Below are 144,179 nucleotides of genomic sequence, written 5' to 3'. Positions count from 1 at the left end.
CTGTTGGAACTTGCCAAAAAACACCACAACAGCTGCCGACAACTATTAAAACCACCTTTAATGGCCAGAAGTCACCGGCAACCACGAAGTGGTTGTTGATCTAGAAATCGGCTAAAACCATAGATAGAGAGACCCACACCATGAGAGAGAGAGAGAGAGAGAGAGAGAGAGAGGTTGAACTTATCGGTGGCGAAGCGGGGGAACTGGCAGTGGCGGCGGCATCTGAGGTGGGCAATGGCTTGAGGCTTCTTTTTTTTTTTTTCTTTTTTTTTTTTCAGACTAAAAGAGTGAAAAAAAATAGGATTAGATCCAATGTTTTGCCGACACTTGCTTTTCTTGTTCCAAGCTGATGTGTCAATCTCTTATTGATGGGCATAAAACCCTTTTTTTTTTCTGTGACCAGACAGAAGGGGCTCTCTTTTGGTTATGCTCCATTTTCTTTTTTAAAAAAATGAAAAATTCAAGGAGAGCATAGAATTTATCGAAGTATATCGATTGTTAATTCCACGGCCACAATGGTTCAATTTAGAGTATTCATCTTTCAATTTTTTTCAATTTCAATCTTCCGTTAGAATTTTTCGTTAAATTCTGTCAAAACTCCTAAAATACCCATATTTTTATAGGAAAAAAAAAAAACAATTGCTAGGATTTAGGTGTTGCTTAGAATTTAACCAAATTTGAAAAAATACATATTCCTAAACTTTGAAAATTTTTATAAATTTTTTTTTCAAAAATAAACAAATGGGTATTTTGAAAATTTTGATATATAGGATTTAACGGAAAATTCTAACGATCGTTGAAATTGAAAAAAATTGAAACATTGATATCCTAAATTGACATTTTTTAAAGTTTAGGTACCATTTTTTAAAAGTGATAAAAGATCAAGGGTTATAAATAAAGTTTTCTTAAACCGTAACCCAAATTTGTGAATTAGGATCCTATACAATTATTTGTCCGAATTTGAGAGAACTCGGGCAGGTGATTGTGAGAGACCACTTATGGGACCCACCTGCCAAATAAAAACTAGATTGTCCAACCACTTATTCGGTCAGGTGGGTCTCATAAGTGGTCTCTCACAATCACCTGTCTAAATTCTCTCAAATTTAAACAAATAATTGTAGAGAATCTTAATCCCAAATTTATGGAGTTATGGAGGGATCAATTTGCTGGCGAACTGCCATAGCATATAGTAAACGTAAAAGAGTTATTATAAATCCCACTGCCCAAACAGGTGGGCGGTACTAAACGCCGAAGAGTTCCTTTTACATTTGTTCTTTTTTGTGAGCCCTTTCACATGTATTCTTATCCCTAATTAAAAGAGGATGTTTGTGTAGGGTTCGTGAATTCTCTCAACTTGGGCACAAAGGGTAAGGACAGGTGGTAAAGAATATATGGTTACAGCCTACAATCTCACATGATTACCTATATATATGTGTGTGTGCGCTGTCACCCTGCTTCCTTCTTTGAATATCTATTGCCATCCCCCACAACCACAATTATTGCCGTTGCCATTTCCCATTTCATTTCCCACCATTCTCATGCCCACCGTGTCCGCGTATACATCTTTTTATAACAATCATTTCTGTTTGCGGCCACATGACATCTTATTGCGTACATGTTAAGTAGGTGAAGTACATGTGAATATCACGTACACATCTAATTAATCTCTACCATTATTATACATTCACCTAATAAAGTAGACTACGAACCCACATGCATGTACGGATTAAGGATTCCAACAATTTTGGGGTTAGGATTGATAGAAATTTAGACGGTAAATATGAGAAAATTCCTATGAAATTCATCTTTTTCAATAAGTTTCGGGAAGCTCTCTCACTTGTTAGGATAGGTAGACCTCATACGAGCTCTTTCACATTTTCTAGACAGATTATTTTCAATTCAGACAAAAAATTGCTGAAAATCCATATCGGGGCCCCATACGAGCTCTCTCAATTTGGTCAGTAAATGTAAGAGAATTTCTATAAACTAGTATTGTTTCAAACCTAAGTCAGTAACAGGATAAATTAGGTTCTTAGAAGTTAAATAGACCTCACAACTCAAGGTTGATTTAGATTAAATCTTTGCTGCTTTATTCATATATTACATATAATATAATAACCTTTAAATAGCTAGAGGAGCTATTACAACGTCTCTAAAAAAAATTATGGCTAAATCATCAATTAAGTGACTCTTGTAAAAATACTCTTATGAAAATGCGTATCTAATATAACCAGAGTTGACTTATACTACTTAACGTGAAACCAACTACTAACAAAGAAAACAAAGAGAATAACGATTACATAAAATAATTACTACTCAAAAGAGATTTATTTCTCTAAATCAAGAGAGGATCGATGTATCGTAACACGTACCTATTCCAACAAGTTTCACACAATCCACTGAACAAGTTTCATAGTAATTCTCTCACAATTATTTTTACTAAGATCGCAAACAATTCAAAAATTAAAAATAAAAAATAAAAAAAAAATAATTGCTGAAAATCCATGTCCATACCCACCTCTACCAAGCCAAAATGCAGCACGTTTCATCGTCGGCATGCTGAGCGGAGGTGAGACAAAAATCAAAATGTCAACAAAGGTACACGGACAAAAAAACAAACCTCACGTGATCAAATTATCATTGATCAAAAAGCATTCTAGCAATCTTTGAAAAAAATAAATATATGAAAAAAAATAAAAGCATTCTAGCTACTTCCTTCATAAAGTAACTCGTACATATATAATAATGTACATCAAGTTAGTCCTCTTATCCCCTCTTTCTTCTTCAATACTTGAGCCGGCCTTGAAGCTCTCAGAAGTTGCGAATGGGAAATTCTATGGTCTTAGCCTTCTACATAACACTATGCTGCGTTGCTTTTATTATATCAAAGATGGTCATCTCAGTCCTCCTCTACAGGCGATGGAAAAGAAAGCACACGGTTTTTGAGGATGCTTTCTCAGGTATATATATACACATTCTCGCCAACAGTTTGGCTTGAGTACTGGTCGTTTAAAGTTCGATCCGGCCCTTTGAGTGCAAACAATATTTTAGGGCCACGCTCGGGGGTGAGAGCTCGAGCTTTATATATCCTGGTAAAGAAAGTTATGATAAATTGATGGGCATATATATATATATATGCAGGTGGGAAGATGGTGCTGTTTCGGTCTCCAACGATGCAGTGTGTGAAATCCGATGCTTTCTTGAAGAAGACACTCAAACTGAGCAACAAGGACATCATTGGGTGTGGAGGATATGGCACAGTTTATAGATTGGCTATAAATGAATCCACAGCCTTTGCCGTCAAAAGACTCAACAGGGGAACTGCAGATAGAGATCGAGGTTTTGAGAGAGAGTTGGAAGCAATGGGAGACATAAAGCACCGCAATATTGTAACTCTTCATGGATATTACACAGCTTCTCACTATAATCTTCTCATTTATGAGCTGATGCCCAATGGAAGCCTAGACAGGTTTCTGCATGGTATATATATATATATATACTTTCTAGCTTCAAACCCAAGGATGGATTTCTTTCTTCTTCTTCTTCTTCTTCTTCTTCTTCTTTTTTTTTCCTAAGATATTTTTCAAATACAAATGCTATTTAGTGGACTATTTTACGATTGACATACAACTGGAATGATATGGCAGCAGTGAAAAATCATCTGTTTCTACCACATTATCCCAATTATATAGCAGTCTATGAAATAGCGTTACTTTTTAGTTTGTTTTACATTTTTCTTTAAGGTTCTCTTTTCCGTAGCTCTCACAGTAGAATCTGGTGCAGGAAGAGCAATGAACAAGAAGCCATTGGATTGGCCATCCAGATACAAAATAGCAGTAGGTGCTGCAAGAGGATTATCATACCTTCATCATGATTGCATCCCTCACATTATTCACAGAGATATTAAGTCAAGCAATATATTGTTGGATCAGAACATGGAGGCTCGACTGTCTGATTTTGGCCTGGCAACATTGATGGAACCAGACAAGACTCATGTTTCTACATTTGTTGCTGGAACTTTTGGATATTTAGCTCCCGGTATCAAACACTAATCCATTATAGTTATGGTTCGTTTAGATTTTTGATTTCAAAACGTGCGGTTTCAAATTAGCGATCTGAAAACAAGATTTTTAACAATGCAAATAAGCGTTTGAAAAAATTGCAATTTTGCTTCTAAAAACGCAACTTGTAGCTTGCAACTTGAAAACGTAAAAAATCAACATTTTTAAATCAATTTCTAAAAATGCACTTCTAAACGATAAATATTTTTTTTGTGATTTGTTTTAAAATTGCACTTTTAATATGCGAAATTACAGTGCCAAACGCACTCTAAGTACTCAATTATGCTCTGCAGAATATTTTGATACCGGAAGAGCAACGGCAAAAGGGGACGTTTACAGTTTTGGGGTCCTTTTACTGGAGCTTTTGACAGGTAAAAAACCAACCGATGAAGCATTTATGGAGGAGGGATCTAAGCTTGTGTCATGGGTAAGTTATGAACTGTATCAACATTACAGCACATTCTCTCTTCTTAAATACTAACAGTCATTAGCAGTTTGATATTGATTGGAAGCGTAAGGGTTAAAAAAAAATGTCCATTGAGCCTAAGACTTTTGATGATTGTTAAGAATGTCTTCTGCATTAGCTTGAAGCAGAAATTAGAATGATTTTGTACCACGAAGATCCATTAAATCATCAATGACAAGATTATATATTGTACATTGTCCCACGTTAGTTATTGGTGCGTATATGTGTCTTATTGGCCTCTATATACAAGCCCTCTTGTACAGTATTACGTGTGATTCAATATACAGTCATATTCTCTACATGATATCAGAACCCTATCTTAAAATCGTAGAGAATAGAACTGTATATTGAATCACATATAATACTGTATAGGAGAGGCTAACAGATACACACACCAATAACCAATGTGGGACAATGTACGTTAATATGTAACCTAACATTATAAACGTAGGAACACAGAAGAAATCAGCATAGATATGTATAGAATTCATAGGAAATGAGTTAAAAGCTTTAAACTGGAACTAGAGATATGACTTCATGATGTTACATCTAACTTATTTAGTTTATTTTTCATTTCTATTTTTGACTTTTATGTCACTGCCCAGGATTTATATACTGATTCACTTTCTTTGAAATGGTTCTGTTAATGTTTGAGCAGGTGAAGGCAGTTGTTCAAGACAAGAGGGAGGAGCATGTAGTCGACAGTAGCTTAGAAAATTGTCCGGAGGATGAGATTAACAACGTATTCAACATTGCGTTAATGTGTCTTGAACTGGAGCCCTCCAGGAGGCCAACCATGGCTGAGGTTGTCAAGATGCTTGAGAAAATAAAATCAGACACAGTTGTAACAGATTGCTAATCTTCTCTTAATGACAATTTCTACAAGCAAAAGCTATTAATTTAACACATTTATTGCATCGTTATAGATGTTATAGGAAACTGGTTTGCTATCATTATTTTCACATTTGTTGAAGTTCAATGTGCCACAAGGACAAACATGATGTAGCCTAAGGCTATGAACAAAGTAAAGAATACCAATACACAAATCTAGTGAGATTTATTCTGATGGTTCAGGAATGTACCTTTTCTTTCAAATTCCACAACAATTTCCCAGCCAACATATGCTGATCAGATTGACCGCAGCCCAAGTAATCAAGCAATACATGCAGTATATCTGAAAAACAAGTAATTTAAGGAACAAACTCATGGCATCTACTTCAGGATTGTTGCCAAGCCCTTGGAAACAGAATCTTTCAAGGAGGGAGAAACAGGTGCATTTCCAAAAAATACATCAAAAAGAGCGCGAGTCACGTTCCCTGACTCAATCTCAGCATCAACACTAGATGGAAGCCCATTTGATGAGACACAAACCTGAAAATCACAATAAATCCAGATGGATCAGTTCATACAAAAGAAATTATACCAAAAAGGAAAAGAGTATAACAATGACTCATATCACGCTTGCAAAATCCCTATAAAACCATGTGAATGAATGAATGTGTAGAGAATTAGGGGGTGGGGGGAAAATGGCTCAAGTGCGCAAACATCTATGTACAACGCATGCTTGAAGCAATGTTGCATATATATATCAGACTTACAAGCATTTTGGATGGATCCAGCCAACTCAAAAATATGAAAGTTCCTTTCTTAAGGGGTCGCCCTTGGAAGATGCTACGGAATGTGGACAGAGCAGATTCATCAATGGGAGCGGGTGATTTAATTCGTGGGGAGATGGCATCGTCTAAGGCATCCCAGAAAGTTTTACCATCAACATCTCTAACCAGAACAATCTGTAATGATTTCTCAAAAGGAGCTGTGATTAAGAAAAATAACACTATCAACTTTCAAAAGTTCCTTTAGCAACATCTCTCTCTCCCTCTCTCATAGAGCAAGAAAGCATGAACATTTTTTTTTGTCCTTACAATTAAAAATTGAGTCGAACAAGGACGGACTCTCCTGAATCTCAGCTGCTGATTGCCCTTTCCAAGCATTCAATTGACTTAAAATAGACAGATTTACATACAGTCCTGCAGCATAGACCTTAACACCAATGATCGCAAAAACTTTCTCCCTGTATCCTGAAATTATTCCGAAGTCATAACATCAAAATTAATGCTAATTCAGACGAAAGGCTATTATTATCTTTGAACTCTTCTGGACAACAGTGGGATTACTTGAGTTAAAATAGGCATTTCAAGAAAAAGGCTACTAAAATCTAAAGACTTCTTACACCTGCACCATTCATGCTGAACTAAAACACTTACATGGCTATGAAGAGAGCAAGTTCCTTGTTTAGTAATCTTTGGATTGCTCAAACCTATTGGAAGAATAAAATGTAACAGCTAAGAATAGCAGTGCCACACTTTTTATGGTGATTGAGTTTGAACCCTATGGGAGAGAGGGGGAAGGAGAACTTCCAATCAGTAACCTCTACTTTATGAGGTGTGGTGCTCAACCGATCATACCCACCCCTTAGGATTAGCACTACCACACAACTTGAAATCAAAGCTTGAATGAGAGGGATAAAAAGGTTTTTATCGTATTTAAATCCCCAATAACCATGATTTTCCCAATGTTATAATAAAGCCACTAACGACACTGCAGCTCATGCAGTGGTGTCATAAGTTCTCTGATGAATGGCATTTTCCAAAGTAATTGTCCCTTCATTCTTTCAGCCAGTAATATGAATTACAGTGGAAAGAATAAAAAAAATGCGTTATATGAGATATATAAGATATATGAGCTCAATATCAATGCATTATATGAGATATATAAGATATATGAGCTCAATATCAATGCGTTATATAAGATATATAAGAATAAAAAAAATGCGTTATATGAGATATATAAGATATATGAGCTCAATATCAATAGCCTGTCTCCCAAAACAGGTTCGAACTACTGAGTCATATCCTGTATTTGGAGAGCAAGTGAAAATTGCCTCAAATAAAATATCTATAATCCTGCACCCATACACAAGAACAGTAAGAGAACTCCAACTTCTTCAATATTTTTTTGTTCTGGTATTTCTCTTATAAGCCTTTGCAAGTAAATATAAACAGTGATGATAACTGCCAATATTCCAACATTTTATATTTGTTTCATAGGTTCTACAATGACTATCGTCATTTTTTCTCTAAAGGAATGCTGTATGATATACTAAAGCAACTGACCAGTTCCGAGCAAAGACAATGAAGCCGAGCAACCTGGCAAACTGAGAGACCTTTGAAACTTCACATTGGTTGTTGGTTCCTCGGTGTATTCTGCAGTTCCAACTACAGCCAAGAATTTAAAGACTAAAAGGTGTCATAATTTTGTTATGAATACAACTTAAAATTAAAAGTAGAAAGAAAAGAGAAATAGAGAATGTGATAGCATATAATTCTTCTTTTTTGTGACGGAAAACCCCTATAAGGCAAGGCCACTTCGTGTACCCACTCCTGAAGGGCAAATCCCGAAGCCGTACAAGGCACCACCCCACACGGGTTGGGTAAGACTCGGTTTCACCACGAGCGTGGCTCCAAGAAATTGTTTGCACTAAAGGAAATTAAAACGTTAGACATAATGGGGATGCCACCAGGTCCAAGGCCCTCATCACTTGAGCCAACCCTTTGGGGTTAAACCAATATGACAGAATAGCATATACTTATGTTCTCTCATAGACTTAATCTTTTCATTTAAATTACATCTACCTTTACTTCACTAATACGGTTAGCAAAACATCTGAAACCCAATCCTTTATCCACTCAGTTCTTTCATCCTTCCATCTTAAAAATTTTATTCAAGTGTTTGACCATTTCTCTAGAAAGGAAAAATCAAGTTTTCATGCAACCAGATCCTCAGCTTAATAAGTGATCAGATGCTATAAGATAAAAAGTAAATAATTGAAATATGGAAAATTCGACCTCTAAAATAGAAACTTGGAAAAATATGCCATCTAAAATCTATCAAACATGATATTTTCAAAGAAATCAAGGTCTTTTTTCTGCTGGTTGGAGGGCTTTCATCAAAATTTTCTAGTACAAGAATGTACCCAAATTCATGCCAATTTTGATGCAAAGATGGATTATTATCTTTTACTTTTAGTGGAAAGATTCTCTAAGTTTTCTATAATCAATCGGGCAGAGTGAGAACAATGGCATGCAAATTTCATGTTTACTTAAAAGTAATTAAAGCTTAAATCTTGCAGTGCATGCATTAGCTTAAATATGACCAACCACAGTTCTTGGTAGCTTATTCAAGGACCCAAAGTTAGTCACATAAACAACTGCATAATGGCATTTAATTTTTTTTCTTAAAAAAATAAAAAATAAAAAATAAAATAAATAAGCGCTCGAAATATACAATGAAATATAGAGATACGAACCAAAAACTATGGTTTTGAAAGCCACATCAAAGTAAAACTCTTATGTCCAAACTTAGCATATTACTGCTTCTCGTGACAGTTGGTCTTGGTACTGCCACTAAATTAGCTTAAATGAGCATGGTATTTAATGGGTCAATCAAGAGGAATTTCATGATGACAGTCCAAGTTATCGTAGACATTTGTTTGTCAGACATGTGCCACATGCCTAAAATTCCGCCTACTTTTCAGTGTTACAGTTGACAAAAGCTATTGGTATCCCATTCAAAAAGAAAGACATGGGTGTCTCAAATTTAAACCATAAAGATTACATCATTAATTTTTCTTGCCAGATAAATACCATTGACTTTAGTAATGAAGTTGCTTCCGATTGAATTAAACACCCATATACCAAACCAAATACGATGAGTAGTGGGGTTCTGAGCTAAGCCTTGGCTAAACCTTGGAAATCTTAATGCCATAATGCCTTTCAAATCCTCCCTAGAACAAAACCTTTGCAAGTACTTGTGGTGGATGACACCACAAACAAGATTCCGCAGAAGTCAAATAAGTGAAATTTACCAAGGAATTTATCTAGTGAAAAGTCTTAAAGATTGACAAAGTTTATGGAACCTTATTCATTGAGAGTCTCAGACAGGAAGCAATTCTTTATTTGTAACTTTATCAGAACCAAGAGTTATAAACTAGAGCTAATAGTAAACACCATGATCAAGCAAAGTTCATAGATCGAACAAATTATCCAGACTAACTGAAAGCCTTCGTAATCTATTTCCTCGAGACAACTTCTACAAAAATAATTAATCCTCAGATTCATTGGTCTAATTCTCAACTTAATTGGGCTCTGTACTTAACGAGCATTTACCTAACTTTTACCCTCAACTACTCGAAACTGCCTCACATTTCCATAAACTACATTTAACATCTATTTCATATCACTAATTGGCGAAATATTGGATAGTACCACCCAAAAGCAGAAGATTTCGGCATCACTTCTTGTATTTTCCATGCACAAAAAAATGTGGGTTGCTTTATATGATTACATTTCCAGCACTATTAGTTCTTTCACATGCAAATAGGATAAAACCATTCATCGAAAGAAAAAAAAAAAAAAGTTTAAAACCCATTTGGAAATTGAGGAAGAAAAGAGACAATATAATGCATAATCAGCTATTTCTTGAACATAACAACTAAATTTCAAGAAAACGAAATAGCTGCTTCCTCATTGAAAAGAACAAATTACAAAATGAAACAACTTTTGCAACTGAAGAAGTGAATGGAATTTACCTGAGGATGAAGAAGAAGCATTTGGAGAGAACTGGGTCCGTGTTATACTGTCTCTGTAGGGAGAAAAATGGAGAGGGTATGTGGAAGAAAAGAGAGAAAAATTCTGGGTTTGGCACAATGACATTGTTGGACACGGAATTCTTCTCAGAAAGCAAATTCTGGGAATGGAATTGCAGGTTCTAGAAGGAGCTGGTGCTGAAAGCCATACTGGAGTGGAGACTGCTATTGCTCCGAGCATTTTGAATTGTAATTTCTGGGAAACAATTTTCCAATTGTTTATTGGATTCTTATTATTCAAGTAAAATAAGGTTCAGCTTCTTCGAACAATCGTACTGGTTGCAATATCATCCAGTTGTAGCATAAAAGTGTCTTCTTTGGGAGGGGGGGATACCCAAAAAATACAAAGGTTACAAACCTGTTCGGTGAAAATTTATATAACAGTCACATATGTCCTTAAAATAATAAAAATAAAGATTATAAATTGATTTGTAAAAAATTTACATATAAGAGTTTTATGTATCCTTAAAATAATATCTAATTTTTACATGTCAAAAATATATGTCACCCTTATATATATGTCGTAAAACAAATCAATTTGCAGGAATTTTGGTAAAAAAAAAAAAAAATAGAAATCTCGGCGAAAATTCTTGAATGAAAATTCTGTTTGTGTATTGCTAGGATAAGGATATCCTAGAGGAGTAATGACACCGTACCTCTGCTACACATGTCGTTCTAAACAAAGAAACGGCGAAATTAAATAGGAAAGCAATCAAGCGTAATGAATTTGACCGTTGAGGACCCTCATTTTGGAGGGTTTTTTTTTTTTTTTTTTTTTTTTAAAGGGATCTTGTAATATATCATTAAGATGCTGAGAAGAAAAACTCAAAATTTATAAATCCCAACAGACATATCGGATAACATTCAAACTACACTTTGGTTTGCTTAGAAAAAACAGCAAATTTTACAAGAGTGTGGGCCAGCATATTGCCTTCACGCCTAACATGAGTAACATCCCATGACCAAAACCCCTTGAGAAGACTTTTAGCATCCAGAATAAGATTTCCATAGTTACCGGCTTCAACCTTCGTTCTACCCAAAGCCGTAGTAATCTCAAGTGTATCTCTCTCCAATATCACCGAATGTAAGCCTAGAAACTGTCCAAACTCGACAGTCTGCCGTGCACCATATGCCTCCGCAATCGCTGGATCTAAAATGAAGGGATAATGAAGTTAGGGTTTAAGGCATTAACATTTCAGGGTTTTTTATTTTTTATTTTTTAATTTGTTTTCTTCAAATTGATGGCCTAAGCAAATCCAGTTGAGTTCGTTTAAGGCATTTGGATAGAGTCCTTAAATTGTGCTTGCTTGTGCTATACGTAGCTAGTTATTTTTCACAAGATGTTATGTCTTATCCTTTTCACCTGATTATTGAGTGTGAAAGATGCATTAACGTGGAAAATGTATAGGTTTAATTATTAGATAGTGTTCTTTATTCGAAAAAGAAAAAAAGGAATACTTTATAGAAAATTCTATGGAGAAACTTCATTTGCCTCCTGAATTGCCACATTTTTGCAATGCGTCCTTCCGTTAAAATTTTCTGTTAAATCTAAGACAAGAATATGATATTCTCAAAATGCCCTGATTTTTTTTTTCAAAAAATAAAAAAATCAATAGTCCCAAATGACCCATGGGTCTAGTCAGACCCTCGATGGGTCACCAGACCCATAGCGGGTCATAAGGTGACCCACCATGGGTCATCAGACCCACGACGGGAATAAGGGTAAATTTTGAATTTTATAAAATTTTGAGGGGCATAAAAGTTATTTTACCGCTTTTACCATCTAATTTAACCCCAAATTCTAACAGAATAGAGGATGTTGGAAAAATGTAATAATTCGATATACTAAATTGAGAGAAATCGAAATTGGGGTGACATTGCAAAAGGAGTGACAATTCGGGAGGGTAAGTGAAGTTTTCCCAAATTCTATTTATTGAACTCATGTTGAAAATGTAGGGGACTTTGTGAGATTGTTGGATATAAATTTTTTTCCAATACTATGCCACTAAAAAAATGAACATTCTCCGATTACATGATCACATATTTCAGCAAGTTTTGTAAAAGAGTCTTTTTTTTTTTTTTTTTTGGGGGGGGGGGGGGGGATATGGTAAGCCTAAATCAAATGGCTATCTCGATTTCAAAAAGTATCACATCTGGTACTTATCATAAACCTAAATGCCGACTTGCACCTTTCATCCAAGTTCTGTCCATTTTTTAAACGGAGATCCACGTCAATGCGCTTAAAAACGCAAAACCTATCCTAGAAGAGTTTTTAATATTATTTAAAAATTAAAAAAGTTCTTAGTAAAAACTAAAGAACTGGAGTCGTAATTATAATTTGTGAGAGCTACATAGCTCTCTATTTATAAGCTTAGCATATGAGTGACGATGCACTTCCAATCTATATGGGACTATGAGTAGAGTCCTAATTCCAATGTGTGGCTAGGGTAAACTGATACCATAGCTACATCCCCTACATATGCAGCCTGGGTTGGATTTTGACTATAACACTCCGAGGAAAATAAACTAATAATTGATTTCACGATGCGTCACCCCATTTCCATTGAAAGAAAATGGAAACACAAGAGGACATTGAACTCTGAACAAAAATTATGGAGCATAAGACTTCACTTGATAAAAACAAGATAGCCACTAATTATACCACCATAGATAATCACCATATTTAAATTAAAAATATCAAGCCATGAGATAGATATCCATCCAATATTGCAATATAAGACCAATCATCATGTTAAAAGAAAAATATTACAAACCAAGCCTGGAGGTACTAGTGCATTAAACAAGCTCATCGAGGTCCTCATAAGTCATATCATAATCTTGAACAACCTCGACAACAATTTCATAGTCAATCTAATGGCCTTTACTCTAAATAAACCGAATTAAATAAATACCATGTAGGTAATCTAAAAAATGATCAATTTCCCACACTTTTCCGTCATCAAAAGATCCGACAATCCAGGGTCCAACTCCTCAAAAATAAGCCAGGCCAAGTCCTCCAAGACTTTCGGAATAAAGGGTTTTGTCTCTTTCATATTTGTCATCTCCAAACATACCGATTATAAAACAACACATGTTTTACAGGTGGAAATATACAAACGCAAGTCCACAACTTAGTGAGTACAATACACATGGTGTACATATTATCATGCAGTGAACTCAAATGATTAGCAAAAAGGTTTACAAATTACAAGTAATCATAAAGTAAGATTCTCATTTCAGCAATAAGGTGGCATGACAATGCAATATTGATATAGTACATGATAATTAAAGCGAACATGTCATAGTTTAGCTCCATATGGTCTATCTAACCCTCAAACCCCTTCTTGCTAGAGTTAGCGTTGTCCTTAGGAACCTATAATACAATAACGGTGCCCCAGATATTAACACATACCTTCTTCGTTAGTGATTCGACTAGATTTTGTGACAACCAATTTTTTTTTTTTTTTATATACAAAATGGAATCGCACAATGGCATGATGATTAGTCACAAAGCCAAAATATAGTACATACCCTATAATATGTACCTGATATATCAGAGTATAACATCTATGCAACGGAAAACATAAATCTCATAAAACCATCAAATGTTAATTATAACAAAAGAGCCAATACATCACTTATTTGCTTAAGACTTAAAACATAATGTTAATTACATATCCAAAAAAATGGATTTACAAAAGAATATGCGTCACAAGCGACACAAGCTAATACAAAAGTCTACAAAATATGGACTACCCTCAAGTTCGTGACATATAACCGTCGCGAAGTGTTCCAGTCATAATATCTCAAATACAATGCGACTGGGTCATCATCTACATCTGTTATACCAGCAACCAAAGGAACAGTATCTACACGATCGTGGTGTTAGCCATGTCCTCATAGGTGAAAGAGTGAGTTCATAAACTCAGTAGTATAATACTTACTAAGTTTTCGCTTTGAACCGACATTTCTTTCTTTCATCATGCATTTACAACACCAGTTACCATTTATAAAATCCTTCCCTTTTAAAACATTTCGTAGATGTTGACGTAAACACTAATATAAACAATTCAAATCATACTACGCAACTGTGAATATATATACGTGTTCCAATCTCCCGCTTGGAAGTACATATATACAAGCCCATCTACACATTATCTTTTATACATATTAGGTAATTCAGCTATACTCGTATACAAGCTCTCCAACCATTGGGAAATACTAGCATACAAGTACGTCTAAGTAGGAAATCAAACGGCATCATACCTAGCTATACAAAGATACAAGCATTTCCAAACCTTTGGGAAATAAAAGTATCTAAAAGCAATTAAGCTTAGAGCCTTTTAAACATCATATGCAGTCTAGCCATAACCATATACGTATGCTATGTTTTATTCAAACTCATAAGCATATCGATACGTCTAGCATGAAAACTCATTTAAATCATTAATGCAATCTAGTTGTAACTGTATACATATGTTCTGTTCTATTCAAACTCATAGTCACATTGATACATCTAGTCATGAAAACAACTTAAAACATCACATAAAATCATGACATGCATGCTTTCTTTCTTGTCACTCTGGGACTTGTCCCGACGGCTTCTAGGATATCCTTTCGTGTACATACTTAACATCATGGGACTTGTCCTTAGGTAGTGAGAGTTTGCAACTCACTCCTTTCAAGGACTTGTCCTTCATAACATTATTATGGATCTGGCTTGCATGCGGTAGTGAAACATGCTGTAGTGGAAAATGGTACTGTTTTCCACCAAACGGTATCGTTTTCCACTTAAAAAAAATTTCTTTAAAAACTTAATAATAAAAAATTTATTAAAACTTAAAAATTATAAAATAATAATAATAATTAAAAAGCAAAAAAATATTAAAAACTAGAAAAACACCCCTTTGACCAATCTAAGGTGGACAAACCACCCCAATGTTCTTTTTGGGGTGATCTGACCACCCCCAAAAGGCAAAAAAAAAAAAAAAATGAGTTTGGGTTTTGGGGGTGGCCGGACCATCCCCAAGGGTTAGGGTTTGGGTTTGGTTTAGACCACCCCCTACAGCAGATATGGAGGTGGTCAAGCCACCCTTAAGGCCTTTGGGGGAAGTTTTTTTTTTTTTTTTTTTTTTTTTTTTTTTTTTTGCTTTTTAATTATTATTATTTTTTATATAAATTTTAAGTTTTAATAATTTTTTTATTATTAAATTTTTAAAGCAAATTTTTTTAAGTGGAAAACGGTACCGTTTTCCACTACAGCATGCATGCGGTAATTTTCACTACCGCAAGCAAGTCAGATCCCATCATTATCATTCCATTTATAGCATTGAGGGCTTGGCCACATGGACTTGTCTTTTAGTGTGATGCTGAGAACTTGTCTTGAAACTTTAATCTCTTATTCACTTTTCACTCACATCCATGCTCATGTTTCATGCTACAAAATCATCTTACATTTACTTTTATGATCATGCTTTCAACACATATCTCTTTCATAAATCTTAAACATTTCATCGGGCCATTTTTTTATCATAAATCACATAAATCATGTCTTAATTTCATCATACTTCAAACATCAAATCATAGCTCAATTCATACTTTCATACTTATAACATAAAACACATCAACATCATCATCATATCTCAATATATTTGAAAGTATTAAAAAGCATCCATATTATCATAAAATATCGTTGGCTCGAAATAAAATAAGAATGTCATTGAATGTTTCTATAAAATACATAAAACATAGTATATTTCTCAATGAGTAGAATACTCACTTTAACTGCTTGGTCTTAGGCTTAATTGTGGATTTTCTAACCAATGCCTTGCAATGGATCTTTGTATCAACACATTGCATGAGATATTAGTGTTTCTAATTCTAAACTCTCAAATAGCTCTTGAATCGTTCAAGGGCAATACCCGTGGAAAACCATAGAATTTCTAGGATTCCATTTGACAGTCCATTAACATATAACACTAAGCCATTAGATAATCTTAGGATTAGGTACTTAAAACTACAATTTAAACACTAAACCAAAAGTTAGGATTTTGGGACCTTTACCTTAAATCTTCACCAAAAGAGACCCAACTCTAGGAGATCGCTTAGGAAGCTCTAAAATACACAAAACCTAAAGAAAAATGGAAGATTAAGCTCAATCTCTCAAGATTTAACCCAAAACTATAGAGATTATGAATTTCGAATTTTACCTCAAATCAAATGGTAAAAACATAGATCCCGCTTCAGGAATCACGTTTCCACAGTCGGATTTGAGATTGGAGGCTTAAATATTCAAGAATCAAGGGTTTTAGTCGAAAACCCTAAGAGAGAGGAGAGTATTTTCGTGAGAGAGGGAGAGAGAATTGAAGAAAAAAAAAAAGCTTGAAAATCACCATTCAGCGTTTTTCACAGAGGCCTGTCTGAACACATAAGTGCCCTATCCAGACACGCGCCTTTGAAATCGCAGAAATGAAGTTTTTGCAAGGTGTGTCTAGACACAATGTTGGCCCTGTCCAAACACAACATGCAGAAAGTCTATATCAACTTTCTGCCAAGCCTGTCCGGACACCGGTTTTGGCCCGTCCGAACACGAACCACAGAAAACCTATTCTAAGTGTTGTCCAAGTGTTTTCTCCCTATTTTCTCTTAACCTCTTACTTATTTGGTCTAATTCTTGTTCTTAATGTCTAATTAACTTCTTGGACATTACAGATTTAAACCCCAGGTGATCTACACCACTAACAAAGTTGTAGTTATAACCCCATCCGTACATGGTGCGCTGGCGTATAATAGTAGCCCATAGTCATTATCCCATTATACGGTGTACCATGTCATACGATGCAATTCTTCACAATCTTTTAGATGCATGCATTTACAACCTCATATTTTTCATCTTTCATTAATCATCAATCTTTTTCACAAAGTAAAGTTCACATCAATCAAAAATGTATTTCATGTAAGTTGCAAGCATGAACATTTGGTACGTAAAATAATCATGTCATGAAGAATAGATATAACAAGTATCCGTATGAGTTTTACTCATTTCGCTTGCGAAATTCCATTGGGCAATCAACCAAACAGTCACCAACCTCCAAATCTATGAAAGGGTCGATAATCAATCCCTAATCTAGACAAAAACATCCTTAAATCTAAACTACGGGCAAAATGGTCATTTTGTTTGACCATCGAGCGTTCGTATATCGCGTAGATCATTCTGCTTCGATCGTTTGGTGAACTTATTGAACGTTCGTTAGTCTGGTAGAACCTCCATTTTGAGTAAAGGTCCTAAATTTTTTAATTTAACACATCATATGATTCTTTAAGACACTTAACACAGGCCTAAACTATAATAACACCTCTATGCACAATAAGGCACACCCATGATCGTTAAGGAGCTAATCCATCATTAATCTTATCTCAAACCTTATAATATCATACCCAAAACCTAGATCTACAAGCTAGGGTCATCTAAACCACAAAACAAAACTTAACAGAAGCTAAACATGCTAATAATACCAAACAAAACGAGTTAAAGTCTAGGGTATTACTCTCTGAAGAAGATAAGACCAAATGCAAGCTCCTTTTCTCTCCAAACCTTCACTCTCTCATAGTCTAGGGTTTCTCCAGGCAATAGGGTGAAAAATTGACGCCAAGGGGTGTAAGATCCCTATTCATAAGCTCCCATATATGTCCAAAAGAATGAGGCGTCTTTAAAAAAAGAACGTTAGACACACATCAAAGGTTCATATCCTACTTCGATCGTTGTGCATTGAACATTCGAATCCCATTTCGAATGTTCTAAATCGATTGTTCGAATCCAACTTTGATCATTCGCCCAAGTAGAAGATTCAAGTAAAAGTACAAAATTCTACCTCTTAATGCTTGGAATCCATCTCAACACTCTCTTATTACAATTAGTACATACTTAATCCTGATTAAATGTCGGGGTATTACATTTACTCCAAGCCCATGCACCCACACCTGTGTATTGGCCTTGGGTTTTATTGTCAAGCTCAGACTCTTGCATATGCATCTCTATGCATTAATTCTCTTTAGCTCATGTTTTAACAAATTAAAACAAGCAATCTAATAAATAAAAGCGTAAACTTGGTTAATTTATATTAGCTTGGTGAACAACTCAAAGGAAAAAACAAAAGTAGCTTTAAATAGGCTCGTGACCCTTATTATCTCATAATTGTCACAATTACCAAGTTACTAGTTAAGTACATTTTACTCCATTAAAGAAATGTAATTGAACTATAGTATTTATTTTTTACTAACACAAATGATTCCTTAGACAATTTTTAATATTGACTTTTGATTCCTCAGAAAATATTCCGTAGAGAGTTAAGTCACATTAATTTTGTACCTCTTTATCCTTGAAAACCAAATTTAATCGCATAATTATTTCCGGATATGTGAAACTCATTTCAATATGTATAAATATTTTAGTAACTCTTTACCAAAATGCCATGATTAGAGACTGATAATAATTACTATATTAAATCTATCTTAAGGAGAAATTTCTTATCATTTTTTGTGGAAAATGGGTAACAACATTCCGGCAACAAAGGAGAAATTATTTCACGAAGGTATTGTTCATGACTCTTCTTGTCCTTTTTGTCTAAATCAAGTAGAAACAATGTTCCATGCACTGTGGAGCTGTCCGGCTGCTGTTGCGGTATGGCAAGACTGCTGTAGACGTCTACAGAAGACGACTCTAGGGGAGGGGGACGGGTTGTACATCATCAAACTTCTCAAGGAAAGGCTGGACCAGGAAGAGTTTATTGAAGCTGTGATGGTGCTGCGTCAGGTGTGGCTTAGGAGGAATGAATTTGTGTTCAAAGGGAATTTCATCCCCTCTGGACAGATTATCTCAAAGGCTCAGGACATGATTAAGGGTTTTTCAGAAGCTTCTCAAGGAGATGTTCTAATGCCAGTGGCAGTGGTCAGTAATCCACCAAAATGGAGGCTTCCAGTTGATGGCTGGCTAAAGGCAAATTGGGACGCTGCTCTCAACAAGACGTCAAGGAACATGAGTGTAGGGGTGGTGGTGCGGAATGATCAAGGGCAGGTTGTTGTAGCTTTAGCCAAAGTCTTTCCTTATATAGAAGATCCCATCATTGCTGAGGCTGTGGCGGCATGGCAGGCAGTCAACCTGTGTGCTGGTAGAGGACTTCACCATGTAGTGCTGGAGGGAGATTCTAAGAATGTAGTCACTGCCCTCATTCAGACCCAGCCAAATTGGAGCTCCCACAGACAGATTGTTGAAGATACCAAAGTGTTGCTCCAAAGTTTGCACCCAGTGGTGATCCAACATGTTAGTAGAGCTGTGAATACAGCAGCCCATACATTAGCAAAGGTTGCAATTTCTCAATTGTTAGATGAATTGTGGGCAGAGGAATGCCCTTCTTACATCCAGTCTATTGTACTTGTAGAGCAAGTTTCATCTTTCTGATTAAATGAGAATCATTTTCTATTCAAAAATAAATAAAATAAAATAAAGGACTTCAATCCCTTATCAACAAAGGCACAATGCTACATGTGATTATTCAACGCACCGGTAATTTTGACCGCATTAAAGGTTTCTTTCCTAAATGTAGTCAAAAGCTTTTTTATTTTTATTTTTCGACATATGATTAAGATTATTATGTAGAGCAAAGTGATCTACACTTGAAATTTGAGTTCACAATCTTTTCAGAATTTAGAATCATATCGTAAGACCCTTTTTTTAAAAAAATTTATAGTATTTATAAGGAATGACAACTCTCGTAGACCGTTTCGTGCATTGCACCCCTATGCTTTCACACCAACACTTCAACTCGAAGTCTATACTTCTCTCCATCAAGATAAATCATCATAGTTAATGTGTTACAGTTTGAGCAAATAGAAAGTCTAGTTTGACTGTGAACAATATATTATGAAATTGTAAGGTTTATGATTTAAGATCTTCTTGTGTGATAACATAATTACTCACACTATAAACCATATTCAATACAATCCATGAATCATTTACATGCAGATGGTAAATAACAATAAAGATTAGCATTTAAACAAATTATATGTTATATGCTCAATTAAATAAATAAGTAAATAATAACTTTATTTAATATAAACTAAAATATCTAACAATAAACTTGGATTTTAGGGCACTATCTCCAACGAGGGAGTGGTTCGGCCACCCTCAAAGCCAAAATGGGAGTGGCTGACCACCCTGTTAAGCCCAACTATATATATTCATTTTTTTTTCTTTAAAATAGTATTAAAAACTCATCTAGGAAATCTGTTGTAGTTTTAAACGCGTTAAAGTAAATCTTCGTTAAAAAAATAAAAAAAAACTTTGACAGAAGGTGCAAGTTAGTATTTATGTTTACAATAGGTATCACCTATAATATTTTTCGAAACTAAGATAACCATTTGATTTTTAGGTCCTTAGCTCACGTATAATTTGGCATTTAACTTTTTTTTTTCCTTTTTTTTTTTCTTTAATGTCGTCATCAAACAAATCAAAGTCTCACATCTGGTCTGTAACATTCAATGCTTCAACTTGTTAAATACAAAAATGTGATGCCATGGCCATTCCACAACCCAATTTTTTATTTAATTACATATTGACGTTGGGCCCAACGTCACCCAATGGACCCACCATCAATCTGGCTTCACCCTTGGGTTGCCAGCCATTTATGTTCGCCGACACTTTCAAGCAAGAGCTGGCCCCACCCTCTCTCTCTCACACTCAGACACTCTCATAGATACTTTTTGGCTGAAAAATAAATAAATAAATAAATAAGCAAAATTCACTTATAATTTTTTTTTTTAATTAAGTACTCAAACGTTAAAAATGTTAATTTAGAGTAATTATTTTTAATTTTATTTCAATTTTAACACTTTATTAGAATTTTTCTTTAAATCCTGTTAAAATTCTCAAAATATCTCTCATTTTTATAAGAATTAATAGACAAAAAAAAAATGCAAGAATTTAAGTGTAAGTAACAGTTTAATTGAATTTTTTAAAAAATAATTATGCTTGAATCTTAATTTTTTTTTTTTCTTAAAAAAAATGTGAGTATTCTGTAAATTTTAATAGGATTTAACGAAAAATTCTAATGAAAAGTTGAAATTGAAAAAAATTAAAAGATGAATACCTTAAATTTAAATATTTATTACAAAAATAAAAATAAAATTATAAATTATAAATGAAATTTTTCAAAAAAATAAACTCCTCTGTAGTGGCACGGGAAGAACAATTAATTAAGGACAATGATGGGGGGAGAAAGAAGACGGAAAGTTAAATAATAAAGGGGGAGCCACATCATGTGCCCGTTCTCTCTCTCAGCTCCTTTCGTCGGTACTTTCCTCAAAGAGGAGATTCCGTCCCGTAACGGCTCAACTCAAGCATGGGATATGATTATCCATTAATTATAGCCGTTAGGTTTGCCTTTTCGCTCCCTTTTATATATATAAACCCATTGCCTTTTCCCCATCTGTCAACTCACTACCTTTACTCTCTTTTCATCGCAGGGCAGTAGCTAGCAGAATCCTAGTACAGCATACGATGATGATGGTGATGATGATGCCTAAACTGACGACTCTCTCTCTCTCGCTTCTGCTCTTGTCCTTCATTTCAGGTACGTATATTACACTCGATCTTCTCCTATGTTTTCGCCTCGATCGCCGTCTAATTACTACACCTTCTTCCTTCAACTTCATCTACAGTGTGTTTTTGTCCATGTTTTTCTGTTTTGGTGGGGAGAGAGAGGGATTCGATGGTTTCCAAGGAGATTAGGAATTCTGTTGATGAATTTAAAATAAGAGAAAGTCTGAGATTTAACACAATTCTTGTTCATTTTTGCATCCTACTTTGAGATTTAAAAATAAGAAAAAAATTGTTTAGTGTTGCAAATCAAGAGAAGATCAAATGGAGATCGAGGAGGATCAAACAAACTAAATTATTTTTATTTCATTTTCTTGAAAATAATGAGTACTTGAATATTTATATGCTACAATAAATTTTTTAGTCAATTCACCCGTTTCAATCATCATATAACTCCCCACATACCTAAAAAGACACAACCTTCTGTAAACCTACAAGAATACCAAAAGGCACAAGCCATTAATCTTTGAAATTATTGAAGATAAATTTCTCAAATCTAAACCATTTTACCTATAATAAAATAAACTAGAAATAAATTTTTTAAATCGAGTTTGGTAACCAACATTTGAATCTGAATTGGGTACAAACCATTTACAGTTGAAATTAATGGCAATAAACTAGAAATAAATTTCTTAAAATTAGGTCCCTAGTTTTCAAAAGTCATTTTGTCCTCAACTTCCTTAATTAATTCAACAAGAAAATCAGGATTTTTTTTTTTTTTTTTTTTTGCTTTAAATTATAATGTTATAAATGGTGGGTCCTAAGTACAGTATTATGACAAATTCCTTCTCATTATTTGCAGGGAGTACTTTGACTTTGGGAAATGAACAGGTAAAATCAAGCTCCTCATGACATTGAAACATATATAATAAGTAGGAATTAAGAAAAAATAAGTTAATAATTAGCTGTTGCTCTAATCTGATATTTTGAAATTTATATTGGAAAATTGCAGAAAACTTGGTGTGTGGCCAAGCCATCGTCTGACCAGGCAACTCTTTTAGGAAACATAAATTATGCATGCTCTCAGTCTCAGGTGGACTGCCGGATTTTACAAAGAGGTTGCCCTTGCTTCTCTCCTGACAACCTAATAAACCATGCCTCCATAGCCATGAACCTCTACTATCAGTCAAAGGGAAGGAACCACTGGAATTGTGATTTCAGGGGTTCTGCTCTCATTGTCGTCACTGATCCAAGTAAGGCGTTGAAATTAATTAATCTTCAAATGGACAGTAATTACTAATTATTAAACATCTTTGAATTCCCATGAAGAATACTTAAACATTTTCTTGAATCTCTCTGCCTTTCCAGCATATCATGAGAATATTATTATGTGATGTGTGTGTCCGTGCTGAGAGATCATCCTTTTTCTGAATTGCAGGTTATGCCAACTGCATTTATGCATAATGGTCTAAGGAATAAGAAAGTTGATGGGTTACCCTGGAAAGCCAAGCTTATGACTAGTTTTGATTGTTTCCTGAAATTAGCTTGTAATTATCTACGAGTAGCCACGTAGATATTAAATATATATATTGCAGCAGAGAATCAGCAAAACTGTTTAACATTTTAATTTAGGCCTGTTTCCACTGAAAATGTTTTTCCTTTTTTTTTAAAGGTTTTTCTATTGTCGAATGTTTGGCGCGGCATAAAATATTGATCAATTTATGTATATCATTTTTTGTTGCTTTCTCACACCTTTGAATAGGCAATTGTGAGAGGACTCCATATGAGAACTATTGACCTGCACAAGCTGGTCTCGGACTGCCCGAACACCTGTCCAAACAGGTAGGCTCTCTCACAATTGCTTGTTCAAATTCCAAATAATATGGACAAACAATTGCACTGGATCTTAATCTCACATTTGAAAGCCTTCTATTCTCGCACATTTTTATTCCTCTTTACCATCTCTTTCTTCCTTCTACAACATAAAATTTTAAAAAATATTTGTTGATTTTCAATACTCACAATTCTAATTATTATGCAATCTGAATGAGCTAGGGAACTGCATGTGAACATTCCCCCACAAGATTTTCCTTAGGCCTCAATATAACAAGTGGTAGTTGTGCTATTTTATATATTATTGAGAAATCATACTAAAGCTTCGATATGGGACAAGCTCCACAAAGGAATGCAACATAAGCATTAAAATTAAAAGGTCATAAGCGCCCCTCCCCCCCCCCCCCCCCCCCCATAATTAAAATTTGTACTTGATAATTCGCCAAAAACAACTTGAAGTACATTAAAAATTAGCCTAAAACACAAATAATAAAGTATTTTTTGCAACCCACAAATGGACCGAGCTATGTAGTCATGAACCACTTTCATCTCCTCATCATGTATATTGCAATTTTTTTTCATGACTGCTACTCCTTACTTCATCATTATTGCTCCCTATATTATCGGAGTTACATTTATCCCACTTAAACCCCCTTATCATTCATATCATGTATTCTAATAAAATTATGAAGGAGCACAATAGCAACTACAAGGAGTATTTGGTCTTTAATACCATAAGATGGCATTAGCTTTAAAATTCGGCACTTACTCTTCCACATACCAAAAGTTCTCTTGATCACACTTCTAAGTGATGAGTGAACATAGTTAAACCTCTTTTCTATCCTGTTTACTCAACTAGCTCATTGAAAATATGGAAAGTGGTATTTCTCCCTTTATAAGGTTGCAAATATCCTTTCATTAAGGGGTATCCAATGTCAAACAAATAATATTTTTTAGACATGACAATAATAACCATTTTGTAGGATATACATAAAAATTATGCATTCATAATCAGCAAGATAAAAAATACTATACTTGGTGGTAGTTTTGAAAAGTTAGCATATGGTCTACGGATAGTGTTAATACAATTGATTGCAAAATACTGAACCCCAATATAATGTACTTGTAGGCAAAGACAAAGAAAGACACGGGTGACTCACTAGGGGAAGCCGATGGTAGACACTCTGATGTCTAAGTCAATAGGGTGATTTTGTGTAGGGAATAGGATAGGAAAAAGTGACGGGCGAATGTAAATTGTACCTTAGACTCAAAGTTTTATCGTCTTTTATAGAGCTACCTCCAATCAAACAAGCAAGTCAAATTCAGCAAGTATTGGAGGGAAATGAATGGTCCACTAAGGAAGGCGATGAGTCATCACTACAAGAATCTGTCTCTTTAGCGGCCATATTATTAGCGGCGAGCTCAAAGTGGCCGCTAATAGTTCATTATTAGCGGCTACATTTAAAAGTGGCCGCTACTAATATACTATTAGCGGCGACATACATTTGTGTCGCCGTTAATATTAGCCGCTAATAATAAACTATTAGCGGCGAGCTCAAAGCAGCCGCTAATAAACAAAAACATTAATATTAGTGTCAACTTTTGCGCCGACGCTAATATCTCACCGCTGATAACTTGGCGGAAATTTTTTACCATGTGCGGGCTATTGTGGGAAGATATTAGCGGAAACCCAACGTTGCCGCTAATAAGGTTTCATTAGTGGCCACTTCTAGGTGGCCGCTAATAATATACTATTAGCAACGACATTTTGTGTCGCCGCTAATAGTTAATGAAAAAAAAATTAAAAATAAAAGTACTATTAGTTTTTGTGGGAAGCTATTTGGGCCGTTGCTAATAAGGTCTCATTACCGGCCACCTCTAAAATTGGCCGCTAATAATGTACTATTATTAAAAAATAGTTATTGAAAAATAGTTATTCTTGTCACCGCTAATAGTTATTGAAAAAAAAATTTAGGGAAAAATAAAATTTAGCCCTCCAAACTACTACTCTTTCTCCGAATGGCCACCCAAACTACCAAGGCTTGTACTCTGACCCCCCAAACTACCAAAACCTTTGAAAAATGCCCATTTTGGTGAAATATTCCTATAATACCCATGTCACGTGTCATTTTTCAATTCAAAAAAATTAAAAAAAAAAAGAGTAAAAAATAAAATAAAATAAAATTTTATTTCTTATTTTTATTTTTATTTTTAAAAAAAGATGGGTGTTTGGGGTGGCGTTATTTTCCAAATTCCAACAGCAACCCAATCTTCCCGACACCCCTCCGACGACTCGATGAGTTCCGATTCGCAATAATCAGCTCGATGATCTCGGCCGAGCTCAAGCTCACCCCGCTCTAAAAAAATATCTTCCACCTGAGAGAAAAGCTTGTGATCCTTGAGCCTCAGGTAGCTACTGGCCAACGTTTTGAATGCCAAAAAATCACAGAGAGGAAAATGGATATGAACATCAACGAACAAGCTCATGACCGTTGATTTCTCCGTCAGAAACCAATCGAGGTCTTCCACAATGATGATAGACTTGCTTGTCATTTGTAACAAAATAAAATTCATATTTAAATCATTCATAACCTTCGAAAGATCAATATTATAGACATCGAAGGATAGGAAATCAGCAATGTCTGCGTTCAGAGAGGCGAAGATAAGTTTGCCGAGTTGTAGGCGTGCATGTGCCCAATGACGATGCTGGAAAGAAGTACTACGTCATCATGTCGATCGCAATATTTTAAAAAAAATATATATATATTTTTTGTTTTTTTTTTTAATTTTTAATTTTTTTTTAAAAAAAAAAATCAATTTTTTTTCTAATTTCTTTTAATTTTTTTTTAATTTTTTGAATTCTTTTTTTAATTGAACAATGACACATGACAAGGACATTATGGGAATATTTTGCCAGAATGGGCATTTTTCAAAGGTTTTGGTAGTTTGGGATACCAGAGTGCAAGCCTTGGTACTTTGGAGAGCCATCCGGAGAAAGGGTGGTAGTTTGAGGAGGTAAATTGTATTTTTCCCAAAAAATTAATAATAAAGTAGTATTAGCTTTTGTGTGAAGCTATTAGCGGCAACCCAAAGGTCGCTGCTAATAATGTCTCATTAGCAACCACCTCCAAAAGTGGTCGCAAATAAGATACTATTAGCGACAACATTTCATGTTGCTGTTAATAGTTAACGAAAAAAATAAATAAATAAATAAAATAAAAGTATTATTGGTTTTTGAGAGAAGCTATTAGCGGCGGCCCAAAGTTGCCGCTAATAAGGTCTCATTAGCTAATAATATACTATTAGCGGCGAGATGTTTTGTTGCCGCTAATAGGCAATGAAAAAAATAATAATAAAAGTGCTATTGGATCGAACATTTGATCGATCCTAATGCATTAGTCTAATCGTGATAGAGTTCGATTGATCAAATTTGACATAGTGCAGGTTCGATCGAACATCAAATCGATACTAGTGCATTAGTTTGATCAATCATGATAAAGTTTGATCGATCAAATTCGACATAGTGAAGGTTCGATCGAAATTCTAATCGATCATAGTATACTAGTTTGATCGATAATGATACGGTAATATGATCGATTGAAGATCCGATAGAACCTATTGCATTAGTCTGATTAATCATGATAGAGTTTGATTGATCAAATTCGACATAGTGAAGGTTCGATTAAACGTCTGATCGATCCTAGTGTACTTGTCCAATCGATCATATTATCCTATCATGATCGATAGAAGATCCGATCGACCCTAGTGCATTACTTTGATGGATCGATAATCAGATTGATCCTAGTGCATTCGTTCGATCAATCATGATAGCTAGAGTTCGATCTATCAAATTCGACATATTGAAGGTTCGATCGGACGTCTAACGATCGTAGTGTACTAGTCTGATCTATCATAATATGATAATATGATTGATAGAAGATCTGATAGAACTTATATAGAGTTCGATCAATCAAATTTGACATAGTGAAGGTTCGATTAAACGTCTGATTGATCCTAGTGTACTAGTCCGATCGATCATGATAGGATAATATGATCGATAGAAAGATCTGATTGATCCTAGTGCATTACTTCAATGGATCGAACATCAGATCGATCCTAGTGCATTAGTCCGATTAATCATGATAGAGTTTGATTGATCAAATTCGACATAGTGAAGGTTTGATCGAACACTTAATCGATCATAGTGCACTACTCTGATCGATCATGATACGATAATATGATCGCTTGTAGATCCGATAGAACCTATTGCATTAGTTCGATTAATCATGATAGAGTTCAATTAATTAAATTCGACCCAATCTATGAAATGTGTGTTTAAACTCGGTTCGATAGTTTAAAACTCGGGTGAGCTCAAGCTTGAGCTAGTTGAGAATGCTATTCGAGTTCATAAACTAATGGTAGATGTATAATATGAGCAAGTAGTAAGTCTAATATATTTTATATGACTAAGTAACTATAATATAAGTACTATATATATATATATATATACATATAAGAGTGAATAGAGTAATAAGCATACGAACTTTAAGATCAAAATCTGAATATAAAATAACAGAATACTCAAATATCAAAATAAACTTAAAGTAATGCTTGATTTAAAAACTTGATGTGAAAACATACAAATGAACTTAGATCAGAGTTGCTCTAAGAGATACAAGCTTAGACATAATACTTGAAAGAGACATTGCAAGTGTTTGGCTTATGAGAGGTTATGGATTACAAGTGTTTTGGGTTACAAAACTTGAAAATTATTGGACTTCTAATTAACTGTGTGTGTGAACAGTGTGCAACAAAATATTAAATGCGGAATTTAAAGGAGACAAATATTTTGTTGATGAAGTAGAAACACAATTAAGAGAAAAACCACTCCGGGGCAGCCAAACCCAGGATATCCACTATTCAGAAGACAAAGCTAGTTACAAAGCAGTAGCCTCACATACCCCTAATGCAGTGGTCATACCTTGAACTCTAACGTGTAACTCAACACGAACGCCTCCCAACCAGGTCTCCTACCTGAAAAGGTCTTCAATGGAATCATTTACCTTAGGGCCAGCTCCTAAGATATACTTTACAGCTGATCAAATCACACACTAGCAACAACTAAAGAGCTAGTAGATCTTCAATATCTCCCTAAACACCCTCTCTAAGCTATAAGGAATTCACTACCGAATTATGTACATATAGTATGCCTAGAGCGTCTTATTTATAGGCTTTACAAGTCCTAATTCTAGTCAAAATCAGAGTCTCTAGCACGCACGTCCGGACGGTAGACTTAGGCGTCCTGACGGTTAACTGTTTCCGTGTCTGAAAAGCAATTCTGAAACTTCTCAAATTTTGGCGGGCCGTCGGGACGCTTGATATTTCCGTCCGAATAGTGGGTTGTCTAGACCATTAAGTTGTATCATTTTTTTTTAGCTTTCCAATGACACTAATTTTGTCCCAATCCGATATTTGAGCAGAAAGTTATGATCAAAATACTAGAGAGTGTCCAGACGGTGTTGCCCTAGCATCCTGACGGTTGCACTTCTGCAACACGTAATTTCCATAATAAGGTCTGAGCGTCCGGACCATGGAGTCTGACGTTCGGACGGTTTGAACTTCTTCTGCACGACTTGCCTTATTTAGGATCACGTCCGGACGGAAACATACATCGTCCAGACGGGAACATACATCGTCCAGACGGGAATATATATATATATATTCATTTTTTTTTTGTTCCTGTTTCTGCTATATGGGAGAGCATTGATTAAAATCCAACATAAACAATTGGACAGGTTTGGACTTTGGATTAGGACAAGAGACAGTACACCTCAAAGTATGTGAACTAAAAAAATAATAATAACTTTCATTTCTCTTCAGACTCTTCCTATAGATTCCCATAACCAGACTAAATAAAAATTTCAAGCCATAACAAAACCATAACACTGAGTATCAGATTAAAAACTTACCCTACGCCCCAAAAAGGGAAAAAGAAACACAACTCAGTTGAGAAACACGAGCACAAAAGCACTCTTTACATCATAGAGAAACCCTAAACCCAAAAAAATCAACATTGTTAAAACCCAAAAAAATCAACAATGTAAAAATTATAAATAATAATAAATAAAGAAAGCCCTAACCTTTTCTGGGAGCGGAGCAGTGCTTACTTTGTCTTGGCCAACGAGAGCCTTGTCTACAAATATCTGAGAGAGAGAGAGAGAGAGGACATACCGGTGGTCGACGGAAAGTGGCAACCAGCAGTGTCGATGAGAGAGAGAGTGACGGAGGATCCGAGAACAGATATATATATATATATATATATATATATATATATATATATATATATATATATATATATATCTAGAGAGAGAGAGAGAGAGAGAGAGAGAGAGAAGAGTAATGAGAGAGTTTTAGAAGGAAAAAAAAATTTGAAAATTTTTGGGATTGCCCCCAAAATTTTGTGTGGCGCGTGCAGGACAATTTCGTTTCTTGCACGCACGCACCCAAAATGACCCGTTAGGGTGGTTTTGAAGAAAATGACTCCAACAGTTGGAGCCATTTTCTTCCAAAACGGCTCCAATCATTCATTTTAATTTTTTAATTAGTTTTTTTTATAAAAAAAAAAAAAAATTATAAACACACATTTTTATTTTATAATCCTTTGATAATAATATTTATATAGTATGTTTAACTAACATATTAATTAGTTATAAACACACATAAATCACATCATACATGGTTAACTAACAAAAGTTATATATATATATAGAATATTCTGTAATTTTGTATTCAAATTTTGATTTTGAAGTACGTATGCTTATTACTCTATTCACTTACTCCCACCATTTCTCCATCTATTCTACCATTTCTACTATTTACTTCTAAGTATCTCTGCTTCCGCCCTCTTTTGATATACTATTTACTTCTACGTATCTCTACTTCCGCTCTCTTTTGGAATCAGAGCCACATGGTTGAGTTGTATTCCTGTTGAGTCTGTACATCCGCCTAAGTGGCTGGTTATTTGCATCATTACATAAAAGTGATTTTGTCTAACAAAATGCAGCCAACACAAAAACTAACAAAACTTACTCCCACCATTTCTCCATCTATTCCACCATTTCTACTGTTTACTTCTAAGTATACCTGCTTCCGCCCCCTTTTGGTATCAGAGCCACACGGTTGAGATATATTCCTGTTTAGTTTGTACATTTGCCCAAGTGGCTGGTTATTTACCTTGAATTGCTATTGTCTATTCTGTTTACTGCATTCTACTCTCTGTTAAGATTCTAGGTTATTAGAAAGATGACACTGCCGTCAACGTGCTGTCAGTGCAGTTAGAGCCGAGGGAAGGTCGAGTAAGTCGGGAGGACACACGGATAGGACACAGTGTATGATCTAGGACACCTAGTTGATTTACAGAGATAAGTGCGGTAGAAAGATGAAAACAGTACAAGTTTAAGTCTAATAAACAAAAACTTGTAAGATGAATAGATTGTTCAGATCTAACTCATCTGTAAGCTCTAGATCCTCAATAACCAGGATCCCAGAGATTGTCAACGAAGAACAAGTTGAGTACCAATCTGATGATTCCTTCATTGACTTCGATGATTGGAACATCCCTAAGGTTCCTAGTAAAGAAATTTACAGGAAAAAATGGTTGAAGACATCGTTCCGGAGTGAACATCATGTCAAAACCGTTGAACAAGTCTATGCCATAAACAAAGAGCATGAAATATGTCAGCTCTTTAGCCTTGAGGCCATTAGAAAACATAGATTTGATGGTTATGATAAAAATACTAGAGAGTGTCCAAACGGTGTTGCCCTAGCATCCTGACGGTTGCACTTCTGCAACACGCAATTTCCATAATAAGGTCTGAGCGTCCGGACCATGGAGTCTGACGTCCGGACGGTTTGAACTTCTTCTACACGACTTGCCTTATTTAGGATCACGTCCGGACGGAAACATACATCGTCCAGACGGGAACATACATCGTCCGGACGGTTGCAGCTGTCTTCCCATATCTGTGTCTGAGACAGAAACCCTATAACTTGTCGAACACTGAATGGCGTCCGAACAATATTGCCACGTTGTCTGAACGGATGTACTTGAACTTTGAATTCTTCTCGAACTCTGAATAGCGGCCAGACGATTCGCCAATACGTCCGAACTGATGAAATCTTGAACAGTCCGAAGCTTCTGGACACAAAGGGACGTCTGGACGGAAAGTTTTCGTCGTCCAGACGAATGATGGTTTGACAGATGAGCGTCTGGACGAAATACCACGCCATCCGGGCGAATGCAAGGGAATTGAACTGACTGTTTTGGCTTCTGCACAGAGTCTTCTTGAAGCTCATAACTGAAGTGCAGACTCTGAATAAAACTGCATCCCTGTATAATAAGCATCATTACATAAAAGTGATTTTGTCCAACAAAATACAGCCAACACAAGATCTAACAAAACTTACTCCCACCATTTCTCCATCTATTCCACCATTTCTACTGTTTACTTCTAAGTATACCTGCTTTCGCCCCCTTTTGGCATCAGAGCCACACGGTTGAGATATATTCCTGCTTAGTCTGTACATCCGCCCAAGTGGCTAGTTATTTGCCTTGAATTGCTATTGTCTATTCTGCTTGCTACATTCTACTCTCTGTTAAGATTCTAGGTTTTTAGAAAGATGACACTACCGTCAACGTGCCGTCAGCGCAGTTAGAGCCAAGAGAAGGCCGGTTAAGTCAGGAGGACACACGGATAGAACACAATGTATGATCTAGGACACTTAGTTGATTTACAGAGATAAGTGCGGTAGAAAGATGAAAATAGTAAAAGTTAAAGTCTAATAAACAAAAACTTGTAAGATGAATAGATTTTTCAGTCAAACTCATATGTAAGCTCTAAATCCTCAATAGACAGGATCCCAGAGATTGTCAACGAAGAACAAGTTGAGTACCAATCTGATGATTACCTCATCGACTTCGATGATTGGAACATCCCTAAGGTTCCTAGTAAAGAAATTTACAGGAAAAAATGGTTGAAGACATCATTCCGGAGTGAACATCATGTCAAAACCGTTGAACAAGTCTATGCCATAAATAAAGAGCATGAAATATGCCAGCTCTTTAGCCTTGAGGCCATTAGAAAACAAAGATTTGATGATTACAACTTTATCCATATCGGATTAGTTCAAGTTGCCGTTAAGCCCTTAACAAGAAGAGGTCTCAATGCCTTAGTCTTGTTAGGTCTCCGAGACACACGATTCACTGAGTTTAGTGATAGTCTTCTATGTCTTGTTGAGTCAAGCTTGTATAATGGTCCGATCCATTTGGACTGTTATCCAGACTTCACTGTAAGCCTAAGTGATCCTCATGTATTAAAAGCTTTAACCTTGAACATCAAGACTTTAGGATATAAAATCCTAGAAGGTGTTCAGCCTTTAGCTTTAATTTATAGGATCTATTATAAGTGTACTAGAACCAACATGAACTTCTAGGCTATTTCCAGAAGTCCCAGGAATTAAACTCTATTGATTCAAAGTACCCAAGGTAATGCAAACATCCGTGTTGCCCACACCACTAAGTGGACTGACATTAGTTTACCCCAACAGTGGTCTTTAACTAATGAAAGCTTCAACCCTATTAATGTAAGTCATAATCTAGATAATCTGGATTATATCAAGCAGTATCTAGATGGTATTGTTAAGATAGATTTTGGTCACAGATCTAAGCCAAATCTTCACATAGAAGAAATCTCACAGTCTAGTTCATCTAGGCTAACTAAGGGAAAAACTCCAGCCAGACATTCGTTTGTTGGTTCAACCACAACGGAAGGACTAAAATGAAAAGATCTGGATCTGGAAAAATACTTAAGAAGCCTTAAGTTAAAAAGAGTACAAACAAGTTCTCAAGTAAGCCATCCTTGCTATACGGCAGACAGCCAACTAGAAGAGGAAGAATCCCAAGGAGGAAATGTCTCCCCTACGGAATCTAGCTATATAGTTGAAATAGCTGTAGACCCCCAACTATGTACCCTAAGAAAACATTTCGAGATAAATTATAAAAGACTTAATGAAGATATTAAGTCTGAAGCAGATCTTGAAAGAGCAATAGCTTTCATTTGAACATGTTCTAGGCTCATTTTCACTGGATTCAATGTCTTGTATTTCTAACATTTTTATTAAATTTTCTTGTTCTTCAGTAGAGATTTTTAATTGTTTGATAGTATCCTTAGGTTTGCAATCTTTTGCAAAGTGACCTGACTTACAACATTTATAACAACCTGGCTTATTATTAAATCTTCATTTTTTGGGTTTTTCTTATCTTTCTTATAAAACTCATTAGGTTCAAAGCTTCTTTTCTTGAATCTTTTAAACCTCCTATTATACTTTTTGTTTTCTTTGTGTTTATGGGATTTCTTATACTTTTTTGATGGTGCTACAGAAGGTAGACCATATTGTTCACAGAAATTTCTCATTTCATACTTAGCTTTTCTCTTATCTTTCAAGATCTGCTTCAGACTCAATATCTTCATTAAGTCTTTTATAATCTATCTCAAAAGGTTTTCTTAGGGTACATAGTTGGGGATCTACAACTATTTCAACTATAAAGTCAGATTTCGCAAGGGAGACGTTTCCTCCTTGGGATTCTTCCTCTTCTAGTTGGCTGTGTGCCGTATAGCAAGGATGGCTTACTTGAGAACTTGTTTGTACTCTTTTTAACTTAAGGCTTCTTAAGTCTTTTTCCAGATCTAGATCTCTTCGTTTTAGTCCTTCCGTTGTGGTTGAACCAGCAAACGAATGTCTGGTTGGAGTTTTTCCCTTAGTTAGCCTAGATGAAGTAGTCTGTGTGATTTCTTCTATGTGAAGATTTGGCTTAGATCTGTGACCAAAATCTATCTTAACAATACCATCTAGATACTGCTTGATATAATCCAAATTATCTAGATTATGACTTACATTAATAGGGTTGAAGCTTTCATTAGTTAAAGACCACTGTTGGGGTAAACTAATGTCAGTCCACTTAGTGGTGTGGGCAACACGGATGTTCGCATTACCCTGAGTACTTTGAATCAACAAAGTTTAATTCCTGGGACTTCTGGAAATAGCCTAGAAGTTCATGTTGGTTCTAGTACACTTATAATAGATCCTATAAATTAAAGCTAAAGGCTGAACACCTTCTAGGATTTTATATCCTGAAGTCTTGATGTTCAAGGTTAAAGCTTTTAATACATGAGGATCACTTAGGCTTACAGTGAAGTCTGGATAACAGTCCAAACGGATCGGACCATTATACAAGCTTGACTCAACAAGACATAGAAGACTATCACTAAACTCAGTGAATCGTGTGTCTCGGAGACCTAACAAGACTAAGGTATTGAGACCTCTTCTTGTTAAGGGCTTAACGGCAACTTGAACTAATCCGATATGGATAAAGTTGTAATCATCAAATCTTTGTTTTCTAATGGCCTCAAGGCTAAAGAGCTGGCATATTTCATGCTCTTTATTTATGGCATAGACTTGTTCAACGGTTTTGACATGATGTTCACTCCGGAATGATGTCTTCAACCATTTTTTCCTGTAAATTTCTTTACTAGGAACCTTAGGGATGTTCCAATCATCGAAGTCGATGAGGTAATCATCAGATTGGTACTCAACTTGTTCTTCGTTGACAATCTCTGGGATCCTGTCTATTGAGGATTTAGAGCTTACATATGAGTTTGACTGAAAAATCTATTCATCTTACAAGTTTTTGTTTATTAGACTTTAACTTTTACTATTTTCATCTTTCTACCACACTTATCTCTGTAAATCAACTAAGTGTCCTAGATCATACATTGTGTTCTATCCGTGTGTCCTCCTGACTTAACCGGCCTTCTCTTGGCTCTAACTGCGCTGACGGCACGTTGACGGTAGTGTCATCTTTCTAAAAACCTAGAATCTTAACAGAGAGTAGAATGTAGCAAGCAGAATAGACAATAGCAATTCAAGGCAAATAACTAGCCACTTGGGCGGATGTACAGACTAAGCAGGAATATATCTCAACCGTGTGGCTCTGATGCCAAAAGGGGGCGAAAGCAGGTATACTTAGAAGTAAACAGTAGAAATGGTGGAATAGATGGAGAAATGGTGGGAGTAAGTTTTGTTAGATCTTGTGTTGGCTGTATTTTGTTGGACAAAATCACTTTTATGTAATGATGCTTATTATACAGGGATGCAGTTTTATTCAGAGTCTGCACTTCAGTTATGAGCTTCAAGAAGACTCTGTGCAGAAGCCAAAACAGTCAGTTCAATTCCCTTGCATTCGCCCGGATGGCGTGGTATTTCGTCCAGACGCTCATCTGTCAAACCATCATTCGTCTGGACGACGAAAACTTTCCGTCCAGACGTCCCTTTGTGTCCAGAAGCTTCGGACTGTTCAAGATTTCATCAGTTCGGACGTATTGGCGAATCGTCTGGCCGCTATTCAGAGTTCGAGAAGAATTCAAAGTTCAAGTACATCCGTTCAGACAACGTGGCAATATTGTTCGGACGCCATTCAGTGTTCGACAAGTTATAGGGTTTCTGTCTCAGACACAGATATGGGAAGACAGCTGCAACCGTCCGGACGATGTATGTTCCCATCTGGACGATGTATGTTTCCGTCCGGACGTGATCCTAAATAAGGCAAGTCGTGTAGAAGAAGTTCAAACCGTCCGGACGTCAGACTCCATGGTCCGGACGCTCAGACCTTATTATGGAAATTGCGTGTTGCAGAAGTGCAACCGTCAGGATGCTAGGGCAACACCGTTTGGACACTCTCTAGTATTTTTATCATAACCATCAAATCTATGTTTTCTAATGGCCTCAAGGCTAAAGAGCTGACATATTTCATGCTCTTTGTTTATGGCATAGACTTGTTCAACGGTTTTGACATGATGTTCACTCCGGAACGATGTCTTCAACCATTTTTTCCTGTAAATTTCTTTACTAGGAACCTTAGGGATGTTCCAATCATCGAAGTCAATGAAGGAATCATCAGATTGGTACTCAACTTGTTCTTCGTTGACAATCTCTGGGATCCTGGTTATTGAGGATCTAGAGCTTACAGATGAGTTAGATCTGAACAATCTATTCATCTTACAAGTTTTTGTTTATTAGACTTAAACTTGTACTGTTTTCATCTTTCTACCGCACTTATCTCTGTAAATCAACTAGGTGTCCTAGATCATACACTGTGTCCTATCCGTGTGTCCTCCCGACTTACTCGACCTTCCCTCGGCTCTAACTGCACTGACAGCACGTTGACGGCAGTGTCATCTTTCTAATAACCTAGAATCTTAACAGAGAGTAGAATGCAGTAAACAGAATAGACAATAGCAATTCAAGGTAAATAACCAGCCACTTGGGCAAATGTACAAACTAAACAGGAATATATCTCAACCGTGTGGCTCTGATACCAAAAGGGGGCGGAAGCAGGTATACTTAGAAGTAAACAGTAGAAATGGTGGAATAGATGGAGAAATGGTGGGAGTAAGTTTTGTTAGTTTTTGTGTTGGCTGCATTTTGTTAGACAAAATCACTTTTATGTAATGATGCAAATAACCAGCCACTTAGGCGGATGTACAGACTCAACAGGAATACAACTCAACCATGTGGCTCTGATTCCAAAAGAGAGCGGAAGTAGAGATACGTAGAAGTAAATAGTATATCAAAAGAGGGCGGAAGCAGAGATACTTAGAAGTAAATAGTAGAAATGGTAGAATAGATGGAGAAATGGTGGGAGTAAGTGAATAGAGTAATAAGCATACGTACTTCAAAATCAAAATTTGAATACAAAATTACAGAATATTCTATATATATATATAACTTTTGTTAGTTAACCATGTATGATGTGATTTATGTGTGTTTATAACTAATTAATATGTTAGTTAAACATACTATATAAATATTATTATCAAAGGATTATAAAATAAAAATGTGTGTTTATAATTTTTTTTTTTTTTATAAAAAAAACTAATTAAAAAATTAAAATGAATGATTGGAGCCGTTTTGGAAGAAAATGGCTCCAACTGTTGGAGTCATTTTCTTCAAAACCACCCTAACGGGTCATTTTGGGTGCGTGCGTGCAAGAAACGAAATTGTCCTGCACGCGCCACACAAAATTTTGGGGGCAATCCCAAAAATTTTCAAATTTTTTTTTCCTTCTAAAACTCTCTCATTACTCTTCTCTCTCTCTCTCTCTCTCTCTCTCTCTCTAGATATATATATATATATATATATATATATATCTGTTCTCGGATCCTCCGTCACTCTCTCTCTCATCGACACTGCTGGTTGCCACTTTCCGTCGACCACCGGTATGTCCTCTCTCTCTCTCTCTCTCAGATATTTGTAGACAAGGCTCTCGTTGGCCAAGACAAAGTAAGCACTGCTCCGCTCCCAGAAAAGGTTAGGGCTTTCTTTATTTATTATTATTTATAATTTTTACATTGTTGATTTTTTTGGGTTTTAACAATGTTGATTTTTTTGGGTTTAGGGTTTCTCTATGATGTAAAGAGTGCTTTTGTGCTCGTGTTTCTCAACTGAGTTGTGTTTCTTTTTCCCTTTTTGGGGCGTAGGGTAAGTTTTTAATCTGATACTCAGTGTTATGGTTTTGTTATGGCTTGAAATTTTTATTTAGTCTGGTTATGGGAATCTATAGGAAGAGTCTGAAGAGAAATGAAAGTTATTATTATTTTTTTAGTTCACATACTTTGAGGTGTACTGTCTCTTGTCCTAATCCAAAGTCCAAACCTGTCCAATTGTTTATGTTGGATTTTAATCAATGCTCTCCCATATAGCAGAAACAGGAACAAAAAAAAAATGAATATATATATATATATTTTAAAAAAATTCTCTTTCATGATCATTAACAAATAGCAAGTTTCACTAGCTTCATGGTAGGAAAACAAGATTGTCATTTGTAACATTGTCACATAACTTATTAATTTCTGCAAAAAGATTTCTATAGAAAGCAAACAAGTCTCTGAGATTGTCAAATATCATGTGATTCAAGAGGCCCTAAATTTAGAGATATGCACAGAGGAACGCTACAAATCAACAATCAAGAGTGTTTACTTGTAGGCAACAATGCTCCATTTTTTCCAAGGTCGATTAGTGAGATTATTAATGACCATTGCGACTTATATTATAATTGTTGGACTGAGGTCCCATTTGAAAATGAAGCAGATGTTAGAAAACCATGTGAAGGTACAACTTTCATTGCTTATGTGTGAAAAATGAAAGACTTCTAATTTACTGTGTGTGTGTGAACAATGTGTAACAAAATATCTAAGTGTGAAATTTAAATAAGACAGATATTTTGTTAACGAAGTGGAAACTCAATTAAAAGAAAAACCACTCCGGGGCAGCCAAACCCATGAATTCCACTATTCAGAAGACAAAGCTAGTAACAAAGCAGTAACACTCACATACCTCAATGCAGCGATCGTACCTTGCACTCTGACGTGTACCTATACACGAACGCTTCTCAAGTCTCCTACTTGAAGGGGTCTTCAATGGATTCCTTTAACTTAGGACTCCTCCCTAAGCTAGACTTCACACGATCAAGTCACACACCGAACAACTCTTAGAGAGCTAGCAGATCTTCACAATTTCTACCTAAATGCCCTCTCTAAGCTCAAGAGAATTCAATACTGAATTCTGTAAATAATACATGACGAGAGATGACGTGCCCGAGCACGATTCCTTGTTGCACCATAAAATGGCACTTCTCCCAATTGAGCACTAGGTTCTTCTCTTTACACCTCTCCAAAACCAACGTGAGGTGGTGCAAACACTCGTCAAAAGATGACCCGAAAACCGAAAAGTCGTCCATAAACACCTCCAGGAAACGCTCTACCATGTCAGAAAAGATGCTGATCATGCACCGCTGAAAAGTAGCTGGTGCATTGCATAAGCCAAAGGGCATGCGTCGGAAGGCGAACGTTCCGAACGGACAAGTGAAGGTCGTCTTCTCTTGGTCTTCAGGGTCCACAGGGACCTGGTTATATCCAGAATAACCATCCAAAAAGCAATAATACTCGTGCCCGGCCAACCGCTCCACCATTTGATCAATGAATGGAAGAGGAAAGTGATCTTTCCTGGTGGCGGTGTTTAGCTTGCGGTAGTCAATGCAGACTCTCCATCCAGACTGTACTCGAGTTGGAACCAACTCACCTTCCTTGTTCTGCACGACTGTAACTCCAGCTCGCTTGGGCACGACATGAATGGGGCTCACCCATTTACTGTCAGAGATGGGGTAGATGATGCCAGCATCCAACAACTTGATGACTTCTCCTCTGACGACTTCTTGCATGGTCGGGTTGAGCCTTCTCTGTGGCTCCCTCGATGGCTTGGTGTCTTCCTCCAAGTGTATCCTATGCATCACCACCGAAGGGCTGATTCCCTTAATGTCTTCAATGGTCCAGCCTATAGCTTCCTTATGCTCCCTCAAGACATCTAACAACCTCTCCTCCTGAGAGGTGTGAAGATCTGAAGCTATGATGACAGGCAAAGTGTCTGCTGGACCGAGGAACTTATACTTGAGATTGTCCGGTAGGGGCTTAAGTTCCTTCTTTGGAGGCTCAGGTACTGCTGCCTCCTCTTCCTTCTTGCTCTCCAGAGGAGCAAACTCCAAAACAGCATTTGCTTGCTCAAGCAGGACATCCAAGTCCAGATCCTCTCCAAATTGAGCAAGGCATGCTTCCAGGGGGTCTTGAATGCTTGATTCTTCAATGCTTTCCTCCAGGATTTCCTCTATCAAGCAGACATTGTTGATCTCATCACACTCCCTCGGCTGTTTGCTGATGGTGAAAATGTTCAGCTCTACCGTCATGTTGCCGAAAGAGATCTTCATTACCCCCGTCCTACAGTTGATCAGGGCGTTACCCGTAGCTAAGAATGGTCGCCCTAGGATTACCGATATCTGAACTCCAACGTTCTGTACCGGCTCGGTGTCAAGCACTATGAAATCCACAGGGAAGTAAAACTTATCCACCTTAATCAAAACATCCTCCACTATTCCCCGTGGTATCTTCACTGACCGATCAGCCAATTGCAATGTCATAGAGGTGGGCTTCAATTCTCCTAATCCTAATTGCAGGTAAACTGAATAGGGTAGGAGATTGACACTGGCTCCAAGGTCAAGCAGGGCCTTCTCAATGTGGCTGACTCCTATTGTGCAAGAGATGGTAGGACATCCAGGGTCCTTGTACTTGATGGGCAGCCGGTATTGGAGGATTGAGCTGACTTGCTCGGTTAAACAAACTTTCCTCGGGACATTGTTCCTCCGCTTGACGGTGATTAAGTCCTTCAAGAACTTGGCGTAAGACGGCACTTGCTGGATGGCATCCAAGAATGGAATGTTGATCTGCACTTGTTTGAATACCTCCCAAATGTCCTCGAATGTTCCTCCTTTCTTGGGCGCAAGAAGTCTATCAGGGTAAGGCGCCCTAGGTATAAACGGCCTAGGAGGAGTCTCTACGGTCGGAGCTAATGTAGATGGCTCGGCATCTTTCTTCTCGACGCTCCTGCTTCCTTGTTCTCCTTGTGCAGCAGGGTTCTCTTCCGGTTGAACCACTTGGTTGTCCACTTGTTTCCCTGATCTAAGTGTGACAACAGCTTGCACATGCTCCTGTCCATGCACTGCATTTGATGATCCTCCCTCGTGAAATTGCACTTTCGGATTCGGCACAGGCTGACTAGGGAGCTTTCCCTTCTCTCTCTCCCCCAGGTGACTAGCAATTTGCCCGATCTGGGTCTCCATCTTGGCAATAGCTTGAGTGTTCACCATGGTAGCATTCTTCACGTCATTGATGGATTGGCCGGTAATCTGGATGAAGGCCTTAAGAGTGTCTTCCAACGATGATTGTGAAGAAGAGGCAGGGGCTTGAGTGGGGGACTGGTATGATGGTGCTGGCTGGGCTGGACGGCTTTGATGGTGAACCGGCTGATGAAAACCAGGGGGGTATTGAGTATGAGATTGGTGAGGAGCTCCCCCTTGAGCCAAAGGCTGGTTCTGCTTCCAAGAAAAGTTAGGGTGGTTCCGCCACCCTGGATTGTATGATTCGGAGAAAGGTCCATTGGCTTGCTTTCGATAATCGTTGAAAGCGTTCACTTGCTCCATTGGTGATTCGACAAAAGTTGGCAATGATGGGCAAGTCTGTGCTAAGTGCAAGGGACTAGCACAGATGGAACATCAGTTAACATGGAATGGGTTGGCAGCATTCATGGATTTGCTAACAACTAGGGCTTCGACCTTTTTGGTAAGGGCATCTATCTTCATTTTTAATTCTACATCCTCCTTAACCTCATAGATGCCTCCCTTTTTCTGAATGCGAGCAGCCCTATCTCGACAGCTTGAAAAATCCCACTGTTGGGAATTGTCGGATAATTGATCTAAGGTCCTATATGCTTCCTCTCCCGTCAAACTTAGAAATGCGCCTCCGTTCATCGACTCGATCATGCTACGATTGGATTGAGTTAATCCTTGATAGAAAAATTGCACCAGTCTCCATTTCTCGTATCCATGTGGAGGGCACTTGATCAGCATATCTTGAAATCTCTCCCAACTCTCAGAAAATTTCTCATCTTCCTCTTGAGTAAATGAACTTATTTCCTTCCTACACTCATTGACTTTGGACATGGGGAAGAATTTGTTGTAGAACTTGTTGAGCAAGTTCTCCCAAGAAGTGATGGAACCAGGCATGTTTGAATCCAACCATGCTTTGGCCCTATCATGAAGTGAGAAAGGAAATAGCCTAAGATGCACAGACTCTTCAGAAAAATTTTGAAATTTGAAGGTGGCACAAATGTCCTTGAATTTCTTCACATGGCTATAAGGATTTTCGAGGTCTAAGCCATGGAATGCGGGTAGGAGTTGAATGACATGAGGCTTGAGGTCAAAATGAGTGGCATTGGTTGGGGGTAACACGATACATGAAGGAGAATTTGTTGCAACGGGTGCAAACAAATCCCTAAGTGTTCTAGTATGATCCACGTTTTCTCCCTGATTCCTCTCATTTTCATTTGCATGCATGTTATCTCCCATCTCAACAGAATTTCTAAGATTTCTCCTAAGAGTTCTTTCAATTTCGGGATCTAAAGATGTCAAGTCTAAGTTCAATGATCTTCTACCAAGCATACACCAAACATACACAAATGTTTAATCCCAAGAAAGCAATCAAACAAAAATAAAGAAAACAATTTGCTAATAGGGAACCAAGTTCTCCAAAGTACAATCTAGGCTAATTCCCAGGTAGGTGAGGGGGGTCACAATGGACACACTTAAATCCCAAGACCAATCCTTGCCAGAATTCACCTTGACATTGCCCTTAGATTGCTAAGTACCCTTACTAGCAAAATATATATTTTTTTTTTATAACAAAGAAAAATAACACAACTAAGATAAATTTGAAAGACTAACACAAATGCATACAATTTACACTAAGACAGCAGTAAAAATAAAGATAAGAATACTTACAAGTTGGGACCAAAAAGAATTTTTGGTAAAAATTTTCTGCTACTGATCTTATCCAGGAGCTGCCTTCTGAGTTGAAGTCGATCGATCGAACTTTTTATTCGATCGATCGAATGTTTGAAATTTGCAGGGCCCAGAAACAGAAACAAAAATAGAACAGAAAATCTCTCTTTTTTTTTATATGTTAGAACAAAATAACACAAATCTAGGATAATATAAAACACAAACTAAACAGAATTTTGAACTAAGTTATAATGAACTAAAAGGAAATTTAAACAAACAGCAAAATACTATTAAACAGAAACAAATTATGAACAAGAATGAACAAAATGGACTAAAAAAAAAATACTGGAACAGTGATACTTACCTAGTTCCGAGCTGCTGCTGTGCAGGAAATCGTTCGATCGAAGTATATTTCGATCGATCGAAAGTCGATCGATCGAATATAATGTCGATCGATCGTCTTTTTATAGTGCAGATTCTAAGTCGACCGATCGAAAGTCGATCGATCGAATTTATTTTCGATCGATCGATTTTTCAGGGCACCCAGTAAGTTGCAGAAGCTGCAGAACAGATCCGGGAAAAACAAAGAAAAGACTTAGAATGCAGAACAGAAGCTAAACAACAGCAAAAATGAAACAAAAATCTATCTAACTAGTAGAAAAACAAAATCAATCAAACAAAAACCAATTTTTGAACCGATTTCCCCGGCAACGGCTCCAAAAACTTGATGTGTATTTTAAATAGTACTCGCAAGTGCACGAATCGTTTTGCAATATAGTGTTATGCAAGTGTGAGGTCGATCCTACAGGGAAATGGTCAAATATTGGTGTCTTGCTTAATCAACCTCATTTTAACCTAGTTCCAAAGGTTTGAGACTTGATTCAAGAACAAAAGACTAAATGAAAAAGATGTAATGAAATATGTAAAATAAAAGGAACTAAGGTTAAGGAATCCACCAAACCAAATCCTACAACTCACACTCTTGGTTTCCACTTGAACACCCAAAGAACATTAAGCTTAGGGTGTTATTCAAGTTTCTTAACCATAAACCCAAGAACCATTAAATGAATCCAACACATTTACAAATCACAAAGAGTACCGATTGAAATCAAAACATCCAATGTATCATTCAATCACAATGGATATCATCATTCAAACCGATAAAACAATGTATTAGTCGGTTGAAACACATAAAATGTCCTCTATCCACCACTAACCACATTCATTGCAAAAAATAAAGCTTTAAATGAATGGAATTTGAACAACTAACATGATATATCATTAAATGTGCAAGTGGTACAGCAAGGTTGTGAGTGTCATCAATGGAAAGGTTTCATCCTCAACCCTAGTTGAGGTTACTAGCCTTCCATGACTAAGAACACCACAAGAAAATGATGAACAACCATGGAAATGAAAGAAAAGCTCTACAAAGAGAAAGTATTCTGAAAATAAACTACTGAATTACACTACAATAAGCACGAAATTAAAACTAACTACAGAGTTTCTGCTCTATTCTTTCCTCTCCTACTCTCTCTACTACTCTCTCAACAAGGGGATGGCTATGGCTTTTATAGAGGAAAGCCATGGCAAGAAATGACTCCTCTACCCTCCTCTAGGGTTCTTCTGCAGCTAGAGACAACCCCAAACACGAAACCAGCGTGTTCTGCAGCGGAAATCAGAGGGAGGACTGCTTTTTGGCTTCTGATTGGGCGTTCTGGCGCGCTCTGCAAAAGCAGTTTCTGGGAAAATTCGATCGATCGACTTTTATTTCGATCGATCGACTTCGGGCAAATATTCGATCGATCGAATTTTAAGTTCGATCGATCGACTTGTCAGGGTCTCCGAATTTCCAGTTATCTTCTTATGAAATTTGTCATTCCTCTCTTATTGTCCTACAGAAACAGAAAACACAAAAACTAACCAAAACATTAGAAAAATAACAAGGCTAAAGGTCTAACTAGTGCAAATCAAGGGGTCCAAATACACAATATTTGGCGCTCATCATTTTCCTTAGTCATGTATAGCTAAACTCTCATCTAGGGTTGAGGATGAAGCCTCACCATTGAGAGAAACTATGTTTTCATGCTTGTTTATGCTATTTGAGTTTATGGGCTTTTGATTTCTAATTGTTTTACTTCTATTTGATTTTTGAGATGATTTTTGGGTATCTCTTGTGATTTTCGGATACAAGTGATGATTTGAGGTTGTCTCATTTAATTGATTGCTTGGGTTTTATCTATCAAAACGTTGGGTATTCATTGTGTTTCGTTCAACGGGTACATTTGATGATTTGGTGAAAAACAAGGTATCCATTGTGATTTGTTCTTTGAATGGATACAATGGATTATGGGTGGACAATTGGGGCAGTTATTAACCGAAAATAACCGATAACCGCTAATAACCGCCAACAACCGCTACCAGAAAAATTGGGAAACCGAAAAAACTAGAAAAACCCCAACTGGATAACTGGGTACCCAGTTGCAGTTACCGGTTATTGCATTTTAAAAAACCGGTTAATAACCAGGTAACCAGTAACCGGCTTTTTTTATTATATATAATTATAATTTTATATATATATTACAAAAATGGAATTTAAAAAGTGGAATTATAGTTGAAATTATTTAGAGATAATTTAAAAAGTTTATCAAATCAAACTTTGGAACATTTTGAAACAGAATATGACATGAGGCAAATGTGTAACATATATATTTAGTTAAATCCAAGCAATAATCATAAGCATTACATACAGCACTCAATAGTCAACACCCTATGATTATAAGTGAAAAGCATCCAAAGAGAACAAATATATTCCAATATAAACCAAAATAAAGCAAATAAGCTGATAATTTAAATGATAAACCACGCTACTTATTTATAATAATCGAGGTTACTTTATGCTGTCAGACAAGCATCAACTTGGACGAAAGAAAGCAGCTAATAAAAATGCAACACTAGTTTTTGGAAGAAATTTTTGTCGTTGCCAATCAAGAGGAAAGTAAAAGCAGCCACAAAAACATGTAGCCAAGAAAAAATCAGTACGAGGTGGTATAAATATTTTTACAAAATAAATAAATAAACTTACGAAGAAGGAACTCACCCCCTCCTCCATCGGGTAGTTCAGCGCTAGTGGGATCAGATGCAGTGTTTGATGTGGTAGCATCCATATCAGATGAGACAGAAGCTTCAAGATTGTTAAATATCCAAAATGTTGCTTTCTCAATGTCCAATAAGTCCCCGTGATTGGATGAAAAAAAAAATGAAAAGATTCAACAATATATGAAAACCGGTTTTCAATAACCAGATAACCTGCGGTTGATTAAAACCGCATCTGGTACCGGTTGCGGTTGTGGTTATTGAAATGAGAATAACTGTGGACTCCAGTTACGGTTGCGGTTATGAGCAAATAACTAAAACCGCAACCGATTGTACACCCCTACAATGGATGATTTGGGGAACACCAGGTATCTTTTGTGATTTGTGTAAAGAACGGATTCATTGAATGATTCAAACGATTTGAAGCAAAGTAGAGTATACCTAAGATTTGTATGTGAGAACTTCAAATATGTGTTGATGAGCATGAGAATATGTTGCTATGATTTGGTGGGTGTGGATTCCAAAACCTTAGAATGTTATCTTTGATTTGTTAAGTTTATGTTTTATTTTGTTTAAAAACCCTAAATTTGGAACTAGGTTAAAATAAGATTAGTTTGAATAGAAATTTGATTTTTCGCAACACAATTCCCTATGGGATCGACCTTGCACTTGCAAAACACTATATTGCAAACAATTCGTGCACTTGCAAGTTAAATAAATTTGTACAACAATGTGTTTTATGTGCAGATAAAGAAAACTAGTGCCAAACCTGGTTCTCTCGAAATTTATAGGGATACACACAAGAAGAAGGACTGGTTAGACAATTTTTCCAATCGCAAGAATTTTCACACACACACATATCTGATATGTATTTGTTAGAAAGATTATTGATTATGATATGAGCTCTATTTTTCCTAGGCATGGAGGGAGATCTACTGGAGGTCAATGAAGCCAAGACAAAGTTTGAGGGCACTTTGGTTGTAGTTTTGTTTCTTAAAGACTTTCTATAATAGTAGGGACAGAGCCAGAAGCTCTTATGGGCAAGGGCAGTGGCCAAATTTTTATTTTTTACCTTATATATTTTTTTTGGTTTTTTTATAATTTTTTTTTCCAACCTTATTATTATTATTTTAAGAAATTGAGGGGGGGCCATGACCCTTACCAGCCCCCCTCCCTCTGTCCCTGTATAATAGTATAAAAGATTCGAACAATTATGGTTTGTATCTAGTATAAAAGATTTGAACAATTATGGTTTTTATTACAGGGTAAGTGATTAAGAAAATTTTCCATTTAAGAACTTTGAATAGTAAACTTCCATTGACTTGTTTATCAAGGTTAAAGAACTTTGAGTAAACAAAGCAAGGGAGTAGAATTATATAACACAATTTTCTTTTTAAGTGTATGCAGGATGGCAAGAGAGAAAGATGGGCAAGAAATTGCGGTGCTAAAGGGTTCAAGTGATGGTAAGTTATTTCAATCCCATTGTCATTCACTTATTGGTGGAAGTATTGTAAAATGTAGCAAGCAGGAGGTTTGCATAGAGTTATAAGGATGAGTACAAATTATTTGGAGTGTTTGGCTATTGACTATATATGTTCAATGGTTGCTGGTTGTTATAACTGTTGGTTGGATATATGGTTCCCAGTTTTGCCAAGTATATAAAATTTCACTATTTACGGGTTGTGGTTTTGGTAATTTTTGTGGCTAGTTTGAATAAGCATATGCCTTATAAATGCACTATGATTGTTGATTTTTTGCATACAAATTGTCATGAATGTGATGTGTGTGCCTTAATTATTTATATGTGAATTTTGTTCAAGAATTTTGCTTTCAATCCCAATGAAGAATTTATGTGAAAATTAGAAGTAGTGGCCTCGATATTTATTTGATGAGCATTGGATTATGAGGGATTTGCTACATCCTATACTTTCTTACCTTTTTCTAGTGGTAACCTTAGTTCATGTCCATAAACTAGATAATTATTATTCTAATGCCACAGTACAAATTATTATTCTATCCATTTCTCCAGTCCAAAGGTTACTTAAGAAAACTAACATCAAGATGTTAAACATTAGAATTAATCATCAAATATAAATGGTATTTTAAATTCCTAAGATTTTTAATAATTTAAAAGCTTTTCTTGTATTTTGTATAAGACTTTGTATAAGCTTTGGTTTGTAATGGTTTGTATTATGATAATAGGTGCATCTGAATTTAAAAGGATCCTCGAAAACTTCTAGACTATGTTAACTTTATCTTCTTTTCTTTTCTTTTCCTTTTCTTGCCCTAGAATCTGTCCCTCTACTCCTTAGAATTGTCAATTAGAATGAACGTGGACTTCCTATTATCATTCAAGCATAAGATTATCTTATATGTTGAGTTATTCATAACATTAGTTATGTTTATTCTATTTGTCTATCCTTAAGCAAAGAGGAAATTCTGTCATGTTGCTTGATCCAGCTGTTTTTCATGTTCATAGACATCTTATTTCTGTCTGCAGTGAGATGTTAAATTGTGGCTTTTCTAGTGTTTGCGGTTTGTAGTATAAATTTGACATACATTTGTGCTCCAATATTATCATTGAATTACTTGCATCTGGATTTTGGAGTTTAGAATTTTGGATCGTCTTAATCTGTAAGCAGACATATCTAGGAAGTAGAATTTTTTAATTGTCTTATCTCTTTGAAAAGTTGCAATTCCAGATCCGAGTTTAACACTTGGATGTGTCACTAAAAGAAAGTCATTCTCTTCTTGTTTGGTGCTTGTCAAGCAACATGCCATTTCCTACAAAGTGTTACCTTGGTGATTTCTGATTTTCACATAATCTAGATTCATAACTCTCTAACAAAAATGTCTCGGTGTCTTCTTGAAAATCAGACACTTGATAAACTTTCAAAATAAAAGCTGTCTAGTATCCAGCACAATCTTGTCCAACATGCTTCATTGCAAAACTAGTGACTCATTTCCAATCAATTTTTATTTTTTTTTTCTTGCATATGAATTGATTGCTCTCTCTTACATGGGTAGCCTAAGCCCCGATCTTGATTGACGAGAATTGACGAATGCTTTCTTCCTGCTTCCCCTATTATATAATCGTCTTAAAAAAAAAGATAACTTAATTGAAACTTAGAGACCAACTATGACATGTATATGGATATCTGTTTAGCAAAATTTATGTGGTTCTTGGCTCAATTTCAATTTCTTGACAAATATGAAATGAGTCTAGTTCTAGCTCTTTCACTTCCATATCCTCATAGCAAACTTTAATACATATGATTACCTTTTGTGTAATCATTACAATTGATTTTTAATGATATGGTGTGGAAATATTGTATAATGTAGGAGTTTAATGGTAAGTTTGACAGGTAATTATATATAATGGTACCCAAAAATAATTTTTTCAAAAAATATATATTTTTTTGAATTTTTAATATTATTTGCAGCGATGCTAATACTTAACCAATAGTGGTGACCCTGCTAATATGTTTTTTTTTAAAAAAAAAAAAAAAAAAAAAAAAAAAAATTAAAGTATTAGCGGCGACTTATGTCACCACTAATACTTGACAAATAGCGGCGGCACTAATAATTCACAATTAGCGGCGACATACAGGTCGTCGCTATTTGTCACATATTATCGGCCACTCCTGGTTTCAATTAGATTATTTTTGCGGCACGCAAAATTATTATTAGCGGCCATACATGTCGCCATTATTCACCAAACATTAGCAGGGACCCCAACATGTGGGCGCTAATAGTCATTTGCGTCCGACTATTACCAACAAGCGCATTAGCGGCCACCTGTCGCCACTATTGATCAATAGCGACAACAAAGTGCTCATTAGCGGCCAAATTGTCCCGCCGCTAATGAGCTTATTTTTTGTAGTGTACAAAGATATTTCCCTATGGGTCTTCCATGCCGATCTCCTTCCTTATAGGGTCGATCTTCCCTCCTAGAATCCCGGGTCCGAAATAAGCAAGGAAATAAAGGTGGATTGCCTTTCCTTAAATAACACTTTCCATGTATGTTCCTCCTTGGTCACATTATTCCTCGGTTAAATTACCCTCGATTAGGGGCTCCTGGATTGGCCCCCTCAGCTGGTGAATGTGGTGCTACCCCAGGTTGTCTGAGGGGTTATGTGTAACGCCCACAAAATTAAATAACTAAAATATTTAACATGGAGTGTTATTCATAGCTCCTGCACACTAATTAACTGGTACTTAGCTGAAGTCATTACATAACACTAATCTATCAAAGAATACTATAGCAAAAAGTGAAAATAAATTATTTGATACAAATTAAAATATCTTTAAACATCATCATTTATCATCAACATTGTAATTCCCCCACCATTAATTAAGGTTAAGTAAGCCTTAATTAATGTTGGGGTTGGTTAAGGAAGTGATTTTTTATTTTCTATCCTGGCCGAACGTTCGACGAGGGATGCCGAATGTTCGATAAAATAGTACACCAAACATTCAAAGCTTACATCATGAACACTCGATGTTATGACGTATGTTATTGTTTAGGCATCGGGCTTTGTGTCAAAAGGTACATTGAACGTTCAACCAAAGGGAACATGTTCAACTTAACCTAAAACTGCTAGATAATACAGTACACCAAATGTTCGACAAAAGTGACTGAAGGTTCGATGTGTGGCAAATTTGTGTAAGAACAGCTCATCCTTATCTTCATATCTCCAGGCTTATAAATACCCTACCCCTACGCCCCCTTCAGCCTTTTTCCACCCTCTCTTGCTAAATGTATTCCTTGTGTGTGTGTGTGTGTGATTGCTTTGAAGAATGAATGAGCCATTTTCACCCGAAGGAGGTAACCTGCTTAGCCTAGTTCGTTTTTGTAGATTTATTATGTTACTTACCTACTGATTAGACAATAGCTCTATCTAGTTTTACATATTTGCTTGGTTTTGACCTTAATTCTAGTTTAACGAATAGATTAGTGATTTGATGAGGTTTGACGTACCAAGTTCTGGATGGAGGTGTTATTGTGGCATAGGACTCTATTCGGGATCATGTTAAGGCCTTAGGACTTGCCTAGATGTAGTTTTGTGACTTTTAGGTTCGAAAATGAGATTCTGCCCCAACATCGAGCGTTCAACCCTTCATTGGACGAACATTCGATGTCAAGGCCGAACGTTCAACCCTTCTGTCCAAATGTTTGATCATTGGGCAATAAGCCTATTTTGAGCTTATTTAAGGTTTAAGATTTGTTTGCTTGGGTTTAGACTAATAATAGATCTTTTCTCTTTTTTGAGGTTGTGGAGCCTCAGGTGGATTTTGTGGAAGCACCCTACGACGCAAGTGAGTAAAAACTCACATGCATACTTATTATTATTTTTCCCCCGCACGGCATGATTATTTTGTTTACCAAACATGCATGTTTACAACTCACATGAAATACACTTTTAATTACTGTGAACTCTGTTTTGTGAAAATGAGTGATGAATAACAAGACAATTAAAATGATGAGTTTATAAAAGCATGCATGTAAAAGACGGTAAATATTAAATTACATTTTATAACATGGTACACCGGTACGTGTAGGATAACAACCACAAGCTTACTATTATATAGGTTAATCCTATGGTCACAAAGATTTATGATTATGTTATGATGGGTCTTGGATCCAATAGTTGTTTTATGACCAACGCACTATGTTTGAATGGGGTTCATCGTTACGACTTTGATAGTAGTGTAAGCCACCTCGAGGTCGGACTCGGTAAGGCTGCTAATATATGACGGTATGCGTACAATATCCAAGCCACCAGTGTTGTATTACAGGTCTCTTGGGACAGTGCCAACCCTGTTAAGAAGTGGTTATTATCCTGGATAGACCATATGGAGTATAACTATGACATGATTATCTTATTATAGCATATACTATAACTATATTGCATCCATGAAAAAATTGTGAAATGAGGAATTATATATGTACATTGTTGTATGTGATTTATATCTTAACCATCTGAGTTCACCATATGATAACATGTACATCATACGTATAGATGCTCACTAAGTCATGGACTTACACTTGTATCTTTTCTACCTATAAAGTATGTATTGTTCTATAGTTAGTTTCAGTGATGATAGTTCTAGAGATTAGGATGGTGCGTTTAAAGGATCTAATATGGATTATCTTTGAGAAGCTAGACCTAGTTTGGTTGAAATCCACGTGGGATGGAGATGAGGATACCCTTCATGCAGACTCTCTTCGGAGAGGATGAGATCCCTATTGTCTATTCTTTTTAGAATGAGACTAGAAGGCAAACCATTAAGTTAATTTCATTGGAGAGTTACAAACATAGACTCAGAGTTTCCAAATAAATGCTAATATAAAATTACAACTGCGATCTATCTACGCAAACATGACAACACAAGTTATTCACTCGGCATCTTCATCCCAAGGAAGCCCTTCTCACTCAAGCTCAAGCATTTACTTTTCTAGTTAGAACCAACGTCTTAGGGCTAACATGTGATCCGCTCAAGGACCTCACTCTACCGTTGGGCAACCTGCTAATCTGCAAAACACCGAGGTATTTCATAGATAGAAAAGTAACTACGTAAGTTCATGACTTAGTAAGTAAATTGTTATAAAACTTGTTTATGCAATGAGCATTTAGTAACAAATCACATTCCTAAAGCTTAAGTAACCAACAATGTTATGAGTTTTACAAAATGGATCAGTGTCGCTGTCATTATTATGCCAATAAAAAACTGGTTTTGGTTTTATAGCAAGGTGTGCATAATCCTGGTAATAAGTCACTTGTATTTTAATACAAGAAAAATCTATAATATGTAGATTATTTGACAATCATAGCTATCCTCCATATGGTCTATCCAATCCCTTCAACCTACTTCATAGGGTTAGGGCTGTCATGAGGGATTGTTTTAAAGCCAAACAATAAAAGTAAAATCTCTTTGACTATAGAGTCTAACCCATATATGTGTTTGTCATCCATACATGACGATCCACACATACATTGAATTATTATAAATTGTATAATAAGCAAATATCCATTTAAAGCAATTATGAACATTTGATATATTAAAAAGACTCATGACATATTTTCATATTAAAAAAAAAAATAGTCGTGTGTGTAGTTTGTAAACATATCACCTAGTGAAAATGTAACGCCCCTAAAAATTAATTAACTGGTTATTAACTTCATAGTTCTCCTCTTAGTCTTGTTCCACAAGAAATAAGACTATGATCTCTACTCCTTAAAAAAAGAATTCTACGCAGTGAAAACATAAAATATTATATTACCATTAATTACAACTAGAGCATCTACTACGAGTCATCACATTAGCTGATTCACACTATACATATCATCGATATTAAAGATCAAAACTAAACCTTAATACACAATCGAGCCTCAAATGCTAAGCCTACAATATCAAGCAAAAGTACTAATTACTATGAGCGATCTTCAAAATCTTACAATCAGCCCTTAAGCATTAACCGGATTGATATCACTACGCCAAACGACCGCATCTGCTTTGAAGTCCATCTTGAATCCAACATTGGAAGGTAGTTTGACTATAAAACAATAAATGTTTCATAGGTGGAAAAGATACAAGCATAAGTCCATGACTTAGTGAGTAATAATACACAAGGTGGACAAGTTATCATGATGTGAACTCAGTTGTTTATAAATCACATGCAGCAATGCAAGGTTATAGTTTATCATTTGACAATGTCATCATGGATGCAATATAAATATAATATATATTGTAATAAGAGAATCATGTTATAGCTCAACACCATATGGTCTACCCGAAATATTAACCCCTTTCCGGCAGGGTTAGTGCTGTCCCAAGGGACCTATAATACAATATCAGTACCCCATATATTTTACGCTACCGTCCATCATTAGCAGCCATACCTATTGTGAATTGATTTGCAAAAACATGTTTGCGTAACGGAAAATAAAATTCTCAAGCCAATATTGAACTTCATGAAGAACAATGCTATTTAAAATAAATTTCAAAGCAAAAACACTTACTTGAAGAATTCAGCCACTCCTTAGCTTTTTGGAAAAAAATTGCTCCTTGCACCTCAACGAAGAACGTGTGATCTCAGAGATTATGAAACCTTCATATCTTCTCCCCAATGATTGATGATAACCAAGAACGTGTGGGCTCTCAGCTTGTTATTCAAAACTTAAACTTATTCTCAAGAGTTAAATCAAGAATATTAGTTCTTAGAAAAAACTAAAGAACCGTTGCAGTCACTTATATAAGAGTTACAAGCTTATCTATTTATAGGCTTTGAATACTAGGAAAGTGGGAGATATAAGCAATGTGAACAAGCTGTAGTAGAAGTTCGAGTTGAACTAGAACTCCCACTAGCATGACACATTGGCTAAGGATTAATTTCTTAGCCCATGGGCCATCTATTATCCCCTTGGACTTGGGTTTTAGCCCAAGGTCTAATCTCCTTTCTTCCATCTCATGCATCTTTCTAATCCATGTTTTTAATAAATAAAAACAAGCAGCCCAACAAATAAAAAGCCTGATCCGGTTAAATTAAATCAGCTTGGTGGGGGATCTAAAAGGAAAAATAAAAACTAGCCAAAATAGTTTCGACTCATTAAGTCACTTTTGATTTACAATTGATTTCACTAAACAATTGTAATTGCACTCTAGTTTATATTTTTTATTAAAAAAAATTAATCCTTAAAACTTACTTAATATTGACTTTTGATTCCTCCATAAAATCTTCCGTAGCAGAGTTAAAGCCAAGATATTGTCATTTATTTCTCTACCTCTTTAACCTTGAATCACTGATTTTATCCATTATTCTCGTACTTGTGAAAGAGTTATCACATAAACATTATATTTTGGTATCTTATACCAAAATGCTCCAACTAGAGAATAAGAATAATCCAATCCATAAAACCTATCTCAAGGGGAAATGTCTTATCCTTTTTAATAAAGGACTTGGATTCCTTCTTGAGAAAAGCTTTCTCACAATTTTGATTGGGATCACCCAACGCACCAAGAATGTTGACCATAATATTGGTCTCACCCATAAATGCATCAAAGTAATCTACACTTCACATTTATAATCAATATTATAAGAAGTTTTGGGAGTATGAGTTTTTCCCATCAACCGTATTTTAGTGGAAAAACAACTCTCATGGTCTGTTTAGTGCATAACACCTACACATCAACCAGAAGCCTCCAACTTCGCGTGATTAAGATAAATTACAAAGATTCGATGTGCAATAGTCTTCGCAAATAGAATGCCTAATTTCATTACCGACTACGAACTATACAAAGTTTAAAACTACAAGAATTATGGACTAAGACCTTGTGTGATAACCCTGTTACTCACACAATAGACCATATTCAATGTAATTCAAGGGCCTTTCACATCCAAAAATATACATAATCACTATTAAGTATGTAAAATATCAAATGCCTTATGCTAAAAAATAGACCAGTGAATAACAACATTTATTCACAACAAACTAATATGTCAACAGTACAATGAGATTTATGGCATAAACCCCAACACGACCGAGTTCGACCTCGGGTGGCCCATGCCGCTAATGATGTTCGTCTATCGTGACCACCAATCAAAATTGGTTGCGTCGGTTCCAAAAACTATTGGATCCAAGGCTAAACAAAAAAATAAACCTTTGACCATAAGGTTAACCTTTGTAATACTAAGCCCATAACTATTATCCCGCACGTACCGGTATACCATGTCATACGATGCAATTTAATATTCACCGTCTTTTACATGCATGCTTTTATAAACCCATCATTTTCATTATCTTGTTATTCATCACTCATTTTTACAAAAATAGATGTTAGGGAAAATATTAGTTTATCAAAGCCCATCAAAATCAATTGGGCCCAACCGGTTCAACCGACCCGACCACCCAACTCAAGTGGTCGACCCGGATACCTCGTAACACCCTAGTCCTCAAACATCTCGGTATTACTCGAGATTCAAGGGACACGACGCATGATACATAACTAGATCGTGCCCCCGAACTGTCTCGACAAACATGTCACCCATAAAGGATCATGCGCCCGAGATAGGTGGTCATGGAACCCGAAATGTCCGTGCCCCCGAGGCCACGTCTTCCTCAACTACCGATCCCCGTACAAACTAGGAACAATCCTAACTGCTCCTCAATCTCTATAAATACCAGAGTCTCTTCAGATATTAAGGTACATGCTATTCTATGCTTCTAAAAATTACTCTGCTCATATTCAAACTATCATCTGACTTTGGCATCGGAGGGGGATCGCGGGCACCCCCCGACGCAGTGTTTATTATTTTGCAGATCATAAAGAACAAAGCGAATCTTCAGGCGAACTATCATCCGACACGTCACCATGCTGGAAACTGTCTCAACAGTTTGGCGCCGTCTGTGGGAACGACAAATCATTTCTTACAAAAAAGAAATCTAGAATGGTGACTTGCGATCAAATCTGAACCAAAACAACATATCTATAATGATCAATTCACAAGGTTGGGATTTTCGGGCCACAGAGGCTTAACAATATGCGGATCTAAAAATACTGAGGCACTCCATCTGAGAGACTAGTCTAAAGGGCATTTACCGAGGCTAGAGTTACAACTAAGCAAATATACTGTCGACCAGCCATGAATCTAGAACATCTCTTTATTGGGCGAATGACAAGTTGTAGCAGGATGTGAAGCCCGACGATGAGCCACGTTACTATTGCAAATTCGAAAAACCATGGTCACAGAGCCACCAAGTGCTCCAGAAGAAAAAAAAAAAAAAAAAAAAAAAAAAAAAAAAAAAAAAAAAAAAAAAAAAAAAAGGTTTACTAGAAAGGCCAAACCAAACGAGTAATCTCAGCAACCTGCAGGATGGAAACGTCCGATCAAGTTGTAACAAAGGTGCCCAAGTGGGAGTACTGCCATACTACCAATACTGAAATGACGCCTCCTCGGCCAGCCCCGGGTCAGTCATTGCTGAAACTTCCATAAGCGCTGGGCTCGGTCCTAGATCTTAGGCCTAAGCCAAAATTCAGAAATGGCTCACTGTTCTGCCGACCTTCAGCACTACCGGAAGCAACACTGCCGCACCGTCCCAGCACTGCTCAACCACCGGGATGACGCCAATCACCACTTACAGTCCCCACCCACAAGCTTTACAGGCCATGGGACATGACCATGAGACCCATAAGAACAGGGCTCCAAATGACACCAAGTTAAAGCCCACAGGTTTCTCGAAGTTGATGCAGATCAAGCCAGATCCTGCTGTTTCAACATAGCTGCCACTTTTGAGTCGTCTTCCTCGGGCGCCACTAGATGCGGGTTCTAGAGCCGTACAGTTCCGAGACGTGTAGAAAACATTCTTTGGAAAAGAACCAAGCCAATGACGTCAACAGCTCTGGCATAGCCGCAAGCCCGAACTAGATCTAATGCTCCACGGTCCCACCTTTGTCCAGACTACCAAAGTCCTCGCCACAGGTTAGAGACCATCGTTGCAGCCGATGTTCCTCCCCAGACGATCTACGTGACTTCGAGAACGGGATGACCCAGTTCGTTAGCTACATTTCCTGCACCGCCTCACAAGACGTGGGTCATCATCGGTTTAATGATTCTGTAGGATCCATAAGTGTGATAACAGGTCAGTGCTCCTGATGGTTTTTGACTCAGACGCTTGAAGGAGACTTCTCAACTCGGAGGCGGCTATGTAGAAGTACAAAACATTCAAGCCTTAACAACACATAAAAAAAAAATCATCACGCAAATCTCCATCCCAACTGATGTTTGCCTTCATCGAATTTACCAGATAAGTCCGAACTCTCCCTTTATCTCTGTATATTGAACTATCAACTGGAGCTCTGTTTCCCTCATATTCAATACTTTTAGCCTTTTGTCATCTTCCATGTGCACTACGAGACGAATTGATGAAACTTTTAAGCACATAATATGAGTTGCATTTTCTCATAAAGTCAAGACTGCAAAATAAACTCCACTTGCTTGGCACGAGACATGGGGATTATACCATGTTCATTACTAATCACTCCTATGAAGATACTAATTTGACTTTCAGATCGAGCATTTGCAATAGCGCATTGAAAAATCCTATGGATTTAGACTCTCCCTGTCGGCAGCAAGGGCTTGTACAACAATGCTTTAACGTCTCAAAAGATAAAATTTCGACCCGTGGGTGCATTCCTAGCAGCAGATCATCCCGAACCGAGGGTACATTCCGAGCCCAAGGTCCATCCGAGCCGAGGGTGCATCCTGAGCCAATGATCCATTCCGAGCCGAGGATTGCATCCGAGTCCAGGATCTTATCCAAGCCGCAAATCATCTCGAACCAAGAGTTCATTCCGAGCCGAAGACTCTATCCAAGTCGAGGATCTCATCTGTGTCGCAGATCATCCCAAGACTAGGGTGCATTCTAAGCTCAAGGTCCATCCGAGCCGAGGATTGCATTCGAGTCCAGGATCTTATCCGAGCCATGAATCATCCCGAACCGAGGGTGCATCCCGAGCCGATGATCCATTCCAAGCCGAGGATTGCATCCGAGTCCAGGATCTTATCCGAGCCGCAGATCATCCCGAACCAAGGGTTCATTCTGAGCCGAAGACTCTATCCGAGTCGAGGATCTCATCTGTGTTGCAGATCATCCCAAGCCTAGGGTGCATTCCGAGCCAAGGATTCCATCCGAGTCGAGGATCTCATCCAAGCCATCGATCATCTCGAGCCAATGATCCACTCCGAGCCGAGGATTGTATCCGAGTCCAGGATCTTATCCGAGTCGCAGATCATCCCGAGCCGAGGGTCCATTACGAGCCAAGGATTCCATCCGAGTCGAGGATCTCATCCCTGCCACCGATCATCCCGAGCTGAGGAAACATTTTGAGCCAAGGGAGCAATCCGATCGAGGCTCAAATTCGACTGAGGGTCTAATTTCCCGAGAGTCCAATCCGATGGCACATTTCAAAGGTCTCTTCCGAGAAGCCCCAATGCACAACTTCATCAGAATATTGAGATAAGTTCACTCTTTGCATTTTTGTTTATGCTAGCTTACTCATAAATTTTTAGACAGCAAATATATATCTCATGCATTAATTAGTGAAATTTAAAATTAACTTCTCACCGCAAAAATGATTACACATCAAGTCTAAAAATTGGGGAGTACCCACAAACTTTTCCTCTGGTAGTACAAAACAAATATCCTAAACTTTCATGTACCTACCCGGTGAAATAGAAAAGTGAAACAGAAGACTATATATCAAGTTGCATGATTGAATCTCAGTGCAATTTTGCATACTTTGCATTAAAAAATTGTTAATTGCTAGACTCTGCTACATATGTGCCGTTTAGACGCAGGCGAGGGTAATATTTTTTAGGCCAGATGTCTCTATCAAGCGAGATAAAAAAAAATAAAAAAATAAAAAATAAAAAATAAAAAAAAATAAAAAAATAAATAAAAAAAAAATAAAAACCATTTTGAATTCTATGTCGCAGCAATGGGGGGTACATTACAGCAGCAAAAAGCTACACTACCCCAAGTTTGCGCAACATGCAAAGGAGCTTTAACGCCGCCACTCTCGGTGACAGCTAGAGGCTTCACGAGAATCAATGGTCACTCAAAGCATATCTTTCAAGATTTTGTTTTTGATCTGTTTGTCTCTGTGTGCTGTGTTAATACAGGAACTCCAATGAAAAGCTCAAGAGGAGAAAAAGACAAAAGTCTCGTCATGCCGAGTCTCGAGTACCAAAGACTCTCGTCCCCGAGCCGCCATAAGCCTCGGGCCATCAAACCATATGGGAAGGAAACCCCTACAACAAACCATACGGGGAGGCAACCCCTACAACAAACCCGATCATGTCCCTCGGTAACAGAGGGTGACTCGGTTCAACTCAAACCAGATCAACTCAAAGTGTTGTCTCCCTCGGTTTGAAACACAACCGGCTCGGAACACACACCCCGATCATGTCCCTCGGTAACACGGGGGGTGACTCGGTTCAACTTAAACCAGATCAACTCAAAGTGTTGTCTCTCTCGGTTTGAAACACAACCGGCTCGGAACACACAGCCGATCATGTCCCTCGGTAACACAGGGTTTGAAACACAACCGGCTCTAAACACACACCCCGATCATGTCCCTCAGTAACACGGGGGGTGACTCGGTTCAACTCAAACAAGATCAACTCAAAGTGTTGTCTCCCTCGGTAACACTGGGGGAGACTTGGTTCAACTCAAAGTGTTGTCTCTCTCGGCTTGAAATACAACCAGTTCGGGAAGGCAACTAAATCACTCTGATTATCTCACTTGGTAATGATTCAAATACAACCAGTTTGAAAGACAACTCAGTCACATATACGAGCTACCTTCCTCGGATTGTACGGTACCACGGTCAAATAATCAACACCCTCAAGAATAACTCAGACAACTCAGTCAAATGCCAGCCTTGCAATTTTTTTCGCTGTTTTCAACGAACCTTGAGCTCCTGATTCCAAGTCTCTCTTAGTCAATCCAGAACACTCAGTTCTTGGTCCCGAGCCTCAAAAGTCGAACCGACGTTGAATCGCATTAAATGCACCTTATTGCATACGTTAGCCGATTCCAAAATCTGAGATTTTAAATGTGAGAGCAAATTTGAAATTTAGAATTTGAAAAAGTGCGGGATTTTTCCAAAGATGACTTCCAAAGGCCTCCAGACCGACACTCTTCGGGTGAAGTAACGACTGAAAAATTGGAACCTTACCGGTAGCATGCACCCGACTCATTTTTGGAATCTGCAGTAAGTTAAGGCCATTTAATTGTTCCTAAATTCCCTTACGCACAAAATTTGCATAAGAGAATTGGGGGGTAAATGTTAGGGAAAATATTAGTTTATCAAAGCCCATCAAAATCATTTGGGCCCAACCGGTTCAACCGACCCGACCACCCGACTCAAGTGGTCGACCCGGATACCTCGTAACACCCGAGTCCTCAAACATCTCGGTATTACCCGAGATTTAAGGGACATGACACACGATACATAACTAGATCGTGCGCCCGAACTGTCTCGACAAACATGTCACCCATAAAGGATCGTGCGCCCGAGATAGGCGGTCATGGAACCCGAAATGTCCGTGCGCCTGAGGCCACGTCTTTCTCAACTACCGATCCCCGTACAAACCGAGAACAATCCTAACTGCTCCTCAGTCTCTATAAATACCAGAGTCTCTTCAGATATTAAGGTACATGCTATTCTATGCTTCTAAAAATTAGTCTGCTCATATTCAAACTACCATCTGACTTTGGCATCGGAGGGGGATCGTCGGCACCCCCCCGACGCAGTGTTTATTATTTTGCAGATCATAAAGAACAAAGCAAATCTTCAGGAGAACTATCATCTGACACGTCACCATGCTGGAAACTATCTCAACAATAGAGTTCACAGTAATTAAAAAAAAAAATGTATTTCATGTGAATTGTAAACATGCCTGTTTGGTATACAAAAAAAATCATGCTATGCGAGAAAAAATAATAACAAGTATCCATGTGAGTTTTTACTCACCTAAATCATAAGGCTCATCTGAAAGGTCCTCTCCAAGCTCCACAACCTCAAAATTTGTGAAAAAACCTATCATTAGTCCTAATCCTGAGCTAAAACTAGTCTTAAGTTCTAATACCCTCAAAATAGGCTTTCTGCTTGAAAGTCAAATGTTCAGACAGAGAGGGTCGAACGTTCAGCCATGACACCAAACATTCGATCAGGGAGGATCGAATGTTTGGTGCTGGGCAGAAACGTATTTTCAAACCAAAACCAATCCAAACCACTTCTAAGCAAATTCTAAGGTCTTAACATGATCTCTAACAGAGTCCTAAGCCACAATAACAATTCCATGTAGAACTTGGTACGTCTAATATGATCAATATGCAAAACTATTGTTAAAGTAATATTAAGGCCAACAAAACCATCTAGTGGCTAAAACTTACGAGCTTATGCTATAAAAACAAACTAATTGCATAACAACAACAAACGAAACAAGTTGAGTTAGGAATGTTACCTCTTTTGAAGAACAAGAACAAGAGAGCTCATTATCTCTCTCCAAAACACCCTTATACACACACAATGAACAAACTAAACAAAAGGGCCAGACATAGGTTGAAAAGGGCCAAAGGGGGTGGGGTATTTATAGGCTCAAAAAGTAGTATGGATAAGGATGAGCTGATTTTTACAGTGTTGCACACATTCGAACGTTTGGTATACGATTCTCAAATGTTTGATGTAATTTAGTCGAACTTGCCGACATACAGTCAATTGTCCATTTCTGCACTATCCGACATACGGTCGAACGTTTAGAATATCCGAACATTCAGCCTGGAGCAAAAGTCAACATCCTCACTTCCAACAAACCCTAATGAATCTTAAGAAACCCATTAACCAATCCAAAGCTTAATCAACCATAATTAATAATCGGGGTACAACAGAAAATGATTAGCTCCATAAGCATTTACTTACCTTAATTGCTCATCCTCAATCCCGGACATCTTAGTCTCCAAATCATTGCAAATCGTACTCTAATATTAGACACAATCACACTAGAAGTCCCAATCTTTAGCTCATAAAATCCTAATCAAGCGGTCGAAACCCTAATCCATCATTAAAACCCTAACTAACCATTTTTGGGCATCATCAAATGTTCATTTCTCGAGGGTCGAATGTTCCACCTCCTGTGACAGTAACTAAAAACCTAGAAAATCAATTATAAACCTAATCTCATGAAATAGCTTAGCTTTCACTGATAATAGAAGTCATAGAACACATACTATATCATATATGCATATATCAACTAAGTTCATTCTCATACATCGTTTAAAACATTCAAATATGGCGACTTTTTATTTATTTCAACCTAACTCATGCACTGTGTAAATATCATGCAAAAGTGGTTAAAAACATTGTGATATAGCTATTAAGCTACTATTTATTATGGGATATAAAGTTTATAATTTAATCCTCATATTCTCATACAAGATTCATTTTTATATAACAACCCATTAATAAATCATTTTTTTTTTAGGCAAACAACCAAGCATGCTTAGATACGAATTCAAACATTAAAACACGTATGAAAACCAAGAGGTAGATTACCCTTAGGTAGGAGTTCTCCAAGCTATACTGCACACTAAAAGTTTGAATCCTCAGTCAACGAACGTTCGATGAATTGACGTATGTCATTGTTTAGGAATCAGCTTTTTTTTTTTTTTTTTCTGAGGGTACACCAAACTTTCAACCAAGTACCACCAAATGTTCAAACTGGCCTAAAACTGATGGATAAAATAGTACACCAAACTTTCGAAAAAAGTGACCGAACGTTGGATGATTAGTAGAAATGTGTAAGAACAACTCATCCTTATCTTCAGATGCCCTAGGCTTATAAATACCCTATACCCTTGCCCCTTCACCTCATTTCCGCCCCTTCTTTCAATATGATCCTAGAGTGAGAGTGAGAGAGTGTTTTGGAGAGAGAGAATGAGCTCTCTTGGTTCCTGTTCTTCAAAGGAGGTAACATCTCTCTAGCCCAACTCGTTTCTTAAATTGTTGTTATGCTGTTTAGTTAATTTTTATGCCCTAGCTTATGGTTTTGTATCTGTAATTGGTTTTTGATTTTAATACTTGATTAGTGTTTGATTAGTAGTTTAATGAGGTTTAACGTACCAAGTTCTTCATGAAGGTGTTATTGAGGCTTATGACTTTATTAGGGATCATGTTAAAACCTTAGGACTTTTTTAAAAGTGGTTTTGTGTCTTATAGGTTTGGAAATAGGATTCTGCCCCAACACCAAACATTTGACCCTGCACTGGACAAACATTCGATGTCGAGGCCGAACGTTCGACCCAGGGGCGAAACTAGGATTTCTTGTGTGAAGGGTCCGAACTTACATAAATAAATATAGAATTTCCATCCATGGGTGCACGCACATTTTTTCGAAGTAATGAAATGTACACAAAAACAGAAAATCTTAAATTTAATTTCATATTAATTCATAAGTCATAAATTTACACAAAAATTACATGTCATAAGCCATAAATCAATTTGACATAAAGTGTAAGAGTAGAAATCGTTATGTGAGAACAATAAGGATTAGAAGCAAAAAGATAGCTAACTTCTAAAGGTGGTAAGATGATGTCTTGAGCAGTTACAGATCAAGGACCCTTGACACAAATAGACGTGCTACGAATTCCTTACAGATTACATTTAGCAAAAACTATATACGACGGTTGCTTTTTAATATAGTCATAAGTTATATTCACATCTAACCTATGTGGTTGCCCTAATGGTAAATGTGCTCATTCTCTACTTGTTAGGAGCAAGTTTGAACCCTACAACTGTTATTTTGCAATTAAAATTTTACTAATGCTCCGTTTGTTTCCGCATAAGAAGTTTTTTCGGCATTTTTCGGTGTTTGGTGGGGGCGAAAATAATGGTCAACGGAAATTATTTTTAGTTTGACCGTAAAAGCCTCTTTAATTTTTGGAAAACAATTTACAGTTTTGAAAACTGTAAATAATTTTCCGGATTTAAACTCTTTATTCTTGTAGGCACGTTTGTAGTAATCTGCCACCGTCGGACATTGAAGTTTGTTGGTAACCCGAATCTACTGCCTAAGGTCCCCGAATTTCGGTATCCAATCACAGGATTTCGGCGCCGGTTACTGCCACCTGATTCCAACAAAACGAGCCAAAATTTGGCGACCGCCGGAATCAGGCGATTTCTAGCACTATTGCCGGATTTCAGAGGTCGCCGGACTCCAGCCAAGCCAAATTCTGACAAAACATGTCGAAATCTGGCCAGTACGGCCGGAATCCAGCTAGTATGCCGAACAAGCTAGATTCTGGCAAAGCTGGTCGAAATCTAGCTAGTAAGGCCAGAATATGGTTGTCCTTTGCCAGGTTCCGGCCAGTTTGGCCGGATTTGGCACAAATGGTCGAATTCCAGCGTAGGCCACCAGATTTCAGCCAAGCCAAATTCTGGCAAATCTGGTCAGAATTTGGCCAGTACACCAGAATTCGGTTGTACTGGCCAGATTTCAGCCAGTGACGGAATCTTGTCATTGGTTTTTTTTTGTCGTTGGTGATTTTTTCGTATGAGCAAAACGCCGGAAATTATTTTTAGGAAAATCATTTTTTCTGAAAAATGATTTCATTGAAAATATTTTACAACTAAAAAGATTTTACGTCAAAACAAACAAAGCTTTAATGTAAACATTTGAATAATCAAAACAGATTCTGCAGGTGAAGGGATTCGAACCCTTTCCCCCAAGTTCGGTACAAGAGAGGTTTAACCATGGAGCCACTGAACATTGCTTTCAATGTTACAATCTATATAAATTTATATCAGATGGGACTAGGGCTAGAGTATTAAAATAATAATTTTGTTGTAAGAGTTTAAAAAAAAAAATTGGGGCTGCCATGGACCCCTAAGGGCAGTGCTAGCTCAGCCCTTGGTTTGACCCTTATGTCCGAACATTTGACCAACGGGCAGAAAGCCTATTTCAAGCTCATTCAGGATTTAGGGCTTGTTTAGCTCAAGATTGGGATTGATGATAGGTCTTTAGATTTTAAGGTTATGGAGCCTCAAGAGGACTTTACGGTGAGCTTTATGATACAAGTGAGTAAAAACTCAGACGGATACTTGTTATTATATTTTTTTCGCATACCATGATTATTTTATGTATTAAACCTGCATGTTTACATCTCACATGAAAAATACTTTTGAGTACTGTGAACTCTATTTTGTGAAATGAGTGATTAATTACAAGATAATGAAAATGATGAGTACATAAAAGTATGCATGTAAAATACGATGAAGATTAAATTGCGTTGTATGACATGGTACACCGGTACGTGCGGGATAACGGCCATGGGCATACTATACAGGTTAACCCTATGGTCAAAGGCTTATTTTTATGTTTAGCCTTGGATCCTATGATTTTTGTGACTGGCACAACCATGCTTGAGTGGTGGTCACTATATTCAGACATCATTAGTGGCTTAGGCCACCCAAGGTCTGACTCAATCAGGTTGTTAATGATGGACAGTAGCGTACAATATGTGAGGCACAGATATTGTATTACAGGTCCCTTAGGACAAAGCCAACCCTGCCAGGAAGGGGTTAATATCCTAGGTAGACCATATGGTGTTGAGTTATGATATGATTCTCTTATTACAACATATATTATATATATACTACATCCATGATGAAATTTTCAAATGACAAACTATAACCTTGCATTGTTGTATGTGATTTATAAATAACTAATTTGACTACATGATAATATGTCACTATGTGTATTATTACTCACTAACGCATGGGCTTTCGCTTATATCTTTTCCACCTATGAAACACATGTTGTTTTATAGTTGGACCACCTTTAGATGTTGGATTCGAGATGGACCTCGAAGTAGATGCCGCTTCTTAGTGTAGTGATATCGATCGAATTATGTTCAAGGACTGATTAAAGGATTTTGAAGGCTGCTCATGGTAATTAGTACTTTTGGGTAATGTTGTAGGCTTAACTTTTGAGGCTCGATTGTGTATTAAGGATTTAGTTTGGATATTTTATATCAATGATTTGTATAGTGTGATTTTAGTTATGTAATGACTCTTGGTAGATGCTATGGTTGTAATTAATGTTGATAAAATATCTTATGTTTTCATTGTGTAGTATTCTCTTTTTGAGGAGTAGAGATCCCTGAGTCCCATTCCTGGTAGAATGGTAGAATGGGACTGGGAGACGAACTATGAAGTTAATTACTAGTTAATTAATTTCTTGGGGCATTACATCTACTCCGAAGTCGATAAGGGATCGTGGACCAATAAGCTTCTAGAGTGGATGGCTACGGCTAAGGAGAGTCAAGACCCATCCAACTCCTCCGACGTCCTTATTACCATGGAGAACTTGGAAGAATACATTTCCTACCAGGGGCTTACTGTCGTAGGTGTCGTTAGTGCCTCAGATCCTCCTCAAGCCTTGAAGGACATGTTGAAGGCCAAGAATGCCCCCTCGTTGAGTGGAGGCCCTTGAAAGCCGCAAATAAGCTGAGAAGAAGTGGAAGGGAGGATCTTCGACGAACAAGCCAAGCATGAACCCTCATTCCCCTCTTTCGAAGAAGTTGAGGGTGGATAACCATATTTCTCACCTCCTTTAGCTACACAACCTAGGTTGTTCTTGATGTGATGAAAAGTAAGGGATCATGCACTAACATAGTTCCAAAACGAAAGCTAGCCCTTAAAGTCTCAAAATTTTATGCAAAGCTCATGCATTTCTACCTAAAGGACCTAACTTTCTAATATTATTAAGGAAATACAAGAAGTGCTTAAGCTAACACGAAATACACAATTCTAGCATAGATTATAACACATGAGGTAAGACCAAATCGAGCTCTCTTACCTCAAAGGTGGGAGCTAGCTTTTTCCCTTAGAGCTCCAAAGCCACAAGATAAGCTTGTTTCTCATTCTCTCTCTCTCTCTCTCTCTCTCTCTCTCTCTCTCTCTCTCTCTCTCTCTCTCTCTCTCTCTCTCTCTCTCTCTCTCTCTCTCTCTCGGGTTGTTGGCGGTGAGCCAAATGGCTGGGTTAGTGCTTCTTTTGGGTTTTACAAGTGTTTTCCCGTGTTTTTCTAAGTTTGGAGATATTATTGCCGCATACACATTGTCATCACTCAAATGGTTGTCCCAACTGTTAGGACGAATTTCCTAAAATTTTGCTACCCACTACTCATTATCATTCGAACGTTCTAATGTGCACTGTTGGGATAATGCACAGACCGTTTGAATGGTGCACATTAGTTTTAAAATCCCAAGTGTTTTGAAAACCCTAATATTTTCCATGCCCTTAATTGAACATTTTAAACTCTTAAAGTTTCTTTGGGTGTCTTGTAAAACAACAGCATTAGCCTTTTGCTTTTGTGCATATAAGTGGGTGTGTGTGTGTGTGTCTGTATTTGTTTTAAAAAAACAATACATACATATAGATATGCAGACATGTAGTTTTGTAAAAGAGATTTGTCATGTGTGTGTATTTGTTTTAAAAAAAATAATACATACATATAAATATGTAGACATGTGGTTTTGTAAAAGAGATTTGCCACATGTTTTAAGCAGAGCGTTATACCCTAGCAGTAGGGGTGGCCGCTCCGATTACACCCCAGCGGTGGGGGAGTGCCCCCTTCCCCTTTAGAGACACAGGGGTGTGGCTCAACCGCTAACCCACCTTTTTTATATATACTTTTTTAGATTTTTTTTTATCATTTTCAAAATTTTAATATTAATTTTTTAATAAAATAAAATAACTATTATTTTAATATAATGTGGTAAAAAAAAAATGCTAAAATGGCTTAACGGGTGTCACTATATGAGACAAAAAATACATACCCATTTTAAATCCACGAAAAAATTAAATAGTCAAGTTCAATTTTTTAAATCTAAGGGAAAAATCTCTAATGACATGTTTACTCATGGATTTATTTTAGATTTACGGATTTTTTTTTTTTTTTTTATAAGATGCTTTTTATCTCTTTTTTTTCCCCTTTTTTTATTTTATTTTATTTTCAGAATGATTAGAATTTGAGTAATACTACACACACTCCTAATACTTCTCCACATCCATTTCTTCACACCCTTAGGCAGGGACGAAGCCAGAAGCTTTTATGGACAAAGGCCAGTAAGTTAAACTTTTATATTTTACCTTATAACTTTTTTTTTAAAAGAAATTGGGGGAGGGGGGCTGGCCAGCCCCCCCTCCCTTCATCCCTTCCCTTAGGTGGCTTTTAAAACTACAATTGACTTTGATATAGATCTTTATTAGATTTTAACCCAATGGTGATTTTAAAAGTCACTTAAGGGTGTGAAGAAATGTCCCCAAGGGGTAGCTCAATCGGCTGGGGACCACGCCTTATGAAATGAATGTCATTAGTTCGAATACCCCCTCCCCTCCCCCCTCTTGTGTGGACATGTCAATAAAAAAATAAAATAAAAGGTGTGGAGAAATGAGTGTGGAGAAGTGGGAGTGTGTGTAACATTACTCTTAGAAATTTAGAAGCCTATAAACAGTTAAGGTAATGCATACCTCTCAGGAAAAAATAAATAAATAAATAAATAAGACCACTAAATAATAGTATTAAAATAACCTAAAAAAAAAAAGCTCTTAACAATAAAAGAAATGTTCTCTTTTATTCTCATATACTTCTTCTATCTTTTCATTTAAAAAATCAACCATTAGATCTGTAAGATTCACATGTGGGTCCTATAGATCTAATAATTAATTTTCAAAATAAGATGATTAGAGAATGAGGATAGGATCCTCTCCCTTTCATTAAATGAAATTGATATTATCCATTTCAAATGGAAGGTCAGGATTTAAAGTTGATGTATCTAATGATGTATATGAAGTCAATATTAGCACTTCTTTTAAAAACTTAAATAATATGAAATGCATCAACTTTAAATCTTGATCATAAAATTAATTATTGACAAAAAAATGATTATCTTATAATTGCGGACGATAACGTTTTTTAAATATATTTTGTTACTTTACTTTTTGAGAGATAAAAGTAAGGAAAGAGGAGCAATGGTCATAGTACAATTACGTAAAAAATATGTAATTTAATGAAGATTTACAAAATCAAGAAAGATATCTAAAACGAACTTGAAAAATATTACATTAAATGAGGATGAGATCCCCTCCCATTCAAATGCTACTAGTTTTCTCCCAATTTCTCGCTGATTTTTGATACATGGCTAAAAATAGATCTAAGGGCTAAAAGTCACCACATCAAGTCACCTTAAACTTAACACCTGTAACACCGATTACCTTAATAAGCCTTGTAACTAAATGCCCATTGTCTTCTTCCTTCACCTTCACCGGTTATATTTTCAAATATTCATATTTTCTCAACGGTCACAAACAAATGAAGGAAGAATGAATAAACTATTTGAGCATTTTGCTATAGTGATTGTTCAAAGTGTCACGATAAAACGAATCTAGGATCCCCAAAGAAATAGAAAAGAGGAGAATAAAAATAAATCAATCACACAAGACACAAATATTTAATTGGTTTGATTTAACAAGTCTACATCTACTATTGGAAACAACCCGAAAGAAATTCACTATCAAAAAGTACAAAGAAATTCACTAACAGAAACTACAAACAATAATCAAGTCCAAGCAACTCTTGAACTTGAGAACCGGAATTGGCTTAGTCAACATATTCGTTGAATTTCCTGTTGTAGCAATTTTCTTCAATGTGATCTCCTTGTGTCAACCAAATCGCGAGCATAATCTGAATCAACATACCCAATGATACTGGAACTAATACCATTGTTTATGTCAAAGACTAAACCAAAGTCTTTAGCGCCTCATAAATAACGGAGTATCAATTTCACTGTTTGCCAATAAACCTTGCAAGGACTAAAAACACTGACTGCCTGTGAAATATCTAGATTGGTGTAACTCCCAACTACACTAGAGTAAGTTACATGCAACATGGAACGCTCCTCCTCCTCTTCACTCTGTGGTGCTAACACTGCTGAAAGTCTGAAATGTGCGTCATACAGAGTACTTACTAACTCAAGGATTTTCTTCGCACCACCCAAATCCTTCATTTCAAACTCATCACCCAAAAGAGATTTCAATCTCTTAACCTTAAACATGCTTTTAGCATCAATAAACATGACATCCACATAGAGTAAAAAATAAACAAAAGAATCATCTAACAATTGCATGTAATACACAAAGTGCTTGTACCACTATTGCGGAGATTGTTTTAAGCCATGCAACGATCTCCTTAACCCAACAATCTTAGCACCCTTTGGCAATTTCACCAAATCTCATGTATAGTTCTTATGAAGAAACTCAATCTCTTCATTCATGGCAACAATCCAATATGCAGACTCACTACTTTTGATAGATTTTGAAAGTGTGGAAGGCTCTTGGACCACAATATCTTCTGCTACAGTAAGTGCATACGCTACCAAATCTGCATAGCCATATCTCTAAAGTGGCCTAACCTGACTCCTTTGTCTACCAGTCGCAAAATTGGTCTCTTGCTCTTTTTGTGGATCACCATTCTCTGCGATCGGACTCCTTGATCTAAGTCCCTCTCATTGGATCGACCTCTAGAATTAGAGAAATTTTTTGAACAACCCTTAACAAATAAATGCTCAGCCTGATGATCATTACCTTTCCCCTATTCAATCTTGTTCGCAACTCCATAGAATTCAAAGCAGACTTAACGTCCGTTAAGGAGATGGCATCTCTATTGTACAACATTGAATTAATGAAATTATCAAAGAAACTAGGTAGTGAACACAACAAAATCAAGGCTTTATCCTCATCATCAACTTGAATATCAATATTTTTCAAGTTCATAAGAATTTATTAAATTCATCAGATGATCACGAAGAGGCGTACCTCCTTGCATCTTGAGGGGTATATAACCATTGATTAAGAAACATACGGTTAGCGAGAGACTTCTTCATGTACAAACTTTCTAACTTCTTCCAAAGTCCAGCGACAGTTTTTTCATTGACAACTTCTCTCAAAACTCAATTAAAAGAGACAACAAAATTTAATTGTGGGCTTTTTCTCCAAGTTCCGCAATTTTCACCTTTCATCCAAAATCTTCACCAAATGTTGTTGTCGCAACAAAGCAAACATCTTGATGCGCCAAAGACTGAAACTGTTCTGACCATCAAATTTTTCTACTTCAAATTTTGCAATAGCCATCCTGCAAAATTAAAGAACCCAAATTCTGATACCAATTTGTTGTGACAAAATGAATTTAGGATTCCCAAAGAACCAAAGAAGCAAAAAAGAGTAGAATAAAAATAAATTAATCATACTAGATATCAAGATTTAAGTGGTTCGGCTTAACATGCCTACATTCATTGGCGGAGACAATCCAAATGAAATTCACTATCAAAAGATGAAGTACAAAAAATAATAGGGAGAAAACCACTCAAAGCCCAAAGCCACAATACACCCAAATCTCACTCTCACTCTCACTCTCGCACAATAAAAGAAAAAAAAAGAAAAAAAGAAAGAAGAACTCTATTTTTTCCACCAAGTGCCTTACGACACAACAAAGTGAGAAACTACAAGTGAGATTGCACAACCTCCCTCGTTCACGACGTGCCATATACTTTAGACCGAATAGTTGCAATCTCTTTTATAGATGGTGAAAGTCGGCTAGACAACAAGGGCTTCAACATCGATTTGGAGAAGGAAACCAAGAAAAAAACAAGAAGAGTCCAAAAGGTGACAATTACAAAAAGAATTTGGAATAGAAAAGCTCCAAGTCGGCAAAGCACAAATCCAAAATATGATGGGATTATATAAAATAGTTGGGCCCCACTGACAAGATTAACTTGAAATCAAGTAATACAAGACACAAAGATTGCTAATCAGTGTAGCAAAAAATGTATTTTACATGGAGAAATGATCCTTACACTCATTTTTCACAACAGCTCCACAACAAGCTGTTAAAAAAAGATTACAAAAAGAAAACAAAAAAAATAATAAAATATTACCAGCCACGTCAGCTTGTTGTGAAGCTGTTGTGAGAAATGAGTGTAGGGATCATTTCTCTTTTACATGAGCCGTTGAAAGTCCTATTAGCTAAATATATGCAGTATATCAGTTTGAATATTGATGTTATATATCTTTCTATTATCTCCTAAAATATGTGTTGTGGTCTTCCAACAAAAAAAAAAAAAAATCAATTTTTATTCGCTAAATAATTACAAAAGATAAGAAAGAGATAATACGGTGGTGATGTATGATATTATTATATGAATTTTAGATAATAGGGGATGTATAACGTAGTTCTATAAAATTTAGAGCATATGCCTGAGATGCTCTTATATTAAAAAGATCGGTAGCCAACACAAATGGCAAAACCTGATACCCAAGATCCTGCCCCCAATACTTAAAAGGAGTATGATTGCTTGGCTCCCATTTGACCACCAACTACTATTTCATGTAGCTGACCCACAGATAAGGTTGTTCGTTGCCTCTCACTCAACTCTTAACATAAGCATAACTAAAACTCGTCTTTTTGTCAAAGCTCGTCCCTGACCTCACTCTCTTCAACCGATGAGAAACAATTAAAGTACACCATGTGGCATGTGGGCTTCCTGGATCCACTCAATATAAATTCCACTTGTATAATTGTATTCCCTCTCTGAAGAGAGAAACTTGTGAGCCAAAGACCCATTTGAAATCTCATTCATTCTCTTTCAAAATTTCTTACTTCTAGTGGCGAGCCTCTTGCTGGCAATTTTTGGCATGGGAATTTGAGCGTATTTTCCGTCTGGGTTTTTTATTTGAGAGTGAGATTTTTTGGTTTTCCTTTCTGGGTCTGATTCAGAATGATGTCAATGACATGCCACAACCTTGATTCCGCTAGGACTGTGCTTGATTTGTTTCCTTGTCGCTGCTCTTCCAATGCTTCATTTAACCGCCCTTCAGTAAGAAATTATGCGCAGTCCAGTTGCAAAAGAAGTAGTCGAGGTTATGGGGCTAGGAAACTGGTTGGTAGACGGCGGGGCATCGCTCAGTGTAGAGTGTCTTCGACGAAGACCCCCGACACTCTGCTTAATGGTACTAAATTTTGTGCTAAACCATAGTTTGGATTTGGTTTGCTGCTTGTGTTATTATCTTTTATGTGTTAATACTATGAATGATAGTTCTTGTTTATGTTGCACCGATACAGGGGTAGCTCAAGGTCCTCCATCAGTGTTGGGGCTGAAGAAAGAGTCAAGAAGTCCTATTTCACTGACAAACTTGTTTGAAGTGGTCGCCGAGGACCTCCAGATTCTCAACCAAAATCTTCAGTCAGTGAGTACTCCTGAAACTCCTAGAGTTGGATGGTCTTCTAATTTTAGGTATTTTATGGTTTAAAGTGTCGTTATACCATATACTTTTCCTAGGAATGCTGTCATGCCTACTGGTCCTTTAATTTTTATCGGTTATTTTGATACAAACCTTGGGTAGAATTCATCCTTGTAAACTAACTTGCAAGGAGAGGGTGCCTAAGAGTTTATATACACATAGTTAAGATTGAATTTCTTCTTCTTCTTTTCTTTTCTTTTTTTTAAAAAGAAAAAAAAAAATAGATTGAATTTAAGCCAACTTAGGATCGTAACATACCACCACGCTTCCGAATCCAATGTCTATTGCGGCCTACTCTATCTTATAGGTCGCCCTTTCCGTGACTTTAATTCGTGATGTGATGTTTGGCTCTGATATCAAATGGTACAAACCTTGAGAAGAACTCATCTCTTGAAGGGGAGGGTGCCTAAGAGCTTATATATACATGGTTAAGATTAAACTTAAGCCATGTAGGACACTTAGGATCATAACAAGTTTGTTGATTAACGCCTGCTGAGTTTGATTATATTCTTTTTGTTGCAACTATTTAGGAAGTGAAAATAATGTGTGTTATCCGTTTATGAGATCATTTTGGTATATGAGATTGCATTTTCAACTTTTTCTTTTTTTCCCCAAGAAGTGAAAGTTGTATATACGTACTCATGTGAGAAAGCAATACTCCACTCAGAAGCAAGAAAGTATTCTTGAACTGCTTTTGTTGGTAGTGGTAAAAGTCAACTTTGAGGAGGGTAATGATGGTGGAGGCAGCTAGGAAGATGTAGTGATAGCATTGTGGCAATGGAGATCGGTTTTTTATGGTTGGGCAGTGATGCCCAAGTGCTCTGTGGTTGTTGTGGTTTGTCATTGGCAGAGATGGTGATGATCATGTGTTTTGGTGTTTTGTATATGATTATTTGGCGTGATTCTATGGAACTATCTATTATATCAATATATTTAGAAGTTTTAGAAGTTCTTTACCATGAAAGAACTGTACTTTTTATCAAAAAACATAATTAAGTAGTAAAGAATAAATCTAATCATTTTTCCTGTCTTCACAATTTATTAGGTTACGATCAAATTATGAACATGATATTATTTCCAGTTAAGCAGCCATTTATACTTATCAGAGAAGACATAAAAGCAAAGAATGACAAGATATAGCACAAAGGAAAAATTCAAATAGCATGAGTTCCATCATATGGGCTTTCTAAAACCCTTTTACTCATTTTATGATGGCTATTTCTGTGGGGCTGCCCCTCTACCATGGCAAATGTGCATCTTTATTTATATTTTATAGGATTGTAACACCTTGAGAGTTGCAGGTTTTAATCCTGTCATATAGGACTGTTTGATTCTCTCATAAACTTAGTATCTGAGCAGAGATACTATACACCTTAATTCAAAATCTTGCTTCCTATGTCCTCAAACAAGTGTATGAATTTAAACCTTGCTTGATTTTCTTCATGCGTTTACTTAGTAATTTAAAAAATACTGTAGCCATCACTTTTTCCTATATTTTTCCAATTCTCACTTCTGTGGAACTACCCATGTCTGCAATCATTTGAATATCTATTCTTCGTATTGCATCTGACAAAAAATTCTATGGTAGATTGTTGGTGCAGAAAACCCAGTTCTGATGTCTGCAGCAGAGCAGATATTTGGTGCTGGTGGTAAGAGAATGAGACCAGCTTTGGTGTTCCTAGTGTCAAGAGCAACAGCAGAACTAGTTGGTTTAAAGTAAGTATTATCCAATATCCTTTCTCAAAATGCTCTGTTCTATATCATTTTGAACAAACACAAGCTTCATTTAATACTGCTTTACCCAGGGAACTTACCATGGAGCATAGGCGTTTGGCAGAGATAATTGAGATGATCCATACTGCAAGCTTAATACATGATGATGTACTAGATGATAGCGACATACGGAGAGGTAAACTTTGACTCTTTAAATGAAAGTTGCTTCTTATATCATATTGACACCACATTTTTGTGATTCGAGCACCTTTCCAATACGAGCTGGGATAGTTTAGCTATTCCAACACATATTTGTACTGCTTGCAGTTTCAAGCAAACCCATGTTTTTGGAACCTTCATACCACTTTTATTTTTTTTTTCAAAAACATTGGCCGTTGACAACTACCAGGTGGGTGTTTTCTGTTTAGCAAATATTTTATCTAAAATGTGCGGTGAGAGAAATTTCAATCTGGTAAAGAGCATTATAATGTTCATAGTGATTCTTTGTATGTCGTGTCAAAATAATTGTTAGTTTCCGGATCTACATTTTCGCATTGTACTCCTAATTGAGGAGTCTGAACAACAAATGGTCCATAATTATGTGAAACTCTTCTCCTTACTTCACTGAAAGACATCCATATAAGAATAAAGGTTACCAGTGTTTGTTGTGACTGGAGATTTGTCTTCCGTAATATCTGTTCCCAGGCAGAAAGGAAGGAGTGTTGTATAGGTGGTCAAATGCATATAGTTACACCTTGTGAACCTGAGTCCTGAAAGGGTGAAAAAGGGGGTGTAGCTGATCTTACCAAAAAAAAAACCCATAGATATTTAGTAATTCTCACAGCTTCCTGCATCTAGTTCTGCGTTGTGTTTGCTTTTTAATGATATAACAAAAGAGAGATGGAGAAAATGTTTCATGTGACAACAAATGTAGCAGCCTTCATAGGCACTCTTGCACAGATTGCTACTCAACCAGGCAAAGATGTGAATTGTTTTTTTTCCTTCAGATACCTATGTTCTTCTCTCTCTCTCTCTCTCTCTCTCTCTCTCTCTCTCTCTCTCTCTCTCTCTCTCTCTCTCTCTCTCTCTCTCTCTCTCTCTCTCTCTCTCTCTCTCTCTGTGTGGGGGGACCCACCTGTTGAGATCCAGCTGAACATTTCCATGTAATCCACATGAAAGGTCTAACATCATGTGACAACAAATGTATCAGCCTTCATAGGCACTCTTGCACAGATTGCTACTCAACCAGGCAAAGATGTGAATTGTTTTTTTTCCTTCAGATACCTATGTTCTTCTCTCTCTCTCTCTCTGTGTGGGGGGACCCACCTGTTGAGATCCAGCTGAACATTTCCATGTAATCCACATGAAAGGTCTAACATTGCTATATGAACTTGCAGTTCCCTCCTCCCTAATGCCTTTTGTATTCTTCAAGAAATGTCTTAGATAGTTCTGTAAAGGAAGTTGTGCAGAATGGAGTATTCCCCAGCACTCAAACTCATATGCCGTCATATCTCTACTTACTGTCTTAATCTTTGGAAATTACCTCTTCAAATTTCTTTCAACTTAAATCTATGTGCACTCCTCTTTGTGGTTGCAGTACAACTTGTTCAGTCCTTTGGGTGAGAGCCATGACTCTAAATTGAGACAATCATCACAATGATAATGGAAAATTGATTGGGATGAATTCATAACTTTACAATAATCCTACTACATTTGACAAAGAAGATGCATTTCAATGTCGTACAAAACTCAAAATTAAGCTTTTCTAAAGACAAAATGGCACGATTGGGTTCCCAAGGGATTTCTATCTATTACACCCTGGATGAGCTGGCAGCTTATGTTGAAGGGCAAAGAAATAAAGACTGGCCAGTCTTTCCATAAATGCAAGTTAAAAAACTAAACAAGTTAAACCACCACATGTGAAGTAGCATGATCAGACCGTTTCAAGGATAAACGTGGTGAACTGCCAGGGTGCTGCACCCCATCTGATCTGCCACGCTTCCATTTGTGACAAATTTGCTCTTTTTCTTTGTCATCCCCCCTCCTTGTTCCTGTACATTTTCCCCTATCAATTTGAAAGATGCTTATTTGCAGGGAAGGAAACTGTTCATCAACTGTATGGTACAAGAGTGGCGGTGCTGGCTGGAGACTTCATGTTTGCACAATCATCATGGTATCTTGCAAATCTTGAAAACCTGGAAGTAATTAAGCTCATCAGCCAGGTAAATTCCATCAATTTTCATATATCAGAAGCCTTTGCAACCACCTTTGATGGTGTTCTCTAAATGCCATTTCAATTCACAATTAGGAGGGCATAGGTTAGAAACTTGCAACCTTTAGTTTATTTATACTTTTACTACTGCAATTGCAGGTTATTAAAGATTTTGCAAGTGGTGAAATAAAACAGGCATCTAGCTTGTTCGATTGTGACACGGAACTTGAAGAATATTTGATCAAGAGCTACTACAAAACAGCCTCCTTAATAGCTGCTAGTACCAAAGGAGCTGGTATTTTTAGTGGGGTTGACAGCAGTATTAGTCAGAAAATGTATGAATATGGTAAGAATCTTGGTCTGTCCTTCCAAGTCATAGATGACATATTGGATTTTACGCAGTCAGCAGAGCAGCTGGGGAAGCCAGCAGGCAGTGACCTTGTGAAAGGGAACCTGACTGCACCTGTGATTTTTGCTCTGGAGAAAGAGCCAAAACTGAGAGAAATAATTGAATCTGAATTTAGTGAGCCTGGTTCCCTTGATGAAGCCATTGGATTGATTAAAAGTTGTGGGGGCATTAGGAGAGCACAAGAATTAGCCGAAGAGAAGGCTGATCTTGCAATCCAAAATCTCCAATGTCTTCCTCAAAGTGCCTTTAGAGTAGCTCTCGAGGATATGGTGATGTACAATCTCGAACGGATTGATTAGTTGGATATGTTTTGACAAACAAACTAGTGCTTGACATTGTTGATGATTGTTCCTGGAGCAGGAGGAGAAAGGTTTTGACTTCAACCCCTTCCCAGTACAACCGGCATTTTCTGCACATCAGTCAGGCTTCACCATACACAAGTTGCCTTTGGCTGGTTGTATATTCTTTATAGATATCGAGCTTTCACTTAAGCTCGTTGTATTGTTTATTCAAATTACAGCTCTATTGGAAAATGGCCTAATAAGAGAATAGTAATACTTGTTAATCATACAATAAATACTTGGGAGGGCACCAGTATATTTGTTTGTTTTTCTTTGCACTTTCTGCTATTCGTAACGGACGTAGCACACTCATGCAAATACACAAGACACTGCCATGCAAGCATGCGTGCCTGCTTATGCACAAGAATAAACACACACATATTTGATTTTGTGTTTGAACGGTGAGTGAAATCGAGTTTATATTACCTTATGATTTCGATCAGTTTTTCTGTTTGTGGATGTATGTGCATGCATATTGTATCAGAGTTGGAATTTGGATCATGCGTGAAGCTTTAACAATGCCTAGAGAAGGTAGAAGGATGCTTTCACTGCCATCCTAAAGTGCTTTTACCATGAGCTGAGGCAATTTATTTAACTATTTTGAGCAACAATTTCATGATTTGTCATCATTTGCACTGTTGTACAATACAACCAAGGAATTTTATCAATGTTTTAACTATTTGTTATTCTTTCTGTTTCACTTTGTATGTTTTATAAATGTCATTTTCTCTAACAACAAGAATCATGTATACTTTCGTAAAAAAGTATGAATGATTTTGGAAATTCAATAATTAAGACTTTAATTTAAGAATATATAAGTCAAATCTAATTTCACCTATTTAATTAAATGGGTCAAATCCCTTTACTCTAATTGACTAATTTAGTGTTGGGTTCATCTCATATTCATGGATCGTGTAAAAAATTGTTAGTCCTTATATCACATATTGGGCTTGGGTCATATTGAAATACAGGTATAACACTATATAAGTTAACCCTGATTTGGTCTATTTAATTAGATTAATCAGACACTTCCATCTAACACGCTAATTTTGTATTGAACTTTTTAAAAACTCAAGAGTCGCGTGTGGGGCTAGCAATTTTTTACATGACCTGCGAATCCAACACAAAATTATAAAATTAAAGTTTAAACTAAATGGGTTTGTGTTAGTTTTATTGACTACATTCTGTTGACAAAATCACTGTCATGTAAGGTTGGTACTTTATACAAGGTTGCCGTTTTATTCAGTCTTCAGATGGAAATGACCTTAATATGACAAGTATCAGTATCACAAACATCAAGAAGACAATTTCCAGTTTCTAGGGAGATTCTGCACACGTCAGCTTTTTTCGGTTTTTAAGAAGATTCTGCACATGTCTCAGTATTTTTATCATAACTTTCTGCTCAAGTATCGGATTGAGATGAAATTGGTGTCATTGGAAAGCTAATAAAAAAATGCTACAACTTGATTGTTCGGACGGCCAAGAGAAACGTCCGGACGCCCAGGGGATGCATCCGGATGCTATTCAAAGTTCGAGAAGTTTCGGAATTTCTTTTCAAACACTGAAACAGCTAGCAACCATTTGGACGCTATGGCAACTCCGTTCGGACGCGGAGACTGAAATTTACGCATGAAGCACGGTATGGAAGGCGGTTGCAATTCTTCGTCCAGACACACTCAACTTCCGTCCGAACGCGGCCTAGATAAATCTGATTCAGACTCTACTTAGGTTTTCTGAAGCCTATAAATAAAGGCTTCTAGACATGTAATAAACATGAATTAAGTGTTGAATTCTTCTATACTTAGAGAATGTGTTTAGACGGACATTGTGAAGATCTACTAACTCTCTAAGGGTTGCCGTTGTGCTGTTGTTGTGCTCATAATTGAAATCTATTTTAGGGAGGAGCACTAAGGTAAAAGAATCCATAAAAGACCCCTCAAAGTAGGAGACTTAGTTGGAAGGCGTTCACGTTGGGTTACGTGTCAGAGTGCTAGATACGATCACTACATCGGGTATGTGAGTGTTACTGTCTATGTACTAACTTTGTCTTCTAATAGTAGATTTCTTGGATTTGGCTACTCCGGAGTGATTTTTCTCTTAATTGAGTTTCTACTTCATTAACAAAATATTTGTGTTCTTTAAATTCTGTATTTATAGTATTTTGTTACACATTGTGCACACACGAGATAAATTAGAAATCATTTAATTTTTAGTTTGGGTTAATTTGTTTCATAAATAGGTCGTATTCAAGTTGACGGGTCAAATAGTTGTACCCGAAACCGACAACCATTTTTGCCGGCTGTCAGTCGACTTGCGTTAAAAATTGCATCGGGCCTGAGCACGCAAAAGATTCGAGAGTTTCAAATCGCAAACGAAGTTTTCACTCGATGCTTTGCCGAGAGAGAGAGAGAGAGAGAGAGAGATGGGGTTAGTGAATTTCATGAGACAATGGAGAAGCGGAGCGAAGGAGGCGTTGGAACGCACCGCCATCGTAGCCAAATTCCTCTGCTTGCTTCACGTCACCAACACCTACCTCTGCTCACCCACCCTCGTCCGTTACCCTATCATTCTCTCAATCTCATTTTTTTTCATGTTATCAAGAACAGGGCACTTATCATGTGGCTGCAGGTGTACGGTCCTAGCATGCTCCCCACCTTAAATCTTACCGGTGACGTGCTGTTAGCCGAGCACCTGTCGCCCAGGCTTGGGAAGGTCGGCTCCGGAGATGTCGTGCTTGTTCGCTCTCCCGTGGACCCCAGAAAGATGCTCACCAAGCGGGTTGTGGGCATGGAGGGTGATAGGGTCACCTTCTTTGTCGATCCCCTGCACACTGATAGGTGTCAATCTGCTGTGGTATGATCCTCTTCTTCTTCTTCTTTTGTTAGTTTCTCCTCAAAACTATTCTACTTTGCTCCATTTTTAATTCTAGGATTTATATTCTTGAATTTAATGGCCACCCCTTTGGATGCTGGTTTTTGGGCTACTTGTGCAGCACCGGCTTGGTGTTCCACGTGAATGGTCTTTCCTTTCCAAGTTGATGAGCATTCTTTAGCATTTCTTCAATTCAAACGAACCATTGTCCTCTAGATCATGTAAAAGTTGATTCTGGTGGTTGTCCAAGTATTCTAGCCCCTTCAGCTAATAAGCTTCACTGAGACAATGGGGTCGAGGTTGTCAAAATTTACTCCCATCCTGAATGCCCAACAACCATATTTGCAGCTTTTGTGAATACGTAGAAGCGGATGAACATTTAGAATCTGAAGGCCTAACCATTGTTGGATACCGATTTGTTTAAACTTTTAACCCTTCGGATTGTAACATTTAACGTCCACGGCAGCCCACTCAATATCGGTACTAACATGATGGTAGTCATTTCTCTTTTGACGGCTATATTCACTTATCAATATTCAATGACTTAACATTATGTCCATACATAGTACCAAAACATTTTAATCCCACCTATACGTTGCCTATTCAGTGACTTGGTGTTTACTTTGATACCAATTGTTAAGGGCCTAACCATTTATCCAAAAACCTTGGGACTGTTGGATAGTAATTTGGTTAAACTCTTAACCCCTAGGATTGTAACATAGAATTTAGTAATTTCCCACCTTAAGGTTACTGCTCCCATATTTTTAGAATACTATAATATTATTTATGATTCCTATTTCTCCATGGCACTGCTTTATCACTCACCAAAATCATATTCTCCAGCCTCTGCCGCTAAATAACTAATCCATATCAAGACACGGTATGACCTAAAGGAAAGCTTGTAGAAGTGAGTTGACTACTTTCTGCTATAATATGTGATTCAACTAGCAGATTTGATTATCTTCTACAGCTCTAACTACTTCATATCTAATATGGAGTCTTGTTCTCCCTCTCTTCTACAGTTCTACCTAATCTTGCAAAAATATCAAAACATTCGCTTCATGACTTGTGAAGTACCAATAATGAATTGACATGACTGGGTGTAGACATCTGATTTGTCTGTATCTCCGATTGATGGAAGCATACCCATTTGGGTCAGTATCTTTGTCTTCATCAAGAAGCATAAACTCCCAAAAATATACTCTTAACCCACTCTTTTATCTCGGGCATAGTACAAATGGGTTATGTGCCCATGTTTTAAGAAGTTATGTTACTTGGATACTTCATGTTACCTTGGTAAGAGAACTTTGCAAACTTCAATTTTTTAAAGCTTTTCCTGGATCACCTATGCTATGGAGACTAGGTGAATCCAACACCTAGATACAACTTGCACCTGAGACACATACTTGGGTCCATGTAACATTGATCAGAACCTCTAATTTAATCTCTAATGAAGGAATCAAAGCTCTCTTCTTCCAGTCTTATCTGTACCATTCTACTATTTTCTTTAATACAGCATTGATTCATAAAATATAATGGTTTTGAGGAAGAGCAAATGTGATTAGACCACTGTCGAACATGCTCTGTGTGTGTGGGTGTATGTGTATGCGTGCTTATCTTAGAATACGTTTGTTTTGCAGTTTATATTTTGTTCTGAGGGTTATGCTTTTCTGATGTAGACCAGATTAGGGACAACCTGTCTATGTATGCTTGTGAGAGACTTTAGAATGGGAAAAGGATATGTTTTTTGGGATTTAGGGTTATAGAAAGAATTATATGCTTGAAGATAGGGTTTAAAAGGCGAAAATGGGTTGAAACGGAAAATGATAGTTGCAGGAATTTACTGTAAGCAGTTATGTATGGGATTTTAGGGCTTCTTTGACAGGCTATTCAGCGGTCAAAGGTGTGGGGCTTTTAAGTGCTTCATTATAAGGAAACAGGATGCAAAGAAATTTTTTATTGTTGTATAGGGCTGTGTGAAAAGTAGCATAAACAGTAACAATGTGCCAAAGGAAAGGAAGGAGAACAAGAAGAAAAAGAAATAGAGAAAGAAAAGAATGCTATAAAGGGCAAAACACCCACCCTTCAAACCCGATTGAAAGATGGTCAATTTCCAACATTGCTTGAAAGGGGCTTGGTTAGTAAAATGGTTTACTGGCAAGTGGAGGGTTGGCTATCGAGTGATGGATGTTGGTACCCAACTCTCCCCCAACCTGACCAACCCCTACCATGTATGGTGGTGGGATGCAAGATTAGATCTCACTCCCCACCACTAAATTCTGGTGGTGGGTTGCATGGCACCACTCGCGATAAACTGGCTGCACTCCTGGTGTAGATGTAGTTCAAGAGACCTGACATGGTTGGTTGGTTCAAGGGGTCATTTCAAGCCACTGGCACTTGTCCCTTCGGTCATCGGAAATTATCAACAATCCCCCAAAGGGGCAGTCAATGCCCACCCCTAGCACTAATGCCAATGTGACTGATTAACTCAAAACACTCAATATTCCATTAATTTGAAGTTTGAATTCCTTGAATACAATGAAGCATATTTATAGGAACTCTTTGACTCATACTTAATCTACTGAAACTTTGACTCCTGGTTTAACTAGTAAACATATTCTTAGTAAAACCCAATAAAAGGCTGTAGTACTATTTAAAAAAAAATCTAGAAGTTCAAAAATAATTAAAAAATTTAGCCCAAAAATATAGTTATGCATCAAATTTTATGAAGTTTCATATCTGCCCCTACACATAAAAATGACCATAGCTCATAAGCTAATGACTTAATTTAAAACCTGTTTTATCCCTGTAGACACTCATATTATAAGCTTCAAAAGCATATAGATCTTGCTTCAATTAGATGTTGCATGATGGCCAAACACATAAAGAGCTCTTAAGTTGCCAAAACTGAAAATCACTTTAAAGGCAGCAACTTGACCTTTTTTCTATGGCTGCATCATTTTCTCCTTTTTTGTTACTTTCATATTTTTTCTGAATGATTTTTCTCTTTTAAGTTTTAAGTTGTATTGTTACTGATACTAAGCTTATTAAAAATCTGTTGTTTCATTTATATGGGTTGAACAAATAGGTCCCAAAGGGGCATGTTTGGATTCAGGGTGATAACATGTATGCCTCAAGTGATTCACGCCATTTTGGGCCTGTTCCTTATGGTCTTATTCAAGGAAAAGTGTTTCTGAGGGTAAGTGTTTTTACGCTGCTTATTTTCAGAATTTAGTGATTTTGTACTCTGTTCCCCTCAGCCTGGTAATTTTGTGATAAGCATTGTTTCCATTCGTAATTTCAGTTTTGAAAGTAATTCGATAGGAATTTTTTGGTGAATGTTGTGGTTGTACTTTGTTGGTATTGTGATGCAATCAAATAATAAAAGAACAAAAGAAAAGGGATATGGGCTACTTCAAGAAAGCTGTAATCTCCAATGACTACTTCGAGGGAGCCGTGACCTTCAAGACACCAACAAAAGTTCTAGGTTTTCAGAATATTCAACATGATCTTTTATTGATTAGGGTTACACTTATATAGAAGACGGTTAGGTCATAAGACATAACCATTAAATCTAACCGTCATTACATCATGCAGGAAATAAACTAATGGAAAATACATTCCTTATTAGTTAAAACACTTAGAGAAAAAATATATGGAGATTATTCTCCTTATTCTTTGCCGACTTAGGCTTTAGGATTGCCACGTGTGCTGCCACATAAGCTCTGAAAATCTGAACGTATCATCCCTCTCCCCTAACATCTTCCTTGTCCCAAGGAAGAATTCTGGAAATTGAGCCTTGATCATGTCTTCCTCAAGTGATATCATACCCAAATTAGATGGATCTCCAAGCATCGTCTTTGCAACCAAGTAACCAGCAATCCACCAGGTTTGGAATTTACGAGTCTGCTTCCCAATGTCTCGACCCAGCTTTCCATCATAATATTCAAGCCAATTGTCTTTTAGCAACCTGGTTTCAGCAAGTTCAATGGCATGTCTTGCAACCTAGGGTGGCTCGGCCTTGATACATGCGGCAGTGAGGGGCCCTAACAGCACAATTATGAACCCCGATCCAGAGATAAAATCCCGAACACAAGGATCTGTGTTTTTTTTCTTCCTCTTCCGGAACCAAGCAAAAATCACGCCCTGCTCTTCCAACCTTTGCTCCATCCCTTCTCCCTTCTTCTTCACCTTCTGTTTCAACATCCCTTGATATTTTCAGCCCCTTCTTGATAGAGAGACAGGGACTCTCTTGGCCTGCTGGACCCATTCTTCAGCTTTTTTGTTTTCGGCTCAAGCTGGTTGCTAGGTAGAACCCTGCTGTTGACGCCAAACTGCACTAGACTAGCTGCTGCAAGAATACCAGCAACTCCTCCCCCAACAACACGACCATCAGGGCTTGAAATACTCCCAGAAAAATCAGGCTGCATTGTGACGTCCTTGCCAGCCTTGACATTGATTATATGGGGCATAAAATTCGTACCAACAGAACTTGTGTTGAACTCTTTCATTGTGGGCAAGGATTGGCTTGCTGGAGAGGTGCATAGTGGAGAAAAGCTTTTAATTCTTTTCATAATCTCCTCCATTTGTTTGCTCGCTTCTTCTTTGTACGCGAGGAATTTTAACCGCATCTTGTCTAGCTTTGCTCGTTCCCCTTCATCCAGAAAGACATGCTGATGATGTGGATCGGAGATTGTTGTAGAAAACGATCAACCTTCGCTCTGATACCACTTGATGCAATCAAATAATAAAAGAACAAAGGAAAATGGATATGGGCTACTTCGAGAGAGCCGTGATCTTCAATGACTACTTCGAAGGAGCCGTGATTTCTAAGATACCAACAAAGGTTCTAGGTTTTCATAACATTCAACGTGATCTTTTATTGATTAGGGTTACACTTATATAGAAGACGGCTAGGTCATAAGACATAACCATTAAGTCTAGCCGTCATTACATCATGCAAGAAAATAACTAGGAAGGAAATAAATTAATGGAAAATACATTTCTTATTAGCTAAAACACTTAGGGAAATAATTTATGGAGATTATACTCCTTATTCTCTGCCGACATGGGCTTTAGGATTGCCACATGTGTTGCCACATAAGCCCTAGAAATTTGAACGTATCAGATTGATGGCTTCATGGAAATGTTTTAAGTCTAAGGTCATTTGATATATGGTGTCTTTGGGCTTTTGAAATTATTTTGACCCTTGCTCTGATTCAATTCACTATTACTTCTCCTAAGAAACATCAAGGTATCGAATAAATTTGTATCGATACTTAAAATGAGAGGCGTGTACTACATTTTTTGCTTAAATGATAAAGTGGTTAAGATGGTCTCATTTATTTGTTCTAGGAGTACTTATCAAAAAAAAAAAAAAATTATTTGTTCTAGGAGTCTAATGATTTGACATTTTACAAGATAACCGATATTAAGATTTAATAACTTTTGAGATCATCTTGAGGTATCTACTACAATCCACTTGTCCTATGGTAACTAACAAGCAATCTGTAGCAACTTCTTTTTCTCCTTATTTACTGGTTTAGTATTTTATTAACTTAAAAGTTTTTTGTTTTTTTTGTTTTTTTCTTTTGGTCATCAGGTATGGCCACCCTATGGCTTTGGATTATTGGAGCAATGAGTATGATGAAGATCATACATGAAGGTATATCTGGCATGCATTACTTTGAATTCTCCATGTGTTCCATCTGAAGGAAATCTTGTTAATGTGGTTTATAAGGAACTGTTATTGCCTTTTGGTTAGGCTGAAAAGCGTGGACACTCTTCAGGTCGAGACTAAAGTGAAAATGGCTAATTCGGTTAATGGAGTTCAGGCATGTGATGTCACCTAGCTAATCAACCATGTCATGCTACATTGTTAACATCTTCTAAACCATCATCTAATCAATAATTAGAAGATGCAATGAAAGAGAAAAAAAAAAAAAAAAAAAAAAAAAAAAAAGGAAGAAACATTAAAACTAGGAAGTGTGTCTTGGCCTAGATATTGAGATAAAAGCCATGGCAAACAGAGCCTGCCAAATCTGTCCGAATGAGTATTCACACCAGTGTCTTAGAGCACTAGCAGCAGATTTCCAACCATTTTCCCTATATTTAGGGATCAAAACTACTTTTTGCTTCCCTATAAAAAAATACCCCACAATAGATTCCCTTACTTTTCCCTATATCAATTAAATATTATTTTTTTACTCTTATTTTATTCTTTTTCTCTCTTTCCTACTTTTTCTCTCTTCCCTATATCAATTAATTATACTTCTTTTTTATTAAAATAATACATAGGGAATGAATAGTAGACATGTATACATAGGGAATCACTATTCATTCCCAACTCCCTCATCTAAATATAGGGCATCTGCTGTGGGAGGTTTTTTGATGTTTTTCATGAAATTTTCCCTAAATATAGGGAAGGGAACCAATATAGGGTAACTGCTACTAGTGCTCTTATAAGATCTGCTGAGGGTAGTCAACCGCCAATAAACTGCAACTCAACTGCCACTTCCAACATGCCTGAAATTTGTTACCGGAGTTAGCTTTTTTACCATTTCAACCTCACTATAGGAGTGTAAAGTGTCAGAAACTAAACATGAAGCTTGTATTTTACTGCTAACCACAAGCCCCATTTTTTGTGCATTTGACTTGAGAACTGTGGATTACATTTTGACCCTGGAAAAAAACGACATAGGCTGAATTATTCAACTTTTACTGCATTGTTTGCTTCATGGTAGAGTTGGCCGAGAAAGAAGGAATTATTCTCTCTTATTTTGAGGCGGAAGTTTATGATTGTTTCCATGTGTTAAGCATGAAAACAATTGAATACAAGGGAATGATTTGAATGAGTCAGCCATGTGTATTCTGTTTGTATATGGAGAAAAATGTACATGAGTTAGAGAGTATTCAAACAAACCAAATTCCTCAAAAATACAAAGACCTGAACTCTCTTCTTAATTAGCCAAAACTAACTCCAGAATAATATCTATATGCAAACACATTATCTGTCGGACTGTTGGGATCGCTCTTAATTTTTAATAGATATAATTTTATTTTATTTTATGAATAATAATTTATTGAAGAAGAAAAGCTCGTGTGCACGATAAGAAACAGTCCAATCTAAAATGGGGCTAAAAAATGAGGTTTTTAATTGTAGCACATTAGACTGGAGGTCTTAGAAAAAAGACGTCAATTTCTCTCCAAATGCTCACTTAAGTAAAGAAGGGATGACTTTTCATATGGCCTCTTTAAAGTGTCTCCGCCCTTGCAACTTCTAAGAGTATTTCCAAAAGAGTGGCTAAAATCTTCAAAATAGTTAAATTTGATTATTATTAACCTTTTTTTCTTTCCAGTAGAATAGCCATTTTTTTTTTTTTTTTAGCAACATGAAAAGTAACTAGGCAATGTTGTCTATTCACTGTTCATCTGTTTACGCTTATTTTATTAATATTCTCTCTCTCCCTCTCCATCCCTCTGTCACTCTCCGTGACCTTAGAAGAAAAGACAGTCTCGACGACCATAGCAGGCATGCCAAAATCGATGTGCTCCGCGACGACTTCAACCCCGTCGGTTGCTACCGCGATCAAGGCCTGCTCGAGGTCGACGACTTCGGCCAAAACCAACCGAGCCAAGTTGGTCTCGTAGGTTCTCACGCATGGTCTTCTTGTCGGACTCCAACGTGGCTTGGAGGAGCTCTTGCTCGGTGGTTGAGCATGAGAGGACGGAGAAGGAGATTTTGAGATGCCAGACGGGTTGGGGTTGGGGGAGACTAGAGAGTGAGAGGGAGACCACAGAGAGAGAGAGAGAGAAATGAAAAAAAAAAAATGATTAAAAAATAATATTTAAAAAAATAAAGAGTGAACTGTTAGAGTTTGTAATGAAAAGTTAGTAGTTAAAACCTAAAAAGTGGTATTTTAAATAGCTATAATAAAAACCATTGTCGGAGATGCTTTAACATTGAAGTAACTTTAGAATATTGCCCGGCATGACCCACAAGAGTCTAAATAAAATGAGAACCTAGTGTCATATCAAGCTAGTAAATTCACAATGGATGTTGGGATCACTCTTGTCAGCAGCTTTATCTTTAGATTTTTTATGAGTGTTATGACCTTCCAGCCTTAGCCTTAGCCTTATCATTATCATTATCACATTCTTCTTTATAAGCTAAAAGTAGATAAACATGAAGCTTAAGTTGGTTGGCTAAAAAAAGCATAAACATATATCTAATCTCTCACTCTCTCTCATCACACCACAAAATTAGCCAAACCCACTGCTTAGAGTGGCTACACATGAGAGAAGTAGTTAAGTACATGAGTCCTGCCTCTTCAAATTTTATGAGAAACAAAGCTGACCCTGCTAGATTATGAAACATAAGAAATTGTTATTATTTTTATATATGGAGAATGCAAAATGATTTAAGTTTATATTCTATATTATATATAAAAATATTCTGTATTATAATATAGGAATCTGAAAAATTATCAAACTAATTTTTACATTTTAAAAATTGATAAAAAATATTGAAAAACTGATCTACGTCCTTTGGTTATAGGAGGCAAAACTATGAAAAAAGCTTCTTTTTCTGGCGCTAACATCGTGTGCATGATGTGTTAAATATGGCACAAGTAGCAAATGAAATATCGTTCAATTTGACAATAACTTGATAGAGAGATTTATTAAAACTTAAGAAAAATTGATGGACTTTAATATTGAAATTCAAAATTTAAAGACTAAAATTGAAATCATGCAAAAATTTATAGACTAAATTTGATTTCTTTAAATATATATATATATATATTCTTTTAAAACACATTGCAAAAGTGCGTAAAACAAAAAAAATAAAATAATAATGTGATTTTAAAAAAAAAAAAAAAAAAAAGAATTACACGTGACAAAGGGAAGCCGGTTTGGACTTGGGCGGCATTATAGGATAATGAGAAGGGCAAGGTAGAGAATTGGCACCAACCCATCTGGTTATAAAAGGGAAAGAAGAGAAACCCTAGCAGAAACGCCTTTGAGAGAACCGGGCAGCCCCTGAGTAAATCTCTGATGGCGTTCGTGTTCCGTTGCGGGCGTATAGAAAATCCCAATTCCTTTCTTTGACAAATCATACTACTTGCAAGCCTTTTGCAGCAACAAGAAAGGTGTTGTACATTACTTACATTACATGTTGTGCTTTTTCTTTTTTTCTTTTTTTTTTTTGATTTTATGTTGGCGGCCGTTCCAATGGGTTCTCGCGTAAGAAATCAATCGATTCGTGCGAGGGCTCTATTTCACCCGGCCAATATGTGAATCTGATAATGGGGGCAGCCTCATGGGGTTTTTACATGTCACCCCTCATGTTTTATAATTCGAGGGAAACTGCCCTAAATTCTTGCCATTTTGATTATATCTATATGCATTCAAGTTGTTCGATTTTTGGCCTGAACGGTGGTTTCATGTTGTAAATTTTATGTATATATTTTTCAGTTGAAAATATGTTTTTGGTTTTTCATATAATATGAGGAGTTGCAAGGAGAAAGGAAAAGACAAAGAGAAGCTGGGAGGAAGAGTGTAAGAATAAGAGGTATTTGAGGATGAGATTGAGTTTGAGCACATGGTGCTTATAATTTGGGTTTGAAATTGTGAGAAGATTTTTTGGCTGATTGCTTACTTGGGTAGGTGTTTGAAGGGGGCTTGAAACTTGTTTGTGGAAATGAAGTAGGGCCTTCTCACCATTGCTTGTGAGAGAGCAGCTGAAAATGATAATGATTTGTTATAACAAGTTTAAACTATTTGAGGTCTCAAAATGATTTACTCAAATGAGAAGTTTATACTATTTGAGGTCTTTTGAAATATTTGTAGGTTTTTTTTTTGTGATCTTTTAAAAATGATGTGTTTTTTAAAATTATTATTTGATTAAAATTTAGTAGTAATTAATTACAAGTTCAATGTTTTAAGAGAGACCTCTAGTATTACTTTAAAGAAAAGACCTAAAATTTATAGGTTTCTTTATAAATGTATGAGAAAAGTACACATTAAATTACTACTTTATTGTTAATATCTTTCTCAAAGTATTAAATGTATTAATATCTCCTTTAAATTACAAAATAATGTTCATGTCTTTCTCTCAAAACTAACAAAAAAAAATAAAAATGGCCTTAAAATATTTTTAATAAGATAAAAATATCGTTGTGAATTAGCAAAAAAAGTATAAATTTAAAAAATAAAATTAATTGAGTAAAATTAAAAATTAAAAAACGAAAGAAAAAAAATGATCAGCTTGTTTTTCATTTTTTTGCATTTTTATTTTTGTTATTTATTTTAAAAATATATATATTTTTTCATTTCTTAGGAAAAGAAAATTCAAAAACGAAATAAAAATTATAAGCAAAAAATAATTGTCTAGGTTTTTATTTTTATTTTATTTTATATAAAGAATATTTATGTCATTGTAAGTACATTGACATTATTAAGGTAGTTTAAGACATGGGCCTTAGCTTGGTTACGAAAGCAAGCGTTGAATATATATATATATATATATATATATATATAAACAAGTTGATCCATTTGTAGACATATACTTTGAGTTTAATTCACTCTTAATGCTCATTCTCACAAATTCCAATTTCTCTTACAAAAACAAGTACAATGAAGCTGGGAACTTTCCGTGGGCCCTTGCAATTTTTTTTTTCTTTTTAATTTTTGATATTATTTATATTTTCTTAAAGGCAACCAGCTACCCAGTTATTGGCCAAAATTAGGAACTACTTCCAAGATTTTTGGTTATTAAGAATTAGAACCGGCTCTAGTAACGGTTTTCACAAAATGTCAAAACCTCCCGAAACTATATAAAACATCCACGAATTGTCAAAACCTTGAGAAACTACATCGAAACTCCATAAACTTGAAATTTAATGATCAAGAGCAAGTCTAATAAAATTCAACCACTAAGTTTTGCAATTATCTCTACTCTTCATCTGATTCGATAAGAAGCATTTTTTTAAAAAAAAGAGTTGAATATGTTATTGAACAAACAGCTGTGCACCATAAATAAAGCATTCAACTAAATTAATTAACTCTTGCCCGTTTTCGAACAAACCAAGAAAAAACATTCAATTGACTTCAATAAATGCTTTTCAAATCTAGCTATTAATTGCACGTACCATATACAAATGCTCTAAGTTGCACATGAATGGAAAGGTTCAAATTGTCATTAATTCTCCACATTAGTTTATGGTAGTTGATTTATTTAATTGAATGGTCAAATACGAATGGAAAGATTCTGTTTATCATTAATTCCCTAGATACACGACGTTCAAGCAAAGTAGATTTTTGAGATGTTTGATATTGAAGTGGTTGATGTTTAATATTCAATTTTGGTTTCATGACAATTGAATGGTCGGAAGTGGTTGCTTTAAAACTAATAAAAAAAAAATAGTATTTATTTAAAGTAAAGAATATTTAGAAAGTTTCATATTTGATCCTTTTAAAAAGTGAATAACTAAAATAATAAAAGTATATTTTTTAGCCAAAATTTGACTAAACTTTGAAGAGTTCGCTAAATATGCTCTAAGGAAACCAGTTTTGCTTAGTTTAGAAAACAACAAAGAAATCTAATTTAAGCGATTTTTTAGGAATTTTCTCTTATTTAGGAAAAAAAGAATAAGATTTAAGAAAACTATTATTAGTGCTCTTATAATAAATTGATAATTTTCATCTCTTTTTCAAGGAGTAGGTTTGATGGATTTTCAGAAAAAGATTAAAGCTTATATATATATATATTAAAACACGTTTATACAACTCACATGATTGCAGATCCTCTAAACAAAGCTTATTATAACTTGAAATACTTAACAAGTTCATGTTAATTAGGACTCTAAGACTACATAGAATGACGACGTAGAATGATGTGAGCTCCATATTGTGGTTGAAGAGTTATAAAAGTGGAAGGAGCGTGAGCATAGGATGGGGAAGCCTCCATGGAGAAGCGTTGCAGAATCAGTGCGAGAGTCATTTTAGCTTCCATCATCGCAAAGTTTTGTCCGATGCAGATCCGAGGACCCCATCCGAAGGGGAAGAACGAAAGTTGGCCCTTTGTTGCATTGGAAACTCCTTCCGAAAACCTCTCCGGTTTGAACTCCTGCGCGTCGTCTCCCCAGAGTTCACCATCACGATGCACCAGAATTGTCGGTAAGCAGATCTGAACTCCGGCCGGTACACACAACTCTCCCAGTTTCGTTTCCTTGTGAACAGTTCGAGTAAGCATATTCACTGGTGGATACAGTCTTAGAACCTCGTACAAAATCATGTTCACCTGCAACATCATTGAGGAAAAAGGTGACGCAATAATCTTTGCAAATGCTAGTTTTTGCTAAAATGAGAAATGTTATTTAGTAGACTGTCATATATACGACTATCATACAACTGTGACGACGTGACAATAAAAATATTTGAATTATTCATTTTGAGAAATGCTATTTAATAAACTGTCATACGACTGCTATACGACTGAGATGACGTGACAGTAAAAATCAGCTGTTAGTTCTTTTCTTTTTACAAGCCCTTATTGATGATTCAAATGCTGATTTTCACTGCTTCGTCATCCCATTTATATGACAATTATATAATAATCTGCTAAATAGGATTACTCAGTTCATTATAGTAGTTCACCTTAAATGAGTGAGGCTACATAATTGAGTCATCTCCTATTCCTACGTCTAGAAAAGAGGGTACGGTGCAAAATGGATGATGACTCCTCAATGAACTAAATAGGTTTGATATACCTAAGCAAGCTAAGATTCCTATTATAAAAAAATAAAAAAAAAATAAAAAAAAACACCTTTTACTGGGTTTGGTATCTATGTTCATATATGTAATTTACTGCATGGGATCCTAATTTGTTGTCTTAATTGCTAGTAATTTGAGCAGTAAAATTTGTCCAAACAAATAGGCGGATTGTTTGAAACTTGTTCGGATAGGTAAGTCTTACAAGAGTTCTCTCATATTTTCTACTAATAACTTATGTCCTAATTCTTAAATTGGCATATACAGTATATTACTTGTTCCTCGAGTATATAACTATGAGATCTAAAGGAAAGAATCTATTTTTTTTTTTCAGAGAAATTTTGAAGTAAATATGTTAAATAAAGAAAAGAAAAAAACTTACTATTTTGAGGCGATTCATCCCATCGAAATCTGGTTTGTTTTGACCAAAGACTTGCAAAACCTCATCTCTTGCACGTGCTTGCCAAATTGGTTCCCTACTCAGTATAACCATGGTCCAAACCAGCAAAACGGAGCTCGTCTCTTGGCCGGCAATATAAAAAAGCTTACACTCCTCAATGACGTCATTAAGACTCATTCCCACACTCTTGTTGTTCCCATGTTCTTGGATTTCCTTCAAGTTTGATTCCATAAGTATCCCCAATAAGTCATCGTTTCTGCCTTCACCACCTCCCTCCATTGCCTTCTCTCTTTTGTTGATAATGCCTTTCAGCGAAGCTCGTATTTCCTTGTCAATCCCTTTCATCCTCTTGTTCATCAGTGTTGGTAGGAACCTAACTTGCAAACCACTCATATAACTATTAGTTTCTTCATGTTGGTTGAGAAGAATAAGAAATAAATTAAGCAGGCTTCTTTTAACAAAATTGGCAGATCGGGGAAGGCTAGGCCAACCCTAAATCCACCGGTGGTGTTGCGACCACCCTCGGAGTACCTCGAGGGTCCACCATGACGTACTCTGGGGGTGTTGCGGCCACCCCCGGATTCTTGTCTTTTCTTTTTTCTTTCCGGAAAACATTGTCTATTCCTTAAAGAATAGACAATTCCAGAAGTCTATTCCGCAAACCAAACGGGCCTTAAATGATTAAATTTATTTCTTCGTATCAGCTTAAACTTTTAGAATAAGAGGTTATTTAGCATGCTCAATAACACTTTTACTTGTAGTATGAAAATTCATGTTGCTTTTTAGTTTGATTGATTTGATGAATGCACCTGATTATTAAATAAGATAAACTTTGTTATTTAAGTATTAACAAATCGACAATGAAATATGTTCTAGTTTACCTCCATCCAGGAATGTAAATAGAATGTGCCATTTTAATTGCCAGCTCTGCTAGCTCTCTTTGAAGTTCGAAAATCTTTCTTCCTTCTTCATAACTACTCCCGAAGGCAGTTCGAGAAATCATATCACGTGACAAACTCTGGAGATAAGGCCATACATCTAACTCGGTTGACCCCTCTTCACTCACCAAACTTTCCCATTTGCTAATCATCTCACTGCAGCTTTCATGAAATGCTGGCAACATATTCTACAGCAAAGAAGATGAAAAAAATAATAACAAACCAATTATATAAATCGGAATAAAGAGAAAAATTTGAGACATAGGATTTTATGGGTGATTCGATGTTAATTAGACATCTAAGTCAATCACTAGGATAGAGCCCTACTATAACAATTTAGAGAAAAGCGCTAGCCACATCTACGCTAACACCTCAAAAGAACTAGTCAATTTTAAACTTCCCTAAAATTCCTTATAAAACTCAGTTTCATCTAGTAACTTGGTAATGTGAGATTTAACACTCACGACTATCTTTATAAATCACTCACTCTATGTGGGCTACTCCTTATCTTCTCTATGTGGTACCGAAGTGTTACAAACTCCCTCTCTTAAACTCCTGACATTCTCATTAGGACCACGTCATGCAGTGCTCCAATACCACATAGTCTAACGTTACTAGGTAGCTCTAATACTATTTGTAACGATCTAGGGAAAAACACTAACACTAACACCTCAAAAGATCTAGTCAATGTGAGACTTAACAATCATAATTATCTTTATAAACTACCCACTCTATGTGTACTACTCCTTATCTTCCTCATATGGGATTGAGGTGTTAGACCTACATTGTGGTGTATTGGTGTTATTGCTTGATATGATTGTGTAGAAGAGGCTCTATTTATAGAGATTACAAATGATTTGAATTTGTTAAATCCAATCTAATCCTAATCAAATCACTTCAAGCTTGTTGATGAGAATGTAAATGGATTAGAACAAATGGGCGGCAAGAATAAACAAATTAACAAACCTTGAGCTTCTCTAGATGGAATGCTGGATTGATAATTTTTCTGTGTTTAGCCCATTTTTCACCCTCATATGTTGCAAGTCCGGTTGCAAGCAATTTGGCAAGTGGATTTCCACCTGTCTTCGGAAAGTCATAGACCTTGGAGAAGACTTCTTTTAATTGTTCAGGCCTCATAATGTTCACCCTTGGTGTTGGGCCAAACCACATAAAAGAATTCTTACCTGCATGTTTAGTACCATAAATTTGTTGAGAAAGAAGATCTAACATGAGTTTGTTTTAGCTATCAACTTTTTCAAATCACTTACATCCCACTCGTTATTTTAGTTATTTATTTTCACTTATTTCATTTAAATATTATTTCTTAATGATTTCTTTACTCTTTATTTATCGAGAGAAAAGAGAATATTAATCATTAAAAAATACAATTTTTTACTAAACCGGAATGCAACTTCTTGTGCTCCCATCTTAACATCCCGACTAGTCAAAATAACATTTGACTAACCGAATGAGAATACTCTTACATGGTTGTGATCGATCAGCTTGAATTACCAAAGTATACATCTTAAAAGCTGGCAAAAGTTCCCTAGTGGAGACATAATTCATGACCAAGCTCGTCTTATAACATTCCTAGTGAACTAGCTATTCTTCAGCTAAAGTATGGCCAGAAAATTCACTTTTTTTTTAGGTTAGCTAAGCACTTTCCAAAAGCATTTCACATCAAATTCTATGTTATTTTGTATAAAATGATACTTACAAGTTAATAAATTACTACTTATCTCAAAAGCTTAAACTTAATCATTTAATCAATATTTTGACATTCATTTTCAATCAGGACCTTTCACTGTCATATCATCTTAAATCATCACTTATCATAAAAGCTTAAACTAATTAAAAAACATCATTTAATCAATATTTTGACATTCATTTTCAATCAGGACCTTTCACTATCGTAGCATCTTAAATCATCACTTATCCTAAATGCTTAAACTAATTAAAAAACATCATTAAACGTTAATAACATGGAGTAGGATAAATGGGCATACCATAATTGTGAACGTTTTGATGGATGAAGGGGACGACACGTGGCGCAATGTGATGGGTGAAGTTGATGGGCTTAGACCTTGCTTGAGCTGTCATCTTGGCGCTCTCCCTCAAGTCTCCAAAGAAAAGCCTGTAGGAGTTGCCGCTCAGACCTTGGTCTCTCAGGGACCTCTCCAGCGTCTTTGGCCTCACCCACGCCCATATCAACACCCTCAATGCTGCCCATGTTAGCGCCACAATGGAAGCCACAACGGCAAAAATGGACACTTCCATGTCGAAGATAAAAGAGAAGATCGAGCTCATAGGCTTCTTCTGATAATTAATATATACAAGTAAGCACCTGGAGTGGAGAAGGAGGAGGAGGAGACAGCCAAGTTATATATAGTGGAGAAGAGATGTCCGTATCAACAGCAAATTCTTTCCAAATGTGTGGAGGGCATTGTAGTGGTCCCAATTTATTCAAAAGGGAAATTTCTATTCATACGGATCTATAATGAAGACCTGTTGAGCCGAAGCCGTGTTATGTCTGAACACCTGTCCTCTTGCTGGGACCTGACGTTTGTACACTTGTCTTCTAACTCAAGTAACGAGGCAAAATCGTATCTTCCTCCTCCAAGAAGTTGCTGAACTCAAGAAATGAGTGGGGCAGTTGGCTTGTGGTCTCCCGGTAACATTCATGAGGGAGGTGATACACGCCTATCCTTTCACACGGAGTGAGACTCACCTAACGTCGGTAGGTTCCGCTTAATGAGAGACGGTGACTGTGTAAGAAATATATATTGGATTTTTTTTTTTTTTTTTTAATCTTTTTCCTATTCAAGAGGTGTCCCGAACTATCACCCCATGCTTCATAGCTGGTGCTGTTTCACTCCCATGAAGTTGTAATTCCATGGACCATTATCTGGGATCTAGAAACCAAACCCATAATAAAATGACCAAGTTAAAAAGAAAACCATTCAAGCATGCCACGTTGAGCTAGCTTTTTGTGACAACATTCTCATATCACAATATTATTTGAATGAAAACAAAAAAAAAAAAAAATCAACAAACTACTCTTTCTCAAATTTAGTCAAACATATGGAATGCAAAAACAGAAACACCAATGACCAAAAAGAAAAAAATCTCTCACACCTTACGGAGATTTCATTGAACATGAGGAATGTAGAAGCGGTAACACCAATGATAGGAAAAAGAAAAAATAAAGGGTTAAATATCTTATTGGTATATGTGATTACGCCCGGAATTAAAAGTCACCTCTGTTTCAAAAAGTGTCACGAATAATACCTATCTTCAAATAAAAAATTAGTTGATACTTCTGTCTGGACTCCGTCCATTTTTTTAACGGCAACCCACGTCACCCCCTTTAAATGTTGACACCTATTCTGAATCCTACGTAGCGGTGTATCACAAATGATACCCATGCTTTTACTGCCACGTAGAACCAAGAAATTATTTAAGAATTACCTTTAAAAAAAAAATTTGATTACTTCACTTAAGGGTACCGAACTTTCATCATTTTTAAAAGAAAATACATGAACTTCAAACCATCTCAATTTAGTGTATCCATTTTTCGAAAAGTCTCAATTAGGGGTCTTCTGTTAGGATTTTCCATTAAATCCTACCAAAATTCTCCAAATACCCTTATATTTATTTTTTTAAAAAAAAAATTATAAAAATGTTCAAATATTCAGGTATGAGTATTTTTGCAAATTTCGTTAAATTCTAACCAACACCAAAATCCTAGTAATTTTTTTTTTCCAAAAAAAAAAAAAATGATAAGGCTATTTTGAGAATTTTAATAGGATTTAATGGAAAATCCTAATGAATTACCCATAATTAAAACTTTTCAAAAAATTGATACCCTAAATTGAGACAATTTGAAGTTCATGTATCTTCTTTTAAAAATTGTAAAATTTCGATATCCTTAAGTGAAATTCTCAAAAAAAGAAATAACAATAATAAAGAAGAAAATATTGGGAGTGGCTGGCCAACCCCATTTTGGCCAAGGATTAGCTTGAGTCACCCTCATTTGGCTTGGGGGTGGGTTCGGCCACCCCATCGCTGGCAATAGGGGATAAACATCTCCACAAGCTTGAGTTTGAAGTTGACGATCCTGTGTATGTCAAGGTGTCACCGGTGAGAAGTGAAGTTGGCGACCTTTTGACAAGAAAAACAAGCTTAGTCTAAGGAACGTTGAACATTTTCAAGTGAAGAAACGAGTGAGCCCAGTGGCTAATAAAGTCGAATTGCCACCTAGCTTGGATGGAATGACATATTTCATGTTTCACAATTGCGGAAGTCATACACGATCCATTGGACATCATAAGTTACAAGCTAACTTGACATATACAGAATTCCTTATGCAAATATTAGACCACAAAGAGCAACAGTTGAGGACAAAGGCTATTCCATTAGTCAAAGTCTTATGACAAAACCATAGAGTGAAAAAAGCTTTGTGGGAACTCGATTAGGATATGCAGAGTTGATATCCACATCTATTTGAGTAAGCCATGTTAGTTGTACTTTACATTGTCATTTAAGTATGCTTTATGATGTGTTAAGTGAATTCTTGGATATTTTAAGCATACTTGTATGTGTTAAGCATATAATTTTGTTACTAAGTAGCGGCACCGCGATTCTTTGCTCCCCAGACCATCTCATACCATCTGGTCGTCCCCTCATGGCTGTGCTCCACCCTCAACAGGTGTGCTGTTCATGGATTTATGGTGTTTCTCAAATCTAGATATCTCAAAGTCAGATCAATTATCATCTGTTCATCCTTTGCTCCGACGTGCCACACCATTACCTTCACCGACCTCTTAGCTTTTCACCGATGTCTCTACTGTTTTGTTCCAGCCACCACGCACTGCTGCGTGGATCTCATGCGCTGGTGCATGAATCACACACGCCGCCGTGTGGGCTTTGAGCTACTGCCAGAAGCTCCTCTGCCAGTTTTCTTTCGCTCCATTCTTTGTTAAAATTGTTGCTTAGTGGGCTTTATTACTTCTTCTTTCTTTTTCTTTTTTTAAATTTTCCTTGTATTTTTCTTTTCCTTTTGTTTTGCAACTGTTGTTGTAATTTGCTGCTCGCTTGTTTTGTGGGTTGCTGTCTCACAACTTTTAGGTGTTTTGATTTTATCGTGGAGTCTTTTGTATTCAAATTTGTGTTAGTTTCTCTCTTTTCTGCAGTCCCTTCATTGGACTATAACAATGCATTTTTTGCTTCAACCTTCTTCTGGGTCGTCTTAATCAATGCCCCATTTGCTATTATAACTACATTTGTGCGGCCTTTAAGATGATCAGATCATTTGTTTGACCAATTTCTTATTATTTGTATTTATTTCTACAATGTTTTAGTTTATATTGGATCTAATGTTGAAGAGCTTATCTCATTTTTATTTTTAAGATCATCAACTTTCTCATCTTTTTGGATAAGGATCGGAAATAACCTCTCTTTCCTTCCATTTATTTTTATTTTTAAATTTTTTTTTTTTTTTTTAAAAAAAAAAAACATTAATTTGAAAATATGATAACTTTTTGGTACCAAGCAATTGACTCCCGTGGTTAACTGCCCTGTGTAGTAGCCAGTGGGGGATAGAGAGAAAAAGCAAAGGCAAAGGGTACACATGCACCACCCACGCATGTGAAGGCATTTGTTAATAAGAAAGACACGGAATTCGGCCCTGGATTGCGTAAGCACATGCGTCTGCATGTGTCACGTCACTGTCTCGAGATATACAGGATCACGTACTGTAATTATGGTCGACTTTATGTCTGTTGACTTTTCAGCCTTTTCCCACCACGCTCCCATGCTGCTGACCAATTTCGATCCTCGAAGCGTAAGCATGTGCGTATGCATCTCTCAACGCGCCTTCCCACATCATCTTGCATTTCTCTTTCAATTATTTTGCCTTTTCTTTAACCTTTTTCCTTTGAAAACATATTAAAGTACTACTATTAGCTTCGTACATTCTAAAGAGGAACGACTAACGAGAGAGAGAGACTTTTATTAAAGTAGTATTTAAAATTTTATTATATTGTAAGATATTTATAAAAAGGAAATTGGGTGCAGTAAACAAGTAAGATTGTAAATGAACATGTTTATTCCACAAGTTGCTTGTACAAATTTGTTTCAACTTTTGATGCTACATTTACGTTTTTTCATCGGTTTTTTAGAGATACGCGCTGCTTAGATTGGTTTATCGGTGTCTTCTTGCTCCGCCGCTGTTTGTTCCGGCTGTCGGAATCATCGGTGACCGGCGCGTGATTGTCACGCGGCAGTGAAGTTTTCTCTTCAACCGGCGCATGGAGGTCTCGTTCCGGCGTTTTTTGGCCGTACAAAGGCGGCGGTCAGGCATTGGGTGGCTGATCTGATGGCTGGCGGTTTCGGGGGAGGCGCGTGTTGTACACGCGCCGGTCTCTAGCGAAGACAATGTTCCCCTCTGACGTTTTTGGATTGTATTTTCTGCTAGATGTGTTTGTGTATTCTCTTGTTTCTAGATACAGTTGCTTATGTGTGGCTCAAGTTTTACTAGAATTTTTTTTGTTAAGGGGCTGATTGTAATTTTAGTGAAATTTGAGATTCTACATATGTAATTATTTTTTTAAGTCAGATCCTTCTGACTTAAGAGTGTGTGGGGGGGGGGTTTGTCCCTCATTGCTCATGATGTAGCTTTTGGGCATCTAGAAGTTAAATAGCACATGTTATTTGTTCAAAAAAAAAAAAGTTGCTTGTACAAATCTATTCGAATTCGGTTGGTTTTATAAATAAGTTGATTGTGAACATAAAATTAAGCTTAATTATTAAATGAGTTATACTTGTATAAATTTGATTCGACTTGTATAAATTCGTGTAATTTTATTTTTATAATTTTGTATAGTATTATTTTAATTTTGTAATTAGAGCATCTTAAGTAAATAAGAATTATTTTCCTAATATAATGTATATATCTTAAAATATTGTTATTGTAAGTATTGATATAGATATATGTATTTGTGATAAGTATGTTTGTATGTATATCTAAATATGTGCATGTATGCATAATGAATTTATATGCCTACTATAAACATACATTTTTTGATAAGTACCTACTATAAACATTCATATAAATTTGAGATTGGATTATTTAAAATTCAAGTTAATTTTGTAATCAATTCAAATGATAAAATCTCAACAATAATTGATTACCTAATAATTAATATGGATTTACGAAAAAAAAGAAACAATCATAATACTTACTTTATATAAGGAATAAATAAGTTAACTGAGTAGTTAGCGAACAAGTTGGAGTTTACTCAACAAATAAATAAGCCAAATTTGAGTAAATCATCTAACCGGTAATAAGTTTGAACTCAACTTGTATTTGAAATAGAATTAAATGAATATAACTTGAATATTCATTACTCAGCTTGATTATCGTCGATAAGTTTAAACTCGACTTGTATTTGAAATAAAATTAAATGAATAAAACTTGAATATTCATTACTCAGCTTGATTATCGTCCTAAAACAATTAGAGAGTTTTCTCTTTGCCCCTTCACCCTCATCTCCCTCTCCCCATCCACCCACCCGCCCTTCTTCCCCATAAATAAATAAATCTGAGAGTTTTCTCTCAGAAACCCAAGTCGGCTATGCACCAGATGATCTGTTCTTGAGCCGACTTTGCATCGGTTTTATCTTCCCCTTTTCTAGTTTTTTCCTTGCTTTCTTCTAACTAGCCCATCACCCACCATGTTTTGAGGATTTTACGTTTGGTATTTAGTTTTTTGGGCTTAGATCTTCTCACATTCGTCCTCTCTCTCAAGACATGCTCCTCGGCAACGGGTTTTCCGGAGTCTCAGGAGTCCGCCGGTAGTCTTCTCCACCTCCTTCGCCGCCTGGATGTCGGCGCGTGCTTTCCACGCACCCGAGCGCTCTTCTTAACAACCGGTGCGTGAAGCTCATGCGTACCTCATCTTCCACCTTCCGCTTCAGCCCTTGGCGGCTCCAAATGATTCTGGTTCTCCCTGTTGTTGAGAGGCCACCATTGGGCGGCGCATGGTTCTCACGCGCCAACAGGAACGACTCCCACCCAACTTGAACAAGTGCTGCAGTTTGTGATGTATTTTTTATGTATTTCTGGGCTTTGTTGTTGTACCCCTCTCTCAATGTTTACCTTTGTTTTTGTGTTTGGTCCTTGTAACTCAATACACTTATCAAATCACCTTTAATGGTGAACTCAGCTTTGTGGCATCCATGCCTCGGACTAAAAGGCCCGCATCTTCGGAAGCATTGCCCCCACATATTTACGTTCTTAGTTTTATTTTTGGGTTGCCCAGGCTCTACTGTGTTTTTTATTTCTTGTGTGTAATTGGTTCACATGTATCTAAAAATAAAAAAATAAAAAAAAATCTAATAGAAATAAAGCTAGCATTGTCTTTTGGATTGAGATCCACAATAAATACTTATTCATGTGGGTGTCTCATATTAGAGCACTAGTAGCAGTTATCCTATATTGGTTCCATTCCCTATATTTAGGGAAAATTTCATAAAAAAACATCAAAAAACCTCCCACAGCAGATGCCCTATATTTAGATGAGGGGGTTGAGAATGAATAGTGATTCCCAATGTATACATATCTACTATTCATTCCCTATATATTATTTTAATATAAAAGAAGTATAATTAATTGATATAGGGAAGAGAGAAAAAGTAGGAAAGAGAGAAAAAGTATAAAATAAAAGTAAAAAAATAATATTTAATTGATATAGGAAAAAATAAGGGAATCTATTGTGAGGTATTTTTTTATAGGGAAGCAAAAAGTAGTTTTATTTCCTAAATATAGAAAAAATGGTTAGGAATCTGCTGCTAGTGCTCTTATATATTCAAATGAATAAGTAATTGATGTAGAACTTTATCCTTGTCTCTACGATCCCTAGCTTGTTTCTCTTTGTATTGCTAAAATAAAAAAGAAAAAAAATATGCTAGCATTATCTCTCTCCTCTATCTCATGAGTTTATTCCCCCTTCTTTGTTTTAAGAGAAAAATATAAAAAAGTTTATTGAACTAACAATCGATTTTAGAACAGTCTTATAAATTTTTAAGTGCATTAATGTGACCCATTAAACTATTAAAGTGTGACAAAAAGTTCACTTTTGTCCAAATATTCTCTTAAAACTTAAAATAAAGAATTAATAATTTTTTTGAAAGGAAATTAAAAAACTATAATATAATTTTATTTTATTTTTTATTTTTTATTTTTATATTTTTTCCTTGTTTTAATATATATATATATATATAATTTTGGTCGTTCTGGACCAGTCGAAAACGACAAGGTAGTGCTTACAATCATGAAACGACAATCGACCTTTGGTTTATTCTGATTCACGTTCACCTCATTTCCTAATCTTTCTGCAACACTTGGAATTCTTCGTCTTCGTCTTCGTCTTCCTTTTCGTCTTCCTCTGCGAAAAATGGGCGTTTCACTACCTGCGATCTTCATTCTTCTGGTTACGATCCTTACGTTTGGGTGGAGGATTCTGAATTGGTTGTGGGTGACGCCCAAATACCTGGAGAGGCGGCTGAGAGAACAAGGGCTTGCCGGCAATTCCTATCGCCTTCTCTCCGGAGACTTGAAGGACAGCTCCCTCATGTCCAAGCAAGCAATTTCTAAACCCATCACTTTCTCTGATGATATTTCGCCTCGTGTCGTCCCCTTCTTCCATCACACTGTCAAAACTTACGGTACGTCTACCAATTTTTGTGGCAATTTTTTTATTTATTTTCTTGTTATATATATATATACGAATATTTAAAAATATATTTTTTCTAAACATGTTTTGTTGTTCATGTTTAGACCCCAATTATTAAAAAAAGAAAAAAGAAAAAAATTGAAGCTGATTTCCAATTAGTGGAACCGTGGATGAGATGAGGCAGGTGGATCTTATCTCGAACACTCGTTTTATTTATTTTTTTAATATAGTTGACAAATGACACGTGGCATACTATAGACATATTTCGATAAAAGATGTCTTTTTTAAACTTTCTGGTTATTTGGGGACGGAGTCTAAAGATTGGTCGTTTGGAGACTATTTTCAAAACGAATGGTAGTTTAAGGGGTTAATTTTTTTTTTTTCCTTGAAAAAAAACAAGAAAAAAAAGAAGGGGAGTCGTCGGAACACCTCTACCACTGGTCCCCCTCAGCTGACTCTCTCCGGCCTTAAACTCCTCTGCTCAAAACCCTTCCAAGCAAATGCCCGCGAACACAAATTCCTTAAAAACTAGAAAAACTCTACACATTAGGAGAAAGCCCATCGCCCAAGAGTCAAGAACTACATCCTTTTCATCTTCAATTCCATCTCTGCGCACTCCCGTCCAAAACTGGTGCGCTCGTAGCTTAATCCATGTTTCAGTTTTCTTGTTTAATATCATGCTACTTTACATTTTTCGCTAATACCCATTTCGTCTTAACGGTTTGATCCTCTGTTTGGTTCGTCGGAAAGCATTTTCCGGAAAATTTACAGGTTTCGTATTCTTCTCTTTACGAAGATGGGAGTGGTAAATGATTAGGCTAGCTAGGAAATAAAGCTTTTAAGCTAAAAAATAGCTCTCTTGAGAAACTTTTTTCATAATAATTAAGGGAAGTTTTGTCATTCCGGTAGGACGGAGCGAGAGCTCTTATGGATAAGGGTTAAGGGCTAAAATGATTTTTTGGTAAGGGCCAACCGGTTAAATTTTTACTTTGGGGAGGTAGTGGGAGCTAGGTGCATCTTGCAGAAAATTGATTTGGATCCTAAGGCAGCAGAGTCTATGGCTGCTTTGAAGGCAGTTTTATTTTGTAAGGAGGTGGGTTTTTCTCAAGTCATATTTGAAGGGGATGCTTCTCAGGTAATTTTAGACATCAACTCACCTCCTCCTCATTTCTCTAAGGCTGGTCACCTTTCTGAAAGTGTTATTAAAGAATTAAGAAGTTTTAGAAAAGCCACATTTGTGCATGTACCGAGAGAACTCAATGAGGTGGCTCACACTTTAGCTAAGGAAGCTGCTGTGCGTAAGGTGGATAATTGTTGGTTGGAAGAGGTTCCTGTGTGTATTTCTAGTTTGGTTGTTAGGGAAAAGTCTTTAATCCCTAGATCCCCTCTCTTGGGGTCGTGATTTGTATGTGCTGTTGTTATTAATGAAGCAAAGTTTATCTTTCAAAAAAAAAAAAAAAAAAAAATTTTATTTTTTCTCTTTTGGAATTGAGGAGGCCATGGCCTATATCGGGCCCCTCCTAAATCCGTCCCCGATCACGGTGACATTTTGATAAATTTTGATAGTTTTGGGGTGTTAAAGAATATAAATTAAATGCATAAAAAATTAATATTTTTTTATTAATTTAAACTTTTGAGACAAGTGATTTAAAATGGTATGAGAGTAAAGGTCTTAAGTTCGAACCCTATCCTCGGATTTATTTTTTATTTTAATTAAATATTTTATGTCAATAGTCTCAATTAAAGTATAAATTAAATGATTAAATTTATTTATTTTTATGGGCACTAATTTAATTGAGAGAACCTTAATAACTGGATGGTACTTCAAGAGAGTTAGTGAACATTTTTAATAGTTTAGAAAACCAATCCAAAAACTAGGCTAAAACAAATGACGCCATGTTTGAGCAAAGAGCTGTGGCCTTATATATATATACACCTTTTTGAGCCCTTTAAAAAGACTGCTTTCATTGTAGTGCTAGCTATAGTAAAAACTGAAAAACACATAAAAAAAAAAAATGCCAAAGATTGTTAAATATGGTTCAAATCTTAATTTTCCACCCCATTATGACCATGTGTCTCATTCTTGCTATATTTTTGTCCACCTTACTTATCTTTGGCTAAAGGTGAAAATGCGAATGCGGCTATTACTTTTAGATATCTAAATCTGCGCGATTATTGTTGTTATTATTCGTTATTTGCATATGCGGTAATGATCATTTTGGATTACTATCCAAATTTATATACAGGCTTAAATACTGCGGTTATTATTATATACAAGTTTAAATAATTTAAGATTTCACTTGTTACATAATTTATGATTATCAGTCATAGAAGGTCATTGTTTTATATAGTAATCTAGATTCGAATTACTCAAAGAAAAGAAAAGAAAAAAAGTAAATGTATTGAGGTATAACTTTGAAATGATTGTGAAAAAAACTTAATATAACCTAAAGATCCTAAACTTACCAAATCCAAAACGACGTCGTTTTAGTGAATTTAATTAAATTTACATTATATATGTATATATATATATATATATAGGGCATGCGGATGCGTTTATTAATGGCATTTGCATACTCTAAAACCGCATTCGCATATGTGGATAGCGGATAACGGTTATGTGTGAATAGTGGATGCAGACGGTTATTATCCGCTAGCATTTTCACTCGTACCCTTGGCCTTACTGAAAATTCCAACGTCAATTCGTTTGAAGTGTTAATCCTTAATTGCCAGATTTAATTTAGGTGTAGTAAAAAAAGTTGTAAGTTTTTTACCAATCAAAAAAGTAATAAGTTTTTTTTTTGTGATTTTTTTAACGGTCAATATTAATTTTAAGTTTTTTAGAGAGTGAAATTAAATCTACAACATTGAAAAAAATTATAATAAATATAGTTGTATGTATTATATGGTTATGATTAGTGTATATATATAGTTGTAGCTTTGATTATGTCAATGATGATAAGGATATTGGATCTTCTTCTGAGCTTTGAAAACATATGGATGCAGGTAAGAATTGTTTTATGTGGGTCGGGCCAAAACCAAGAGTGTTTATTATGGACCCGGAACAAATAAAAGATATTTTAACAAAGACAGGTCTCTTTCCGAAGCCGCGTATAAATCCACTTTCTAGGTTGCTAGCATTGGGAGTCGTGGCCTACGAGGGTGAGAAATGGGCCAAACACAGAAAGATTATCAACCCTGCATTCCGTATCGAAAAGTTGAAGGTTAGCTTATTTTAATTACTTTCATTTCTTCCAATGTGTTAGTACATAGGATTATTACTTATAAAAAAAAAATTTACTTTCATTTCTTTGTTTAAATCCATTTGGAATCAGTACTTGTGTCTAAAACTACGTTCTTGTTGTCCTTGTTTGTTTTGACATAAAACGTTTTTTCAAAAATAACTTCTATGAAATTGACCCAAAAGTCTTTTAATTTTGTCTTTGTGACAGATAAAGTCTAAAGACTCGACTTTCTAATTTTGACAATTAGAGTCTTGAGTTTTATTCGAGGGATAACTCGGTTCCTCCATTAGGTTTTTCGTCCAATCTTAAATGAAAAACTTACTACTCATCATATTGTCCACGTTAGACAGATGAAAATGTGCATGTATATCCCAATACACGTTAGCTTCTCACATAGGAAATTATGTTAAAAAAATATTATATAAAACATAAAAATAAAAATAGGAAAGGAGAAAACAAAACAAGGGATGGAGATCCACCACCCTCCACCCCACGAGGCGGTAGAGGGTGGCTCCACCTTTGCACACCCTTGCGGGGTTGGAGATCCACCCCCGGTGCGCCTTCTATGAGGTGGGCGTGGGTGGAGCCACCCTCCTTTGTCTCCCTCTAAAGAAGTGGAGGGCTGATGGTGAGGTGGATCTCCAACCTTTTTTTATTTGTTTTGTCATCTTCTTCTTCTTCTTCTCTTTTTTTTTTTTTTTTGTAATCTTTTTGGGTATAATGGCTTACATGGCAAGTTGACGTGGATTTGCATGCACGTGTCACATTTTCATTGGGACATAGACAATATATACGATAATTAACACTTTCTTTGTTGAAGGTTAGTTGGAAAATCTGACAAGAACCTATTTGTCATTAATTACAACTTAGGACTTTAATTGTCAAAATTAGAAATTCAGGTATTCATCTGGGTACAAAGACAAAACTCAAACTTGTGATACGATTTCCCTGAATTATCTTTGAAAGCTACTTTATGTTAAGTTGTTGAAAGATATGGATAAGCTTTCTAAATGAGACTAAGTTACACGAAGATGCAGGGTAACAAGATGCTATTCTGTTGTAGATTCTTATCCAAGACTGGTATATTACGAGATTTAACATAAAGACATTTTCATGCTGAACTCCATAGCTAACTATCAAACATCCGGTTAATTAGCACATGTTTGTGATGCAAAACTTTAGGGTTGCATTGTTCAAATCTTGCTTGGAAATTGTTTTAATTTTGGTTGTTTGTGATTTGAAGGAATTATTATTGTCCGATGCAATTGTATTCCCATTAATATGCTCTTATAAATTGTAACTCCACATCAAACATTTGGTTTGTCTATTTGGGTTTGCGGTTTCAAAATGTGCAATTTAAAAAATGATCTTTAAACATACGATTAAACGTTTGACAAAATTGTGGTTTGACTTTTAAAATTGCAGTTTGACATTTAAAATTGTGTGTTTTTAAAAGTGTAAGGTTGCTTATGTATATCCAAAGCAGTGAATTGAGAAGAGAGTTGGGATTCCATTGAAACACTTGAATGCTAACAGTTCTGTTTCCTTTCTGAGCTTTTAAATCTTAATTTTATCTTGTGATTGCTGTAGGATATGTTACATGCATTTTATCAGAGTAGCAATGATATGATTAGCCAATGGGAGAGGTTGATTGGTGAAGAGGGGTCCTGTGAGTTAGATGTATGGCCTTATCTTGAAAACTTGTCAGGTGATGTGATTTCTCGATCAGCATTTGGAAGTAGCTACACAGAAGGAAAAAAAATATTCCAACTCCAAAAAGAACAAGCTGAACTCGTTGTGAAAGCTGTACAATCTGTTTACATTCCAGGATGGAGGTAATTAATGTTTAAATTTTTCAAGTTCAGCTAGAAATCAGGTCAAGTTAGTATTTATTGAATTATGGTTAATTTAAGAAATAGTGTAAGCCTGCCAAAAACAAAGGAGTTGGGACAAGAAATGCAGCGAACTTTTGCCCCATCCACCTATTTCAGTTCATTATTCTCACGGTTTTAGTGAAGAACAGATCTTATAGTCTATTTGAAAACCATTTTATTTTCCTAACAACTGATCACAAAAGTAATGAGGAATCACATTCTTATTTCCCTTCTTCGTGCTTTCACAATTTCTAAGATTTTTGTGTGTAGGTTTCTACCAACTAAACTGAACAAGAGGATGAATGAAATTGCCAGAGAAGTACAAACTTTGCTGAAGGAAATCATTGACAAACGAGAGAGGGAAAGGAAGGCAGGCAATGCTGCCAATGATGATTTATTGGGTATACTTTTGGAATCCAATTCTAGAGAACTTCAAGAATCTGGAAATGAAAAGAATGCTGCAATGAGTATTACGGATGTAATTGAGGAATGTAAGCTATTTTACTTTGCTGGGCAAGAGACCACCTCAGTTTTACTTGTTTGGACAATGATTCTGCTGAGCAAGTATCCAAATTGGCAAGAGCGTGCAAGAGAAGAGGTTTTGCAAGTCTTTGGCAAGAACAAACCAGACTTCGATGGGTTAAATCACCTTAAAGTTGTAAGTATTTCCTTATGCTTAATTAAGATGCATGTTTCAATCATTTTTTTGCTATCAATCTAGTTGATTTATTCAGGGACCTTCAAAATTGTGATTTAACATGTAATCATAAGACTTGGATATCTCTTAAATAATCTTTAGACAGACCCCAGAAAACACAACACTATCACCATGGTTAACAAGTGATTTAACATGCTTAAGGTTTTAACTATTCCATGCTATACTATTTTAAATTTTCTACTCCAAAGATGTTTGTTTTTCTTAGCAATGTTTAGCGTCGTTTCGTGTTGATATGTTCACATATCGTGTGTCATGCTTGATACTCTTAAATCATTACTTATCTCAAAAGTTTAAGCTAATAAGAATGGATGAATTTAATCATTTAATTTATATTCTATCGGTACTCTTTAATGTAAATAAACATCTTGACATGAAATGGCTGTCCATGGCACAGGTAACCATGATACTGCATGAGGTTCTGAGGTGCTACCCGGCATTAACTTGGATGAATCGATCAGTTGACAAGGAAACAAAGCTAGGAAATTTGACAATACCAGCAGGAGTGCTGATTGCTTTACCCACAATCCTTGTCCAACGTGATTGTGAACTTTGGGGAGACAATGCAAAGGAGTTCGACCCAGAGAGGTTTTCAGAAGGTGTTTCAAAGGCAACAAGGGGCCAACTATCATTTTTCCCATTCGGAGGGGGTCCTCGAATATGCATTGGACAAAACTTTGCTATGATGGAAGCGAAAATGGCTCTGACATTGATATTGCAGCACTTCTCATTTGAACTTTCTCCATCCTATACTCATGCTCCTTTCACAATTATAACTCTTCAACCTCAATTTGGTGCTCACATTATACTGCACAAACTCTAACAACTCTTAATTTGTAAACCAAGATTTATTACTCTTCACCTCGGTGCTCGCGTACTATTATAGCGTTATCGAAACTAGCTATAAAGCACGGGTGCTTTTTCATTGTATTATTAATATATTAGCCTTTGGCGTGCTATTATATATTCGACATCCACACAAGCACGTGTACAAAATAGTAGATAATTTACAAATTAGATAAGAAAAGGTTGAGTTATTCGTTCAAAATGCCACACATATTTTACCAAGTTTGTAAGGATCATGTTTTTGAACCTCAAAGAAAACCAAAAAAAATCTCACACCTTCTCACGGAGATTTCATTGAACATGAGGAATGTAGAAGCAGTAACACCAATAAAAGGGAAAAGAAAAAAATAAAGGGTTTAAATACCTTATTAGTACCTCCGGTTACGCCCGGAGTCAAAAAGCCACATCTGTTTCAAAAAGTCACGGATAGTACCTGTTTTAAAAATAAACCCTAGTTGATACTTCCGTTTGAACTTCTTCCATTTTTTTAACGGCAGTCTACATCACCACCTTTAAATGTTCCCGAATCCTACGTAGCGGTGTATCACAAATGATACCCATACTTTTACTGCCACGTAGATCCAAGAAATTATTTAAAAATTACCTTTAAATAAAATGATAATTTACTTAAGAGTACCAAACTTTCATCATTTCTGAAAGAAGATACCTGAACTTCAAACTGTCTCAATCTAGGGTATCTATTTTTCAGAAAGTCTCAATTAAGGGTCTTCCGTTAAGATTTTTCGTTAAATCCTATCAAAATTCTCAAAATACCTTTGTATTTATTTATTTATTTTTAAAAAAAAATTATAAAAATTTTCAAAGATTCAGGTATAGGTATTTTTGCAAATTCCGTTAAATTTTAACTAACACTTAAATCCTAGTATTTTTTTTTTTCCCAAAAAAAAGGGTATTTTGGTAGGATTTAGTGGAAAATACTAACGGAAGACCTTTAATTGAGATTTCCCGAAAAATGGATACTCTACATTGAGACGGTTTGAAGTTCAGGTATCTTTTTTAAAAAATGGTGAAAATTCAGTATCCTTCAATGAAATTCTCTAAAAATAAATAAATAAATAAATAAGGACGAAAATATTGGGGGTGGTCGACCACCCCCATTTTGGCCAAAGGGTGGCTTGAGTTACCCCCGTTTGGCTTGAGGGTGGGTTCGGCTACCCCCTAGCTGCTTGTAGGGGATAAACATATTCGCAAGCTTGAGTTTGAAGTTGGTAAGCTTGTGTATGTCAAGTTGTCATCAGGGAGAAGTGAAGTTGGCAACTTTTTAACAAGAAGGGCAAGCTTAGTCTAAGGTACGCCGAATATTTTCAAGTGAAGAAACGAGTGAGCCCATTGGCTAATAAAGTCAAATTACCACCTAGTTTGGATGGAGTGACATATTTCATGTTTCACAATTGCTGAAGTCATACATGATTCATTGGACATCATAAGTTATGTGCTAATTTGACATATAAAGAGTTTCTAGTGCAAATATTAGACCACAAAGAGCAACAGTTGAGGACAAAGGCTATTCCATTGGCCAAAGTCTTATGATAAAACCATTGAGTGAAAGAAGCTTTGTGGGAACTCGATTCGGATATGCAGAGCCAATATCCACATCTATTTTTGTAAACCATGTGTGTTACACTTTACATTGTTATTTAAGTATGCTTTATGATGTGTTAAGTGAATTCTTGGATATTGTAAGCATACTTGTATGTGTTAAGCATATAATTTTGTTACTAAGTAGCGGCGTCACGGTTCTTCTTTCCCCAAACTATCTCGCACCGTCTGGTTGTCCACCTATGGCTGTGCTCCACCCCCAGCAAGCGTGCCGTTCATGGATTTACCGTGGTTCTCAGATCTAGATATCTCAAATTCAGATTAGTTACCATCAGTTCATCCTTTGCTCCGACATGCCACACCATTACCTTCACCGGCCTCTCAACTTTTCATCGATGCCTCCACTCTCTTGTTCTAGCCACCACACGTCACCGGGTGGATCTCACGCGCTAGTGCGTGTCACACACGCTGCCGTGAGGTCTCTGAGTTGCTGCCAGAAGCTCCTCTGTCAGTTTTCTTTTGCCCCATTCTTTGCTCAAGCTGCTGCTTAGTGGGCTTTATTACTTGTTTTTTTGTTTTTAATTTTCCTTGTATTTTTCTTATCCTTTTGTTTTGCAGTTGCTGTTGTAATTTGCTGCTCGCTTGTTTTGTGGATTGCTGTCTCCCAACTTTTAGGTGTTTTGATCTTATCGTGAAGATTTTTGCATCTGAATTTGTGTTGATTTTTCTCTTTTCTGCAGTCTCTTCATTGGACTATAACAATGCATTTTTGGCTTTAGCCTTCTTTCGGTGGTTGTTGCTGGTTCCAATTAGGGATTCAAATAGGTTCATCTTAATTAATGCCTCATTTGCTTTTGTAATCACCTCGTGCGGCCTTTTGAAATGATCGATTCATTTGTTTGACCTATTTCTTATTACTTTACTTGTATTTATTTTTACAATATTTTGGTTTATATTAAATCTATTATTAAAAAGTCTATCTCATTTTTATTTTGAAGATCACCCAATAGCTCTTCTTTTTGCATCAACAGTAAAAATATCATCACATAATCATTTCCTTACTCAATATAATAACTCTTGGTACTAATTAAGCAATTCACTCTGGTCGTTGACTGCCCTGCGTAGTAGGGGATAGTTAGAAAAAGCAAAGGCCAAAGGGTACACACCACCCGCACTGTAAGGCATTTGTTGACAAGAAACACCCGGAATTCGTCCCTGGGTTGCGTAAGCACATGCGTCTGCATGTGTCACGTCCTGCCTCAACAGTCAACATCTACAGGATCACGTGGATCTACTCTACTTTAATGATGTGTTTCCTTCCTTTCACTTTTCAGCCGTTCCAACCACGCTACCATGCATGCTGACCAATTACATTATATTAAAACAAAATTTTAGAAAAAAAATGTTTAAAATTCATCAAGGGGCGTATGGAGTGCTTACAATCATGAAAGGACAATCGACCTTTCGTTTATTCTGAAGAGGAAATGGCATTGACAAATGGAGGAGCAGCATGTCTCAATTCTTTAATCCTTACCTCCCCCGTCCTTAATTATAAAACACACCTAGCTCATTTCCTACTCTCTCTCCAACACTCGGAATTCTTCCTCTTCTTCTTCCTCTTCCTCTGCGAAAAATGGGCCTATCACTACTTGCGATGTTCATTCTTCTGGTTACAATCCTTACGTTGGGGTGGAGGATTCTGAATTGGTTGTGGGTTACGCCCAAGTACCTAGAGAGGCGGCTGAGAGAGCAAGGGCTTGCCGGCAATTCCTACCGCCTTCTCTCCGGAGACTTGAAGGACAGCTCCGTCATGTCCAAGCAAGCAATTTCTAAACCCATCACTTTCTCTGATGATATTTCGCCTCGTGTCGTCCCCTTCTTCCATCACACTGTCAAAACTTACGGTACGTCTACCAATTTTTTTGACAATTTTTATTTTTTTATTTTCTTGTTATATATATATATATACGAATATTTAAAAATATATATTTTTCGAAACATGTTTTGTTGTTCATGTTTAGACCCCAATCATTAAAAAGAGAAAAAAGAAAAAATTGAGGCTGATTTCCAATAGATGGAACCGTGGAAGAGATGAGGCAGGTGGATCTTCTCTCGAACGCTCCTTTCATTTATTTTTTAATATAGTTGACAAATGACACGTGGCATACTATAGACATATTTCGATAAAACATGTCTTTTTGAAACTTTTTAATAATTTGGGGTTAGAGTCCAAAATTTGGCAGTTTTGAGACTAATTTCAAACAAATGAAAGTTTAAGGGGCTAATTTTTTTTTTTTTTTTTTCCCTCGAAAAAAAAAGAAAGAGAAGGGGAGTCGTCGGAACACCTCTGCCTCTGGTCCCCCTCAGCTGACTCTCTCCGGCCTTAAACTCCTCTGCTCAAAACCCTTCCAAGCAAATGCCTGCGAACACAAATTCCTTAAAAACTAGAAAAACTCTACACATTCTGAGAAAGCCTGTCGCCCAAGAGTCAAGAACTATGTTAGGGATAAAATCAACCCTAGAGACACGTGGATTCGGAAACATCTCGGAGCTATGTCTCGGACATTTATTACAGCCAACAAAGAAAAGACTGCCTAGGTGTAAATACATCTCGGAGGTATAACGATGTCTCGGTGTAAATACATCTCGGAGGTATAACGATCTTAACACTCCAGGTTACGGTATGAAGAACATCCCGAGATCTCCTAATCTGAATGGAGTGAGCACATCTCGGGTATTTGAGTCTCGGAGTAACCTCGCCTCGGAGATAACAACAAGTCGGTACAATAATGTCTTGGCTTTTTATAACCCCGTTATGATGCAGCGATATCCCGAGATCTCCAAGGTAGAACGAACATGTCTCGGACATCATCGCCTCGGGGTCTAGTTGAAGGTTTGCCGCAGATGTTTCAGAGTACAATAAGGACAGAATTCCATGATTAATGGGATAAGGTAGTTATTTAACGATTGAAGTGGGGTTCAGCATTAAACAAATGCTAGTGGATGATTTTGGAGAAACTCTGCTGGACAACAACATCGAGACAGCATGGGCAGCACTTTCCTCCAAACCTGGCAGCACTTTCCTCCATCCCAGGCAGCACTTCCTCCAAGCTTCTTGGACAATGCATACACTCAATAAAATAATCCCACTCAATCATAAAATAACCGTCCACTCACTCCTTCCAAGACCATGCACTTCTCGACCAACTTCATTCCACTCATTATCATCCCCACTCATCATTAAATAATCTCCAATCACTCTCTCCACTCGAGGACACAACAAAAACAAATGTTAAAGAGATAGAAGGTGGCAGACATGGGAAGATGGACGCTCCAAACAGAATAAATTAAGCCAGAATTCGAGCTCCTAGGAAAACGAGGCATGAAGAATTGGAAGGAGGCAGCAAGTATAGTAAGGCCAGGAGCCCGGCCTATAAATAGAGATCATCGCACCAGATGCAAGATATATAGAAAGAGATATAGAAAAACAAAGGCACAAAGAGGAGAAAGTAGAGAAACTTAAGAGAGGGAAATCTGGGTGTATCGGGGCTTAGGGCCACGAGTGATTTTTCTCTTGTAACTACTTAATAGTGAATTTTCTCTACGCCTCCTACAGTGGATGTACCTCGGTTTGAGGGAACCACTTAAATCCTTGTGTCATCCTCTCCCCTATCTTCTCAATTTTTTCATTTCAATCAGGCCTTAGGAAATAAGACTAATTTCCTGAGATAGCGAATCATCAGACGACACGTCACCATACCGGAAACTGTACCAACAGTTTGGCGCCGTCTGTGGGAACGATAATCGTTCTTACGAAAAACAAATCCGCAATGGTGACTACAAGACGTTCCAAGCCAATCCAAAACGAAGCCCTGTCAACCAGCCAAGGCGATGCTCGTGGAGAAGCAGAATCTGCCGGACTAGAGGTCCGGATAACCCAACTGAGTCAACAGTTGGTCCAGGCACAGAAGAATGTGGAGGATTTGCTGGCTCAAAATGCTGTGCTCCTAGCCGCACGAACTCCGCCGCCATCCAACCACGATGCAGTTGATGGGACAAACCCAGAAGGGTCAGGAGAGAGAGCCGAAGATCATGGGAATCCCATCAACCCGGTTCCACCCACTGAAGCGGAAAAGAGGTTGCAGAAGATGGTCCAGGATCTGGATGCAAAATACGACATGCTGTCAAAGACGATTGATCAGAAGCGTGGTGGGAAGGAGTCTCTCGTAGACAACCTTTTTCAGCACAAGGAGTCAATATTCACTGAAGAAGTATCCAACTTCGATCTGCCTGTAAGATTCAAGGTACCTGACATCCCGGGTTTTTCAGGCAGTGAAGATCCGGTGGAGCATTTGGACAATTTCCGATCGCATGTATCGTTGCACAGGACACCAAATGCTGTGGCATGCCGAGCCTTTCCTCTCACCTTGTCAGGAAAGGCCCGAGACTGGCTCAGAAATCTCACACCAGGATCGATTGATTGCTTCGATACCCTCGGGAGGAAATTCCTGGCCCAGTTCGTATCCGGGAGAGTTAGAAGAAAACCCCGAGGATACTTACTCTCTGTTCAGCAGGGACCAAATGAATCTCTAAAAGACTATCTGTGGAGGTTCAACCAGGAGAAACTGGACACAGAGAGTGCACCAGACGACTTCATCTACGGTGCAATTTTTCAAGGCTTGAGAAAAGATGGACCCCTGATGGCGGAGTTGGCATTGAAACCGCCGAAAGATCTTCATGCCTTTATGGTGAAGATGGATAGGTACATCAACCAAGAAGAGACGCTCCGAGCCCTCCTCAACAATTCCCAGCCACATCAACAGCCCTCCGCTGAGAAGCTTAAGAAAAAGAAGAATCCCGAGCCCGCACAGGATGCTGGCCCCTCGGAGTATAAGAAGGTGAAAAAGAATTTCGGGGATTACAAGTGGACTCCATTGAACACCTCCATCACCGAGGTGCTCATGGAGCTCAAGAAAGACCCGAATTTCCAGGGACCGAGACCTATTCCAAGGAATCCCCCTCCGCACTTGGCTCACAAGTACTGCGCCTTTCATGATTCACGCGGTCATTTGACCGAGCAGTGCATATCGTTGAGACAAATGATCGAGAAACTCATCGAGAATGGGAAGCTAGTCCGATTCCTCGTCAATGAGAGGAATCAACAGGAGCGAGACCATTACCCGAGGCCTAGGAGGGAAGAGGATCGGGATAATAGAAGAAATAATCAACCAAGACGAGACGAGAGAAGAGGAAGAAGCCGAGAACCAACCCCTCAACCTCAAAGGTACGAAAGAAGGGAGAGAAGCAGAAGCAGGCCTCGGGGGGCGCAGCAAGGCAATATCCCTATCATTCACACCATCTCGGGGGGATTCGGAGGCGGAGGTGAGTCCAACTCGGCTCGGAAGGCGTATGCCAGGCAGCTAGAGGATTTCGAGGTTTACTCGGTCCAGAGGCCCCCTAAGTCTCGGAAATATAACCCTCTGGTTATAGGATTCTCTGATGATGATTATGCTGGAGTCTCGCTTCCGCATACAGATGCCCTAGTGGTCACCTTGACCATAGCGAATTATCAGACTCGGCGGATCCTCATTGACACTGGGAGCTCGGCTGATATTCTTTTTAAATCGGCTTTCGATCAGATGGGTGTTCCGTCAGAAAAGCTGATTCCAGTCTCATGCCAGCTGCAAGGTTTTGCTGGAGAGAGAGTGTTGCCTCTCGGTTCTATCGATTTACCTGTGACAGCCGGGACTTATCCGAGGCGAAAAGTCATTATGGTAAAATTCTTGATAGTTGACACGGTCTCGGTTTACAACGCCATTATAGGACGAACGGCTCTCAATGATTTGAAAGCTGTAACTTCAACGTCGCACCTCAGCATGAAGTTTCCAACGGAGGAAGGAGTTGGAGAGGTAAAAGGAGACCAGAGAGAAGCTAGAAGGTGCTACAATCTGTCCTTGAAAGATACCCCGGGGCAGCACAGTCGGGGGGAGAAAACAAAGGAGGATGGAAAATAGCAATCACCGTTGGGGGAGCCTGTGGAAGCCTTGCAAGAGTTCGAGATAGGCGACTCGGGGAAGAAAATTCATATAGGCTCACAACTCCCTCAGCCCATGAAGGAAGATTTGGTGGCATTCTTAAGGCGCAACGAAGATGTATTTGCCTGGAGCCATGAAGATATGCCAGGGATCGATCCCTCGGTTATTGTCCATAAGCTGAATGTGGATCCAAATTATCGCCCAGTGAAGCAGAGAAGAAGAGCTTTTGCTGCCGAGCGAAACAAGGCTGTTGCCGAAGAAGTAGAGAAGTTGCTGAAAGCTGGATTCATCCGAGAGGTGGATTATCCCGAGTGGCTGGCCAATGTAGTGCTGGTGAAGAAATCTAACGGGAAGTGGAGGATGTGCGTAGATTTCACCGACCTGAATAAAGCGTGTCCGAAGGATAGCTTTCCCCTGCCTCGGATAGATTTATTGGTGGATTCGACAGCTGGACATGAGCTCTTGAGCTTCATGGATGCCTTCTCGGGATACAACCAGATCTACATGGAGGAAACAGACCAGGAGAAAACTGCCTTCATCACGGACCGAGGACTTTACTGCTATAAGATGATGCCCTTCGGACTGAAGAATGCCGGAGCCACATATCAACGACTTGTGAACCGGATGTTTCAAAGTCAAATTGGTCGAAACGTGGAGGTATACGTAGATGACCTGCTGGTTAAGAGTGCTCGGGCAAACGGACACATAGAAGACCTCCGAGAAACTTTTCGGACTCTAAGAAAATACAACATGAAACTCAATCCTGCAAAGTGTGCTTTTGGAGTTTCTTCAAGCAAGTTTCTGGGATTTATGGTGTCACAAAGAGGCATTGAAGCTAATCCAGAAAAGGTCAGAGCTGTCCTCGAGATGGAGGCCCCAAGAACAACAAAACAACTCCAACGATTGACAGGAAGGATTGCGGCCCTGAACCGTTTCATATCACGGTCAACAGATAAGTGCCTACCCTTCTTTAAAATTTTACGAAAGGCATTTATATGGAGTGAGGAATGTGAGGAGGCTTTCAGGAAATTAAAAGAATACCTGGCCAACCCACCGCTGTTGAGCAGCCCAACTGAAGGGGAGATTCTTTATCTCTATCTAGCAGTCTCTCCCTCAGCAGTAAGCTCGGTACTAGTCCGAGAAGATTCAGGAGTTCAGAAACCGGTTTACTTTACGAGTAAAGCACTGCATGGCGCAGAGGGGAGGTATCCTCGGATCGAGAAATTGGCATTCGCCTTGATCATTTCAGCCAGAAGATTGAGGCCATACTTTCAAGCTCACGCTATCAGAGTTTTAACCGTGTATCCGATGAAGAAGGTGTTGCAAAAACCTGACCTCTCGGGAAGATTAGTCAACTGGGCAGTGGAACTCGGACAGTTCGACATCGAGTTTCATCCTCGGACGGCTATCAAAGGGCAGGTTCTAGCAGATTTCCTGGCAGAATTCTGCAACATCCCCGAGGCGGAAGAACTGCCAAAGGAGTCAACCTGGGTAGTGTTTGTAGATGGCTCATCCACACGGAGCAGAAGCGGAGTAGGAGTCCTCCTCAGAAATCTGGAAGGGCAAGAGTTCGGCTTTGCCATAAAATTGGACTTCGTTACGACAAACAATGAAGCTGAGTACGAAGCAGTGATAGCAGGTTTGGCATTATCCCGAGAAATGGGTGCAAATAATGTCGAAATCCGAAGTGACTCTCAAGTGGTCGTAGGCCAAGTCCAGGGGCAATTCGAAACACAAGAAGATAGAATGGCTAGGTATTTGGAAGAAGTGCGGCGATTCCAATCCTATTTCGAAAGGTTCGTCATCACAAAAATACCTCGAGAAGAGAACATCCGAGCCGATGAGCTCTCAAAGATTGCCTCGGGAACAGAGGAAGAGATTGAAGCGTCAAGAAGGTAGGTTATTGTTCTGGCCGAGCCCTCGATAGCCCCGAGAACCAAGGTTATGGAAGTAGAGTCGACGCCAGAGGAGCCAGAATGGGCAAAGGACATTATCCAGTTTCTCAGACATGGGCTGCTGCCCGAAAATAAGGTTGCTGCTCGGAGGGTGAAGATACAAGCAGCACGGTACTGCCTTCTAGGGGAGATACTGTACAAAAGAGGATATTCTGAACCCCTGCTCAAATGCCTCTCCAGAGCCGAGTTGAACTATGTTCTGAGGGAAATTCATGAAGGTGTGTGCGGAGATCACTCAGGAGGTAGGATGCTGGCACAAAAAATCATTCGAGCAGGCTACTATTGGCCCACGATCAAGAAAGATTCAGCTTCCCTTGTCAGAACCTGTGACAAGTGCCAGAGATTCGCAAGAATCATGAAGGCAAGTCCCGAGAAGCTCACCCCCCTCACTTCTCCGTGGCCATTTGCGAAATGGGGGGTGGATATAGTCGGTCCAATGCCAGTAGGAAAAGGTGGACGGAAGTTCTTGGTTGTAGCTGTAGACTACTTCACCAAATGGGCGGAAGCGGAAGCATTAGCAGCTATAACAACGGCAAATGTCATAGCTTTCCTCTGGAAATCGGTGGTGTGCCGGTTTGGGATTCCTCATGCCTTCGTCACAGATAATGGGAAACAGTTTGACTGTGAACCATTTCGGAAGTGGTGTTCAGATCTCCATATCCGAAACCATTACGCCTCGGTACAATACCCAAAGGCGAACGGACAAGTAGAAGCGACGAACAAGACCCTGGTAAAGCTTCTAAAGAAAAAGCTGGGTAAGAAGAAAGGAGCATGGGTTGAATATGTTCCGGAGGTGCTGTGGTCATACCGAACCACCAGAAGAACTCCAACAGGCGAGACACCATTCTCACTTACGTACGGAACCGAGGCGGTGATACCTGTGGAAGTAGGATCTTCAAGCTTCCGTGTGGCTCACTACAATCCAGGACTCAACGATGAAAGTGTTAAGGTACACTTGGATCTTTTGCAGGAGAAAAGAGACGACGCTCACGTCACATGGGCGGCGTATCAGGATCGAACGGTTCGGTACTTTAACAAACGGGTAGTGCCCAGAAAGTTCCAGCTCGGAGATTGGGTACTCAGAAAGGTGAGCTTGATGACAAAAGATCCAACAGAAGGAAAAATGGGACCTGAATGGGAAGGTCCCGACAAGGTAATAGGATGTCATCAGAAGGGAGCTTATCGCTTGATGACCGAAACAGGGAAGATACTCCCGAGGCCATGGAATGCTGAGCACCTGAAAAAATATTTTATATAACATGTTGCTTTTGTCTAATTTTTTCAAAACAATTTCATATTCAATAAAGAATATCTATTTCCAGTATTTATTAACGATGTCAGGAATCCAAAAATCAATCTGATTTTTGATTAAAGAAAAGTCTCTCGATCATTCAACATCGAGAGCAGAAAAGTCTCTCGGTCATTCAACACCGAGAGCAGAAAAGTCTCTCGGTCATTCAACACCGAGAGCAGAAAAGTCTCTCGGTCATTCAACACCGAGAGCAGAAAAGTCTCTCGGTCATTCAACACCGAGAGCAGAAAAGTCTCTCGATCATTCAACATCGAGAGCAGAAAAGTCTCTCGGTCATTCAACACCGAGAGCAGAAAAGTCTCTCGGTCATTCAACACCGAGAGCAGAAAAGTCTCTCGGTCATTCAACATCGAGAGCAGAAAAGTCTCTCGGTCATTCAACACCGAGAGCAGAAAAGTCTCTCGGTCATTCAACACCGAGAGCAGAAAAGTCTCTCGGTCATTCAACATCGAGAGCAGAAAAGTCTCTCGGTCATTCAACACCGAGAGCAGAAAAGTCTCTCGATCATTCAACACCGAGAGCAGAAAAGTCTCTCGATCATTCAACATCGAGAGCAGAAAAGTCTCTCGGTCATTCAACACCGAGAGCAGAAAAGTCTCTCGGTCATTCAACATCGAGAGCAGAAAAGTCTCTCGGTCATTCAACACCGAGAGCAGAAAAGTCTCTCGATCATTCAACATCGAGAGCAGAAAAGTCTCTCGATCATTCAACATCGAGAGCAGAAAAGTCTCTCGGTCATTCAACATCGAGAGCAGAAAAGTCTCTCGGTCATTCAACACCGAGAGCAGAAAAGTCTCTCGATCATTCAACATCGAGAGCAGAAAAGTCTCTCGGTCATTCAACACCGAGAGCAGAAAAGTCTCTCGGTCATTCAACACCGAGAGCAGAAAAGTCTCTCGGTCATTCAACACCGAGAGCAGAAAAGTCTCTCGATCATTCAACATCGAGAGCAGAAGTCTCTCGATCATTCAACATCGAGAGCAGAAGTCTCTCGATCATTCAACACCGAGAGCAGAAAAGTCTCTCGATCATTCAACATCGAGAGCAGAAAAGTCTCTCGGTCATTCAACACCGAGAGCAGAAAAGTCTCTCGGTCATTCAACACCGAGAGCAGAAAAGTCTCTCGGTCATTCAACACCGAGAGCAGAAAAGTCTCTTGATCATTCAACATCGAGAGCAGAAAAGTCTCTCGATCATTCAACATCGAGAGCAGAAAAAAGGTTAGTCCAACAAAGGACACTAAGACAAGAAAACCCCTCGGTTGGAGGTCTCCAGACGTTAGAAGATTGAAGCCTTCAGAGATAAAGAAATTAAAAGGTAAAGATCTCAAGTTATGATTTCATCTCAGTAGCATCTTTTACAGGTTACAAAGATTTTCAAGAAGAAAGGAAAAGCTCAGCGACCTGATTACCCAACTCGAATGACTTAGCCTGCGGTCGCAGACTAAGGTTATGAGGGGTAACTCATTAATGTAAGCAGAAAAGTCTCTCGGTCATTCAACACCGAGAGCAGAAAAGTCTCTCATACAAAACCAAGAGCAAGAAAAGCATCTCGATTAGTCCAACACAGAGAACAGAAAAAGATAGTCAATTCATCATAAGAAGAGACTACGGAAAAGAAAATGCCTAAGTAAAAAGGCTTCTTTGAATGCCATGATCAGAAAGGAAAAGTAGAAATTTCATTCAGAATATATCATGTTCAAAATTTTGTACAGGTAAAATGTACAGGTAAAAAAAAAAGAAACAGCTTCTAGCCGGCAGGATCGTCCAGAGGGTCGTCTTCAGGAGTTGGCGCGTCAAGACCCCAATTCGGGACGTCGGGCATGAAGTCCTTCCCGAACTCCTCCATCTCCTGGATGGCTTCTTCGGGAAAACCCACCAGACTCGGATCAACAGTCTTGGGATCAAATTTGTACTGGGGATTTGTCACCAAAGTTCGAAAATTTTCGAAACCCCAATGACAACCCCGACACCAACTATGATCCCGAAGATGTGGTGCATAGCTCAATTGCTTCAGATAACGCTTGAGCTTCGCCCGATCTGCGTCATATCTGGTCCTGAGCCGAATCAAGAGACTCTCCGAATGATCCTGCGCCTTGACAGCTTTATCCCTCTCGGCTGTAAGTCTTTCAACTTCGTCTTTAAGCTTGTCCTTCTCAGCTTCGGCATTCAGAGCATTTTTGCATGCCTCGGAACATTCGTTCTGTACGGCCGACAAGCGGATGGAGAGTTGGTCTGCACGATCCAACTCGGAAGAAAGACTTGCAACCGAGCGGTTATACCGATCGTTGGCCTCCAGTACTTCCTTCCTCAAACGAGCGTTAGCAGAACGCATCTCGGATATGATAGAGTCCCTGGAGGCGAGTTCCTCGTCCTTGGACTGAAGAAGAGACTTCAGCGTCGCAACTTCATTCTCTAAACCCGAGATACGGGCCAGCACTTCGGGGGAAGGAGTAGACGGAGGCGCAGGACGATTCTCATATTTCTGCCAGAGGGCAGTCATCTTCACAAGAAGCTGTCAAGAAAAAAGTAAGCAAAGTCAGAATCGGGATGCAAGCAGAATAAAAAGTCCTAGCTCCAGAAACTTACCTGATAATGAGAGATGAGAATGCCTTGAGCGATCTTCTCGGGAGAAGACGCCCCTGCATTCCCCAGATATCCCTCGGGGATTAAGTTCTTTATGGCCTCCATCGGATGACCCAGAAGACCCCTGCCCAAAATCTCGAAGCCGGCCGAGACCCTGGAGGAAGAGCTAGGACCCACTTGAGGTACAGCCCCGGCACTTAGGCTGGCCTCAGCACGAGACTCGCTCCTAGTAGAAGTCTCGGGAAGCACGCCAGCTTCAGGAATAACGTTCTCGGAGTCGATCCGAGACTCCTCAGCCACTCCAACATGGGGAGTTGTTTCGGGTTGACCGGAACTTTGAGTTTCAGGAGCAGATTTCGGCACCTCCTGATCAACCACTTCCCGAGAGGGGCAAGGCTCTTCGACATTTTCAGCCTCGGGCGCCCCAGCAGGAGCTCCAAGTTCCACAGACGCTAGGGGGGTGGTAGGCCCCGTTCCAAGGTCTTCCTCTGGAAGTGGTGGTGTTTCTGGACGTTCCGAAGAAGGAGTTCGGGGGGTGCCAACTTCCTCTCCCATCTCTTCGAGAGATTCATCACTCTCTTGGCGCACTTCCTCGGCGTCGGAGGGTGTTATAACCGCTTTACCCCACATCCGCTCAGCGTCCGCAAGTCTTTGAGCCATTCGGTCCTGGGCAGTGAGCTTCCGCTTCCTGGCCGGATGCTTCACCCTACGCGCGACTGGGATGTCTCGGGTCTCAGGTACATTTCCCTCTCCTTCTCCAGACCTCTCGGGTTCCGCACATTGTTCACCATGGAATGAAGCCTCGGAGCCAGATTCATCCCATGAAACGAGGGAAGGAGAAGGGCTAACCTCGGGGATGAAACCCCGAAAGCTGGCAGACCCCTCTTCAACGTTCACCCTGGGTGATGGAACCGAAGGAGGAGTCCTCCTCGCACCCGAGGCAGCCAAAGGGATCTTCTGTTTCTTTTGCGCTGGAATATCCCCGAGAACTTCCTCGGAATTTTTAGTCGACCTCTTCTTAGTAGCAGGCCTCGGGGATGGAGGGGCTTCATTCCTCTTCTTGACAGCTCCCCTCTTGGTGATTAACTGTTTGTCTCTCGGAATGTCATATCCGAGAAACTGCCTCATATTCTCCTCGGTGACGAGATTGTCAAAATCGACTTCTTCAAACTTGTCGGCCTTGACTCTGGCAGCGGACCACCCACTTATCTCCTTAACATCCTCCAGTTCGGATACAGTGAGTGAAGGGGGGTCACTTCGGTCAGATCGCAACAACTGCCAAGTCCGAGGCATCATACGATCTTCAGGAAGGAGAGTACCTTCGGGGCATTCCCACTCCCCGGAAACTCTGAAAAACTGCATCTCCCAGAACTTGTTGTTCGTCAGCCCACTCTTGAGCTTGATGAAAACAGGCGGGTGACGAACGCAGAGTTCAATCATTCCCTCTGCAGTCTGCCTCGGCCTATAGATGTTGAAGAATTGCAGGATGTTCATCTCCTTCTTCAACACAAGCCTCCACAGGATGTAAGAGGCGAACAGGTACCGCCAAGCATTTGGCATTATCTGACTGGGCGCGATCATCAGAAAAAGAACGAAGTCTCGAGCAATCTCCAGAAACGGCAATCGGAGACCAGCCAGAAACATCCTCTCATATAGGGTGACGTCGCCACCGTCAATAACCCTGGTTCCAGGCGCCTGATAAAACAGTTTCACTGCCTGAGAAATTTCGTAGTTCGAGCGAAGAACACTCTCATGCTTCGCGAAGATAATGGAGTCGACTCTGCTCTCCAGAGGAGAGAGATCTACAGAGCCATCGGATCTCTTTGTTCGAGCCCGAGATGTGGCAGGAGCAGTCTGGACAGCTTTCTTGGGAGCCATGGAAGAAAGGAGAAGAGTGGAAACAGGAAATACAGAGAAAGGAAAAAGTTGAGGAGGAAGAAGACAATGAAGATCGAAAGAAACAGATAAGCGATGAGGAATGAATAGTAAAATATTCTAACTTTAAATATCTCCACCCATACGTGTCTGAGATCCCAAAAGGCGGTGTCGATTCAAAATTTCCGAAGGTGAAAAGACGCACCTTCCGTAATTCCAGCATTAAATGCACTGCCTCGACAATACCATTTAATGATGACAAAAAGGCGGCTGTACAGAGCTGACGTCGTCATTGGGAAAAGAAGCGGTCAAATTCAAATTTTGAACTGTTGAAAAGACGCGCCCTTCACAGTATCGAGTACAGACTGGCAGCCGAAGAATAATTCCCTAATTTCCGTTTATTTCCGAAATCAGAGAATTAGGGGGGTAACTGTTAGGGATAAAATCAACCCTAGAGACACGTGGATTCGGAAACATCTCGGAGCTATGTCTCGGACATTTATTACAGCCAACAAAGAAAAGACTGCCTAGGTGTAAATACATCTCGGAGGTATAACGATGTCTCGGTGTAAATACATCTCGGAGGTATAACGATCTTAACACTCCAGGTTACGGTATGAAGAACATCCCGAGATCTCCTAATCTGAATGGAGTGAGCACATCTCGGGTATTTGAGTCTCGGAGTAACCTCGCCTCGGAGATAACAACAAGTCGGTACAATAATGTCTTGGCTTTTTATAACCCCGTTATGATGCAGCGATATCCCGAGATCTCCAAGGTAGAACGAACATGTCTCGGACATCATCGCCTCGGGGTCTGGTTGAAGGTTTGCCGCAGATGTTTCAGAGTACAATAAGGACAGAATTCCATGATTAATGGGATAAGGTAGTTATTTAACGATTGAGGTGGGGTTCAGCATTAAACAAATGCTAGTGGATGATTTTGGAGAAACTCTGCTGGACAACAACATCAAGACAGCGTGGGCAGCACTTTCCTCCAAACCTGGCAGCACTTTCCTCCATCCCAGGCAGCACTTCCTCCAAGCTTCTTGGACAATGCATACACTCAATAAAATAATCCCACTCAATCATAAAATAACCGTCCACTCACTCCTTCCAAGACCATGCACTTCTCGACCAACTTCATTCCACTCATTATCATCCCCACTCATCATTAAATAATCTCCAATCACTCTCTCCACTCGAGGACACAACAAAAACAAATGTTAAAGAGATAGAAGGTGGCAGACATGGGAAGATGGACGCTCCAAACAGAATAAATTAAGCCAGAATTCGAGCTCCTAGGAAAACGAGGCATGAAGAATTGGAAGGAGGCAGCAAGTATAGTAAGGCCAGGAGCCCGGCCTATAAATAGAGATCATCGCACCAGATGCAAGATATATAGAAAGAGATATAGAAAAACAAAGGCACAAAGAGGAGAAAGTAGAGAAACTTAAGAGAGGGAAATCTGGGTGTATCGGGGCTTAGGGCCACGAGTGATTTTTCTCTTGTAACTACTTAATAGTGAATTTTCTCTACGCCTCCTACAGTGGATGTACCTCGGTTTGAGGGAACCACTTAAATCCTTGTGTCATCCTCTCCCCTATCTTCTCAATTTTTTCATTTCAATCAGGCCTTAGGAAATAAGACTAATTTCCTGAGATAGTGAATCATCAGACGACACGTCACCATACCGGAAACTGTACCAACAAACTACATCCTTTTCATCTTCAATTCCATCTCTTCGCACTCCCGTCCAAAACTGGTGCGCTCGTAGCTTAATCCATGTTTCAGTTTTCTTGTTTAATATCATGCTACTTGACATTTCGCGAATACCCATTTCGTCTTAACGGTTTGATCCTCTGTTTGGTTCGTTGGAAAGCGTTTCTCGGAAAATTTACAGGTTTCGTATTCTTCTCTTTACGAAGATGGGAGTGGCAGGATCTGGCTTGAGTGCTGTAGTTTAAATTACAGCACATCTGCTGTAGAAAAAAAATAAAGGGTTCAGATTTAACTACGTCTTTTTTAACAGAGTAGCACAACGGACATTTATTTTTTGTTGCTCTTCAAGTTGACACTGTTTGAGAAAGGGAGAACATCTCTCTCTAGCTCATCGACAAAAACAGTGAGCTTGTGTGTTGTCGTCTAGAAGTTGTTTCTGAATCTGAAAGAGGTGCATGCAACTCCTCGGCACTACCAATCTCAATCTTCAAGAACAAATAGTGAAAACAAATCTACACACACGGAGGGAGAGAGAGAGAAAGCAATGGCCGTGTGAGTTCATCTCCAAAATTTTTGATACTAGTTTTCCTTGAATTGTGTCTCCATTTTTTTTTTCTTCGTATTTCCGTGTTTGGCAGCTGAGAAAGAGTGAAAGCCTCCAAACAGAGTCTTTGAAGCTCTGAAACCCTACGTTCTTAGAGTCTCACATATCTGTGCCACCGCAACCTTAGTCATCACTCGCCCAAAGCCATCGCTCCAAGTCTGCTTCTAGGCCTTGGTTTTGAACAAATTAAACAAAAATTATAGCCACTGTCATCATGTTAGTGAGAAAACGAAACTGGGTTAACAATGAATTAAAGAGAAACATCGGTTAAAAACGAAACTGAGTAACATCTCTCTTCCCTCTTTCTCTGGTTTGGGGCAGAGGTCTCTCTCTGCCTTAGCCATTAATTTTCACAATGGCGTTTTAGGAATTTGAATACATAATGGAACGCCGAAGATATGAGAAGCAACGCAAGCTTAGGAAGAGGATTGCCATGGCCGCGGTTTCGGCCTTTGTGCTAGAGATGTTCACCCTTTCCCCACTGTACACTTTTCCCCATTGGCCCATTCTCGCGTTGTCAAGCAAAAGAGATGTTCTCCCTTTCTCAAACGGCGTCAACTCAAAGAACATCTAAAAAACATCCGTTGTGCTACTCTGTTAAAAAAATGTGGTTAAATCTGAGCCCTTTATTTTTTCTATAGCAGATGTGCTGTAATTTAAACTGCAGCACTGAAGCCAGATCTGGAGTGGTGGTAACTGATTAGGCTAGCTAGGAAATAAAGCTTTTGTGCTAAAAAATAGCGCTCTAGAAAAACTTCTTTCATAATTATTAAGGGAAGTTTAGTCATTACGGTAGGATGGAGCGAGAAGCTTTTACTTTTTATCTTATAATTTTTTTTTTTTTTTTTGTAATTGAGGGGGCTCCCCTAAATCCGTTCCTGATTACGGAGACATTTTTGACAAATTTTGATAGTTTGGGGATGTTAGTTATATAAATTAAATGATTAAATTCATATTTTTCTATTAATTTAAGCTTTTGAGATAAGTTGTAATTTAAAATGGTATGAGAGTAAAGGTCGTGAGTTCAAACCCTGTCTTCGTATTTATTTTTTATTTTATTAAATATTTCATGTGTTAGGTCTCATTTAATTAAAATATAAATTAAATGATTAAACTTATTTATTTTATGGGCGCTAAATTAATTGAGAGAACTTAATAACTGGATGGTACTTTGAGAGGGTTAGTGAACATTTTTAATACTTTAGTGAATTTAATTAAATTTACATTATATACATAAAGGGACTGCGGATGCGGTTATTAACGGCATGTGCATACTCTAAAATTGCATCGACATATGCGGATAGCGAGTAGCGGTTAGGTGTGAATAGCGGATGCGGACGGTTATTATCCGTTCGCATTTTCACCCTTACCCTTGGCCTTACTAAAAATTCCAACGTCAATTTGTTTGAAGTGTTAATCCTTAGTTGCCAGATTTAATTTAGGTGTTGTAAAAAACATTATAGGGGTTTTTTTTTTTTTTTTTTTGTGATTTTTTTAACAGTCTATATTAATTTTAAGTTTTTTAGAGAGTGAAATTAAATCAACAACATTGAAAAAAATTATAATAAATATAGTTGTATATATTATATGGTTATGATTAGTGTATATATATAGTTGTAGCTTTGATTATGTTGATGATGATAAGGATATTGGATCTTCTTCTGAGCTTTGAAAACATATGTATGCAGGTAAGAATTGTTTTATGTGGGTCGGGCCAAAACCGAGAGTGTTTATTATGGACCCGGAACAAATAAAAGATATTTTAACAAAGACAGGTCTCTTTCGGAAGTCGCGTATAAATCCACTTACTAGGTTGCTAGTATTGGGAGTCGTGGCCTACGAGGGTGAGAAATGGGCTAAACATAGAAAGATTATCAACCCCGCATTCCGTATCGAAAAGTTGAAGGTTAATTTATTTTAATTACTTTCATTTCTTTGTTTAAATCCATTCAGATTCAATACTTGTGTCTAAAACTACGTTCTTGTTGTCCCCGTTTGTTTTGATGTAAAACATTTTTCTTAAAATAACTTTGAGAAAATCGTCCTATAAGTCTTTTAATTTTGTCTTTGTGACAGATAAGGATAAATTGGATCCTCCGTTAGGTTTTTCGTCAAATCTTAGACGAAAAACTTACTACTTATCATATTGTCCACGTCAGACCCATGAAAATGTGCACGTATATCCCAATACACGTTAGCCTCCCACATAGACAATTATGTTAAAAAAATTATATGAAACATAAAAATAAAAATAGAAAAGGAAAAAACAAAACAAGGGATGGAGATCCACCACCCTCCACCCCACAAAGGGAGGCGGTGGGGGGTGGCTCCACCTTTGCCCACCCTTGAGGGGTTGAAGATCCACCCCCAGTGCCCCTTCTATGAGGTGGGCGTGGGTGGAGCCACCCTCCTCTATCTCCCTCTGAGGAGGTGGAGGGGTGGTGGTGAGGTGGATCTCCAACCTTTTTTTTTTTTTTGTTCTTTTTTTTTTTTTTCTGAATTTTTTTGGGTATAATGGCTTACGTGGCAGGTTGACGTGGATTTGCATGCACGCGTTGCATTTTCATTGGTCTGACATGGACAATATATACGATAATTGACACTTTCTCTGTTGAAGGTTGGATGGAAAATCTGACAGGAACCTATCTGTCATTAATTACAACTTAGAACTTTAATTGTCAAAATTAGAAATTCAGGTATTCATCTGTTTCAAAGACAAAACTCAAAAACTGTTGATACAATTTCCCTGAATTATCTTTGAAAACCACATTATGCTAAGTTGTTGAAAAATATAGGTAAGTATTCTAAATGAGACTAAGTTACATGAAGATGCAGGCTAACTTTCCTGCTATCCCGATGTAGATTCTTATCTAAGACTTGTATCTTATGAGATTTAACATAAAGACATTTTCATGACGAACTCCATAGCTAACTCTCAAACATCCGGTTAATTAGCACATGTTTGTGATGCAAACCTTTAGGGTGGCGTTGTTCAAATTTTTTTGCTTGGAAATTGTTTGAATTTTGGTTGTTTGTGGTTCCAAGGAATTAGTATTATTCGATGCAATTGTGTTCCCATGAATATGGTCTTATAGATTGTACCTCCACATCAAACATTTGGTTAGTCTGTTTGGGTTTGCGGTTTTAAAATGTGCGATTTAAAAAGCAATTTCAAACGCAATCTTCAAACATACGGTTAAACGTTTGATTAAATTTTCGTTTGGTTTTTAAAATCGCAGTTTGACCTTTAAAATCGTGCGTTTTTAAAAGTGTAAGATTGCTTATGTATATCCAAAGCAGTGAATCAAAAACAGAGTTGGGATTCCATTGAAACACTTGAATGCTAACGGTTCTATTTCCTTTATGATCTTTTAAATCTTAATTTTACCTTGTGATTGTTGCAGGATATGTTACATGCATTTTATCAGAGTAGCAATGATATGATTAGCCAATGGGAGAGGTTGATTGGTGAAGAGGGGTTCTGTGAGTTAGATGTATGGCCTTATATTGTAAACCTGTCAGGTGATGTGATTTCTCGATCAGCATTTGGAAGTAGCTACACAGAAGGAAAAAGAATATTCCAACTCCAAAAAGAACAAGCTGAACTCGTTGTGAAAGCTGTACAATCTGTTTACATTCCAGGATGGAGGTAATTAATGTTTAAATTTTTCAAGTTCAGCTAGAAATCAGGTCAAGTTAGTATTTATTGAATTATGGTTAATTTAAGAAATAGTGTAAGCCTGCAAAAAACAAAGGAGTTGGGACAAGAAATGCAGCAAACTTTTGGTCCATCCACCTATTTCATTTCATTATTCTCACGGTTTTAGTGAAGAGCAGATCTTATAGTTTATTTGAAAACCATTTTATTTTCCTAACAACTGATCACAAAAATAATGAGGAATCACATTCTTATTTCCCTTCTTCGTGCTTTCACAATTTCTAAGATTTGTGTGTGTAGGTTTCTACCAACTAAACTGAACAAGAGGATGAAGGAAATTGCCACAGAAGTTCAAACTTTGCTGAAGGAAATCATTGACAAACGAGAGAGGGAAAGGAAGGCAGGCAACGCTGCCAATGATGATTTATTGGGTATACTTATGGAATCCAATTCTAGAGAACTTCAAGAATCTGGAAATGAAAAGAATGCTGCAATGAGTATTACAGATGTAATTGAGGAATGTAAGCTATTTTACTTTGCGGGGCAAGAGACCACCTCAGTTTTACTTGTTTGGACAATGGTTATGCTGAGCAAGTATCCAAATTGGCAAGTGCGTGCAAGAGAAGAGGTTTTGCAAGTCTTTGGCAAGAACAAACCAGACTTTGATGGGTTAAATCACCTTAAAGTTGTAAGTATTTCCACATGCTTAATTAAGATGCATGTTTCAATAATTTTTTTGTTATCTATCTAGTTGATTTATTTAGTTTCTGGACCTTTAAAATTGTGATTTAACATGTAATCATAAGACTTGGATATCTCTTAAATAATTTAGACAGACACCCCAGAAAACACAACACTATCACCATGCTTAAACAAGTGATTTAACATGCTTAAGGTTTAAACTATTCCATACTATACTATTTTAAATTTTCTACTCCAAAGATGTTTGTTTTCCTTAGCAAATGTTTAGCCTAGTTCCGTGTTGATATGTTCACATATCGTGAGTCATGCTTGATGCTATTAAATCATCACTTGTCTCAAAAGCTTAAGCTAATAGGAATGAAAGAAAGTAATCATTTAATTTATATTTTATCAGTATTCTTTAATGTAAATAAACATCTTGACGAGAGACGGCTGTCCATGGCACAGGTAACCATGATACTGTACGAGGTTCTGAGGTTGTACCCACCAATAACTTCGATGAATCGATCAGTTGACGAGGAAACAAAGCTAGGAAATTTGACAATACCAGCTGGAGTGCTGATTGCTTTACCCACAATCCTTGTCCAACGTGATTGTGAACTTTGGGGAGACAATGCAAAGGAGTTTGATCCAGAGAGGTTTTCAGAAGGTGTTTCAAAGGCGACAAGGGGCCAACTATCATTTTTCCCATTCGGAGGCGGTCCTCGGATATGCATTGGACAAAACTTTGCTATGATGGAAGCGAAAATGGCTCTGACATTGATATTGCAACACTTCTCATTTGAACTTTCTCCATCCTATACTCATGCCCCTGTCGCAATTCTAACTCTTCAACCTCAATTTGGTGCTCACATTGTACTGCACAAACTCTAGCAACTCTTAATTTGTAAACCATGATTTATTACTCCTCAGCTCGGTGCTCGCGTACTATTATAGCGTTATCGAAACTAGCTATAAAGCGCTGGTGCTTTTTCATTGTATTATTAATATATTAGCCTTTGGCGTGCTATTATATAGTCGATATCCACACAAGCACACGTGTAAAACATAGTAGATAATTTACAATCTAGATAAGAAAAGGTTGGGTTATTCGTTCAAAATACTATATATATTTTACCAAGTTTGTAAGGACCATATTTTTGAACCTCAAAGTAATCCAAAAAAGAAAAAAGGAGTGCATGCAAGAATATACTCGAACGATCTCAATCAAGAATATTTAATAAGAAAAAAAATTAAAAAAAAAAAGGTGTGAAGTTTGCATATAATCAGAAAATTCCTATATGTTTGTGAGCTAAATTCTATATGAAATTATTAAGCGGCTTAGTTAAATTGCTGGTTATATTACATTTGATGTAAGAATAGGAGGTTAGGGATTTATTGGGGAATTATCATACCCGAAGCCCACGTGAGCTACGGTCAAAATGAACCCGAGTTGATATAGTATGGCCGTAGTGGAGCGGTCAGATGGATAGTTGACTGGGTACAAGGCTCTATGTTCGGGGAGACCCACCAATCATCTCATTGAGCACGCATTCTCAATAGCCGAAGATTGGCGGCTGGGCCAAGGATGTCGCTTGCTCGACAGGTGTGGAGATTCAAGAATCTCCAGTATTTAATAGAATCTCCAGCACTTTTGAGCCAAATACTCAACATGGTCAAATTTGGCCGAAAGGAAGGACAAACGTCAGGTCCAACCACTGTTCATACTGTACCTAGTTACTATGCACCTCACATCGGATGGTCAGCAATCCCGAAAAATAGGGGATCCTCCATACATCAACTAATTCAAAAGGAAGTATAAATACACGATAAGACGAGCAGGTAAAAGGGGCTGAACATATACTCTTATTCACTTCTGATAAGAGTTTTCACTGACTTAGGCATCGGAGGAGGCTCGGCCAGCCAACCCCCGGCGCGGCCTTGTTGTTTTGCAAGTCCTTGTTCAGCTGATCAATTAGGAGCGACTTCATTGCGCTAGTCTCCAGAAGACCAATCAGGACCTAACATGTCTCCATAACGAAAACTGTACAGACAGTTTGGCACCGTCTATGGGAAAGTTTCGACGTTCTTTGCAAAAAGAAAAATCTGCGATGGTGAGAACACCCTCAGCAAACACCATGGAATGAACAACATTCACGATGACGCAAGAACTTCAAGTGATCCTCAAGCCACCATAGACCTTTTGAGTAGGAGGGTCGCACAACTGAAGGATTTGGCTGAGAGAGATGCTGCCTTACAAAGGCGAGAGGAAAAAGCACGAACGATACCCGATTACAGAGGAGCTAGCAACAGTCAAGCCCATGGGCGGCTTAGGGAAAAAGAGAACAAGGATGATTATGGAGGAGTTGGAGATAGAAATGAAGACGAAGAAAGGGGCTCGGAAGTCCTTGACCCCCGGAAAGAAAATAAGTGAAAAGTGACAATCGCAAGGCTAAAGCAACGTTGTGATCTCTTGGTTGACGCAGTTCAACAACGACATAAAGGGGAGGTTTCCCTAGTGGATAGCCTGTTCCAGAAAACGGCCTTACAGTTTACAAATGAGATAGCTGTCTACTACCTTCAAGAGAAATTCAAACTTCTCGAAGTCCAGGTGTACATCAGGCTCGGAGATCCGATTGAGCACTTGGATGACTTCAGAGCTCACCTCGACCTACTTGGGTGTCAGATGTTGCGTGCCGGGCCTTTCCCCTCACATTGTCGGGAAGCGCCCGAGATTGGTTTCAGAATCTTCCGCTGAAGTCAATCAATAACTTTGATGACTTCAGAAAGATGTTCCTGACTTAGTTTATGGTCGGGATAGTGCGGAAAAAGCCTGTAGGGTCCTTGATATCTTTACGACAAGGCCCCGAGGAGTCATTGAAGAGCTTTCTCATTCGGTTCAACCAAGAGAGGCTCGCCACCGAAGGCGCTATAAAAGATTTTGTTTATTGTGCCCTGTTCTTGGGAATCAAGAGGGATGGGCCCTTGATGGCGGATTTGGCTTGAAAACCACCTCGTAGTCTTTATGAGTTCATGTAGAGAGTCGAGGAGTTCATAAATCAAGAGGAGATGCTCCGAGCATTTTTGGGTTTCGACCTAACCTGGGCGTCAAGTTTCGAGACAAAGAAGAGGGATAATCCACAAGAAGAGCTGGGTGATACAGAGTGCCCACTGGAATTCAGGATCGTGGTTGGATCACCCGCATGACTCCGATTGAAGAGGTCCTTTCAATGGCGAGGACAAGCCCGCTGCGCAAGAAGCCCCAAGGAATACCTGGGGTTCCACTGACCGGGAACCTATTTCATGCTGATTCCTCTGGATGGCTGGAACAAACTTGGGACTACCAAGATTGAGAAGAGTGTGACCAAATCCCGAGGCGCCGGGAAGTTCATGAGGATTGGAGATTCCCCAAAGACAGGCCGAGAAGGAGTTGAACTTAGACACGGCAAGCAAGTCGAGAAGACCTCTTGGGACTAGCACGGCAACCAGAGAATGTGAGAAAGACCCATGAAGATTTCACGAGTCAAAGAACAACTGATGTGTTGGTCCGACCGGGGCTCAGAGTGATCCAAGCGACCAGCACCGAGAACGCATGGACGGAACACTCAAGGAAGTATTATGTGTAATCCTTATGTACTTTGAACTTTAGCAAACTTTTTTACTCAAAAAGTGCAGGTCCACTTTTCCCTTGATTGATTGTTGCAGAGCATGTCCTGCTGGATGACAACTTCCGAAGATATTCTCAAGAACGCCACAGTCCATGGCTCGGAAAGGGGCCTGGACAGGCGGTTGCTCCCCCGGATCGGCCGCTTTAGGCCGGATGGGGGTAGTCGTAAAATTTCTCCCTTCGCATAAGGAGGTCCTCCTCAGGCAGGAGGTGGATATAGCGTGATGAATGCCAAAAAGTGTATATTTGGACCCCTTAATTTACATTAGTTAAACCTTTAGCTTTTTTATTTTCTGATGTTTTGGTGTTTTTGCGTTTTTGCAGGACATTAAGAGAAAAATTGTAATTTTCAAGTGAAAATACATAAAAAGCTGGAAATTTAGAATTGCTGGGAAGTCGATCGATTGAAAATTGCCCGAAGTCGATCGATCGATTATAAAATTGATCGATCGAATTTATGCTGAGCTGGAATTTCAGAAACCCTAGCTAACTCTATAAATACCATTCTTTTCTCATTTTTAGAAGAAGAGGCCGCTTAGGAGCGCCCTAGGCGCCGTTCTCACTGTAGTTTAGGGTTTTTGGTTTGATTTTGACCTAGAACTTCAATCCTTTGTAAGTTTCTTTGATTTTAATGCATTCTTGTTGTTTATTTATGCTTTCTTTAGTTATGTGTAGCTGAAATTTCGTCTAGGGTTGAGGATGAAACCTCACCATTGAAGAGAAACTGAGTTTCCATGCTTGTTTATGCTAATTGAGTTTATGGGTTTTGATTTCTCATTGTTCTACTTCATTTATTGAGATTATTGTTGGATATCTCTTGTGATTTGCGGATACAAGTGATGATTTGATATAGTTTCACTAAATTGATGGCTTGGGTTTTCATTTATCAAAATGTTGGATATTCGGTGTGTTTCATTCTATGGATACATTTGATGATTTAGTTGAAACTAGATATCTTTTGTGATTTGTGGAAGAATGGATTCATTAAATGATTTAAACTATTTTTGAAGCATAAGTAGAACATACCTAAAATTTGTATGAGAGAATTCGAAATATGTGTGCTGAGCATGAGACTATGTTGTTGTGATTTGGTGGGTGTGGATTCCAAAACCCTAGACCCCTTTATTTTCATTAATTTTGTTTATGTTTTCTTTTGTCAAAAATCCCTAAATTTGGAACTAGGTTAAAATAGAATTAGTTTGAATAGAGATTAATTTTTGCAACACAATTCCTTGTGGGATCGGCCTCGCACTTGCAAAACGCTATATTGCAAATGATTCGTGCACTTGCAAGTATTATAATTTGCACAACATAGCGGCCCTCTCCAACAACAGGGGTCCTCCTCGGATAGGAGGTGGATAAGCAACTGCTCCCGTGGACCGACCGCTTTAAGCTGGATGGGGGTATTCGTAAAATTCCTCCCTTCGGATAAGGGGGGTCGTCCTTGGATAGGAGGTGGATATAGAGACTGCTTCCCGTGGACCAACTTCTCTAAGTTGGATGGGGGTAGTCGTAAAATTCCTCCCTCTCCAACAACATGGGGGTCCTCTTTGGATAGGAGGTGGACAAGGCAACTGCTTCCCGAGGACCAACTTCTCAAAGCCAGAAAAGGGGCAACTCGGAGATCGGAAGCGGTTACTCTTCCTTGGATAGGAAGGCAGCCCTGACAGACACTCTCCAGGTATAACTCTGACAAATTTGCAAAAATTCGCCTAAGTTAAAATGGTGATTTATGAATTTTATTGTGACAATTCAACGAACTATACTTTGTTCCGAGGCTATTGTTGTGAGGAGTTGATCGGTCGGCCACCCTCCCTCGAATAGGGAGGGTTGCTTGGAAGACCAAATAAAGATCATCCTGACTCGGGCAGACAAGCAAACTCTTGTTTCCTGAATTACCGAAGGGAAGCTCGGTATTATCGATGCCCCTCATTGACAAATTTGCAAACACCAGATTCATGGGACTTGTTAAAGTCTGCATGGACACTCAGGTCTAGCTACCCTCCCTTGGAGCAAGGAGGTATCCCGGAAGCCAGTTCTGGCTGTTGAAGGGTAGGTCGGCATCATCATACCCATGAAATACAGAAAATGCAACTTTCTATTCAAAGGAAAGTTTTATTGTTTCATTACATGGAATTGTAATTTTTATTACAAAGAATTTGGAACAACAAAGTTTACAAAACAGAATCCTACAAAGCAGATGAAGCCTAAGCTATCTAGGCTTCGGTAGACACTCCCGGAGTCGACAACCTCAACTCCACCAATGTCGTTGGTCGCAGTATCGAGTGCTCGTCTAGAAGATAAGAGTAGAGTCTACCCGGCATTATTGCAAGGGCGCGAGACACTTTCACTCCGGTCAGAGACATTCAAAAGAGTAGATGACCAGTAGCCACAAACATGGCATCCGGAATTTGAAGTACCCCTCTTCACGAATGCTCCTGAAAAGGCAGGGATTAATGGATTAGAATTACAATACATTGCGAGAAAGGTAGATACCTATGGCGACTCTTGTCATAGGAAGTTCAGGCTTGCGAAGGCGTGAAAATAGTCTAATGCACGACTTTTACCTTCCTAAGCCTTTATCCATAGAATATGGCTTGTCTCCCACCGATGGACCCCACCAGGCCATCGACGACATTTATTAAGCCAAATACTCAATAGGGTCAAATCTAACAATAGGGTCTCTTTTTCTACATGTGGGTTCTACATATCCAATGGTTGATTTTAAAAAAAGTTGTTGGAGTTGCACAAGAGTTGTATAAAAGTTGTAAATGTATCATATCTCCAATTGAATAACCCAAGGAGTAAAGTAAAAGTCAAATCATGTCATCTTCTAGGACTCTAATCCTAGATTGACACTATGAGGCTCTGAGTGAAGGACGCTATGGGAGACCCACGCTTGAAGTTTGAAACTCTATCAAGATCTGCTCTTTTGCATCGTCTATCATAAGTGTAATAACTTGAAGCATAAAATAAAATAAATACATTTATTTATGCGACAAATCGCACTTTATAAACCAACACCTATGTTTTAGTTAACATTAAAATAATTTCATTAAGTGCTACTAACCAAATTTTTCCCCGAAAACAAATTTGATATTTTCATCATTCTCCAAATCTGAACGTTCAACATCCCACTAGAACGTTCGAGCTGTCTTACCCTTGAATGTTCAAAGTATATCCCAAAGGTTCGGCTATGCCTGAAAAACATTGTTAACTTTTTAGCTACATTAGTCATTCTTATCCACCCCTCACGCCTATAATTAGAGAGAAGCCAATCTATGAGAGTTAATTTGTCATTTCGGTCTTTGCTTAAATGCAAGTTTTGAATGCTTAAGAAGCATATCTTAAAAGGGACACTTGCCAGCATTGTAGACCGCTACTTATTACAATTATGCTTTTATATATGACTAGCTCATAACCCGCACTGACGCGCGGGATTTTTCATTATAATTTAATTTCAAAACTTATATCACAACATATCCTAGAAGTTTAAGAGGATAAGAATGAATGAATTTAATAATTTAATTTTACGTATTAAGTTTTGAGAATAATATCCAGATTAAGAACACATCCTAGCATAGGTAATCAGGATCGAAAACGTAACATTATCAGGTTTAACCCCCTTCTCAAGCATTATCGGGTTTAAGCACATTACACTATTATTAAGAAAAGTTACAGAAGCTTGTTCCAAAATTCTATCTCCTGACTCAAAAAAGATTAGATGGTTGTCTGAATTCCAATTAAAGCAAAAAAGAAAAAGAATGCATTAGAAAAAAATAAAATAAAATTCATTGAACCATCTCAATCAATGTAAATGTGTGATGAACCATCTAAAAAATATAAGGAAAAAGTCTCAAAAGTCTTTTGTTGAAGATTGACTAGTCTTTTGTTGAGTATATCGATTTTGTTTGCAAAGCAATTTGATCAGCATATCATCATCATCATCGGATTCTACATCTTCAATAGGTAAGGAAAAAGACATAGAAGAATGTTGAGTGAAGATTTGTTCGTCTTTTGTTTGTTGATTATCGAAGGTGTTATTATCTTTTTCAGAATTGGCTGGAGTTTCCTGTAATCGTTAAATTTCATTAGAAGATGCATTAAATTATGTAGGAAAAATATTGTGTAGATATGCATTTTTTTTCTAAAAAAACAAAAAAACATATAATGAAATGTTACCTTTTGGATATAATTTTTGAAACAGTATAATTCGCCAGTCTTTTTTTTCAAATTATAGTCGTTAAGTCGCAATTGGAATATATATTATTTGGAAACTATTATTTTCACTTGGTAATATATTGTCCTTCAAATTCTGTATAAATATAAAAGAGCAAATGTTATAAGAGGTTAGAGTATGTTGTATTTTTTTTGTTTACTTTTTTACTTTATTATGGATTGGTAATGTAAATTTTTTATGTTTTCATTACCTCATCTTGCATGTCTGCAGGTTCTTTTGTAGTCTTGCCTATAAGTTGTTTAGACTTCTTGTCAAACACTTTGAATGTTGTTGAATCAGTTGTATCTGATACTTCTATTTGTACCCTATACCTGTTTCATTTCCAAATTGGTTAGTAGTAGGAACTATATATATACATATATATATTCAATAGCATTTGTTGTTTACCTCGATACAGAAAATTTATGTATGTTCCACTTTACTACATTCACACTAAAAAGATCCTTCTATAAGCTTAACCTTGGTCTTGTATGTGAGACAACCAATATAATACCATCCAAACTTGTTGTCTATTCTATTGACTTTGCATAAACATGTAACTAATATTTCCTGCAATATTAAATTCTTTGTCTGGTATCATTGGTGGTCGATCAATCTTCAATTCTTTAATTTTCGATATCGTGACATTGTTCAACCTATTCATTAAAAACAAAAAAAAAAAAAACAAAAAAATGGGTTGGTTTCCATTTTCTTAGTAAAAAATAGTTGTATTTGTCAATTACCGTGGGTTCCTATCAATTACACTTCCACAGTCTTATTCTTCCTTTCTTGTTCTCCACTTCGAAACCCAAGAGTATGAGCCCCCAGTCCATTGACCTATGAGGATAATGTCTAGATGATAAATTGAAGTCTATGGACTAATTGAACATTGGAGAATTCTATAGACTAAGAATTTACTTGAGGAATTTAGTTTTGCCTCCCACTAAGCTGCATTTGAGGATGATTGAGGTAAACCATATCTTGATTTATAGTTTGATGCTTAGTGTGATTTTCCTGATATGATTTACGTGTTTGAGGTCTAAGGAATGAACGACTATCGTCTACTTGAAGATAGGAATGGTTAGACTTAGACTTATGTTAAAGAATTTCCTAATGGAAGGAAACTTCAACCCCTATTGATGAACATATATGGAGAATAGGTTATGATATACCACTTATATTGAGGCCTAGTTGAATTTTAGGAAAGTGAGTAATGCTATGTGAAGGACAAAAGGAAGTTGTTCCTAAATCAGGCTACAGGAATATGGTAATTGATTGTAATATTAGATGTTGATGACACATTGATTTTTGGAGATTTCTGATGAAATTAGTTGATCAAATGATTTGATGATTTTTGAAGAGATTATTTTCCCTATGCATCTGACGAACTTTGGAGGAGTTTATATATATTTGAGGTCTTTCTAGAGCTTAAGTTAAATAAGATTTTGATTATGTGATTCATTGATTATCTTGGCAGATAAGTATATAATTAGCAGATCTAAGTATTGATTGACTGCATAACTAAGTTGGAGTAATACTAAGATTTTAATCTATTGAAATTTGAGGATGATAGTAATTATGCAGAAATAGAAAGAAGAACATAGTACCAAAAGGATTATACCGAGTTTAAACCATAGTTCAAAAGATTACAGACATATTAGATGATAAGAATAGTACATAGAGAATAATTATTGTCTTACTAGATGAACCACTTTAGATTTAAAAGAAAAAAAAAAAAGAAAAAAAAAGAAAAAGAAAACCATAGACTTGCAATCGGACCTTTTTTTTTCATTCCCGGAGAGTTCATACCTGCAGATATTTCATAGTACTGCAGTTAGTTATTTATTTTTGTTAGTAAAGAATTGCTAGATCAAATAGAATACCTGGCTAAGCCTCAGAGCGGAAAACCCTAAGATCTTGGACTGCACGCAAGAGATCCTGGTATTGTTCTTGGAGACGATTAGAATTCTGCTCCAAGTCAGCGTACCTCTTTTCCAAGTCTTTCGCATACGAATCTACCAACTTCTTCAGCTTTTTATTCTCTTGTTGAAGAACCCGATTTCTTCGCC

General features: G+C 37.5%; 8 protein-coding genes and 1 non-coding gene across 12 annotated transcripts; 7 read left to right on the top strand and 2 right to left on the bottom strand.

Moving 5' to 3' along the window:
• Window positions 1–2,727: 2,727 nt before the first annotated feature.
• On the top strand, window positions 2,728–5,605 carry LOC133875650 (receptor-like serine/threonine-protein kinase At1g78530). Its single transcript, XM_062313847.1, has 5 exons — window positions 2,728–2,960; window positions 3,142–3,480; window positions 3,784–4,038; window positions 4,355–4,488; window positions 5,186–5,605. The coding sequence occupies exons 1-5, from the start codon at window positions 2,825–2,827 to the stop codon at window positions 5,384–5,386; spliced, it is 1,065 nt and encodes a 354-aa protein (XP_062169831.1). The 5' UTR covers window positions 2,728–2,824; the 3' UTR covers window positions 5,387–5,605.
• On the bottom strand, window positions 5,370–10,632 carry LOC133875651 (fatty-acid-binding protein 3, chloroplastic). Its single transcript, XM_062313849.1, has 5 exons — window positions 10,175–10,632; window positions 7,701–7,802; window positions 6,450–6,605; window positions 6,126–6,340; window positions 5,370–5,898 (listed from the first exon to the last, which is right to left on the bottom strand). The coding sequence occupies exons 1-5, from the start codon at window positions 10,410–10,412 to the stop codon at window positions 5,740–5,742; spliced, it is 870 nt and encodes a 289-aa protein (XP_062169833.1). The 5' UTR covers window positions 10,413–10,632; the 3' UTR covers window positions 5,370–5,739.
• Window positions 10,633–21,510: 10,878 nt separating this feature from the next.
• Window positions 21,511–23,495, top strand: LOC133875531 (major pollen allergen Ole e 10). Its single transcript, XM_062313698.1, has 5 exons — window positions 21,511–21,662; window positions 21,752–21,858; window positions 22,687–22,715; window positions 22,837–23,077; window positions 23,263–23,495. The coding sequence occupies exons 1-5, from the start codon at window positions 21,628–21,630 to the stop codon at window positions 23,286–23,288; spliced, it is 438 nt and encodes a 145-aa protein (XP_062169682.1). The 5' UTR covers window positions 21,511–21,627; the 3' UTR covers window positions 23,289–23,495.
• A 24,585-nt stretch (window positions 23,496–48,080) lies between these two features.
• On the top strand, window positions 48,081–48,160 carry LOC133876608 (small nucleolar RNA R21). The gene has a single exon (XR_009901596.1). It is a non-coding gene; the product is annotated as a small nucleolar RNA R21 (small nucleolar RNA).
• A 25,144-nt stretch (window positions 48,161–73,304) lies between these two features.
• Window positions 73,305–79,101, top strand: LOC133875754 (solanesyl diphosphate synthase 1, chloroplastic-like). Its single transcript, XM_062313984.1, has 6 exons — window positions 73,305–73,879; window positions 73,992–74,116; window positions 75,759–75,886; window positions 75,976–76,079; window positions 77,978–78,105; window positions 78,255–79,101. Exons 1-6 carry the CDS (start codon window positions 73,648–73,650, stop codon window positions 78,801–78,803), a joined length of 1,266 nt encoding a protein of 421 aa, XP_062169968.1. The 5' UTR covers window positions 73,305–73,647; the 3' UTR covers window positions 78,804–79,101.
• A 2,035-nt stretch (window positions 79,102–81,136) lies between these two features.
• LOC133876527 (mitochondrial ATP-independent inner membrane protease subunit 1a) lies at window positions 81,137–90,130 on the top strand. Of its 3 annotated transcripts, none has more exons than XM_062314819.1 (5): window positions 81,137–81,396; window positions 81,474–81,698; window positions 84,805–84,915; window positions 87,319–87,381; window positions 89,218–90,130. In XM_062314819.1, exons 1-4 carry the CDS (start codon window positions 81,268–81,270, stop codon window positions 87,355–87,357), a joined length of 504 nt encoding a protein of 167 aa, XP_062170803.1. In that variant the 5' UTR covers window positions 81,137–81,267; the 3' UTR covers window positions 87,358–87,381; window positions 89,218–90,130. The 3 variants fall into 3 exon arrangements, with proteins under 3 accessions (XP_062170803.1, XP_062170802.1, XP_062170801.1); XM_062314818.1 differs by lacking the exon at window positions 89,218–90,130 and adding an exon at window positions 87,481–88,341; XM_062314817.1 differs by lacking the exon at window positions 89,218–90,130 and having other exon boundaries at window positions 81,140–81,396; window positions 87,319–88,341.
• Window positions 90,131–93,512: 3,382 nt separating this feature from the next.
• Window positions 93,513–98,202, bottom strand: LOC133875820 (cytochrome P450 CYP72A219-like). Its single transcript, XM_062314059.1, has 5 exons — window positions 97,832–98,202; window positions 96,792–97,009; window positions 95,769–96,013; window positions 94,870–95,260; window positions 93,513–94,017 (listed from the first exon to the last, which is right to left on the bottom strand). The coding sequence occupies exons 1-5, from the start codon at window positions 98,130–98,132 to the stop codon at window positions 93,586–93,588; spliced, it is 1,587 nt and encodes a 528-aa protein (XP_062170043.1). The 5' UTR covers window positions 98,133–98,202; the 3' UTR covers window positions 93,513–93,585.
• Window positions 98,203–105,207: 7,005 nt separating this feature from the next.
• Window positions 105,208–112,358, top strand: LOC133875207 (cytochrome P450 CYP72A219-like). Of its 2 annotated transcripts, none has more exons than XM_062313248.1 (5): window positions 105,208–105,550; window positions 108,565–108,782; window positions 110,394–110,638; window positions 110,948–111,335; window positions 111,790–112,358. In XM_062313248.1, exons 1-5 carry the CDS (start codon window positions 105,280–105,282, stop codon window positions 112,213–112,215), a joined length of 1,548 nt encoding a protein of 515 aa, XP_062169232.1. In that variant the 5' UTR covers window positions 105,208–105,279; the 3' UTR covers window positions 112,216–112,358. The 2 variants fall into 2 exon arrangements, with proteins under 2 accessions (XP_062169232.1, XP_062169233.1); XM_062313249.1 differs by lacking the exon at window positions 105,208–105,550 and adding an exon at window positions 105,976–106,189.
• Window positions 112,359–115,331: 2,973 nt separating this feature from the next.
• Window positions 115,332–135,277, top strand: LOC133875076 (cytochrome P450 CYP72A219-like). Its single transcript, XM_062313076.1, has 5 exons — window positions 115,332–115,702; window positions 131,574–131,791; window positions 133,290–133,534; window positions 133,844–134,231; window positions 134,693–135,277. The coding sequence occupies exons 1-5, from the start codon at window positions 115,432–115,434 to the stop codon at window positions 135,116–135,118; spliced, it is 1,548 nt and encodes a 515-aa protein (XP_062169060.1). The 5' UTR covers window positions 115,332–115,431; the 3' UTR covers window positions 135,119–135,277.
• Window positions 135,278–144,179: the final 8,902 nt, after the last annotated feature.

Source organism: Alnus glutinosa, chromosome 8 (genome assembly GCF_958979055.1).
Source record: "Alnus glutinosa chromosome 8, dhAlnGlut1.1, whole genome shotgun sequence".
Lineage (NCBI taxonomy): Eukaryota > Viridiplantae > Streptophyta > Magnoliopsida > Fagales > Betulaceae > Alnus > Alnus glutinosa.
Note: the sequence above shows the minus strand (reverse complement) of the source record. Positions and strands in the feature narration are given on the sequence as shown.

Excerpts from the sequence above, each read along its gene's own strand:
- LOC133875650 (XM_062313847.1), top strand. The coding sequence starts at position 2,825 with ATGGGAAATTCTATGGTCTTAGCCTTCTACATAACACTATGCTGCGTT. Across the intron at positions 2,961-3,141 it reads TTTTGAGGATGCTTTCTCAG|GTGGGAAGATGGTGCTGTTT; the intron begins GTATATATATAC and ends ATATATATGCAG. Across the intron at positions 4,039-4,354 it reads TTTTGGATATTTAGCTCCCG|AATATTTTGATACCGGAAGA; the intron begins GTATCAAACACT and ends TATGCTCTGCAG.
- LOC133875651 (XM_062313849.1), bottom strand. The coding sequence starts at position 10,412 with ATGCTCGGAGCAATAGCAGTCTCCACTCCAGTATGGCTTTCAGCACCA. Across the intron at positions 6,606-7,700 it reads ATTGTCTTTGCTCGGAACTG|GATACAGGGAGAAAGTTTTT; the intron begins GTCAGTTGCTTT and ends GAATAATTTCAG. Across the intron at positions 5,899-6,125 it reads TGGATCCATCCAAAATGCTT|GTTTGTGTCTCATCAAATGG; the intron begins GTAAGTCTGATA and ends TGTGATTTTCAG.
- LOC133875531 (XM_062313698.1), top strand. The coding sequence starts at position 21,628 with ATGGGATATGATTATCCATTAATTATAGCCGTTAG. Across the intron at positions 22,716-22,836 it reads TGACTTTGGGAAATGAACAG|AAAACTTGGTGTGTGGCCAA; the intron begins GTAAAATCAAGC and ends GGAAAATTGCAG. Across the intron at positions 23,078-23,262 it reads CATTGTCGTCACTGATCCAA|GTTATGCCAACTGCATTTAT; the intron begins GTAAGGCGTTGA and ends TCTGAATTGCAG.
- LOC133875754 (XM_062313984.1), top strand. The coding sequence starts at position 73,648 with ATGATGTCAATGACATGCCACAACCTTGATTCCGCTAGGACTGTGCTT. Across the intron at positions 74,117-75,758 it reads TCAACCAAAATCTTCAGTCA|ATTGTTGGTGCAGAAAACCC; the intron begins GTGAGTACTCCT and ends ATTCTATGGTAG. Across the intron at positions 76,080-77,977 it reads TGATAGCGACATACGGAGAG|GGAAGGAAACTGTTCATCAA; the intron begins GTAAACTTTGAC and ends GCTTATTTGCAG.
- LOC133876527 (XM_062314819.1), top strand. The coding sequence starts at position 81,268 with ATGGGGTTAGTGAATTTCATGAGACAATGGAGAAGCGGAGCGAAGGAG. Across the intron at positions 81,699-84,804 it reads ATAGGTGTCAATCTGCTGTG|GTCCCAAAGGGGCATGTTTG; the intron begins GTATGATCCTCT and ends TTGAACAAATAG. Across the intron at positions 84,916-87,318 it reads AAGGAAAAGTGTTTCTGAGG|GTATGGCCACCCTATGGCTT; the intron begins GTAAGTGTTTTT and ends TTTGGTCATCAG.
- LOC133875820 (XM_062314059.1), bottom strand. The coding sequence starts at position 98,132 with ATGAGCTCGATCTTCTCTTTTATCTTCGACATGGAAGTGTCCATTTTT. Across the intron at positions 97,010-97,831 it reads TCAAAACGTTCACAATTATG|GTAAGAATTCTTTTATGTGG; the intron begins GTATGCCCATTT and ends CTAAACATGCAG. Across the intron at positions 95,261-95,768 it reads ATTTACATTCCTGGATGGAG|GTTCCTACCAACACTGATGA; the intron begins GTAAACTAGAAC and ends TTTGCAAGTTAG.
- LOC133875207 (XM_062313248.1), top strand. The coding sequence starts at position 105,280 with ATGGGCGTTTCACTACCTGCGATCTTCATTCTTCTGGTTACGATCCTT. Across the intron at positions 105,551-108,564 it reads TCACACTGTCAAAACTTACG|GTAAGAATTGTTTTATGTGG; the intron begins GTACGTCTACCA and ends ATATGGATGCAG. Across the intron at positions 108,783-110,393 it reads TCCGTATCGAAAAGTTGAAG|GATATGTTACATGCATTTTA; the intron begins GTTAGCTTATTT and ends TGATTGCTGTAG.
- LOC133875076 (XM_062313076.1), top strand. The coding sequence starts at position 115,432 with ATGGGCCTATCACTACTTGCGATGTTCATTCTTCTGGTTACAATCCTT. Across the intron at positions 131,792-133,289 it reads TCCGTATCGAAAAGTTGAAG|GATATGTTACATGCATTTTA; the intron begins GTTAATTTATTT and ends TGATTGTTGCAG. Across the intron at positions 133,535-133,843 it reads GTTTACATTCCAGGATGGAG|GTTTCTACCAACTAAACTGA; the intron begins GTAATTAATGTT and ends TTGTGTGTGTAG.